This window comes from Mus caroli, unplaced genomic scaffold (assembly GCF_978045245.1).
Source record: "Mus caroli unplaced genomic scaffold, Mus_caroli_1 scaffold_10, whole genome shotgun sequence".
Lineage (NCBI taxonomy): Eukaryota > Metazoa > Chordata > Mammalia > Rodentia > Muridae > Mus > Mus caroli.
Window position 1 is genome coordinate 40,983,758 of NW_028227265.1, and position 144,179 is coordinate 41,127,936.

The following is a 144,179-nucleotide window of genomic DNA, read 5'->3' on the forward strand; positions in this document are numbered from 1 at the left end:
CTATGGTGGAAAGATCTTTCTTACCCAATCACAATTGCATGTTCAAAAACACAAAGAATATTTTACTGGATTTTTACTGGTTCCCAAGGTTAAGGGAGAAGGGTGGGACAACCAACCAAACAGGGAAAAAAAGAAGAAGACAACACAATGGGGATTTGTTTCTTTTTAAATAAACTAAATCATTGCTTTTGTTGTTTTGTTTTATTGGCTTTTTGTTGTTGTTCTAGAGATTAAATCCAGGGCCTTGCATTAGACTAAGCAAGAGCTCTACTACTGAGCTACATCCTAAGCATGTTTTAGAAAACACAATAAAAAAATAGCAATGCTGTTGCTGTGCCCACTTTTATTCCTGAGGCCCCAGTGAGGGAGGATGCCACGGCTCAGTGAGGCCATTGTCCTGCAGCAGGAGTCTTCCCTCTGTGTCTCTCTGTCTCTGTCTCTGTCTCTGTCTCTGTCTTGTCTTGTCTTTCTCCACACCACGCTCATGCTCCTGTCTACTAACCTCCTACTGCACACTGGGCCCTGAAGAACCCCACTTCAGGAGGTGCTCCGTCTTCAGGGACTGCAGACAGGACGCAACACTCAGGACCAGGTTCTGAGGCTCACACTGCTCGCTGCCTTCTGCTGGACTTGCTAAGGCTCCAGGAAGAGCGGCCTGGCTCAAAAAGGATGAACAGGTTTTGGGGTCAGCTTTGATAGAACACACCCGAATTCTGCTTTCAGAAATACCAAGAGAAGAGTGACGTTAGTGACATCGGGCATCAGTACTCTGGTGAAGGGGAGCTGATGCCTGATGTCACTAATATCACTCTCTTTCAGTGCTGTGGGCCTCTAAGGTCTTTGACCTTCTCTGCTTCTCACTCTGAGAACTAGACCCCAAATGGCTTCCCCATCTACCTTTCTAACTGTAGAGAGGGGTCTGCCCAAATGTGATTTCCAAAGCAGGCTCTCACAGTGAGTGGCCGAGCAGCCATAGACTTGGAAACAATGTAGCAGTCACACTGAGTTCTAGGCTGCCGAGCTAACATTGGCCCCGGGTCCCATGGCTAAGTGCAGAAATCAGGATGAGGGGGTTTTAAGACTGCACACACATCTTATCAACGCCAGATCTAATCTCGAGTGACAAAGGGCAAAGACTGTCCATGTCAATGACATGTGGACCAACTGGGGCCACTGGGTCTCAGTTAGCCCAGTTCTCTGTAAAGTCTATGGTTTTGTGATAATGGAGTATGGGTGGGTTACTCAGAGCCAATGGCAGCACAGGGAGGAGAGAGACTTGGCTTATACAGATGGAGGTGCAGAGCCCCCTCTGGTCCTCTGCTGAAGTTATAGTCATTTGTTCTGATTTCTGTGGAGTTTTGGGGCCCCTGTTGGAGCAGGGCCAGGGGGTTCTGTTCTTGCTCCCCTCCTACCTCAATACGCATGCTCCTTGAGGCACAGGCTTCTGGGGTTTTTGGACTGACCTGTGGGCCAGATACACCGCCACCTCCAGAGGTGGGAGCTTGTTAAGAACCACTATCCCTATACCCTAACCCTAAGCCACCTATGCCCCTAATCCAGGACGGGCCTAAGAGTCTATTAACAGGCTTCTCCAGTCCTAGAACTCAGGTATCTCTCTCAAAGGGCCTTCTGAAGTCATCTAGGGGATGGTGCAAGGCTCCAGAGTATGGCCTTGCCTATGTAGGATACCATCTCGGATCTTGCGTTTGTAATGCTCGGGCTTCATCCCGACCCCAAAATCAGCATCATAAAAGGTGGGACCAAAATCCTGGCCTGTGAAACCATCTCTGGGTGATTCTGAATGAAGCTTCCACACATCGACAGGCTGGCCTATGCCCAAGTCACATCAGGAGCGACATAGGCCTGAGTGACTCGTAGCTGCCAGGCTGATGGACTCTGTAGCAGCAGGATTGCTTCTTCTATTGCTTGGAAGGCTGCGGGGAGAGCAAACTGCCCAGCGGGTCAGCCGAACAAGCTAGACTCCGCCACTTCCTCCTTGGGAACAGATGCTGGGCATTGGAAGCCCTTCAAAGGAAAGTATTTGTCAGGAAAAACATTTTAGAGCACCAGCTCCTAAGAAGAACTGGCGTCAAGGGCAGCACCAGGAGACAGGTTGTAAGAGTGAGCCTGGGCTAAGGGCAAGCTTGTCTTGGAGAATCCGGGGTGTGCGGTCCCTTGGTGCCACTCGTGAGGCTGGCAGCCCTAACCTTCACAGGGAGCTGAGGGTCCTGGGTAGCATCCATAGCCAAGCATGCATGGCAGGTCAGTAGTAGTGGGGACTGCTCATTAGTATGGCTTTGGACAGGTAGCCCACTTCCCAATTCTCTGGTTGCTGATCTTCAGGCCCAGTAGCAATCTGAGAGGTGACTGCCTGCCTGGGAAAGGAGAAAGCCAAACAGGTCCTGGCTATTTCCTTTGCCAAAATGTCTAATTAGCATGGCTGGGTGTGTGATGCTCCCCAGACAGGGGAGGTGAGAGCACAGTGGATATCCATCCTCCACCAAGCAGCTAGTGCTGTGCACATGTGTGCCCAAAGCTGCAAGACCATGATGCCTTAAATCCACAGAACTACTAACACTTCTCCAGGCCCCAGGGAGGCTGCGTGCTCAGAGCCCAGGAACTGGGTCACATCTACACACAGGATCCAACCCTGTTTCTTTTAGCTTCCTCCCTCTCTTTTCTTTCTTCTTCATGCTCCTTCTAATTATTTGCTACCCCTGCTTTTACAGGGTCACTCACAATAGCTTCAAAAACGGGAAACAAACACTTGCTCTTGAAACCAGTTCTGTGCCGGCCGGCACCTTCCTTCTCTTGCTTTCTGTCTAGTGAGTAGACAGCGAGATGAGTTACATACAAGGACCCTCTATGCAGTATGCCCCAGCAAATGATGAGAAGATGAGCCAGAGGCCTGCCAGGAGATGACAGTGTCTCTGCGCAAGAGTGGGCTAAGCAGCTGCTAGGCAAGCAGAGTTCAGTGACTGGGGAGGGGGTCCCCAAGTACACTGGGATGCAGAGAAAGAACCCAAGAATGAACACGATGCTGATCCTTGGGTAAAAATAAAAGAGCAGGGTGGGGAGGGGCTTTCGAGTATCTGCAGGGTTTTCTCTCTTAAAAATAGATCAGAAAGAAACAGCACAATGTCAGCATCTGAAACCTTCTGGGTGGGTGAGTGCAAGGTTGCCGTTACACAATTGTTTCCCACTGTGTTGGGGGAAAAAAAAGCTTTTTAGAGTAAAACATTTAAATGGGAGATATTCTATAAAAACGCTTTTATTCTGGGAATGAAGACAGCTAACATCTGGGGAGGACTCACAAGGGGGAAACCAAGGCACAGCACCTCACTTGCAGTGCATGCTTTGAGGAAGGGGAGTCAGGCCTGGAGCACCCATGGCCAGACACCAGTCAGTGTTACAACCACTACACCATGCTCACGGTCCTGGAGGGAGGACAGGGGAGGGCATCTGGACATGGATGGATGCTGGGGTCGATTTCTGGAGACTGAGCAGGAGATGGGAGCCTGCTGACTTACCTTTGACTCTAAGCCTTTATGGGCTACCTTGATCTCTTACAGGTGAGCACGTGGTACTATTTTTATAAGTGACTTTTAAGAGAGCAAGAAGCTAACAAAATCCTGAAGCAGCAGGGGACCTCCTTCCCCAGGCTGAGGATCTGTGTTCTAAAACCAGTGGCTTCCACTCCCTAGGCAGCTGCCCATGGCAATTGTGGCCCTGGAGGCCATTGGTTTTTGTTTGTGTTTGCTGGTTCCCCTATCCCTTGTCCTCATTGCAGTGACCTTGCCTCCTGAGGCAGGTGGTCACATACCAGATGATCTGTGTAATCGGTCCAGAGGTGACTACCTTCCCCAAGCCCAGTCAATCACAATTCCCTCATCAGGCTCTTGTCTCCCAGAAATTCTTTCCTCCTGATCCTGGACCCAGAATGTCAGTTGCTCGGGCCTGCCGACACAGGGTGACTCAAGGACAAAAACTCCTTCATTCATACCGGATCCTGTCATCTCAAGCCAAGCTCCCACAATGCCTTGCCCATTTGGTGTGGTTGCAGTCACATGGTAGGGGGCAGTGTCTCCTCTGAGTTGGAATCTAGCCAAACAGAAACCCAGCTTCCCAGGAGGAAAACTTAGGGCTCATATCCTTCAGTGTTAGGGATCCTGAAGGCTAGGACCCAGCACTGCCATCTGCCATGTGTGTCAAGCAGGTTCTTGACCTCTCTGTGCCTCAGACACATTCCCAGGACTCCTACTTCCTCACAGTGATGCCCTGAGGATGGCACCAACCAGACCCAAGCACACCAGCAATCAGGAAAATTAACACCATGAAAACAACGAATGCTCACTACCTGCAAAGTACATGCTTACCAACGGTGCTAAACTCAGGAGACAGGCGGGCAGGCGGGCAGACTTCCTTCTGGGGTCAGACTCTTTCTGGACTCTCAAGAATAAAAGTCCCACCCCCTCTCAAGGCCTTCAGCTGAGGCTACTAGAGAACAATGTGAAACAGGCATGGGAGGGAATAGGGGCATTCATCCCCTGGAAAAATTCATTCATTCATTCATTCATTCATTCATTCACACAGCCTGCTCTGCTCTCTGAATGAATGCCATGGCTCCTAGGTGCCTCTCGATCTTCACCCTTCGTGTGTGGAGGTACAGTGGTAGCTCAGTGATGGTCTGGGTTCTGCTGCCTCCCAGTCTTTGCTCCCGTGTTGGCAGCCATCCCTGTCGAGCTCTCCTCAAATAATTAAACCTGGGAGTGTAATCTGAGTTTTGTTGGGGCCCCAACTATTTGACAGTAAACCTTTTTTGGTACCCTGGACCCTTGTCTGATAAAAACCTATTCTGTCAAGGATGCTGCTCAGTGTCTCAGTGGCCACCTCCATTCCACCCTAAATCTCTCTACCCAAGCAGGTCTCTCCAAAACCACAGACTTCAGACCCCAGGAAGTGAGACGGAGGTGGCTGTTTTCATCTGATGGACAGGCAGCCTTTGGGAACCACACGGGTACATCTGGGTTACAGGAGCTTCCATAGAGCAGGGCAGTGATTTCTGCACACCAGAAAGGATACCTGAGAGTGTATTTATAGAAAGATACAGAGACACGGACAGGCAGCATCTACCTAGCCACAAACCATTTGCTGACGGCGAACTCAGGTTTCACACCCTCCGTCACACAATGGTGCCATCTTGGGAAACCACGCTTTTTTTTTTTTTTTTAATGTGGCTGCTTCTCTCTGTAGTTGTTCCCAAACTGAGAAGGCTGGCTACAAGGACAATCCTTAAACACAGGTGCATCCTTCAAAAGCCAACGGGGGGCACAGGAAGAGAGGGCGCTTCCACACTGTGCATGGCAAAGGACAAAAGAAAGCACAGGGTTGGCTTGGGCCAAGGGCTAGTTCCCTTTAGATAGGGGAGGCGGTAACTCCCGGAAACACAGCTAAGGTGTCTAGGTTGAGGTGTCAGAACACAAGGGGAGAGAGGGCGCAATGGCAGTCCACTGACATCTCCTGTAGCGTGTTACAATCAATTAAGGGCAAAGTTGAACCAGATAACACTGAGAGGTAGCAGCTGTTGTCCTCTGGGGCTCTTGAGGGTCTCCGAAGCTGGATTAGGCAAGGGTGCTCTCCTGGAAGAACTGAAGTGGGGGAGTTGAGCCCGGGGCTCCTGTGGTTTGGGGAGATCTGTGTAGACCCTGCAGCTGGGGTGGCCCAAGGACCCTTCCAAACCCAGAGTCACTCCTTGGGTGAGTTACATGATCCCCACGACGTATAAATTAAAGTTTACTTCTGTGTTTCCATATGTCTTCTACATGAAGGCTGGCTAAATATTAGTGGAGTAACAATAATTATTAATAACAATAATTGCCATAATAACAATAATTAATAGAATAATAATGCCTTAGGGTGTGGGCTGGGTCCTTCCCGTGGTAGCCTGCTGGGGTCTAGGGCTGATAGAAGTGGTGGTAATGGTGGTGGTGTTCGTGGTGGTGATGGTGTTCATGTCTCTGGACGGCCTGCCCAGCCTGGCTCTCGTACACCACCACGGCAGGCAGCTCCCTCACCTGCTCCCGCCCCATGACGGTGGAGCCTCCTGCAGCCAGGGGGCCCTGCAGGCCCCGGCAGCTCGCCTGGCTCTCCTTGGCTCGATGCTTGTGTTTCTTGTGCCCCAGGGGTGCCAGGGTGGGGAGGAGGGCTGGGCTGGTGGCTAGATGGGCAGAGGGGGAGACAGTGTGGGTGGTGGGTACCAGTGGGGGCTTGCTTCTTGCACCTCTGGCCCCGTGGCCCATACCCATGTTCTTGCCCTGGGCCTTGGGGGACCTCACAAAGTGCTTGCTCCCATCCTGAGTGCCCCGGAGCCGTTGCTGGAGCTCTGATGCCTTGGCAAATGGGGTGTCAAGGAGGTGGAAGGAGCCTGGGTCCACACCTTGGGGCCTCCGGTGTGGGATGTGGGCGGCTTCTGGCTCGTGGGAGCGAGAGCGAGTGGGGTTGGAGATTCGAGGGGGCAGCTCTGACTTCTGGACCACCGAAGGGGAGCCTAGGAACCAATCCAACAGATACTTCATGAGCACCCACTGTGTGCACTGGGCTACCCTGGGTTACCAGGTACCATCGCCTCTCTGTCTGAGCTACCAGCCCTCTAATGCTCTCGCAGTCCTGTAGGGAGAGACATGTTCCCATCTGCTGAGAGGTGAGGAGAGAGAAGGAAGGGACTAAAGGAGGTGGGCGGAGCATTCTAAATAGATAAAGGGAAATGCAGGGTGAACTCAGAGAGAGCTCAACATTAAGAGGAAGCAGGACTGGCACAAGGTCAGGGGGCACAGAAGCTGGCAGAGCAGCACATTCCTGGACCAAGCAGCCTCTGGGGCTGGGGCTGGGGCTGGGGCTGGGGCTGGGGCTGGGGCTGGGGCTGGGGCTGGGGCTGGGGCTGGGGCTGGGGCTGGGGCTGATGTGGGCCCGGGGCTGGGCTGGCTTGAGCGGGGCTACTGCTTTTGCTGGATTCTCAGCCTTCTCTTGCTCTTGGATTTTGCCCAGCTTTATCTAAGTATTGCTTTGATTTTTGAAAATGTCTTCAGTCTTTGGTTAGGGGCTCTGAGACGAGCCTCTGACCTGTCCAGTAGAAAGCTACCTATCTCCCCAGTCCTTAGGGATCAGTGGCTACCACCAAGCACTGTGTGTCCAGACTATGCCCCACACGGCGGCCCCTTACCCGGTCCAAACTGAGACGTGTAGTTCTCTATCCCCGCCAGGTCTAAGTAGTGGTTTCTCCTCTCAATGTTCTCATCCACGCAATGGTGGTAGCAGTCTGGCTGCTCCAGGTGGCTGTCACCCTGGAACCTGTGACAAAAAGGACATTATGTAGGAAGGCACAGACCCTGAGGCCGGCTGGGAAGCCATGAGGCCAAACCGGCAGCGTCATCACTTCTTCACATTTCCTGCGACTTGGGAGAAGGGATCTGAGGCAGAAACCTGTCTGTGCCTTCATTTCCCAGTGCCTACCACAATCTGCCTCACCACTGCAAGGTCTGTTCAATGCCCCCAGCCCCACCCATCTCCAGCCAGCCTGGACCCTGCCACCCAGCCCACTGCCCACTTAGCATGGTCTGTCTTATCCACGCTCACATGAAGGACTAGCCGATCCCTGGCCATGCCTTCTTTGGCACAGATGTTGAAGATCCCCACGCTTGCCTGCTGCCCTGCTGCTGCTGTTAGGCACTTTTCTTTAAACATCCCTCCTTCCCTCTGTGTATGCAGAAGTGACAACAGGACAGATAACTGCAGATCTATAAGCTCTTACTCACAATTCTGAGAGCAACCTGCAAATGGAGGTTTCCCATAGCCCACTGAACAGCCAGGCCATCTTAAGGGACAGGAGGCTTGGAATTTTTGTCCCTCTGCTGTGATGGCCTATGCACATACTCCCCAGTAGAAATCCCAGTGTGTTAGACCCCCAAGGTGCTACCCTAACTATCTACAGTGGAAATACATCAGGCATACCCAATACATGCTGAATCCAAACCACATGGAGAAAATCTAAAGAATTTTTATATGGAATACAGTGATGAGCTATATCTAGGGTTTGGATTTTTTTTTCCTGTTTTGTTTGTAAATTTAGAGTCTGATTTGTAAATCTGTGCTTTCTGAAATAAATCCACGGCCCCTGCGGAGGACCCAGGATGGAACCTGCTACTCAAAGTCCTTCAGATGTACATATCCAGCTGGCGCTCAATGCATGTTCACGGGCACACAGCATGTCATACCTGAGTGGGGCTCGCTGCTTCTTCTCCCAGCCACGCAGCTCCTCAGCGGGTTTGGTGTCTGCTCGGGGCCTTGTGCTCTGCAGATCTGAGTCCCAGAAGTCCAAAAGAGACTCGTCAGTGCCTCCTCCAACTCGGCCAGGGCTTCCTGGCATTGTGTCCTCAAAAGCCACTCAAAGTAGTTCACAACAGCTCTGCAGCAGGGTTGCCCAGCAAGGAGCAAACTAGTTGCCTGTCCCACTCACCTCTCCAGATTCATAAGCTGCCCTCCTAAGCCTGGCCTGCATCCTCTCCAGTCTCAACTCTATGCCTTTGCTTACACTGGGCCTTCTTCCATCTGTGATTCGGTCCCCTCTCCCTCCCCAGAGGCCTAGTCCTTCAAGGGTTTGCTGAAGCCCTGCAGTGCACCAACACCAAGCAACTGTCTAGGTAGCTGGGTCTTTCCCCACCCTCCCAGGCTGACTTAGATCCTCCCCGTCTTTCCCATAGTGGGCACTGCTCTGCCCCTCTTACCGGTATGGTTGAAAAGGACGCTCCTCTTACTCTGACTCCCGTCAGGGGCCACGGTGAGCTTCACCCGCAGTGTCTTGCTTGATGTGGGGGAATGGTTCACAGAGGAGTCAACCACTTCATAGATGGTATGCAGCAAGCTGGTAATGTCCTGTTTGGGAGGAAGCAGACACCCTGAAGACTTTAGCCACGGTGTCCTGCCACCAGCAACCTGAGAGCTGGGGACCACTGCTGTGCTAAAGGCCCCAGCTCCTTCAAAGAGAGCTGGAGGCAAGATGGTGGGCATGGGGAAAAAGCCCCAGGAAGAAGGAATGAAGAGCTGGGGAAAGAGGAGGTAAACTCATGAATTCAGGGTGGCTTGTGAGCCCCTGGACCCTTAGCAGGCTCTGTGGAACCTCCCTAGATAGCCTTATCCAGGTAAGGGAAGAGTTTACAAACCAGTTCTCAACGCTCCTAGGTGAGAGGCTCCCAGGGAAGCTACATACCGTGCTCTTAGAGGGAGAAATAGAAATGTGATTATGTCCTTACACTCGACTGGACTATGCCCCTGCATTCCTCTGCAGGCATCCCCATGGACACCATAGCAGGATTCAGTGAGCGATGGAGAGAGGGAGGTTGCTGATGGTGACGGAGGAGGGGCATGTGGGAACAGGTGCTGCTGTTCTGTGGCTCCTGGAACTCACTTGCTCTCTCCCTGGGAGAAGGCAGCTGTCCACTGACTAGGAAGGGAGTTCTCACCAGAACCATGCAGGCTGATACCTCAGCCCTAAATTCCAGTCTCCAGGATGTGAGGAGGTCACTTTCTATTGTGGAAGTCCCTCCACCTTGGTAGTGTGACGTAAGCGGCACTGAAGACAAACTGGTCTGTGAGAAACCTGACCAAGTGTGTCATCTGGGCCTGTTACCTATTAAACTGGAATGGGGCCTCCAGCAGTGTTCTCTGAGGAGCCTCAGAGACTTCTGACTGGGGTCGGGGTTACAAGCACCCCTTACTAGGACTTCTGTGCTCTGGGTCTCTATCTGTAGTCAGCTGTCTGAGGGGCAGCCACTTCCTTAAAAAAAAAAAAACACTGTATCACTAGGCACACTCAACAGTTATCTTGGCCAGCAATTCTTCATAAATTCTGACATACTGGGCCCCTCTTCTACCTTCCCTCAGCTGAGGCAGAGGTGACTGCAGCTATGCCGTAGCCAGGCTGATGTGTGATGGGTAAAACGTATGTAGGGTCTATGGTGGGGTGGGGGATAGGTGTACCTGTGAAACATGGTGGACATTGCTCTAGGCTGACTCTACAGGATGAGGCCACTCGGGGGACCCAGAAAGCCAGAGTCTTCTGAGAAATATTCCAAACCATCAATGCTGACTACTAATTTAGGTTTTAGCAAAAGCCTCTGAAAGACTAGACCATGAGATGTGGAGACAGATTGTGGAGGGCAGCAGTTTGAGACCCAGCCGCCACTGTTCACCACCCCTGCTCACTCAGCTGTCTCAGTTCCTCCTGGTGAGACTACACAGGACTCCTTTTCTCCCTGTTCTTCCCTGGGCTCCCTGCAGAGCCATGCCATCCATTCTCAGACCTGTTCTTTCTTCAGGAGATGATGGTGACATCATCATGATGGAGGTGACAAACAAGGAGACTGAGGGCCACTGACAACATTCTTCAAGTGCTGTATAGCTCAGGAGCTGAAGAGGCAGCTTTGCTACCATCTGGCACAGAAATGGGGGCTGCTACAGTTTGTTTCTAAACCAATGCAAGAAAGGTGTGGTCTTGGGGTAGCTATTGGGAGCTTTTAGGGAATACACTTTTAAAGGCCCTTGTGGCGGGCCTTTAGGTCACTGGAGGCATGTTCCCAAAGGGGACTGTGGGACCTAGTCTGCTCTTCTTTCTGGCCTCCTTTCCAGGTTAGGGTTAGGGTTAGGGTTAGGGTTAGGGTTAGGGTTAGGGTTAGGGTTAGGGTTAGGGTTAGGGTTAGGGTTAGCTTTGTCATGCACAGCTGCCAGATTATGCTGACTTGCCATGGGCCCAAAACAACAGAACCAACTGATAACAAACTGGAGTAAGCCTGTTCTCTCTGTAAGTTGAATAGCTCAGTATTTGCTACAGTGACAGAAAGCTGACTGACATAGGTGACCACCACAACTGCTTCCTATGTGATTGAGAGCCCAGGTTCACAAGTTCAGACCTGGAGGATTAGCCCAGACATGGGTTCCAGACAGCAGATGCAGTTAAGGTAGAAACCTGTTTTCCTGAGCACACCAAAACATGTATACTCACACTACAGAGAAGAGAGGGAGAGATAGGTACTGCAGGTTTAAAAAAGGCATTTGTGGGTAGAGTTGAGGAGACCCACCAGACAGGGGCCTTAACTCAACCAGGATCTCAGCTCTTCAGAAAGAAAACACAATCCAAATGTTCACTTCAGGCCACACAGGCCCACCTCTCATGGACAGCCTTCCTTCCTTTGGCTCCTTCCTCTCATCACCAAGGACACAAGTGGCAAAAGAGATACGAGTGTCTGTCCATGTCTCTTCTTGCAAGGACTTTGCAGTAGGGGATGCACACAGGACGCCCCTAAGCATCTCTGAGCTGGGAAGAAAGGAAGAGGGCAGCCACCCAGGGCTGGCCATCTTCACTGTGGCTTGCATGACACAGATGGTCCTGTTTGTCCTGTGACATTCAGGCTGGCTGGCCGGGAAGCCAATGAGATTTGGCTCTGGACCGAGTATGGAAATTCTGAATGGGAGGGAATCCTGAGAGGGAGGGATCTGGGCTAGAGCTGACAGTGCCATAAAGAGTCTGCACAGAAGGAAGAGATGGGAGAGGGACCATCCATGGGTAAGGCTTGGGCCTGCTTGCACATACTGAGCCTCTGGATTCAGCCACACTTGAAGTAAGCCTCCCAGAACTGAAACTCAGAGATGCATGAGACAACAACGCATTGCTCTTGTTGTTGCCTAGGACGGGATGAACTATGGCTGTACCACAGGCTCCTCTTCCTACTGGTTTCTCATGTCCCCTAAGTTACAGCCTGTGACAGAGGCATGCTTTGTAAGCCAGATCTCCCTCCAAGTACGTAAAGATGACTTCCTATCTATGCTGTGGAAAACCTAATACTTGTCCCACCCTGGACGGGATAAGGAGATACAGAGGCCAAGCACCAATACCTCTGGAGTCACTGGCAGGCCCACATGCTGGGCTACAAGAGGACACAAAGCCCACCCACCTGGTCGTCTATCTCCACACAGGTGCCAAACACCATCTCTAATAGGCCTCGCCTCATAATGCAGGCCTCCTGGAGAGGCAGAGGGAAGGCCTAAGCCTGAGCCGGGCTAGGCTTTCCTGGCACCCGGATGGAATCTGGGTTTCTTGCAGGGCCTTAAGTACCTACTATATCTACTCTGCAAAGGGGCCACAACCGGTCTCCTTCGGTTAGTAACCAGGGATCAGCTGCACAGGCAATCCTCCCTAGGGCAGCACATTGCCTGGCTGAGGACAGCTTTGCATGGGCTGTCCCTCTGAGAAGCTGTTTCCCAAACCACTGCTCACTTCTGCCCCATCAATTGCCAGAGCGACACATGGAGAACTGACCCTGCTAAGTGCTCCGCCTGGTGCAGAGGCAGAGGCATAGAGAGGGTGAAGGGGCCTTGGGGAGGGGTTGTGGGAGGACTCTGAATGGGGAGAGGGTGCCTGGGACCAGCCGTAGTCACTGCTTGCCCCTGTTCTGTGTGGCCTTGGGGGCTCATGGAGGCAGTCAAGGATGGCTGCTAGAGCTTTGGGACTGCAGAGAGAAGGACGCAGGGGGAAATGGCTGGAACCTGGGGTCCTCTCTGGTAAGGCCTTGGACTTTGCCACTGTCTGCCACCTCTCCCTGGAGGGGTACCCCCAGTCCCAGTCTTTGTGAGGTGCCAGGACACTTCCAACAACCTTTCACCACAAGTCCTTTCCTAGCCTTGCCCCTATCAGGCAGGATGAGGGGACAGCAGACTCAGGCTAAGGCCAAGCCCTGTGCCTGAGGGCTGCCACTGGGCAGGAAGCACACTCACCTCACGGGTGACTTTGCCATTGTTGTCGAAGTCATATAGAGTGAAAGTCCACTCTTGCCGGCTGTCCTCCTCCACAGAGACATCACACTGCAGCTCCTGGACAAACAGACATGTGGCTTGTTTAACTGTCAGCCAGAGCATCACTGAGGACCCCCTGGTAAGGCCATGAGCACTGCTGGCTATCCCTGACCCTGGCGAAGGGAGACTAAGACATGATCAGCCAGGGAAAGAGGCCAGAGCCCGGGCAGGGCATACAGGACCCAGGGCACAGGTAATCTCTAGTGTTCAAAGACAAAGGAGACGCATGGACTCAGACAGGAGACTGGTCTTACAAGGCAAGCTTCAACTGGGGCTGAGAAGCTTTGGGAAGGCAACAGGGACCAATGACTTGGGACACCAGGCAAGACCTCAGGACGAGCAACCGAACTGGGCAACAGCAGGCGGGACATGAAGAGGTCAAACTCCAGAGTCTGCCCAGACTCCTCCTGGGATGTGTTTCTGATGCTTCATTTTCCTCTCATATAAGTGACAGAAAGTGGTCATCTCCATCCTCTATCCCATAAAGTCGTCAGAATAATTATGTCCTTTGCCATGTGGCCATTCATCAGCTCAGAGTTCCCAGGCCCCCTGAAGTTATGGGGACAGTCCCCATACTCCCACCTCAAGTGTCTGCTGAGGGCAGCGCTTCGCTACAGGGCCAGGCATCAAAGACCCAAGGTGACCTGGACAATGGAATGACACCCATGCCTCGGCTCACAGAGCATGGAGACAGGCCTCTGCACCACGTGGGATAATAGCTGCTGACTGGAGTGTGCATGGCAGACAAGGGGTTCCTGCTTGCAGTGGCCGCAGCCCGAAGCTGCTTCCCTCTCATTCTCAAGTGGACCATGCTGAGTTCAAAGCCAGCCTTCCCTCATCTGTGACATGCTAATCTGACACCTGCCAAGCACCCACCCCTCCTGAGGAGTATTTGATGTGAACACATACACACACACACACACACACACACACACACACACACACACACACACCTGCACATAAGCACCACACACTGCGTTGGCTAGCTATGTCATTTTGTCTGTCCTTGACGACACTGCTCGCAGCTCAAGGGCAGGAACCAGGAACCATACTTATTTTACTGTTGTTCTCCTGGCAAGCAACAGGGCTCCATTAGCACCGGGGGTTACCAAGCAAGGTAACCCACTATTTACTGTAGAATGGGAGCACCAAAAGGTCCCAGAACCCCCAGCAGATACCCACAGTCCAGGGAAGGCTGGAATGGGAAGGGCCTTGGCCTGAATTCACAGCTTTGTGCCAACAGTGGAGCTGTGCCCTGTGGCCTCCGAAAGGGAGGGACAGGGAAGGTGTGAAGCAGTGAGGGCAAGGGATGCCAGCATCCTCCGCTGATCTGGACCTCACTCTGAGCCCTCACTCTGTGCCTGGTGCCTGAGAGGAGCAGGAGGATGAGTGGATAGCCACCCCCCCCCCTTGTGTTGTTCACGTGGTTTGTAAATGGAGGCCCAGATAGAACTGGGGCCCTGCCCAGGGCTCCTGCCTTAGCTTCTTACATACCATAGAAGACCCCCCCACACACACCCCATATGTCCCAGGTCAGCCTCTGGGGAGGTGAAAGGGAAGCTTTGAGGACTCGGAAGATCCCATAAGAGGGAAACAGGCCCAAGGACCAGAGTTCAATCTCCCCGTGTGCACTCATGGGGTCCTAGTGATGTGTACTGGCCACCACTCATGTGGAGAAGCTGTGGCTGAAGTGTCATGGCTCAGGGGCAGCAGGAAGGGTCTCCCCCAGAAGCAATTATCCACATAAGAGGTGAGAACTCCTCCCATTTAGATGGGCCTCCGTTTCCCCCTTCCCGGACACTGCTGTCAAGTCACAGCCCTCAGAAGGAAACTCACTTCAAACTTGAGCTGCTTCTTGGAGGCCTGGCCGGATTCGCTCAGTCTCTCTATTCTCTTCTCATCTCCACTACCTAGGCTGTCCATCTTCTCAGGCGGCAGGGCCACTGCGGGGAGGCACAGGGAGAGAAGAACAAGTCGGGATCAGGTGGCTGTGCTGTGTCCTCAGGCCAAGAGTGCTGGCCCCTCCTGCCCTGCCTATTGGCCGTGCTCCACATCCTTCCATTCTCTGGCCTGGTGATGCCACAGGCTGTCCTGGAGAAAGCCTTTGAGGTGCAGTCACACCAGTTACTCAGGTTTCTCTGTAGCCTCTCAGACTCCTACTTGGCCCCAGCTTTCTAGGCTGGGTAAGTAGCCTATAGGCAGATTCAGTACTTTGCAGAGACTACCAACCACTTCAGCAGGGTAGGGCACACAGAGACGTATTTGGGATCCCAGGGACCACAGCCTTCTGTATTAGCTGCCTCCTAGTCCAACACTGGCGCCCTCAGAGATGCAGACGTGCTTAGTGGGTAGAGCGGAGGGAGAACTGAATGAAGAGTCTGAGGGCGGGTTTATGTGCACATGTTGAAGGACATTGGCCTCTTGAGGGATTGCAATCACCCTGACCCTTGCCCTTGGCCTCCGCTCACCTGGAGTTCTCCCCTCTGCCAAAGGACATGGTCTTCTGTGTGCCCGCCCTTCAGGAGCAGAGCAGGAGTATGAAGTGTAGGCCCATCATCCTAGACCCAGAGCCCAGGTGATGGCTTCCACCATGTAACAGAATGTCCCAGAGGAATCCTATGACCCTTCTTGTATGACACAAAGAAGCTCCAGTGTACTGTCCTAGAAGATGCTCCCACCTCTTCCCTCCTCAAACGCCCCGTACAGTGACTTTGTTGTTGTTCTATTTTGTAGGGAAACCAATGGCGGAGGGCCCCTGACCTAAGAGGCTGGCATGCCTGGAAGACAGTAAGGAGACCTGAGACGGCTTGACCAGACTGAACTGTCTTGGGAGGTTAGGATCCTGGTGACAGGAGGCACAGCCTGGACACTGGGGCTCTGTCCCCACCTCATTCGATCCATATATCCCAGTACTGCGATGAGCACCCAAGAGCAACGGCTGGGGGTGGGGAGTTCAGTGGGGGAGGGGCACACCGCCTTTCTTAGTTCATATTCTCCAGGTCAGAACTCTCTTCCTGGCAGCTATCTGCAGCAGTTCATATGGTACCCTGGAACCAGTGTTCACAGCCTGGGCAACAGGCTCGTATAGTACCGGGTCCCATAGCCCTCATCACTGGGCTATGAATTGTGTCTTCACTGGGACCTTTTGAAGCAGTTACTACTATTAGCTCCATTTTCTAGATGGAAAAACCAAGGCACAGGAACAGTCTAGGTTCCCAGAGACTTGAGCAGCTACAGACAGACCTGGGGCAGTAGTTAATTCCCCAGGGAGCTTCTCTCTTCTCTCTCTTCCTGTATCAGCACAGCTAGGACCCGCAGGGCCTCCAGCCCACGATGCCAGAGAGGACACAGCTCCCTAACGTCTTCAAGGGTGCTGACTGTGGAACGGTCTGTTATTGCAAAGTAAAGCCAAAGGAGCACATAACTAGAAGGGCCACCTCCTCAGAAAGCTCCTGGGGACCGGCATCCTTACTGTCAGGGAGGCCACCAGTCCCAAGTACTTTCTATTCCATCCCTAACTGTCCTGCTCTGATCCTATTGGTCAGACACCCTCCTCTGGCGGACCCCGAATCCAGGAAGGCCAGGCTAATAACTGGCCAGGGACTCAGAGACAGTCAAGCACCGACTACTAAATCTATTCAGTGCCCACTGGGCCATAGATGCTACCATGAGTCCAGACAGGGCACAAGGTATGGCTTTGCCATTCAGGCCTTGGGGAAAGGTGGTCCTCCTGCTACTCCTTGAACCAGGGAGCTCTGTTGAGGCCCTGACTTTACTTGTCACCAGCATGTCCCATAGACACAGCTGGACTGCACAGGAGCATCATGGGAGAGAGTGGCATTTGGTGCTCCTACTCTTCCAATCTAGGCATCTTTAAGAGTCTGTATAGTGGAGGAGAGGTGGTATCTCCCTCACAGGGATATTGGTTCTCAGTAGACAGCATCCTCAAAGTTCCAGGAGGGGTCTGTGAGGAGACTGCTGGTCAGATACTATGGTGGGTATTCAGCAAGTGCTCAATAAGTGCTGACTGTCCCCCAGCCCCTGCCTGTAGCCCAGGTGTGAACAATCTCCCTTGCTCCACTCTCCCCCTGTGTAGGAACTATAGAGACATCACAGCCTGCAGACTCCTCCCCCCCACCCTCCCAGAGAGAGAAGGGGAAGCAGAAAGCAAAACAAAGCCTAGTTCCATCTTCAAAGCCACTGCCTGGCTCTGCAGAAGTCCTGCTGATGTGAGCTGGCCAGGTTTATCGAAACCCGACTTCAAGTTCAAAGGGAAGTTATCAGACAAGCACCTCCAGGTTCAATGTTGCCTTTCATGTTCCACTTGATAAGCCCAAAGACAAGGAACCGCTGTTCCGTTCTCTCCTCTGGAGTGAGCGCTCTTGCTGCCATGCTAGAGAGCCTGTCTTCCTTCGGATCCTCCCCCACCCCTTCCTTTTTCCTCACCCGAGGTGGACATCACCCCCTCTTTCTTTCCTCATGTTTACTCTCTAGAGAACTGAGTGGCTTAGACTGTCCTCTCTTCCCCTGCTGGTCCATCATGATGTCCTAGCTCATCAAGCCTCCAGGATACCCCCCGTGGCCAAGTTAGTGAATATTCAGAGCACCCCAGCCTGGACAGGGCAGAAATAAACAGTAAGCCTGGAAGACATGCTGCCAGGGTAAGACTCCTTGACACCCTGTGCCTTATCAAAGAAGACCTTTCACCCCTACTGTCCCCTGATCAAGTGCAGGAAGAGGTGGCAGAGAACCCACAGAAAGCCATGAATTCGTAGGGTCAGAGCCAAGGGCTAGGATTCTGGCAGCTGGCACAGGATCTGCAGATGACTTCTCCAAAGCAAACCAAGGCAACCTATATTGTAGCCCAACAGCTGAGCAGAGCATCTCCACCTGGCTACGGCCCCTGGCATCAGGGCTTGGCAGCAAATGCTGCTCACTGCAGGCCACCCAAGTCATCTACCCAGGGATCAGAAGGATGCCATGCTGCCAAGGAAGGCTCTGGTGGCCAAGTCTTCACTCGGATGCTTGTCCCTGCTTCACCAGCTGCCAGTCTGAGACATCTTTCAAAGGCACCCTGAGCAGACTCCAGCTGCCAGGGAGAGCCACAGCACGGTGCATGGTCAGGGAGACGGGAGAACGGGAAGCACAGAAAAGGGAGCAGAGGAAGGAACGCAGTAAGATGTTCCAGTGCCTAAGAAGCATGTCTGGGCGATGAAGAACAGGATGCCAGGAGGCCTTGAGAGCTGCTGGGCCTGCAGCCCGGCTTTCCAAGTGAAGTTTAATGAGACATGTCACACGTACTAGTCCCTGGCTGCTTCTGCTGCACACAGGAGAGCTGTATCAAGTCACCACAGCTAGGAACCGTCTGGCCCTTCGTGTATTGCTTATGTGAAGGCAGCCCTCCTATCCTTCGCAGGTGAATGCTTGCTCGATAGGGCACAGCCTGGAAGTTACCTGTGACTGACTGTTCAGCTAACTGGAAACCCTGTGCGAGACCCAACCTGCTCAACCATTCAGAGTGGCCACAGAGGGAGAAAATGTCATTTCTACGTCCTTAAAATTGCTTCTTAGCCCAGAAGACGGTGAGGGGCTGTGCTGTAGGGCTCCTGCTCTCTGTCCATCTCACACGGAGGCCATGGCGAGCAAGCGGTGCTGGCTGGCTGACTTAGCAGAAGAGTCTCTGTAAGCATCAGCTCCAGCCTGGCTGCTCTCCACCCCCCAGCCACTGCCAGATTAAATGCATTACTTGACCATCTTCACCCGGCTCCCTTTGAAGTTCCTTTCTCAAGCTTCAAAATACCTTTTGGAGGGAGATCAGACAGCATTAAACAGAATTACTAATTAATTAAGCAAAGTTAAATTTTAAACACTGTTTGTTGTGTTAGCCAAAAGCCCGAACAGAACAGACTTCTTTCCTCCGCTGAGATCAAAGACAGCCTCTTTCCCTCTCCCCTCCCCCAGTTTAAAAAAAGGAGAGGAGGAGGAAGAGAATGAAGGAGGAGGAAGAGGAGGAGGAGGAGGAAGAGAAAGGGAAGAGACTTGGGAACCAGGGAAAAGGGGCAGCTGTGACTAGAACCTGGATTCCCAAAGCATCCCAGGGCCAATAGGAGGCACGCCTGGGATCACATGCTGTGAGAGGTCCCCATCACTTTCTGGGGACTGTTTACCCTGGCAAACAGCAGTGACCTAGAGAGCAGCCTGGCACAGCCCACCCAGCCTGAGCACTGACAGCTGGCGCCATCCAAACAGCAGGGGGAGAAGAGGACTTGGAAGCCAAGTGGGCCCTCCTTATACAGCAGCTCCATCCGAAGCTGCAAGGCGCATGCTCACCTAGGGCTCTTGCCCCATGGCTAGGGTCACTTGGGGGTCATCTGAAGTTGCTGGGAGAGAGGCTTTGAGAAGCACACTGTTCAGTTCCAGAAGTGTCACGCGTGTGGCACCAGAGTTACGTGCAGCGTATTATTTCTGACATTTCTCACGTGCATGAGAGGCAGGTGTGGAAGGAGGAGTACTGAGCTGTGTCTCGTAATTGGTACAAATGCATCCATGCTGTTAGGACCCGGTCTACCTCCATTCAATCTGGCAGCCTATCCTGCTCAGTCCCAGATGGGGCCCTCTGATGACCTACCTCACAGCAGGCTCCATATCTGCACAGACAGAACTCTAACTTTCTGGAGGCTAGTCCCCGCTAGCTGCGTGGGGCTGGTGCATCTATTCATCTCTACAGAGGAGGGTTCTCATAAGTATGAACCCAGCTGCGCCACGTCCTACACACAGGTATTGGTAAGCTAAGACAGACAGATGCTGTTAGTCCTGGCTTAAGCAACTTGGGGACCTAGTGTAGAAGGAAATGGTTGAAATTCAGAGCAAAAATTCAAACTCAGGGGACAGTAGCCAATGCTAGCTTATTTTAACACAACTCACAAGAGCCTAGTTAACAGCAAGCTTGTATAAAAGCAAGAAGCTGGAAACCAGGTTATGACCAAGGCAGTAAAGATCCAGGTAAAGTGCAGAAATGACCATCAAGAGTGTGACACGTGCCTTTTCTACCTGGAGAGCCAGCAAGTTTCCAAGCAGACACGATAGAAGACTGGGTACAAGCTGAGGTTTCTGTGCTGAAATCTGGATACACGCCCTAACATGCTCCTGATCCCCTGCAACTGTCCACACAAAGATATCTGTGACAAATATTCTGGTCTGAGGGTGGCTTGCCAGGCTGTTTCTGGGCCTACAAGCCTCCAGCGAGCAGCTGTCAGGGGGAATGCAGATGGATTTTAATATTAGCCTATGCCAAAAATAATTAGGAGGGTAAATCTGCGGCCACGAGGAGAAAGATCGTGTGTGCATTCCAGGCCAAATGGTTTCTTGCATGATTGGCACAGGCCTCAGGAGGAAAAAGGCTCCAGAGATGCACAGATGTGCCAGCATGGCACTGCCAGTCAAGTTGGCAGGTACACGTGTTGTCTCATTAAGTCCTTGCTAACACAGCGTACGAGCATCACCATTTGCATTTCACAACATTGGGAATGAAGCTTTAGACACTACATGGAAAGCTGGATGTGGTGGCACACTCATGTCATGCCAGGACAGGGAGGCCAAGCAGGACTGTGAATCTGAGCCCTCCACCCCAACCTCGCCAGGCTACGGAATCAAGACTCTGTCTTTAAAAAAAAAGGAAAAAGAAGAGAAGAGAAGAGAAGAGAAGAGAAGAGAAGAGAAGAGAAGAGAAGAGAAGAGAAGAGAAAAGAAAGGAAAAGAAAGAAAAGGGATGTATTTTTCACAGCCTCTATCTACCTACACCATTACACTATAGTCAGGTCTCACAAGCCTAGAGTTTTCCTGGTTATAAAAGTGAGAGCAGAATTTCTGCAAAGAATCCCATGACCCAGAAGCCATGCCTTGCTTGAGACAGCCCCACACATTCCGCATTCAAAGGGGAGAGAGCTTAGGGGTGGAGTTTTGTGTCTGCTCAAATTTAGATGAGAGGGAAGTTGGGCCAAGTGATCCTCCCTGACAGGAAAGAAGCCAGGGATGTCACTAATGTACCCTTTCATGGGTAGACATTCCTGATGCTCCCCAAAACCTCATCTCAGACTTTCAGGGACAGAGGACAGAAAGAGATGGAGAAGGAGAGGATGAGGGTGTGCGTGCACGTGCGCACACATCTGCTTGCACGGTGTGGCCAGCTACATTCCTAGATCCTGCCAGGCCTTTTTAGGCAATCCTATCAGAGAATTTTCAATTTCAAGAGCCTCAAGTTCAAACAAGTTTGGTTGAACATCTGAAAGAGCCCGGAATCCTGGCTTAAGGAGTGTGTGCTGTGAGCCTATGCTTTTCAGGGAACCAAGGCCACCTCCCAGCAGCAGTGATCTGGCCAGCAGAGCCCCCAAACATTCCCGGCTCGCCTCCAAATATGCACACTGCCCTCCCACACGCCACTCCTGGGCCCATGTCCCAGGATTCTGCTTTAGAGACACTTGTGACTGAGAGGGAACAGGCAAAGGGGAAACAGGCAAAGGAGGTAACTGTCTACCAATAGTGTCTGGTCCTCACGCTCTGGGGCCTGAAGTGAAGTGAGGGACAGCGTGAGTGAAGGCAGGGACCCTGGACAAAGAGAGAGCTGTAAGAGTCCGCTGTGGTTCATCCACTTTGCCCCTGTCCTTCCCCAGTGTGAAAGGCCATGAAGGAGATTAGCTTTCTAACCTGACCACTGGGGAAACAGCTAAACCTCCCTGGCACAGCAGAGCCACAACCTCCACTGTCTATGCGACACTTCCGTGGACAGCAGAAGGGAAGACACCAAGCCATGTTCACTCACTGGAAAGGGCTTAGAGGCGCTGGGGACTGAGGTGTGACTGCAGAGCTTGTGGGGAGCTCAAGCAGGAAGAGGAGCCAGGGCAGCCACCTGCTGCTCCCCAGAGGCCCCCTCAGACCTCAGGCACTGCCAGCTAGCCTTGCCCACGGGCCTGCCCTAGAGGAGTGAGTGGAACCGCCTGAAGCCGTTCCTTGAGAAGCCCTTCCCCTCCTACTCCAGTCTCCAGTCCCCAATAGCTAGGTGGCTCCATGTATATTCTTTGGTTGGTGGTCCAATCTCCGGGAACTCCAGGGGGAGGGGGGATCTGGCCTGTTGACACTGTTGCTGGCACCCTCAACCAAATGCCCTGGACCCAGAGTTTCTTCCTTTTACTCAGGCTTCTCTTTAGCCAGATACCAAGCTCTAGTGGGCTCTGTTTGCAAGGCCTGGAGGGAGCCTGGCCCAATGAGAGGGGTCATATACTTTGGTAGCCTTGACAGCCTTACTAGGTGGGACAATGGCCTGCTAGGTTCTACAAAACTAGGTTTCTGCAGCAGATACCAACTGGGCACTGGGGTCAGTAGAGACACTGCTTGGAGTCCCTGAGCCAGAAGTGAGCCAGAAGGCTGGGGTGCGCCCTGGGCATAGGGATACTCATCATAAGTCAGGGGAGCCCATGAAGGACCCCCTTGGATGCATCCTGGGCCTGCCCACCACACCAGTACTGACTCACATGCACTCAGAGCACAGACCTCAGAAGTGTACAAGGGGTTTGGCCCTCCTGTGCTTAGCTGCTTCTGGATCTCCAGAAGGAGGGTCCCTCTGCTTTCCACACCCTGCCACACAGGCCTGCGGTCAGCTTGGAACCTCTGATGTTTACTTTGTTCTTTCCCAAGTTCAAAAGGAGCTCACAGCCCTGCACGCCAAGCCAGCCCTAATCTCCTGCTCCGGTCCCAGCTGGCCAGTTAAGGCGGCTAAGACTCGGGATTAGGGGTAGCTTTACAGAACAACCCAGGAGCCAAAGCCCTCCTCTCCTGGGATGGCCAGAGACTCCTTTTCATCTTCACGCCTCACAAGGCCCCTTCCCCTCCCTTAAACAGCTAGCTCTCTAGCAGCCAAGAGGCAATGGGCTTGACCAACAGAAAGACAAAGATGACATTCAGGAACCAGTTTTCTCCCCTGGCCAGGAGCATAGAGGGATGCCGCAACCTAGGCCCAGCAGGTGTATGGCTAGGGCTCAGAAGCATCTGCCCTTGGCAGCTTGCCATGCACAGCCATAACCCTGCCCTAGTGTGGGTGGGCTTGGGCCATGGCACTGGGAATGGCAGGAGAGTCCCTGGTGGGTACTGGGTCCAGGGTCCTTCCAAGGGTCTGAAAGGGCAGACAGGGTCCTTGCTCTCCTGGGCTGCTCAATGTTGGCCAGGCTCTCCTTCCATGGTGAGTAACAGGCAGATGAAGCCCTCTCTATTGCTGGTCATAGTCATGGGAGTTCAGCTGAGCCACGTGGGCAGCTGCAAAGCATCTATGCATCAGGGCACAGGCTCTGCCGGAAACAAACCAGCAGGCGAGAGGTTGGGTTTGTGCCACTCTCCCCAGCTCTACAGCAAGGCGTTTCTGCTGGAGAAAGGAGGGTTCTTGCATAAGGGACAGGAGGAGAGAGGGCAGAGGCCAGTGGGGGATATTCACTCACTATCACTGACACCACCACAGGGGGTTAGCCCTGTGATGGCCCCTGAGCTATGTGGATGTAACTCTGAGTGCTGGGAAGGGTTCCTCATCCCCTGCTTATACCTTCTGAGCTCTGTGGGCCTCTCCCTGACCCCAGTGCCAGACATAGGCAGAGCCACTGAAACCCACATACCTTCTAGGGGGAAGTCGTCCTCGTCCTCCTCACCGAGAGCCTCTCTAGAAGTGTCACCCACGAGTTCCTGGGGAAGACAGAGCATCAGGTTACAAGACAGTGGGGGTGGGGGGTGCAGTAGGAGCCAACCTGGCTAGACTGCACAGGTGGTGGTGAGGACACAGGGCTGAGCAGATGAGACAGGACCTAGTCATATGATAATACAAGTGGCTTCTCAGTGCACAGCACCCTGGGAAGAACTGCCCAGGACCTACAGAGGCCAATTCCATGCCCCCACTGGGACGCCAGGTAAGGTCAGTGTCTCTTGTCCCTCCCGTCCAGCCAACTTCACAGCCACAGACTCAGCAAGGCTCCAAGAGAGACCTCAGTCTAGATTCTTCCTCCAAACAAGGTGGGGCCCTCTGCGCGCTCTTCTCTGATCAACCCCTATTACCCGCAAGGCCAAAGCGCCAATGCCCTGGGCCTGCGTGCTGTGGCCCCAGTGGTCTTCACTAGGACCTCCGTATCTTGTCCACACCCCATCATCCCAGACGTTAATCTGATCTTGGCACGTGCCTGGTCTGTCCCCTCGAGGAGCTGTTGATTTGGGATCCAACATGGCCGGGGGTCCTTCCCAGCAGCCTTGTCAAGCTGCCATTCAGATCCTGTCATACTGGCAAAGGGAATGTTGCTGTCCCACAGGCTCGGAAAGGTCTGAGACGCCAAGGGACGAGTGCTCCAACTACCCTGACTCGTCCCAGCAGAAGAGATACAGAAAGAATTAGACTGTAGCTTACTAAATGACTAGTTTTTGGTACTCAGCCAAAAGTTTCCAAACCTAAGATTATTTAGATAAAGTTAAATAAGACCTTTAATGTAAGACTTCCCGGGGCCTTCACTATAGTCAGCAACACGTGAATCTCCACTGCTGTATACTGCAGTATGGGGCTCACATCCCAAGGACCACATTGCCAACATTAGGAAAATACCCCTCTCTTGGAAAATAAAGAGCTCGGGGATGGGCACGCCATATTCTATTTCCTAATGTGGTTGGTGTGACAACGCTTCTAAATCCCAGCAAATGGTAAGAGCTAAAAAGCCCAAACACGGCAGCTGCTACCAGAGCCTCATTGTGACAACAAAAACCTTTGCATTGGCAAAGCTTCCACAGAATACAAACCACCCAAACTCTGCACTTCAGATGCTTAAAGAACATCCAGGCTTGTCCTGACAAGGCACAGAAAGGGATGCTGCATAGAGCGGGTTGCTCAATGGTTAGAGCAGCAGGGTGGCTTCCAGCCTCCACTTTCGTTTTAGAGACAAACAGCTCTCTGTTTGCAGGTAGCTCTCTAGACCATTCTAGGCACTACACTCCTTCTTCAAGGTAGTTGAAGCATGGCTGTGCCTGCCCCGGTGCCCCATTTACTAAAACCCTGGTGACTTTCTTCACACCCCTTCTTGCCAATTATCATAATCACTGAACATTTCCCAGGCTTGTAATCTGGCTGTTTGTGTTAACAGGACCAGCGTTGACAGGGAATCTGCAGACACTGACAGGAAAGGGACATACACAGGTGGCATCATCAGATGGTGGGGACGCCCCAGCAGCCAATTAAAGTCCAACTTTCATGCCACAGAGACTGCTGCCATCTCTTCAGTCCCAAACTGCTGGCAGGCAGTGCTTGCGACAGGAGCAGGCAGCAGGCTTTAAGGGGACAAAGGCCCTTCACGCTGGGTCCTCTAGGAAAGAGTGGTCTCAGCGCTGACCTCAGTAGCCCTCATAGCACCACAGCAAGGATGCTAACAATGACGAGCCTTTGAGGTCCTGGGACTTTCTACTGGTGTTACTGCCACATCACCCCAACAGAGCAGCCAAGGAAGCCATGCACTGATGCTGTACACCTGCCAGCACGGCCGCGAGTGACAGGCACAGCAAACCCGCAGAGGACTGAGCTCACACAAAGTATATGCTCCCTAGCACACGGCGATGCTTCCTGGGCCGCTCAGGGTCTCAGTATAGAGTGTTCGTGGTCTCTAGACCCAGGGAAATGTGACATAGTGAACCAACCCAGGGTTAGGAGAGCCCTGGCTTCTGGGCTTATCTGTACAATGGTCCCCAGTATAAACCACACTATGGTAGGACAGCTAACAGTGGACACTCCCTGCCCAGTAGGCAGCGGGGACGTTGTATTAAATAACCTCCTCTGGCCATCCCAACAGTCCTGCTCTGTCCTCCTCTCAAGAAGTAATTGATTTGCAAATATCACAGTGCATGTGTGAGCACCGTTATCCCGTGGCAATGGGACAGCAAACAAGGATGCTGACAGCAGCCGAAGTGATAGCAGCTGCCACACGTGCGGCACTTGTGCTACACGTGCAGCGGGTGCAAGGCCCGGATCTCACCCACGGCACTGCAAAAAACAGAAGGATCAGATGGCAAAGAAAAGGCACCGAACAGAGCCCTCTCTACTGTAAGTCTGAGACCAGCCTGGGCTACACCTTATCTCAAAACAGACAGACAGACAGACAGACAGACAGACAGACGCATGAATCAGGACCTGGCCATCAGCTTTGGTGGGTTAGAGGCCAAGTGCTCCAATCTACCCAGTGGGACTCAGAACAGCACAGCTCCTTGCTCTCTGGGGTATGGGCTTGGTCCAGGCTGCAGCCTGGCTGAAAGCCCAGTCCACACAGCCACTGACCTGAAGCAGGAACATGGTTCCTGCAGAAACGTGGATGCTGCTGGAACTGTGCCCTCTGACTCATCGCTCTAACAAGCCCCATGGGGGCTGCAGCAGAGGGTACAGAAGTAGAATCAGGGGGTCACGGGCAGCGCAAACACAGCTCACTGCACCAGCTAAGCCACAGAGGTTCAGCTCTACCTCCCAAGGTGCCTTGGTTCCCCCTCCACAGGCAGGGTCCACAGCACACTGTCTCAGGGTGACTCTGGGGGTGGGGGACAAGGAAGTGCTCCGCCTCTGTGCTGGAAGATCAACCAGCAGGTACTGTTCATTGTGTCCTCGGTGCTCACTACCAAGCAGCTATGGGCAAATGCCTGAAATGCTGGAATTGACCAATCCTAGCTGCCCTCCCAATGACAACCACTGTGTGGTATGCTGCTATTATACCCACTTTATGGATGAGAAAACTAAGTCAGAGCAGTCCTGTGACTGGCCAGTGCTACAATTCTTATATACTAGAGAGTCCAACCTTTACCACTGCACCTCCTTAAGAGGCTTGTGTACGGCACCTAGACAGAGAACTATCTAATTAGAAGGATTCAGGACCTAGGCCCCTCTCTTCTGACCTCCAGAACTATGGGCCTCAGACTTATTCCAAATTCTAAGACCAGAGGCCTAGCTTGGTAGTCTGTCAGGACATATGGCCTACATGTGCCTCTAAAGTTCCAGCACTGCCCCTCTGCTGCCCCTGGGAGCCCAGCCTCTACCCCTCACTGGGCCCCAGGAAGAGCAACTTCTCCTCCGGTCACTGGTGTGCAGCCGGCCCAGCCCTGAGCTAAGCAGCAGGCACACTGCCTTATAAGGCCTCAGGGACGGAAAACCACATCAAAGCGGGGCCTTGGGGGACGCTGGCGCGGGCTAGGGATTTTCCTCTTTGTCACTGGGACCTCATACTCCTGAACTCAGTCTCCCCCACGCAAGGCCCCAGCAGGTCTCTGTCAATCTTTCTGCTCCCTAAGAGGTAACAGATGTGGGTGCCACACACTTTCCAAGCAAACTCTTGGTGCCCACAGAACACGGTACCGTATAGACTTCGAGAGTGCACAGGACTGAGACATTCCAGGAAGAGGGGGTGCAGCCCAGGCCACCCCAGAACCCTTAGATCCAAGCAGCCTGTCCCACTTAGCTCCTGAAATGAATGCACAGCAACCTCTCTCTTCCATGAACTCTGCAGACTTGGCCCAGCCCCACTAATGGCAAGCTCCACCTCCTGCTGTCAGAGCTGGGACAAAGCCAGACCATGCTCCAGTGCCCAGGTGGGCCCAGCAAGGGCTCTAGCCCCTCTCCACGGCTGAGTGGCAATAAAAGTGTCACTACACTTGTCTGCCCCTATTTTCCTCCTCTGAGAAATGGAGATTTTTATGTCAAAGAGGAACCAGGAAGAAAGTGGGGTCAAAATGTCTAGGCATTTTGTGGCATCTGTTACAAGATGATGTAATATCTTGTCAAGAGCCTAAATGTCACTTCTCCCATTCTTCTGCCACAGCCTCCCCTTGCAGGTGCTCTCAGATATTCTCATGGTCTATCCTGATAACCAACTGGCTCCTGCCCAGCAACCCCACCCCCTCTGAGAGCCCATCCAAGTTCCGTAGCATCTGGGGCTAAGATATCCCCCAAAGGTCATCAAAAGATATGGTATGACTCTTCATAGTGAGACTCCTCTGCCTGTCACACAGTGTACATCCCCTGGAAGGACCAAAGGAGCACATGCAGGGGACCCGATGCCACTACAGTGACTGAGTAAGGGACCACGAGGCACCCAACAGGCCAGAGAGCATACAGAACAGATGCCCTGGTCACTCACTGGACGGGGAAGGAGTGGCCTCAGTCAAAACCCCAGCCTTATCAGAATCCTTCCAATTCTCAAGGATGAGATAATGGTCCTCTGGGCTCCATGGGGGCTGATTCCAAAGACACCCAAATCCTAGGACTCTGGAAGCCCTGAGGTAAAATAGCACGGTATCTGTACGGAGCCTAGACCCCTCCCTTGGAGTCTTCCACCCATCTCTAGATGACTCGTAGTTCCGACAAGTGCAGTTGTGGAAGCAGCTGTCACACTGCTCTTTAGAGAATAACAGCCAAGAAAAGAGCCTGTCCTTGCTCAATACAAAGGTTGTTTTTCCATGTGTATCTTCAGTGGGATGAATGGGTGGGTGTGGGACCCACGGAAACAGAGGGCCAGCTGAACATGCACATGTCACCCAGGGAATGAAATCCTGATTTAGCAAGACCTCGGATGATCCCCCACTTCCCAGAAGAAGGGTCTGGAGCTCAGACAGATGGAAAGAAGGGTTGAACTGGTCGGAGAAGCTGGCAGAGAAGGCTGGGATCTTCTGGGCCTAGATGAGTCCATGGTCTCCTAGTTCCAGGAAATCTGGGGGATCCAGCCCCCAACAGCCCCAGTGGCTGGTTGCTTTTCTGTGGCACATCCAACAGAGATGGGATAACCAAGGCAGCTCACCATCTGGCCCTCGTCTCTAACTTCTCAGTCCCCCAGGCTTCTCTACCCTCAGAGTCCACTCATGAGCACCACAGGCCATAGGTGCTAGGAACTGCCCACTCAGGCTAACAATGAGGGACATTCAGGCCAGGAGACAAAACCAGTCACCATCCAAGGGCTAAGGAGATGGAGACGGACAAGGCTCCCCAAAGCACTGGCTTCTGTGACAGGAAGTCAGAGAACCCCCTCCCCCAGGGAAGAGGAACCCAAGTTCATTCTACCCCAAAAGAGTATCAGAACCAAGATCTCAGGCAGCTGCTTCCAGAGCCAGGCAACATCTCTCTGCAAGTGGACAGGAGCACAAGGCACAGCCCTCAGCTCCTCCAGCAGTCTACCAGCTGCGGGTCACAGGCAATGGATCCTGCGCCTCCTGGGAGCTGACGAAGACACCTGCCTCCCTGGCTGCATCTTGACTCACTTCTGGCCCCTAAAGTCCACCATTTCTGCCCAGATGGAGGTCAGAGAGAGAGGCCAGTGAAGGGAAGGTTATGAACCACCATCTCTTGAGCGCAGGCTCTGGGAGGACCCAGCTGGTTTTGTTCTGGAATTGTACCTGACATTCATTATGTGTGTGTCCCACCTTTGACCATTTCAACCCAGTGTTAACAAGAAACACTTCTGTGTTTGTTCCAAGTAAGTTTGCCATTCCGTGTTAAGCTGCATACATAGCTCCCTGGGAATGCGGACAATCTGTGGGCTATGGGTTGGCACATCTGTTAGGTGCTAGACAAATGTGGTAAGTGTGTTTTGGGTGGACTCTGGCTCTGGGAACACTGTCCCTGCCCATCCTCACACACTGCCACCTAGGATGGTGACAAATCCCAACTCATTAACCTGTTTACGGCAACAACTCAGGCTAAACTTGTCCCTGGCTGTAAAAATCCTGACACAGACCAGGACCAAGTTAGAGCCTACTATAACTGGAATGTGAGACCTCTGCCACGCTCAGGAGCTATGAAAGGCTTATGCCACCCTTGCCCATAGTCCCTCTGGTTTCCCCAGCTGGTTCAACTGTGCTGCTCAGAGGAGAGAGGCAGCTCTCAGGCACTGACAGGGCTGGCTTTCTGCCTAGGCTCACAAGAAACAGCCTCTGTGGCTCCAAAGACACGGAGTGGTGATTAAAATTCCTCCCCTCGCTCCTATTTTTATCTGCCTACAATGTAGTCGGAGTGCTCCGTGCGGCGCCCCCAGCTGGCCCCCCACAGCTAAGCATGCAGCCTAAACACCTAGTCTCCTGCTAGGGAGATGGACATCAGACATCAGGGAGGACCCCACGGGACACAAATGACCCTCAGGGATGGTGGCCTTGCCAACTTCTGGCATCAGCCAGCCACAGATTAACAAAGTACACTGCCCAGGCTATCAGTCGGCAAGCTGTGGACATTTGCATGCCACCATCACCACAACTTCCTTTAAGACAGTTCCAACCTACACTACTTGATACTCCTCCCCCCCCTCCCCTTACTACAGTAGTGAGGGATAGAACCCAGAGTTTCTACATACTAGGCATTCTAACCACTGAGATTCCCAGTCTTCTTCTTAAATGTTCACTTTTTATTTTGAGATAGAGTTTCAACTGCCAGGCTAGCCTTAAACTGACATTCCTCCTGTCTTGGCTGTTGAGTAACTGGGATTACAGATGTGCAGCTGGCTAATACTCAAACTTCTCTAAGTATGTTAAATATTCTCATTCTCTCCTCTCTTTCTCCCCACTCCCAACCCTCCAACCTTGCAAGAAGATCAGCAACTGCAGGGCTATGAGTCCTCGTTACATTCAAGGCTTTTGAGGCATATCGTACATTAAATGACAGATATAGTCATTACAATGCCAGATGTCCACTACTTACCACCCCAAGTCCTACCCCACAGAAGAATGATGCCCAGGCTTTGAGAATGGAAAGATGTGACAAGCCCCATGGTGCCCCTATGGCAAGGCTGGCTCTAACAGGAGGAGAGGGAGAAGAGACACACAGAGCCAGACACGGAGGGATGCCCAGGCTCTTTTCATAGACAACAGCTACTACATTTATAATGCAATGTCTATGGATGGAGAAAAGAAGGCTGAGGCGGGGAACAAGCCCAAACTTGAAGGTGGTAAACTTTGTATGCTTTCTTATGGTGAATGTCAGAGTTTGAGGCAGATGTCCTGGGGCAGGAGAGGCTATACAGAATAGTCAGGGCGTAGACCTAGCCCAAGCTCAGCACCCACGAGCTTACTGGGGAATGGGGGTACAAGGTCATAAAGACTAAGGACCAAGGATGATACAACGAACATTGACTGAGTGTGACAGCTGCCTGGTGCCATGCTGAGCCTGGTACCTCCACTGAACCCTCCTCAGCATGGGGTCTGAGGCCTGCTGCTGTCCCAGCATGACACTCTGGAGTCACCACTGTGTGCTATGAGACTCCATGCAAGCAATGCCACCTGCCTGCTCACTGGTGTCCCCAGCTGCTGTTACAGGGAAATGACTTACACACAAAACAGTGAGCTCACATCTGGAACAGTGGCTGTGACCTTCTGCTCCCTGGCTTCCAAGGGGCCTTCGCTGTCACCCACTGTACTCTCCTCTCTGAGGTCTTCAGGGATCAGACAGCTGTGCTGTCCCAAAAGGTATATATGGTCATGCTGCTATCTTTCCTAACTCCCAGGTTTTCCTGCCCGGTAGCTGCCTGTCACATTGCTCACCTGCCCAGCCACTGGCCTACTGCTACATGGCTGAGAGTGGATGACGGAAGCGGTCAAGAGCACCTGAACACCTCTGACCACTCAGCAGCTGTAGTGGCTGCTCTAGTGTCCTCCAGTCTGCTGCCAGGATACAGCCCATGTGCCTTGCGGGGTAAGTTGGCTGTAAACCAGGCCACTTGTGGCAGGGGGTACTGTCATCTGTTAACCTGATCACAGTGCCTCTGCTGCCCCCAAGCTACCTTGTGGAGGGGAAGGAGGTGTGCTCTGACCTAAGACAGTAAGCAGTGAGGCCAGGAGCTGGGAGAGGGGAGATCAGAAGCCAGGGTTCCCCATTCAGCCTCAGAAGTGAGGCCCTAGAAGTGAAATGCACACATTAAGCAAGAATTTTTCTTTCTGCCCTCAACAAATGCAAGAACATTTGGAGATGACAGGCAAACAAATGTGTTGGTCAGACTCTGGGATATTCTTATCTGTACAGACACATAGATACAAAGAGACAGACAGGCAGGCAGATAGACACACACATGAAGGGAGTGGGGGGGGACTGTCCAGCTTGAAAGGGCTCTGGGATTGTGCCTGCAGAGATCAGTTCCTGCTGGTCTTGCTCCCAGCATCCCAGGCCTCCCTTTCCAGCCATCCATTTTACAATCCATCTTGGCCTTCAATCCAGCATTGAAAAAGCACGTCAGCCAAGGTCTGGTAGTGCCTACCTTTTATCTCAGCACTCAGGAGGCAGAAGCAGGCAGATCTCAGAGTTTGATGCTGTCCTGGTCTACAGAGTGAGTTCCAGGACAGCCAGGCCTATGTAGGAGAGACCATGTCTCCAAAAAGAAAACAAATACAAAACCAGAAAAAGGAAAAGGAAAAAAAGAAAAAAAGGCAGGCAGGCAGGCAGGCAGGCAGGCAGGCAGGCAGGCAGGTTTCTTGTCACTCTCCCCCAGACCAATGTGCCCAGCCCACCTGGGTTGTGCTTCTCAGAGCGCTCTGCCCTTCATGAGCGCACCAGTCTCATGGCTCCCTGCACTAGTAGTGGGGGCAATCATCTTATTGTCCTAGACACCCATTTGGGCAGAATCAACAGTTTTAGCCCTGGGCTCCAGAGGACTGGTCTGAGTCTCAGAGCCCACTCAACCTTACACACAGGTGCACCAGGGTCACGTGGAGGCGAACATGGAGGAAGGACTGGCTGCTGGGGAGGCTGGGGAGCACAGAAGAGCACCAGTCTGGAGCCCTTCCTGCTAAGGGCTGAGTGGGCAGCTTAGAAGTGCCCGTGTGGATCCAGCAGACCGAGTACTCTGTGCCTCCTCCAGCAGTCTCCACGCCCTGTATTGTGAGAGTTGGTACGCCCTCTCCCCACTCTCTGAACATGCACTGCCTTTACACTAAAATATTGAATTTTTAAAGTTTTATTTTTAAAACAAAGATGTAGCTTCTGTCAGATTCACATCGAGCTTCATGCATCCCAAACCAAGCCACGGCTTCTACAAGGCCATCTTCCCCAAGCCTTCCCTTCCTTCTTGGGTGTATCTGTCTGTCTGTCTGTCTGTCAGTTCTCCACTGCTGCTCAGGCCAGACCACCGGAGCAAGCCAATGTTTCTGAGGCTTTCCTTCTGTCCATCAGCAGACAGTGCTGGTTCCACCCTCATGCCATGAGCTGACACTGCACTCTCACCTCCTTCTTGTCCCCAGTGTGTCCCAGCGCTGACTCGGCACCAGGACAACATGATCATTTTCTGCACTGTGTTCCCCACTACTCTATGATGTTACCCCCCCTCACTGCTTCCCATTCACTGTCTCCTGCAGTCATGTTAGACACCCCGCCCCTTGCTATTTCTGGTATTTGGCACATTGCTTACGCTGGCCACCGCACCTACAGCATCCTCTGCCTGGGTTGTTTTTTCTCTAGAAAGCCCCTCTCTCCTTCAGGGTTCTACTATTAAATCTATTTAAAACTGCACCCTCTGCCATGACAAACACTCACTCCCTTCCTCATCCTTATCTGGGGCTCACTGCCATGTGTAATTCTATACCAGGCCTGACAGGAGGCATGCAGCAGGCATGTGCTGAGCAACCAAGGCAGCTCTCTATTTACAGACTAAGAAAACATTCCCTGCATTTTCTCCCAAGAAGAAAGCACTGGCCCAAGAGCCCAAAGTACATGATTGTCTCTGCTAAAATTATCCACCGTGTTCCCATACATCAAGGTTACAGAGATGGCACCAAAAATGCTCTCTGAGGCTGTGACAGCTGGCATGTGGGTTGCCTGATGTTCATCACCATCAGGCAGAGAGAAGGCAAGGTTGTGTACCAGAACCAGTACCGATGTGGTAGGTAGGCTTTACAGTAGTCAGCTGGAAGGGTGCCAAGCTCAAGGCGACAGGGTCTTTAGCCACCACACCGTGTAGAACTTTTCTGTGTCCTTAGGCACCTGGGAGTCCTGAACACTCCACCTGCTTCTTGCTCTTGGCTGCACACACTTGGGAAGCCAGGGACTAACTGCTGGTCCGTTAGATGCTGAGAACTTGGAATCCGTGGAAATGGCACCAATGGAGCATGTCAGGGAAGAGGAGGGCACAGTCGCCACCACACACCAGGTTTTACTGTTACATTCCAGGTTTACATTCCAGAAAACCCAAAATCCAGAAGAATAGCCTGGGTTCAAGAAGTCACTGCTTGCCCTTGCACACACATCAGGACCCCATGTCATTGGTGGCTTAAGGAGGACTGTGAAGGACTGGCAGATGCTGTGTGGCCAGCAGAGAAGGAAGGAGACTGCTCAGGTCCAGGGGTAGAAGGCATCCATAGCTGAGGTTTTCTCTATCATCCCTTACTCCAAGTAACCCAGAGAGATCAATGGGCAATTATCGCCCCCTCCCTGATTACATGTTAGGGGTTAAGGATCTGCAAGGGGAAGCGAGAAAGAGGTGCAGCTGGGAAGGACTACATCCTTGTGTGTAGGCCAGGCCTGAGAACCACAGTGATCTAGGGACACTACAGCAGAGGCCCAGACAGCCTCTCATCAAGGGCTGGCATCAGCCCAGGCAGGACCAGAGACCCACTGAGGATGCCCCTGCCGTGGAAATGGCACATCGACTACATAGGTTTTGTGAACCTCCCTCTTCCAGTCTATTTGTAGACTTTTTTTTTTTTTCTATTTGTAGACGTTTGTAAGAACCTGAGTATAGGTGGGGAAAAGAGGCCACAAAGAGAGACAGAACATGTCAGGGTTACAGAGCCCAGTAGCAGCAGAGCCACCATCAGTACCCCAAAGACCCAAAGTAGGAGTAAGAGATCAGCTCAGGAGTTCCCCCAATCCATTTACAGCCAGGAGCAGGTTCTGCATGCAGCCAGTTCAGCCCCGGCAGTCAGAAAGACCACACAAAGTATCCAGGGGTCTCCCCACGGAGGGTCTGACACACTCTACTGACGCCTGTGTTAGCACCGTGACAGCCTTTGATAGGGTGACTAGCTCACCACTCTGGAGCCTCAGCACACAAGGCTCCTTGAGGCCTCCCAGCTGCCACTCCTGTGAGGCTTCCTCAAAACCCACCCTGGCACCTGATCTGAAGGCTTAGAACTGTGTGGCCCTGAGAAGAGCAGAGGGGACTAAGGCCCATGTTGAGTCTGGACAAACTCTAGAGAGAAGTCATAATCTATAGAGGTCCTCACAGGACCAAGCTAGAACCCAGAGCCCCACCCAGAAATGGAACCTTTGCATCTTAGTTCCTTCATTTGACTGCCTTGGGACATCCTCAAGGTACCAGAGACAATCCTTGCCTTTGATTCTGCTTCTGGGGTACCATGACCTAAGAAAGGTTCCCACTTAAGTATCTGCAGTTGGGGAGCTCCGACCTCACGTGGTGTCTTCCCAGACAGCAGACAGGCTGCTCGGTCTTGTGTAAACCAGAAAGAGCACAGGTTCGGGCCCAGAAGTCATAGTAATGACAGTATAACCAGCGAAGGGTAGGATCTCACACCAGAACTCAGTCTCTGCTGGCAGAGAGAAGGAACATTTCCACCCTTCATCTCCTCAGAGCGTTCATCTACAGCTCTAGGGTGAACTTCAGACCATTCTCTGGGGGACCCAAGTATCTTTGTCCCTCCTTTTGACTCTATGTGCTCGCTATAGAATCTGTGAGTGAGAATCCCCTGTCCAGCCCCTCCCAGCGTCCATACATAGCTCCCTCCAGAGTTACTGGTGATCTTTGGATGTCCATCCTAGGCTGTCCGACTCCACCCAGAGCATTGGGCATCTCAGACACAACACAGAACTGCTTAGTGTGAGGCCTGCCTGTGCAAGATTTGGAACAGACTTAAAATAAAACGTCTTTGTCTTCTACCTGGAATTCCTATGTATCAGGGAAATCCTGGCTCTCCCCACTCTCATCCACCTGTAGGTCAGGGCTGACTTCTCCCCCTAACCATGACCCAACCAATGGGAACTGTGCAGTATCCCAAGCCAGGCCAAGGAGCCCCAGTGCATTCTCAGGACATCTGAGATAATGAGGCTTGGAATTTGCAACTGCTGGAAACATTTACTTCCTTACGGGAAGATCCTAGCTGAATAAGAAGGGAACCCAGGAAAGTAGGGGTCAGTGAAGCAAGAAAAAACAGGTTACACCACCATCAAAGCCCCCAGATCAAACCATGGCTGGAGCTGGGCCCCCTTAGACACTTCAGTGATGTGAACTGCTAAACCTCCTCCTTCCTATTCACGCCCATTTGAGCTTGTTTTCCATCATGGCTGCCAAGTCCTAGCTAATGTACCTTCCCCTCATCACCAACACATTCTGCCAGGTCCAGAATGTATGTCCCCAGAACTCCCAAGTTCACCCTTCACCATGAGTGACAGGAAAGCTCAGGTGACAGAAAGGCTCAGCTCACCCACCCTCACTCTGGGGCTTGAAGCCTCAGCCTTGGCCTTCCCTGCTATAAATAAATAAACACACACACACACACACACACACACACACACACACACACACACACACACCACTTCCCATTACTGTCACAAATATCAAGTACAAAGGGAAGAAACTTATTTAGGCTCATAGCTTGTAAGCTCATCCAGCCTGCTGGCCACCAACCACATTCAGCCAAGGGGAGCCACACATGCATGTCATACAAAGTCATAAACTTTCTTAAAACATTAATCTTCTTGTGATTTCTTTGGCTGGGGGAAGAGTACCTGATTGAGAAGTTCTTGAGCATGAACTTTGTGAATGACAGACATCATGTAGGTAGGACACATCTGCTAGAGAGCCCCACTGTGGTGAGGCTCAGACTCCTGCTAGTGAACCCCGGCTAGGCTGCCCTGGGGACCAGGCACTCAACGTGTGGGCCTTTACACTCACCCCAGGTATGACAGTGTCCTTATGATTATGTAGCACCCTAAGCAGAACACCTTCAAGAGAGATAAGTATTATGCCCAAGGCAAGGAACACAAGAGCGACTGGCACTGGCTAGGGTAACTCACCTGGGGGCACAATGTCCACCACTTTCTGCTGCCCCTTCTCTGAGCGGTCACCCCCACCTTGTGGGCCCATCTTCCTTACCTTCCTGCCCTCTGCACATGTGCTCCCTTCTTCCTCGTGTCACTTCCTGATTGCTTCCTGCAGACTTCCAGAGAAGCCATCCTGAGATATGACATTCCCGCTCAGCCCTCTGCCCTGGTATGTCCAGTCTCCCGCTTCACTCCCTCCCTATGCCAGAAGCCCTTCAGACTCAAGCCTAGTATGCACATGCACATGCGCACATACACACAGCTGGCAGTGGAAACAAAGGCCCTCCTTCTTTCATGCAGACTGAATTTTCTGTGTTGAAGAAACCATCATCAGTAGGGTGCTAGACAGAGGCAGAGACTGGGGATGGGGCATCACGAGTCAGGGAGGGCAGCAGAGGCAAAGCACTGGGCCTCCAACAGTCTTCACTGACAGTGAGGCCAGGGACTGGCACCAGCTGGCCTCTGCCGGCATCTAGCTCTGGCTCCTATTCAAAACGCAGGCCAGTGATGCTGGCGATGTGGCCAGCCTCCAGCAACACGGTACTCTGCAGCAGCCAAGCTGTTGCCCAAGAATGCAAACAAGACAGAAGACCACTCATGGAGGCCAGCACCCCATATGGAAACAAACACCCCAAGCCTAGATTCCACTCCCAGGCAAGTGGTTATCTCTAGGGCCTGGTTCTTCAAGTGGCCATTTGGGGCTAGCCTCTACCTGTTTCTAGCTTGGCAGGGTTATAGCGTGAGGCCAGCTACTTGCTCACAGCCAGGTCAGGCTGATGATCTCTGCACTGGTAGGACCCCTCCACTGCTTTCCAGGCTGAAGGGTAGAGTGGACATGGCTGAGAATCCTGCTTCCAAAATGCTTGCGGTTATTTTCCCAGACTGGCCCTAAGCTCATGGGTCTTCTCTCTCAGCCTCCTGAGTGGCTGGATGGCGGGCCTTCACATAACATCCAGTTTTAGATTTCTTTTGAGCAGTGAAGTCATACAGCAGCATATGAGGAGGGGCTCAAGTGTGGGCATTAATGGGATCTGTGTTTAACTCTGCCCTGGATATAAGTGGTGGGTACTACCGCCTGAGGAAATCAAGATCAAGATCTGCTCAAAACAAACAAAAAAGAAACCCTCCAGCAAGTGGCTGAGAAGCAGCAGCAGGCCAGGTCCTGAGCCAGGACTCCACACTCTCCCAAGGCTGTGATCTAGCATGGGAACTGAGGGCCAGTGCAGCTGAAGCAGCTCTGTGGCCCCAGAAACAACTCAGAAGCTAGGGCCAGCACTGGAATAGGGCAACCTGGTGATATGTCAAGCTGGTAGCAGAGCCCCAGCTGTAGGATCCCAGTGCCAACCTGGGCTGGAGTGGTCGGCCTCTCCGTTCTCAGGAATTTCCCTTCTGCAAATTGTTTTCCTTCTCAAGCAAGCATGCTGCAGGACCTCGTGGGACACCAGAACCCCTACAATCCAGATGTCAGAAGCTGGTTCGCCCACTGGCCACTCAGATAGACCATCCCTGAGAAGGTGTACCACCCTTCAGGACCCTGGGGTCCCAGCGGCTCTGGTTTGTCATTTGATTCATCCCAGGTGCTGCAGAAGGAAATAAATGGTGTTCTAGTTTGAGTCTGTTGCTGTGGTGAAACGCTATGGCTAAAAGCAAATAGGGAAAGAGAGGTTTATTTGGCTCCCACTTCCAGGCTACAATACATCACTGATGGACGTCAGGGCAGAAACCGTGGAGGAATGCTGATGCTGGCTTGCTCTCTGGCTTATGCTTAACTAGCATTGTTGTAGGTAGCCCTGGACCACTTGACCCAGGAATGGTGTTGCCTACAGTGGGCTGGGCCTTCCCACATTATTAAACAACCAAGACAATCCACTATAGTCCACGTAGGAGGATTCCTCCATTGAGACGCTCCCTCTCAGATGAGTAGTTGAGAGTCAAGATTACCCAGGAAATCAGTAAGCTCTCTCTCCCTATAGAGACTCTCGGATCCATCAAGACATGCAAACTGCAGAACAACTTGCCTATAGTGACTACTTCCAACTATTCCAAGAAAATGAATAACAATTACCTTAATATCAATAATTAGTCTTTTAAACAATATACCCTAAGCTGCATTATAATAAGTATGGTAAACTCTGGGTAAGATCCTCTATAAAATAATGTGGATAGCAATCTGGACAGACATCTAGTGTCAACTTGGGGCCTCCACGTGCATATGCAAACATGTGCATGCATGCACACATGCCTACCCACATGCATGTGATGGTGCATGCACTCATGCATGAGCATCCCCAACACACACACACACACACACACACACACACACACACACACACACACTACAACAGCCATACCATGGGAGGTGACCTCATCTGGAAAATGAAATTTCACATCGAAAAAAGATAGACTGTTTTTCTCTTCAGAGTCTGAGTTGAGGCCTAGCAGTCTCCACAGAGTTAAGGAATCTGTCGGGCTGCCACCTGATCCTCATGCAAGTCATGAATTACTCCTGCAACTCATGCACGTTCTAGTTGGAGAAGCCCTGGTCTAGCGACGAGCTGGCATTCTCAACTTAGTACACGGTACTACTTTATATGTCTTAGCCCATTTGACAGTCATGAAAAGTCTACAGTTGGAACTACTGAAGTGGGCAATTCTGATGCTAAGATCCTGTTCCCCAATTGGTTCTTGATTTGTTAGTAAAGAAAGCCAGGGGCCAATTGCTGGGCGGGAAGCACAGGCAGGACTGCTGGGTGCCAGGAGGAAAAGTCATATGCAAGGAAGGAGAGAGGAGTTTCTGCCATGCTTTGGAGGGAGAAGAATGCAGCAGCCATGTGAGGTCGTGGGGCTGGGAGCTGGGGCCTGTGGCCATTGCTATAGGTGGGTGGCCAGGGATGTTTGACAGGGACTAGGTGGGACTAACCACTGAAGTTTAGGGCAAGTGGAGAGATGGAGATAATAAATTGGTAAGGACATGCTTTTCCAGGCAGGAGATATCAGTGCCCAGCAATTGTGCCAAGAAGGCAAGTTGTAAAAATGTGTGTGTGTGTGTGCGTGTGTGTGTGTGTGTGTGTGTGTGTGTGTGTGGTCCAAGGATTCCATGGAGGCCAGATGGGGCTGGTAGCACTGCCCACCCCCTGGAGCAAAAGGGAAGCTGGGGAGGGGCTGGGTAACACGGCCAATCCCAGAGCAAAGGCAGTAGCATAAAGCTACACGCAGCAACTATAGCTATCTCCATTTCATTCGTTTGTTCATCCATTCATTCATTATTGTCTGAAACAGTGTTTCATGTCGCCCAGGCTGGCCTGAAACTGCTGATCCTCCTTTGCCTCTCCAATCCCGGGATTACAAGTCTATGTCATCATGCCCAGCTGCCATCCCTATCCCATTGAGGAAGAAGCAAAGAGTCAGAGAGGCCAAGTAACTCCCTCCAGGACACAGAGCTGGCAGGAAGGTGAAGATAGGGACGAGGAGCAGCTGACAATCTGATGACCCAAGAGGAGAAATAACTAGCAGCCTGTTTCCCCATGGGGAGGAGTGACTCCTCTGAAGAGGAAGAAGACCAATTCATTGTCTCTTGAAGCAAAACAAGATTAGTGGGAGGGAGGACCCAAATTATCTCTACCTAAGAACCAGGACAGTCCCACAAGGAAAGGACTGATCATAAAGAACTGCTCTCTGTCACAGGAGGCATCCAAGCAAAGGTGAGAAGCCTTCTATTTTGGATACGTGGGAAGCAACTCCTGGCTCATCAAGGAGTCTATCTTATCAGGTTGGGCTTTCCTCTCCAAACCAAAGACAGGAAAATGCTTTCTGTATCATTGAGATGAAGCCAGAGGCGACACAAAGGAGATTAAAAGATATTACAAGAGTCAACAGCCCTTGAGAGCATCCAAGGCCTTAGAAGCCTTAGCAGATAGTCTTTAACACTTCAGCCCAAACACCATCCAGATCCCTGACACGGGGCACAGGTGGCCCTCAGCAGATCTGCAGGCCTGTGGTTTAGAAGCCTACTGTTGTTAAACTTAGTGGCTAAGGCTGAGGCAGACCCAATTTACTAGCATCTTCAGTAATACAGCGCCATTCTGGTACTCCAACAGGAGGCCTGTCTTCTAAGAGGTTAAAAGCAGGAAGATACTACACAGGTATGCGAGGTGTGTGTGGAGGTAGCAGGGCTGGGGCAGGGCCAGCCACAGATGAGCTGAGCCCCACAGAGTAGTGTGTTGGCCTCAGCCTCTGTCCCGCTGAAGATGACTCTCATCCATGTAGGGATGTGCTGGTCTGAAGAAGTCCACCCCATCAAGATGGAAAGGGCCAGAGGGCAGCTTTGAACAAGTGTCAGCTCCAATGAAGATGTAGATGATTAAGCTTGTGTCTGCTGCACAAGCAAGCCTGTCTTGATGGCAGCTGTCATTTTCCTGTCACTGCCAGCTCTAACTGGAGAGGAAGCAGTACTGCCAGGCCAGTGTGGTAGCACATGCCTGCAACCTTAGCATGTAGGGGTTTCAGGCCAGCCTGGACGACACGGTGACCCCATCTCAAAAATAAACACACAAAACCCCAGAGCACTTCCAGAGTCACAGACCCCAGCATCCTGGCCAGGCAGAGCTGTGGAGCCAAACATCCAGGCCTGGAGTCCAGCATCAAGACTGGACTAAGCCACAAAGCCCAGTGTCCGGGTCCAGCTGAGCACAGAGCCCAGGGTGTGCGCTTGAGGGCAAGGGGCAGGCCTGGCTGTGTAAACGTTTGGCTGCTGGATTCTGGAGGCAGGGAGGCCTCCAGAGAGCCAGCTCCGCAGTGTTAGAAGTCAGGCCAGCTTTCCATTCCCAACATTCCAGCCCCAAGTCCCTGGGCAGGCCTGCTGGCCAGAGCTCTCAGCTCCTTCCAGGCCTGGATATACTTCCAAGACAGCCTCTTCTCAGGCACAGGCCAGAATTCTTTGGCCAGCTATCCATGCTGACAGACCCCAGCTGCTGGGTACCACTCCTTTCTCCTCCCACCCTCATAGAGCTCCTTAGAAGACACCCTGGAAAGGCCAGCTCAACCCTGTCCCCTGCCCAATATTCAGTATCAACACTTGGACTTCAGTGACTCTTATTGGTCCTTAATGTCACAGGTCAAAATCTGAATGACGAATGGTTTTACCATCTACCCACTGGGACTCTCTCCAAGGCCTGAGAAGGAATTCCATGAAGAGAGATTATGTGTGTCCTGAGGCATTTGAGGCTCAGTACTGGCTATGCACATTGCCAATGAGCCCTCAAGATAGTCAGATGTGACAGAATGTGTTTGAAAGGGAAGATATTGATAGCCCTTGCTGTCCAGTCACAGAGGACTCAGTAGAGTCCTAAGATAGTTCAGGTTCTTGGCTTTCCATGAAGGCCAAAGAAAAGACACCAAATGGTCCCAATAGAGACCAAATATCCATGTGCCTGTGACCTACAATGGCTTCTTTGATGGCTGGTCTTTGAATAATTGTCCCCATCTGCCACGTGATCATCTGGCCAGACACTGCTGCATGCCTTCTTTTACCCTTGCCTTCCTTTAAAACCCTTGCAACACCCCAGATTCTATGACTACACCAGTTTGGTTGTTTTGTTTTAAATTGTATGTGTATGAGTATTTTGCCTTGCATGTATCTGCGCCCTACATACACGCCTGGTATTCGTGGAGGCCAGAAGTGGGCATCGTATCCCTTGGAACTGCAAGTCACAGATGGTTGTGAGCTTCTATGTGGGTGATGAGGATCAAACTCGGGTCCTTTGGAAGAGCAACATGTGCTCTTAACCACAGAGCCATCTCTCAGCCTCGACTCTACAAGCTTCAAAGAGAAGAAAGCTGAGGTTCCAGATAAATAATGGCCAAAGCCACATTCAGAAAGTTGTTAAAACAATACTCTGCCCAACTCCAGAGCTGCGAGCAGTAAAGGACCTCTCCCCAAGCTGGGGCTGACCCCCAGGGCAGAAGCCTCATCTGCTCACATCTTGACTTCACTTTCTTTGCAACAGCTTCACATCTGCATCTTTGCTTAGCCACACGACCTGCCAGCAGGACAGGGATAAGAGTAGTACAAACCTGACAAGGGATAGGGGACTTCACTTTGTCCAAGGCCTGTCACTGTGATGAGAAGCATCTGTGAAACACACATGAAGAAGTGACTGGTCTAAGTCAATCTTCTTCTAGCCCAATCCAGATCAGCCCAGTTGAGTTTGGACCAGTCTAAACGAGCCCACCTCAGCCCCATTAGAGGTGCCCCACCCAGACCAGCCAACCCTGATCAGCCCAAAGCCAGCTTCCCAACCCAGACCAGCCCACAATAGTGCAACCTAGAACGATACTGAGCCAGCCAGTTTGCCCATGTGAAGGAGAGCAAATGTTGTTTTAAAGCACTAAATATTGGGATAATTTATTACATAGCAACAATTAAGAACTAAACAAATTATAATGACCATCTTCTTCTGACATAGGAGAAAAATCTCTTTCACTTGATCTTAGCCAAAGGCCAAGAAGTAATGGGAAAACTTCCTTGGAAACCTCAGGGCAAACAGTCACTATAGATAGAACACCCCTTGCTTTAAATGAGTGGATGCATTTGTTTGTTTTATTCTTTAAAAATTTTAACAATATAAGTGTGTGTATGTGTGTCCCCACTATGTGTGTAGAGGAACCCAAAGAAGCCAGAAGAGGGTGTTAGATCCTCTGGAGCTGGAGTCACAAGTGGTTTGAAGCTGCTCAGTGTAGATGCTAAGAACCCAATTCTGGCACTACAGAAGAAAGCCAACAGCAGCCTTAACCGTTGGGCCATCTCTCCAGCTCTAAGAGGCATTGTTATCTTTTATTTCTTTGTTTTGGAATGTTTACATCCATGTAGGTAGATATTCTAGAAAGGAGGCCCATGTGTAAACATGACAAAGTTCATTTGTCTCATCCATGCTCCATACATAGTCTAAAGGGAGCCTAATTCAGTGTTCTTAGGGTGCTGTGGTTCAAGTACAACCTGCCCATATGATGAGAAATTTCCCCACTGTGGCACAATGCTGATGCTCAAAAGGTTTCAGGGATAAGGAGGAAGCTCAGGCTGTAAATTTTTTGCCCCACAAGTATGAAAACCTAAATTCAACCCCCCCCAAAAAAAGCCCACATAAAACATCCAGGAATGGTGGTTCACACCTGTAGCCCCAGTTTTGGAGAAGGAGAGACAAAAGGAGGCCCTGAAGCTTACTGCTGGCCTGCTTGGACAGCTCCAGCCAATGAAAGACCCTGCCTAAGAAAGAAAGAAAGAAAGAAAGAAAGAAAGAAAGAAAGAAAGAAAGAAAGAAAGAAAATTGGCTTGACAGTACCTGAGGACTGGTGCTTGAAGTTAATCAATCAATCTCAATTATCTCTCTCTCTCTCCCCCCCCTCCCTCCCTCCCTCCCTCCCTCTCCTTCTTTCTGTCTCTTCCCTCTTCCATATGTTTCCCCTACCCAGACCTCTAAAACACACGTGCACACACACACAGTTTTAGACTTTGAAGCATTTTGGATCTCAGGTCTCCAGACTTCTGATGCTGCAGCCATTCCCTACTTGGAGAATAAACTCCTTAGACCACAGAGGGCTTTGTGTGTGTCCTGGCTATACATGTATCACAAGAAGAGATGATCTTCAACCCTAGCACACGGCTGTTGGCCTGCCACACACGTGCACAGCCTGGAAGTAGAAGCGTGGGTTACTCAGTTACTCAGGAACTTGCCATGTTCCACAGGACAAGTGACAGGACATACTTCTTCCACACCCTACTGACATGAAGCCAAAGGTTTTGGATCTGTTGTACAAGAACCACTTCGAATCTAGAGGCTTACCCTGGCCCTGTAGCCATCTCTGCATGCTTCGAACTACGGGGCTTTGCTGAGCAATGCTGCGGGTTCCAGCTGAGTCACTGGGAGCTTGACCTGACTGGCACCCTGAAGTGGTCCACTCTGTTTCTGGCACACTACTGGGGCAGCTAAAAGGCCGAGATAATTGGGCTTCTCTCTGCTCCATTCAGCCTTGGAGTCCCCACACACAGCTCTTCTAGCAAGATGACTCAGCTTCTCCATTGGCCACTATGGACAACAGGACCACAGAGGAGAAGACTCCCAAGCCTCCCTGGGCATCCCTTTCCACGGCCTCCTCCTATTGGTTAAAATAGTTCCAGGTCTGCCCAAGTTCAAAATGAGAAAAATCATTCTTCCAAGGACAGCAAGTTCAACGACCATAACTTCTGACCTCCTGCATGTGGTTTGCCCCAGGTCCTTACAGCGGGGGTCCTCAGGCACAGCCCCAGTGCCTTTTGTCCCCTCATCCCCACCAGGCAGAAAGCTTGCATCGAGACCCACAGCAAATTCAATTTAGTGAGTAATTGGTACATTTCCATCTGACCCAAGATGAAGGCAGTGGCCTCAGCCCCCCAGGACAGCTGCCAGAATCCTCCAGAATGAATTCCTGCAAGGCCTATTGAGTAACAATGACCCCCTCTCAACACACACAGGTGTCTACAGACAATGCAGCACTGTGTTCTCTGCCAAGACCTCCCTTTGGAAATGAGTACAGCAAGATCTAGACTCCTTGGGGACCTAGAGTAAGGCTCTCTCACCCAAGATAAAAGTGACTCTCCTCTTGGCCAGGCTCTGGACCTGGCTGAGGATGCCCACACTGAGCAGCCTGGGAGAGTTTACATCAGTTAACTACAACAGCAATCAAGGGATAATTAGCAATCGGCTCCAAGTGTGAGAGATCTGAGGCTCACTTGGTTCTAATGGACTAATTAGCTGAGATATCCTTGGGCAGGCAGCGCACTCTGGCCTTCCAGAAACGTATCAGGGAGATCTGCACATCAAGGCTCGCATTTCTATAGCTGCTATAGGCACCTTTCTATAGCAGGGCAGGTAATGCTCTCTGGCGTGATCACCAGGCAACCTTGCCACCTCTGCTCCCGCTGCCACCCTGAGCCTCTGGTCCTTCAGCATCTGATTGCTGGGCACTTAGGGGTCCTCCTGCCTCCTGATCTACTTGGCCCTCTCCAAATTAATGCCAGTCAGGATAAGGGATTCACACCTATACACAACCATTCTGTCTTCCTAGGTCCCAATTTGCTCCTGTAGGCTCACAGTCAGTCACTAAGAGCCATTACATTGTCATGAAGAAGAAAATGACTCAGCAGGCTGGACAGATGGCTTAGTGGTTAAGAGCACTGGTTACTTTCAGAGGACCTGAGACTCCTAGCCACACAGTGGCTCACAACCATCTGTAACTCCAGTTCCAGGGGAGTCGACTCTTTCTTCTGATTTCCATGGGCACGTGGTACACATACATCCAATCAGGCATTCATACAAATAAAATAAACAAGTCTTTTTTAAAAATAGGAAAGACTGGTCAGCTCCGTGTAGCCCGATAGCACAGAGCCACAAACTCAGAGAGCAGGCACTTGCTGCTTGTCGAGCTCTCTCAATCCAACTGCTCTGAGTTGATGGTAGAAATCCTCCCATGAGGCGAGAAGAACTAGAAACCTCTGCTGGAAGGTGACAGAAGGCTACCCTTCTTTAATGCCACATTCCTGACTGCCTCCCACAGACACCATGCTCGCTCCTGACACACATGGGAAGGGGCAAGCCAGGACAGCGGCACGCAGATGGTCAGTCCATCACAGGGACCCATCATGGTGCCACAGCAACTCATGAGGTACTTGTCAGAAACATGATTTGTTCTCAAACTCAAAGTGACACAGACAAAATCCTGACAGACCATCAATGGCACTACACACACACACACAGAGACACATGCACTGTCCTTGGTCAGGTGGTTAGACAGTAGCACCATGCACAGGGAACACCTTTCAGGGACCTCTTAGAGGTCACTGTAATACATGGCCAGGGCTTACAATACTCTACTCCATCACACCCCACTCTGAGACAGGGCCTCACCTTGTTGCACAGGTTGATCTCCTGTATCATCCTTCTGTCTCAGTCTTCCTACTGCTGGGATTACAGGGATGTGTAGCCTTAAATCTTAAATCCAAGGTCATGGATATAAACTAATTTTCCAGGGAGTCCCAATGGTATCTGCATTTCCAGAGAGAAACAGGTTTCCTTCAAGATGAGGCATTACCATAGGGACCCAAACTAACAGTGATGCCATAGCAAACCGTTAGCCAGTTCTGACACACACAGTGCTAATGGTATGCGTATGGAGGGTGCCCAGAGTGTGGAGAGTGAGTCCCACAGCAAAGTATCACCAGGCCTCAGTAGCAATGCCACACAGTGTGGTAGACGAGGCAGAGCCTCCTACAATGTAGTTAGACACAGGCTGCTGAGAAAGTGACAGAGGAGGTCAGACATCTGCAAAGGGTACCAAGCTGGGTCTTGAGAAGAAGTAACTGCAGCCCCATGATCCCTGCTTCCTCTCATAAGCTGCAGGCTCAGATGGACCACCACCTAGCCCATCTTTCCTCTAAGTGGGGCTGGCATTAATTTCCACTCGGGGACTCTGGGCAGAAATGGGACCTGCACCTGGTGGTCATGAATCCAAGCAGATGAAGAGATCTGGCAACTGAAAGTGAGCAGAATGAGCCACAAGATGGAAGTCACCTGGGCCACCAAATCACTTAGAGGCCAAAAGCCACCTTTTGATCCACACACTTGCTTGTTGGGTCTGGTGCATGATAAAATTCTAATGTACTGGGCCACTGCAGTGCCAAGGTTTATTTGTGCTAGTGCTGGGTTCATCTAAAACCAGAGCAAAAGGGAAGAAAAATACCAGGGGTGGAGAGACAACTCCTCAGTGGCAGAGAAGAGCTCAAGGCAAGAAACAGCAAAGGAAAAACCTACTAGAGGGGATCGGCTCCCACCTCCTCCCTGCAGCCCTCCCAGAACAAGGTCAGCTCCCAAACTCCAGGGTCCAGTTCTGCCTGCCTTGATCAAAAGGGACTTCCAGGTGCGGGGAGATGGCTCCGTTGATAAAGCCTCTGCTGCACAGGCATAAAGCCTGAAATTCAACCCCGAGAAGCCATGTAAAAAGTTAGCACTGCAGGCACAGGCGTGTAACCCTGGTACTCCGGAAGCATGGACAGGTGGATTCCTGGAGCTTACTGGCCTAAGAAGCAAGCCCCAATTCCTGGGAGAGGGAGAGTTATCTTTAAAAGAAAACAAACAAACAAACAAAACAAGGTGGACTGTACCCGAGGAAGGATACCTGAGGCTGATCTCTGTCCTCAACAAGCACACACACCCCCAGCACGAGCAACTTACAGAGAAATGGGGAGGAGGTATCTGCTGAGACAGACACTGAACCCACAGCCAGGCGGCTGCCAGAGGAAGGGCCAGGATAGAGGACGAGATTATTACTCTGTAACAATATTGTATCAAGATTGTAGCGAATAGTGTATCAAAGCAAACAAGAACTAGCAATATTATATCATCAAAGCCTTAACATTTCCTGAGCTTCCTGCAGGAACTAATGCACCATCCAGATCTTTATGGTTGGCTAATGTGGGTGTCTCTTGACTCCACACCCTAAATCTAGCCCTGAAATGTTAGAACAGGCAGATCCAATCCCCTCCCGTTCTATTACCGCACAATCGAAGCAATTTGGCAAAGAATCTACACGTGTTAAAGCCAGGGATTCTCATGTCTGGAGTCTCTCATCCCCTGGGGGAGAAGTGACCAAATGCCTTCATGTCACTGAACTTGGCCACAGAGAGCGGCTCCTCCAGGCTCTAATATGGGCCCACTTGTGCAATACACACAACTGCCAGTTACCAAGAACCCATAACGTGTTCAAGGCAAGGGTAGGAGGGCCCTGAGAGGGGTCAAATAAGTATATAATCCCAATTTTGAATAAGAGGCAGCTAGAGACCAAGAGGCTAAGCTACCAATTGTAGGAATTCCAAATTTTGAGAAAATTCTGAAGCCTGGGGAGGGGGATGGGCATGGCAGGCTCTGCTGCCAAGTGGGGTGCCAGGTGAACCCCAGAGTAGGCTTCTCTACCTTGGCCCTTCTGAAATTAGGCACCAAAGCATTCTGTTATGGATGGCTATCCTTGGCATTGTAGGATACTAGAGAATCCCCTTCCTCTCCACCAGCTATACCAGGGTACTCCACCCAGGCCGGGCAGAGAGCACTAGCCAATGGCTCAGGCTCCCCTTGTCAACCCTGCTACAATGAGCACAAAGACAGATGCCCAGGCCAAAACCTAAACCTGCTGCTTTCTCTCCATTTGTTAAATTTGGGTAACTAATTCAATTCACATTTTTTTCATGCTGGGGATGGAATACAGCTTCTCGCACACTAGACCCACACCTTCCCCACAGAACAGGTTACAGGTTATGCTCCAAACGCAATTAAATTGTTTTATGCAGTCAGAGCCATAAAACACACAGGTGTGACACGAGCTGCCACCTCCACCAGCTCTGCCACCTCCACCAGCTCTCTGCTGGTTCCACAAGGAAAAGCAGTGTCTACTTCCTGACATCAAGTTCCCGAAAGGCCACACTGTGACCCATGGTCGAGGAAGAAGACAGGCAGGTGAGGGTGCCACCCACTTCTGGGGATACCACTCCTCTCTCCCCTGCCAACCCTTGTCCTACACCATTTCCCAGGAGCCCAGGCCCGGAAGTCCAAAGTCAACTTTGAGTGGGTGGCACCTCCCCCCTCCCTACCTTCTCCCTCACTATGACCACCTCGTGCTGATGCTCTGCCGCAGGCCTGGGCCAGTGGCACTCTGTGGAGCAAATGACACCAGCCCATAAGTACATGAGCATTTAGTGTGGACAGGCCTCCTTCAGGAAGGCTCTCTCATCATCCCTCCTGCCCTCAAAGCTGCAGAGGCAGAATCTGGGTTACTAGTGGAGAGGCAGAAGAGCCTAATAAATCTCAGACTACACTTCTTGGCTTAGAAACACACACACACACACACACACACACAACCATCCCACTTACTGAGTGTTGAAACAGCTTTGCAGGCCTCTGAAGCATGGCCCTCAGAAGTCCTTACAGGACCCAGCTGCATCAAATCAAGTTGTGAGGAGCGCCAGGCTACCCTCTGCGAGCGCACCCTGAGCCGATCTGATGTTTAAAGGAAAAAAAGGGGGGGAAAGTTTCCGAGGCATCCATAAATCCCGAGGAGAGGAAGTTTCAAACTTGGGTGTTCGCCGTCCGTGGCTCCCGCATGGAAACAGCTTGGTTTCGTGTCTTTAGTTTTACTGTTCAAACTTCAGGCCTTTTAACTTTTTATTTTTACAGGGCTCGGAAGAAAAGAGAGAGACGGAGCCATTTGCTCAGTGGATGCCAAAGAAAACCCTAGCGGCTCCCTCCAAGGGCCTCTGCCTGAGAAGCAGCGAGGCGGGACATGGGGGGCTCCTGGCACAACTCTTACAGCTCCTCCTGTCCACAAAAGGCCAGGCCTGTGAGGCCAGCTACTAAACAGCTCCAACAAGATCAACTGAGGCCAGTTCTGGGGAGCAGAGACCAGGCAAAGCGATCACTGAGCTGTGGTCACCACCAGCACCACCAGCAGCAGGAGGAACAAAATGGAGCCTCTCTCAAAACAAGACAAGGACTGCCTGGCCCCAAGGAATCCTAAATTTAGTCTCCGGGGAAAGACGGCCCAGCCAGAGAGGCCCAGAGAAGGCAACCGAGCTAAACCAGCTCCCAGGGCCCTTCAGCCCCAGCTTCAACTTGTGGGTGACTCATACCCCTTTCCTATCTTCCCCCTTCCTTCATTCTCCAGGTACTGTCTACCCAGGCTGGGCAAGTCTACCCATTTGCTAGCTGAGAAAACTGAGACCCCTAAGTAGAGTAGTGAGACAGGATGGGCATAGGCAGCCCAGGGTTCACACCCGATCAGGGTCTACACTGACTGATCCAGGAAAAGGGCACTCTGTCACCCAGTGCCTCAGTTCTGTGGTCTGTGAAATGGAAGCGAGAATGCCCACTTTGGAATGGTATAAAAAGGTACACCGTGTTAGGATGTATGTGTACGCACATGCCTTTTGTTTCTGTTTGTGTGGTGTATGTGAATGCTTATTGAGGGGATGGTACATGCATGTGTGCTGAAGCTCAGTGTCTGCCTCCATTGCTTCCCATTTGAATTTTAAGACAGGCCTCACCAATTCAGCAAGACTCTTCAAGCATTCCTGGGAGCCTCCTTCTTCTGCCTTTCTGTAGCTTGTGCTACAGGCCTAGCCTTTTGTTGCTGTTTTATACGGGTGCTAGGGAATCCAAATTCAGGTCTTCCTGCTTGCTTAGCAAGCACATTCCTGACCGAGCCATCTTCCCAGCCATGTGCACTCTTTTTATGCATGTGTTTGTGCAACTGTGTGTCTGTGGGTTTTAAGGCTGTCCCCAGGTCCTCTCCAGATACATACCATATGCGGCCATTGTTTCAGGCCATTCAGCCTGCCCCCCACTTGGTGACAACAGTGCCCTGCTGCTCCTCTGGGTGGTCTTCCTTCTTGCAAACCTCCACTGAGCAGCAGAGAATAGGAAGGGCCCAGAACCCCTACCCTGACATCCCCAGCCTCCATGCCTTGACTTGGAAGCATCCCCACAGGCTCAGGTTACACACATGCCTCAGCTGCTGGCACTTTGGAGGAGGCTGTGGAACCTCAAGGAGGAGGAGCCTGAACAGGGTTAGTAGGGCACTGGGCCAGGCCTTTGAAGACTATACCTGCTCTGGTTCCTAGCGACCTCCTCCTCCCTCCTCCTGGTCTGCACTGATGTGAACAGCCTCCTCGCTCTGCACACTCTACCTACCCTGAACTCAGCCCCACCCTCAGGGCTGGCCCTCACCCTCCTGCATCCATGTGGAGCTGCTAGGGAGGGCTCAGGGGCAGAGACCAACAGAGTTCAAGTGTGATCCTATAAGGCACAAGCTAATGTCAATGGATCAAAATCAAGCTCTCTGTGTCAACAAGGCGAGTTACAGGGTAGAGATGCTTGCTGCCGAAACCGTACAACCTGAGTTCAATCCCACCCCTCACAATGGGAGAAGAGACCAATGCCGAAGGTTGTCCTTTGACCTCTACACGCATACCACGGCAGACACACACTCACGAGCACACACGTATCAGTACAACGTGAGGTTCTATTTCAATAAGTCTGTCTTCTTTAAAAGTAACATAGACTTGCCCACACAGCTACTTTAGCACAAGGAGGCTCTTCAGCCACTTTCTACCTTGAGTTACCTGATGACCAGAGGGAGACCTGAAGGTCGGAGATCTAAAGGGCAGGAGCAGGTGAAACACAGAAGGAAATAGCATGTGGTCACAAGGACAGCTTTATTGAGCACCTGGGGTTTACATGACCATTGGAGTAACACCTTATGTACACCACTGCCCAAGGAGAGGAGGTCCACTGACAGCCCCATTTCACAGGTGGGAAAACTGAGACCTCAAGACAGTAAAACTGCCTAAGCTTGCATTAACAGGCAGCAAGCTTTGGATTTAAATATATACAAGTATAGAGTCCTCTTTCTGCTTCTGTGTGGGGAGGTCTGCACCGTGGTTATAATACAGCCATGCCAGTGAAGAGCCATGGGCTATGGGCTTACTGGTGCCCTCCAAATTTCTGTCTCCACGGGTCAACCAGCTGACCCTGACACACACTTCCTACTCATCTAGAGCACAAAGGACAGGTATGGCAAGCCACTTCCCATTGAGCTGAAAGCCCAGGGCATTCCACAGAAACCCCAAAATCTACCACCCCCAAAGTTTAGTCAGGAGCACAGAGGGGGAACTGCACTTACAAAGACACACAGCAAAGCAAGTTCATTTCCTAAGTACAAATCCATTCCTGTTACATGTCCAGGATTCTCGTGGGCCTAGTGGCGATAAACTGAAGGCAGCAGAGTGGACAGTTCCACAGTGGACATTTCTTTAGCTGTCACAGGAAGAAGTCGTGCGTGCATGCAGCCAGTGGTGACGACCACAGAGAAGTGGAGAGGAAGGTCTGATAAGGACGCACTGTCTCTCAGGCTCTGGGGAAAGCTGCTCCGGCTAAACCCCCAAAGGGTGGGCAGGGAAGAGTCAGGGAAGCAAGTGAGAATCTCAAGCAGACAGGAGCATGTGCAGAGGCTCAGAGGCGGGGCCAGGAGGTCTGGGGCAGAGCGAGTAAGGAACAGGCTCTAGGGAGGGGCAGGAGAGAAGTTCGTCACAGACGTCAGAGATGCAAGTGACAGGGGAAAGTGACATGGTGCATGCATGCCTGCCTGCCTCTGTCTGTTTCTCTCTCTCTTCTCTTGTTTGTTTGTTCTTGTGTTCCTGAGTCCTGGAACTCACTCCATAGACCAGGTTGGCTTGAACTCAGAGATCCTCCTGCCTCTGGCTCCTAAATGCCGGGATGGGATTAAAGGCATGTGTTCCACACCCAGTGGTGGTGCCTTTCTGTACTGTGTATGTGGCCTGCCTGGAATGCAGGTGGGGACAGAAGAGCCCCCTATGGGCCATATGACAGTGGCTGACTCTAGGCTGGGAACAGTGTGGCCATCTGTTGCTCAATCAGGAGCAATGCCAGGTCTGAGCCCAGTCAGGCCTCTCAGACACAGAGGGCTAGGTTGGACAGGCTGGGTTCCTATGTGTGAAGGGAGGAAGCCTGCAGACACTGGAACTAACTCCCTTCCCGAAACCTACAAGCCTGATACACACACATGCCCTGCTTCCACCAGGCTCTGGACAGCAGACTGTGTTCCTCCTGGATGTGCTGTGATCTGGCTAGCTCCAGATCACGTGTCCGCAGGAGGCACAGGGTTGGTCTCTCGTAAGTGACAGCAGCGTATAGCCCGTTTATACTGTGAGGCCGCCTCTGCATCTCCAGGACAGGGTCCAAGTCACCACCAATTCTCAAAGCCTTGATAAGGACCTTGAATCCAACTTCTGGACAGAACAGTCAACAGTCAGTGGTCCCCTTCTGCACCCTTACACAGCCCTCCCATTGAAGGCAGCCCTGGGGAGAATCGCCAGCATATCCTGGCCCAGAGAGCTGGATGGAACACAGCCAGGAGGTTCTGTCTGAGCCAAGTGTGGAAATCTCTAGAAATACCCCAGCGATGTGCAGAACCTTCCCACAAATGCTCTCAGCAACCCATTCCCCATATGAGAACACAGACGCTAACAGATGTGGTCACTCGGGAAGCAGAGTCCTCCCTTCAGACCTTTATGTATACACTGTGAGTAACTGCCTAGAGCTGCCATCTTTCCGAGGGACTCAGAGCTGCCTACTCCAGAGCTCTGTCCTCACGTCAGGGTCTGGATAAGCACAGATGTAGAGAGATGAGAGGGTATATGCCCAAAGTCACACAACTAATGAGTGGTGGGGGTGACACCAGTGTCAGGCCTGACTGTGGAAGCCCTGCTTCTCGTTGTCCACCCTCCCCCGTACAAGCCCCGGTTCACATCCTCACCCTCCCTCGGAAAATGTTAATGCCACAGGTGACAGAGCATTTGTTCACTAATGGCACGTCCTTTACAGTTTAAGAGAATAAGATCTTTAAAGTCTAAAGAATCAACCTTCACTGCCTTGGGGACAACAGCTAGCCTCTTTGAGAACAGTACTGAGTAGACAGTAGTGCTGTCCAAGAAAACACGAGGGATGTAAGTTCAAATTCCTACAAGCTACATTTTTTTTAAGTGAATTTAATTCTGACGTTACTAAAGCCAGCATATCCAAATATTTACATTTCAAAAGTATCACCACATATAAAAGATTATTTTAAAACAAACGTTACTGCAGGGGAATGGCTGGGGGTAGGGAGATGGCTCAGTACTTGAGGGCACAGACATCTCTTGCAGAGGACCAGAGCTCAGTTCCCACTGAGGTGGTCCTCAGGAGCACCTGCCTTCCTGTGAATATGCACACAAGTGGTAAAAATAATGAAATGGGCAAAGGGACACCTCGTTAGTGGTGTTGTTCTTATGTCAGTCAGGGGGAGAGCAGATGACAGTCCTCTGTTTATCCTAGCTTGATGCCTGGCTTGGTGGCCAAAGCGGGCTTATGCCTAGGACTCCTAAAAACCAAATCAAATCCAATTCAGGCAGCACAGCATGGGAAGAGGAAGACACACAGAGACCTGTGGACCACTATGCCACCCTTCAACACGACATCCAGTGCACAGCATATGCGGGACATATCACCTGTGTGCCACCACACCACATAGCACAGATGGAGGATGTCACCCAGGGGCCCACCAGCCGTGTGGCCAGCCTGCAGCGGGACCCATCATAGTGTGGGAGCATATGGTAGTCAGGTGGGAGAGACAGAGAAGTGGAACAGCTTGAACATGATGAAGGAGATGGATCTGGAGACTCAAGGGTGGAGAGGAGCAGCCAGCTGTGAGAGACGAGCCCTGCCACCTGAGGCCATGGTAAGGTCCAGCCCAAGCTGCTGCTGAGGGCCATGATGGAATCCAAGGCTAGACAACAGCAGGGGTTGGTGTTGATGTCCATACTCATATTACCACTAGAGAACATGGTTGGGGCAACCTCCAGAGACTGTGGGTGTCCAGAAGATGTGCATAACTGGCCCCGCCCCTCACTGGATGCTGCACTCTGGAGATCTTGCCCCATCTCTCCCTGGCAGCAGCACTCAGCAGAGTGGGCCCTGTCCCTCACACAGGCAGCACAGTGGAGGTGACCCTGGTGGCAGGGTCATGGGTGAGCTGGCCCCTAGGATAAGAATATGAACTGACTCTGATACTGGCATAGGGTGGCTCAGGCACAAAGAGGATGCCCCCAACCTTCCTACCCCTTGACACCCCCAGCAGTCGGGAAAGCTGCCCACAGTCATGAGCTCAGGAGAGCTAGAGCTAGCCCTACCCCTCACCAACTGCAGCACTCCTGGGTCCTGTACCTTGTCTGGGTAGCACAGAAGAGCTGGCCCTGATGGAGTGGGCACGGGTGAGCTGAGGCTGAGAGCACAGGAGGACTAACCCTGGCATGAGGTGGCATGGATGTGTGGGTGATGCCTTCCACCTCAACCTGCCTCGACACCTGCAGTAGCTGGGAGAGCTGGTCTCGGGTCATGAGAACAGAAGATCTGACTTTGCACCTCACCAGCTGTAGTACCCAGAAGAGCAGGCCCTGAACCATGCCTGGGCCACACAGTGGAGCTGGCCCTGATGGCAAAGGCATGGGTACTAATGGCAAAAGCATGGGTAAACCAGCCCTGAGAGTGGGAGAGTGGGAGAGTTGGCCCAGCCCCTCACAGGCTGCAGCACTTGGAGAGTGGGGCCAGCATCCTGACTGGGCACCACAATGGAGCTTGCTCTGGAGGAGGGGGTGCAGGTGAGCAGGACCAAGGACATGAGAGCAGGAGGGCTGAGCCTGACTTCTGACAGTGATGGCAGCACTGGGTGGCCGACCCAGAGCAGTGCTGGAGAGCTCACCCTGGTGGTACAGATAAGAGACAGCCAGCAGGCTGACCAGCTCAGCTACCACCCAGGCCCAGACCAAGGGCTCTGAGTTGACGCTGGGATGTGTGAAATGGATCAGTTCTACGGATCAAAACCTACAGGATCTTCATGACACAATGCAACAGGATATCCAGGAGGAGTCCCAGTGACGATCCAATATTGATGGAGGTCATAGAAGCCAGAGATCTCGAGCCAGACCAACGACTCATTACAATGAACATCTGCAAGTGAAGATGCGTGGAGAGAGGGATACACTGTGGGTACACTGTGACACACCACAGCTTCCAGGATAAGATGTTTTCTATGCTTTGTTGTTGTTGGTTGGTTGTGGGTGTGTTTAATGTGGGGAGTTACAAGGGCATATATGGAAGGATGGGGAGATGAGCAAGATTGGGGCACATGATATGAAACTCACAAAAAATCAATAAAAGTTTGCAAAAATAGTAAACATACATCTTTTTAAAATTGTTAACTAGGAACTCTCATGTTTCCTTCCCACACAAAACCTTTGGGATACCCTGTGCCACTGCACCCTGTGTCAGCCATATTTCTTTGCCCATCAACCCTGCAGAAGACAGAGGAGGTCTTCATAGTTGGCAGGGCCCATAGACTCCAGCCACTCTGCTAAAGCAAGGCTGTGTATCTTCCCTAAAACTCTCTATAGTCAAGCTCTAAGGGACCTTTGACACCTAAGAACCCTGGATAGAGAGTCTCTATCAAGTCCTAACTGGCAGGTTCCACTCTGGTCCTTAGCACCCGTTGTGTGCAAGACAACATGAGGACCAGTTCTTGGGTAGATACAAGGAACGCAGGACATCTCTGCAGGGAAGAGCAGAACTGCAGTGCAGCCTGAGACCAACCAGGGAAGACCCTGGGGAAGTGGCTTCTCTGAGAGCACACTCACGCTGTCTTCACACTCACTGTCTTTATCGCTAGCCCTAAACACAGGGAGACAATCGCTTCAGGCATTTCCTTGTCTCAGGCATTACAAATCTTCAGTGATGGTTAAAAGAATAGGAGGGTGTGGTGTGCCTAAATTACATGCTAATCTTGTCATTTTGTATAAGGGACTTGAGGAGACGCCCCAGGGACCAATGTCACAGGAAGGCTATATTTACTAAAAGCTACTGGCCACCAGGCCCTGAGGTTCCCTGCTTGCCTGTTTTAATTCTCATTACCAGGAGAGTTCTTATTGACTCTTTCATTTTACCGCTGGGGAACCGAGGACCTGCATATCATCCACACCCTTCTGACTCGGACAACCCCAGAAAACATCAGCAAAGCAGTGTGAAAGCTTCCCTAAGGGAGGAGGGTCAGCTGAGGGAGAGCTTCCAGAAGAGAGAGGGACATGGTATCTCAGTGTCCTGGTCCGGAAGAAGGAAGCAGGTCCCCAGGATAAGGCAGGGCACACATGGGACCAGGCCTGCCTGGTACAAATGGAGCCAGGTAGAAGTGGGAATTCTGGTGCTGACCCGGATGTCTTACCACTAGCCTGCTCACAGGCACTGTGTGAGAAGGGTCCAGATTCAACCATCTAGTCCTGAACAGTACCCACTACCCACTCCTGAGCCATGATGCCAGCTGAATTCAACTTCCCAAAATATTTACCAGAAGGCTCTGGGCACAGACTCCGTTCTGTAAACTTGGATGCAATTCCAGAGCTGAAGAGACAGATCTCCCGGAAAACCAGATAAACGTTCCCTCACATTCTAAATAACGAGAGGGAGGTGGGGAGGATAAGGAAATAAATCAACCCTCCCCACTGCCCAACTTAAAAGGGATTATGGTCCAGAGCAAGGAGGGAGCAAAGATGCCGTGTCCTTATCGGGCACAAGGCCGCTCCAGACACAAACAAAACTTTTGGCAGGCATCCTTCTTCCTCATCGGAAGGGGAGCAAGCAGTCCTTATACGCAGGCTCAAAGCCACTCTGAGCACATGCAGGCTCATCTTCCCCTACATTTCTGAAAAAAGAAGGGTCTCTTCTGGGAACCAGGACACCAGCTGGAGCTGGAACAGCAGAATGAGTCCCGTGAATCTCCAAGTCCCAAGGGTAGCTAACCCAGAGTTCAAATCTCTCACTACATAGGCCCTGATAATGGGAAGAGGAGGGGTGAGCTGACTCAGTAGTGTGGGGAGAGGAAGTCGTGTTCCCTGCCTCTGAACCATTACCCTCAGCATCAAGGGTGGGATAAAAGAGATAGCAACCATAGGATAACAACCCTCCGTCCTGAGGACATACCGTGAGGCAGGTACTGCTGCTGTCTCCAGATGACAGATAAGCCTGAGTCTCATGACTGTAAAGACAGCACCAGATCGGACAAGACCTCCAGATCTCATCTGGGCCCTCCCTGCTGGTGTACCCTCCTCCAGTTTCTGGCTCCATCTTCCAGCTCGGCCTGTCTCCATCCCTGCCTGACACCCTTAAGTTGCATAGCCCTAAATTCCCCCCCAAAGGAGAAGAGAACATGGTTGCATGTTCACCCTCCCCCTCCCCACCCCATGCCATCTCCTGGCACCCACTCCCACTCTAGAAATGCAGTCCGGCCTCCCCAGTGGCCCATCCAAGAAGCCAGCTTTCCAACATAACATTTTCCTCCCACAGAACGTGAGAATAAAGGGCTCTTTGCTTGTCTCCTGAAATAACTGGCTCTCGCCATAAAGCAACCTCTGCCCAGTAAAAATATTTCTGTAAAACTTGGTAACTCTATCTGCAGCTCCTTTTCTGAAAGTCAAAACCCTTGGAGAATGAAATACAGCCAAGGCAGACGTTCTGACAAGCCCATGAAGTCATGTCTACCCCAGGCAGTCCTCCCGGGCACAGTGATTAATTTGCTGTTAACCACAGGGACTTTGTGTCTTAATACACTCAAAGCAAAACACCAGTTCACATTTCTGCTGAAACAATACCCACCACCCCAGCTCAGGGGGCAGCCAAGTGGGCAGCAGCACCATGGCTGGGCTCGGGGGCCTGGGAGGATTCTAGAGAGCAGAGAACCCCTGAGATAGCTACAATACACAGGTGAGTCACCTTCTGTGGCTTGGCCTTGCTCACAGAGGCAGTGAGCATTATCAAATAAGTTAGGGTTATTAGGCTGAGATTGGGGATCCCTAGGGAAGAGTTAGAGGAAGGATTAAAGGAATGGAAGGAGATGACAACTCCATAGGAAGACTAACAGTGTCAACTAACCTGAACCCCTAGGAACTCCCAGACACTCAGCCACCAACCAAAGAGCATACACAGGCTGGTTGGAGGCCCCAGAACCCCTGTACATATACCAGAGGACTGCCTTATCTAGCCTCAATGGGAGAGGATGCGCCTAATCCTGTAGAGACTTCTTGCCCCAGGGAAGGGAGATGCTAGGGGAGGGGCACCCTCTCAGAGGCAAAGGGGAGAGGGGATGGGGGAGAAGAACTCTGGGAGGAGGGACTAGGAGGTAGAGCAACACTTGGAATGTAAATAAAAAAATAATTAATATTTTTTTTTAAAGTTAGGGGTGCTTAGGTGAGTGTATAAACACTTAAACCTAACTCACTCCAGGACACTAGGGAAGGCACAGGGCTTGCCACAGACCTCAATCTTCCCACTTGTCAATGTGGAAGGCTCACTCTGGAGAAACAGGATCCCAGTTGACAGGTCCCTCTGAGCCTCTGTACCCAGCCCACAGTAGTTGAGACTTGCAAATGCTGTTTTAGGTCCAAAGAGATAGAGATAGGCATACATATTCGGCTACCAGCATAGGCATTACCTCATTGAATCCTAAAACAAGGTGGGGACTCCCCCTCCCCACTACACAGGAAAAACAATGTAAACCCCAGTTCAAAGCTGCACCCCAAGCTCTGTGTCCCCTAGAATTGGCAGATCCACACATAGGAAGGCAAGATTAAATGAGACGCGCGTGCGTGTGAAGAGAGGATAAAGAGAAGGATCAAAATATTATATTACTATTATTAGTAGTATTACTATTATTATTATTACTATTGTATTATTTTTATTTGTTTGTTCATTTGTTTAAAGAGGGTCTCACTGTAGTTTTAGCTGGCCTGAACTTGCTATGTAGACCAGATTGGCCTCCACTAGCTCGGCCTCCCAAGTGCTGGGATTAAAGGCATATGCTACCATGCTTAGCTCAAACATTTCAAATGTATATATGAAAATGTCACAATTAAAATCATCTGTTGTTTGGGTGTGTTATTTGCAGTGCTGGGAATCAAATCCAGGACTAGCCTTCTATATTCCATGCAAATCAAGGGAGAGTTTCTGACCTGGGAACTTTGGCTACACTAGCCCAACAGAAAGGACGAAGGGCACACATCCAAGGTAGAGATTACATGGGCTTCAGAGGGCTGCCATCAGCACTCTGAGTGGGAGGGATTTCCTGGTAGCCCCATGCAGAGGTTGGGAGCTGGGAAGGAAGGAGGCTCCTGTGGGCCACATGGGGAAAATGGCAAACCACCCAGGCTCTCTGAAACCCAATGGCCAGCCATATTTCTCCCCAAAGCTTAGCTACTTTACCTGGTAGCCCTGTCCCCAACTTCTAGCCATCCTTTGTTTGGTGAGTCTTTGGCCCACGCACACTTTAGGCTCTACCTACTCATCAGCACGTGCAGCCTTCCCATCAATCCCTATGGACTTCTCTTATTGACATACCCAAGGGACATAGCATGAGACAGAGGGCCAGGGTGACTCAACTCTGCAGGAAAGTATATGGCCCGGGTCAAAATGATGGGATTGTATCCTGGAATTTTCTGGAGCTTTCAGATGGAGGCAGAAGCTTGAACTGCTAAGACTGGCTCACACTGGCTAGAGAGAGACGGCCTATGAATGAAGCACCGTGAAGTGGGCAGAGACAAACACTGCCATCCTGCTCTGGGGACAGGCACTCTGAGCTCCTGACCAGCCACGTTCACCCAACGACATACCCGAGCAACAGAGGATTTTAATTGTGACATTTTCATACATGCACTTAAAATGTTTGAGCCAGGCATGGGAGCACGTGCCTTCAGTCTCGGCATTCGGGAGGCCAAGCTAGGTGGATTGCCACAGACATGATTTAGGAGAAAGGTGAGGCACTGCTCACAGAGCAAGGGAGAAGCAACCCAAAGCCTTCTGCAAAGACCCAGAACAGAAACTGGGGCTGAAAGGCACAGAGCCTGAATCCCAGCCCCCTGCACACCTGTGACCGTTTCTCCACGCCACCGGGATCTTCCAAACCTCAGATATTCTTTGAGTATATCTGAGTATCTACAGCCTGCCAAGCAGTGCCCAGCCCACAAGAGATTGTTCCATGGAATCTGAGTGTAAGTTCAGTTTCCCCATGCAAATAGTCCTGGCCCATTAATGTATTACTTGAACAAGGCTTTGGGAGCCAGAAAGCCTCTGGTTAATACCAGTTTGGGGGGGGGGGGGCTGCTGCTCCAGTCCAGGGGTTTGCCTTCCAGTACCCTACAGCAAACTCTGTGGTAGGTACCCACTCCAGTCCATACTTGGAAAAAGTCTTACCCCACAGCTGCACAAGGAGTAGCATGTAGGAGATCCAGACTTAAGTATTTGTAATGTAGGGCTCAAGTTCTCCCTCCTACTCTTCCAGAAGGAAGATCACTGGAAACCATGACTCCGGCTGTCAGTGGCCAGTGGGGCTGGCTTCTCCTGCCTCTACACAGCCATGCCTCTAATGCCTCTTATGGTCCTCGGGGGAGGGTGGACCTGGGCTTCCTTTCAAAGGTGTAGAGAGAGCAGGGCGTGGTGGCGCACGCCTTTAATCCCAGCACTCGGGAGGCAGAGGCAGGCGGATTTCTGAGTTCGAGGCCAGCCTGGTCTACAAAGTGAGTTCCAGGACAGCCAGGGCTACACAGAGAAACCCTGTCTCGAAAAACCAAAAAAAAAAAAAGGTGTAGAGAGCATTCTCATCCCCGCTGCAAATCTGCCTTACACACACACACACACACACACACACACACACAGGGGCAGGGGATAGGGATGAGTCAGGTGCAAGGTGATGATTTAGCCGTGTGCACGGCCCCAGTCTTCCTCCTCAGACCAGAGTTAGGGGATGTAGGAAGCAGCCATTTTTCTGGAGGAACTTTACATTCACACGTCAATCCTCTCAAACCAAGCTTATCTTATTAGAGCTCAGTCGCTGGACCATGCTCCCACACAGCACACACATACAGTAGCCCAGGACACTAATCACAAGAAAACCCATCAGACTGAGCTACGCTGCCCACTTCTCCTTTTAACAGTTCAGAGTATCCCCGTATCAAAATTGTCCGTGGAAGTCTAAGCCCCCGTGGAAGCTTAGCCACAGCCACAGGAGTGGGAAGAGGGAGTCTGACACCAGTCAGAGTCACACAGGGCCACCTACTGGGTCCCCTACACCCAGCATCTGCCGCTCTCATTTGGTCTTTCCCAGGCCAGCTCTGAATTCACATGATCCTCCTGCCTCAGCTTACCAAGTACACAAATGTGTACCACACCTGCTGGACTCTGCACTTGAATGAGCACCCAGGAGGCTCAGAAGCAGTGAGTCACCCCAACCCCCGCCCCTTCTGGCACCTCCCCTCCCCTCGACTTCCTTAGTAAACGTATAGTTTTTCTGAAAAGTATGAACGCTACATACTCATTCACCTAAAAAAAGCCAAAGAAGGGAGTGTGTAGTGTGAAAAGTCTCTGCTCCTTCCAGATCTTTCTCTATATATCTAACAACACTCAGAAACAGGCCTGGGCAGACGTGTGCACAGCTGTCCCCCAATATCCCTGGAGACTGGCTTTAGGACTCCCCTGCTGTGGACACCAAAACCTGTCAACACTCAGGCCCTTCTTCACAAGGGCCCACTCATCCTGCTGTCACCTGGGGCAGTCAGTGAAATGGCCACGTCGCCAGGGACTGACCTGGTGAGGGACAGGTGCCTTGTAACCAGATTTTCTTACTCTATGAACATAGCTGAACATGCATGAGGCACACCTCAGTTCTGTTGGGACTCTCTGACCTCTCGTCGCCAAGTCAGCACCTGTAAAACCCAACTGTGACAACCCCAACAATCCTATCCTACCTGCATCTCATGGGATACTGCCCCCTCCCCTCATTAAAAAAAAAAAAAAAAAAAAAAAAAACAGCAACAAGGCTGCCTATCAGTGGCTTTCTCTCTACACACACTCTATGGTAGGCTATAATCCCTGATAGAGATCACATGTCCAGTATTTAGATACCTGTGGTCCCTTCCCTTGACTCTGGGCTAAAGCTGTGGCCTGTTGTACCAAAAAGAATATGGGACCATTAGCTCTAGCCCTGAGCTACTGCCTGGGCACTCAGAGAAGTCAAGTAATAGCCACTGGGTACCCGAAGCTCCTCAAGCCATCATCACCAATGCTCAGCCACATCCCCTCTGAGATGTGGCTCCTGCCCTTCAGGTTCAGATGGTAACCTCAGTACAAAGCCACTGCCTTCCTCTTCCTCCCCAGTGAGGAGGGGGCAGGCTCTCTGTTTGAAAGCATCCTCCCAATCCCTAGGAGCTCCTGCTTTGGGAAGAAAAATGAAGTCAAAGGCCCTGAAGCCAAGAAAACAGAGAGAGGCACAGAGAGGTCAGGAAACTTGGCCAAGACTTACAGCTTGCAAGAGCCGAGCTGGGGCTTGAACCCAGGTAGTCACATTTTGAATCTACAGCAGCGACCAAACACCGGTGTTTTTCTAACACTTTGATCACGATCTAGCTACCATAAAAGCTACATTATAACGGGCTTCTGTATATATAAACATGAGTGTTTAAACCAATACAAAACAGTAGTCTTACTGTAAATGATAGCTTGTCTTATTTTTGTAATTTTTCTATTTCATTTTTCTGGCCGCCAGTTGATTTCGGGAATGGAGCCGTAACATATAATTTTGAACCCACTGGCATGTCTCTAAGACAACTCAACAATTTGCCAGCATGACTTGAATCTTGCTCTAACAAGGTCCTACCTTCATGTCAGGTGAGCCTCAGCGCGGTAGCCAGCTGGACCGGTTTGGGCAGCATTAGTCTGCCCACTAGGCTGGTGGTTCTCATCCTTCCCTGTGCTGCCACCCGAAATTTACTACAGTTCCTCGGGGTGTGCTGACCCCCAACTGTAAACTCAGTCTTGTTGCTACTTCATGACTGTAATGTTGCTACTGTTATGAGTCGTAGTGTAAATATCTGATATGCGACCTCTGAAGGGGTGATAGCCCAGGCTAAGAACCACTGTGCTAGAGGAAGAGGGACTGCCACTCTTCAGATATGAAGTGCTGTCCCCCAAACACTCATGGACTGAAGCTTTGATCCCTGGGTAATAGCACCGAAATCTAAACGAAGTATAGCTAAGAGAAGCAGGTTCTGAAGGGGACGGTCCTTAGGGATGTCTGATCTCTGACTCCTGCCTCTGCTTGCTGTCCTACTATGTTCCTCCACCCTCCCCCAGCTGAGGGCCTATACCTTCTGACACTGTAAGCAAAATACATCCTCCCTTGTTATTTTCCTCCGGTGTTCTGCCATTAAAGTAACAAGGAAACTGATTAGTGTAAGGGAAAAATAACAGCGCCTACATCACCAGGATGCTGACAGAAGCAAGTGCTGAGGACAATGACGGCTCGGCCTCCTCAGGTGCTCTGTGGGCAGCAGCTACACTACAGCCACCTCCTCTTGGTGGGCACCCGTGCTTACCACGGGTTTCTGTGTTCCCAGGCTGCAGCTACAGAGCATGTGCCCAGGGCTACCCCAGACACAGACTCCCACTGGCAGGGGCAGGAACAGAGGGCTCCAGCACCCACAGAGACAGCAACTGTGCTCCCAGATAACCCAACTTTCCTGGAGTCGTCTTTCTACTCTTGCAATCTGTCTAAGCCACTGGGAGAAAGGGTGCTACGAGAAAAATTCAAGGTCATAAAGCAGCCCTGTAACATGACGCCCTATAGAAGCCAGGTGTGGCACAGCACAGGTGCGGATCCCTAACCAACACCCACAGCAAAGGCCTCTGAGTGAGGCTTCCTACCCAAGCTTCTGAGGCTAGGCAAAGGAGAAGCCCCCTGGATGGCTGTGGGTCTCTCCCACAGCCCTAGGGCAGACTAACTCTGCTGTGCCTAACCCATTCCATAGTCAAAACTGGGTGCTCAGAGAGCCACAGCAAGGGCAGCAGCTGGAGTTGGGAAGGTTTGCAGTAGATAGCTGATCTCCCACCCCAGCAGGCATGGTCCGCTCCTCTGCTGGTTCGCAGACTGCTGACCTGACATCTGGGAGGCTAGAATCAGACTCCAGGAGGAGGCTAAGGACTTTGTGCTATTCATATGGCCTCTATGCCTTTGCACATCGCCTACCCTGTGCCTGGAAGGCACATCTCCTACTTGTTCCCTGGGGCTCAACAGCCTCAGCATCACTTTCTAACCTCACCCCTCACTCTCCTTCATGCCCCTGTTCTCAAGCATCCTCAGATGCCCACTCTCGGGATGCAACTGTTTGATCATGAGTGGACACACCAGAAAGCTTTGGGACGCCGAGTATCTGCTCCATTTTCCAACTTGCTGGCATACACTTATTTCATCCCCCGGAGAACTCCATGTGGCTGGAACCGTTTCCACATGTCACAGATGTGAGGACGGAGGGCCTGAGCCATTGCTGGCCCCAGGCCACCCATCAGGAAGCCCACGTGGGATGCAGGTCTAAGATGTCAGACTCTACAAACCCATCCATCACACCTGTAACCAACAGCCCACACAGCTGGTTCTCAGCACTGATTCACACCTCTACCTCTGTCACTGCCTGCCCTCCTGTTGTCCTGCCTGCCACAGAAACAAGCTGTGGGTTCCCAGCTCAGGGGCTACCTGCTCTGTTCTGTTTGCAGCCAAAGCCAGCCTTTCCGGTCAGGTAGCAGTTTTAGCTTAGAAACAGCTGTGTCGTCCACATGGTAAAAGTGCCCTCAAGAGGCAGATACAAAGATCTCGCAAGGAGATGCAGGCCATTCCGTCCCATGCATCATCCAGCCTGCATGCACGTGTCTTATCACGAACTCCCTGCACCCACAGAGCCGAGGTGGAAGCAATTACAAGTACAGAGCGCAAGCCAAAGCCAGCTACCTGCCCATCCAAAGGAAGTGATCCCTAAAACTTCCCTTAGTTGACTTGGATTTTGTTTGTTTGTTTGGTTGGTTTGGTTTTTTTGGGAAATGAGCTCATATATAGCCCAAGCTGACCGAAAGTTGTAATCCTCCTGTCTCAGCCTCCTGAGTGATGGGATCATAGAGTCATGCCATCATGCCCGCAATGTTTTAAATCCAGACATCTGGATTTTCTAAACCAACGTCTAGACCATGTTCCCCAGAGGCTATGAGTTGGCTGGGCCTAAGTGGCACTGCCCTCTTGAGGCAGGGTGTGTGTTCAGTCGCGGATGCTTTTCACCCAGCCTGCTGCACCTAAGCAATGTGACTTCTCTAGCTGCACGGGTTACTGAGGTCAGTATTAGCATCCCACAAAGCCTCCACTCTAACCGTACCCCAAGTCCCACCCTTGTCTATGGGTTGCAACTTAAAGAGCCCCATGTGGGGTTCCTCCAAACTGTGCTAGGGAGTGAAGAATACTACCACCACCGTTCCCAGCTGTGAAAACTGAGGCAGCCATAGCTTACGCTACTACCACAGCATGAATACCCGGTCCCTACCTTCTCTATGGTACCCTAGGACCTGTTTGCATGCTGGCTTCTGAATTCAGGTAAAAGAATGACCTGGAAGGTAGAGAGAAAGTGAAATAGTTCTTCCAACTCTTTGCTACCCCCATACTATGGCTCTGACCTCAGTGAATCACCTGGACCTTAGTGGAGGCTGGTGCCAGACCACAGTTGTTTCAACACCCATCAGGTTTCTCCCAACCTCGCTTGCAACTTTCAGACCTCAGGAATCTTCTCCTTTAAATTATCAACAACGTATCTGTGCACCGGCTTAGTACCTGAAGTCTCAGTGAGAAAGCTTGCAGGCAGAATTAGAACCCAGACTGTGGGCCTCCACAGCCCTGCTCACCTTGATCCTACTCTATTTCTCCTGACGTTTTGCCTGCCTGCAGCCTCCCCAAGGGCCCCTGGGTGTTCCCCCAGAGAGCCAAGAGCTGTGCTTATCCCAGTGCAGACCTGTGATCCCCACCTAGCCCGTGAAACATTCTATGCCATCTTCATCTTCCAAAGTATTTTTACAGAGAGCCCTTCCTCACAGTCTTCCTCCTCCACAGAACAGATCATAGGCTTCTTTCATCACACCGACCTCACACAAGGCTACTTCAAGTTTTCTCTCTAGACAAAGACCTGACTGAGTCCATAACACAGTGGGAAGGTGGCCGGGGGCTGGGTATGGTGCCTTGTGCTTTAAATCCTGGCACTCAGCAGAGAGATCTCTCTGAGTCTAAGGCCAATCTAGTAAACATGGAAGATGACCAGGTCAGCCATGACTTCCACCAATATCTCCAATAAACTATGCTCTGTGGCTTTCTCCCTGACGCTTATCAAACCTGCAACCACTTTGACATTCCCCCTCTGCTTCTATCCCTGACTTGCCTTTGGTGTTTGCCTCAGGATTCCTCTGAGGACAGATAGCCCTGACCCCAGTAGTTCCTGTTCTAGACCCAAAGCCCCCAGCATGTCCCCTAACCTCCCTTTAACATCTTCACTGTTCAACGTGTACCTTCCAAGTGTGGGCCAATCTAACTTAGAAACACCTGCAAAGACCCAGGTATGGCAGCTGCATTGAAAATACAGCTGCATTCTTAAAAGTCCACAGCACAGCAACTGCGTAGCAAGCACAGCATTTGTGTAGCAAGCACAGCTGCATATTAAAAAAGAAAATGCAGTTGTATGCTTTGGTAGCTATAGGGCACCAATATAGAGCACTCCCTCATCTTCACTCCTGAAAACTGAAATGTACAGCTCAAATCCCTTATATAACTAGGGACCACGCATGTATATAACCCGTGCACACTCTCCTGTATACTTATATCAAATCCACATTGCTTATAATACCTAATGTGGCGGTATGAGAATGGCCCTCATAGGCTCATACAAGTCCCCAGTTGGTGGAGCTGTTTGGAAAGGACTAGAAGGTGTGGCCTTGTTGAAGGAGGTGTGTCACTGGGGGTGTGTCACTGGGGGTGGGCTTTGAGATTTCAAGAGACTGTTATTTTTAAGTTAGCACTTTCTACCTCCTACTTTTGGAGCAAGGTGTGAGCCCTCAGCTGTCCCTGATGCCACACCCTTGCTCCTCCATCGTGGGCTCCAATCCTCCGAAACCATAAGCCCAAATTATTACCGTTGCCTTGGTCACGGCATCTTATCACATCATAATAAACTGCTATCTAGTCATCAGGGTATCTCGTTTAGAAAACAATGACAAAGGAGGGCGGAAAGCCCTCCTGATCAACTTAGATGCATTTTCTTCAAATATTTTCAGTTTTCAGTTGATGCAGGGCGCAGTATGGACAGCTGATACCATAATGCATCGCAATGAATGGACTTACTTCTGGAGCATAAAGAAGGTGAACACCAGGGAACTTAGTGATAGGGATTACAATAGGTATGGTGGCACTTGCTGTAATTGCAGCAACCAAGAAGCTGAGACAGGAGGCTAGTGATTTCCAGACCAGTCTGGCCTACACAGCAAGATCCTGTCACAGAATAGAGTACCCAGCCCATCAATATGCCCACAACATTTGATAAAACTGAACGATTATTCCTGACTTAATAAATCTTGGAGAGCTGGGAGCAAGTTATTTTAGCTAAAGAAACAGCACGCACGACATCTCACTGTTATTAGGAAACCCTCTCGTTAAGTTCCAAGGCAAGGACAGAGGCGTGAGGAGAGGGAACTGCCAGCACCTAAGGTGAACAACCACCCAGGCCAGCTCTGAGCCTCGAGGCACCCTGGACCTCACTGAAGCATCGGGCCAACTTGTATTTTATTATTTGCATTTTAAAACCTTTCTTTTCTACCAGGCTCTAAGCCTCACAAAAATGGCTTGTGGTCAGTGAACATGTAGAGGTGTATACCCCACATCTTCTGCAGACACACGAAGAGCGAAACAGACGACGTCCTACACATACTAAATTAGAGTGACATCGTCCCACTTCTCAGATGGAGAGGCCAAAGTTCAGGGGAGGGAAAGGCCCTTTAGCTGATGTCACGGGATGCAGCAAAGCCCACCTTACCCTAGGGCTCTCTAATAACCATCAGCCACACACAGGGACACATGCCACAGCCAATGTGGCTCAGCAAGCCAGAACAGTGACGCCCAAACTAATTCCTCAGGGCTGCTAAACAAACATGGCCCTGGACAGGCCCCTCGGACAGAGCCACACTGGCTGGCCGGGGTTCCTGCATGCGCTGCTGAAGCTGAGGGTGACTTCAACCGAAGGACCTACGGCTTTCCTCCTGAGCCTTGTGGCTGGTGCCCACATGGATAAACATCCCTCTCAGCTTGCCCAGGCATCTATCAAAGAATTACTTATGCCTCTGGAAGTGCGTGTTTAGAAAAGGCTCCCCACCCACCTGGGCTTGGCAGGGTGCGGCCTGACCGGACTCTCGGGCTACCCTTCATAGAGGACTACCCTTCATGGAGTGGGCATGCCTCTCCTCTGATCCAGCCTGAGAGCTTGCCCCTGTCCATGCAGAGAGGCCGAGGCAGCTTCCCAGGATAAACGGAGCAGGGTGACATCAAAGCCCAGCTTCCAGATCCAACAAGTGAGGCCTTCAGTTCTCTCTGGCCTTTCGTCCAGGGTGTTCTCAGCTCCTTCCTTGCTTCTCTCCATCAGGAGGGCAGATATTTGGGTTTTGAGGGACTAGGTTCTTTCCTTTCTCAGGGAAAGAGGGCTAGGGAAGAAGCCAGGGGAAGAAAGCAAGGGTGGGGGTGGACCCTGACTGTGAGCAACAAGCTGCAAGAGGAAACATGGGAGCCAGTAAGAGAAGGAAGCCCAGAGGCTGCTGCAGGAAGTACCTGGATCCAACAAGCAGCCAAAAAGATTTCAAAGTTTGTATAGCTAAGCAGAGTAAATTCACAGCTCTGGCACCCAACTCATCAACATGATGGCTGCCCTTCCCCCCCCCCTCCCCCCCCGCTGCCGTGGGCTCCATCTCTGACTCTGAGAAGCCTGAGCAAGGATGCTCTTCTCTCAGCTCCACCACACAGTGAGCACTCTGGGGTTGCCTGTCAGCAGCCTCTTTCCCCCAAGCCCTGAGGGGCTCTTCCCTGCCCTTCAGCAGCCAATGTCATCCCTCAGCTCTCTACGGGCACAGCTGAGCTTCCGACCCTCAAGCTGACTTCCACCTACAACCTGGCTCCAGAAGCCACCAACCCAACTGACAGCTGGGTAACAGCCCATCCTCGAACTGCAGGTTAAGTTAATTCCAAGGCATAAGCAGGCGGCCTCACACACCTGTCCCTGGACAGGGAGCCCAAGCACGCCAAGAGCTGCTCACCCACAGGGACAAGATGGAGTCCCAGGGACACTTCTACTCCCCGTGAGCTACCAAGCCACAGTCTCAGTGTAAGGCTTGGTTCTACAATTCCACTAAGGATGATGGACTCGGGAAAGATAAACCTAGCATCAGGAATACAGGTCTAAAAACTTGGCTAGAAGGAAGGAGGCAGCAAGGATGATGATCAAATTTTCTTTCTCCATTCATTCACAGCGAGTACCTGTTATGCACTTCAGAAAAGAAATTGCATTTGGTGGCTGACTCTTGCCAATGACAGTTCAACTCTGACCACTTTGTCCAAGGAGACAGGTGGTTACTGATGTGGGTGGGGGAGGTGGGGAAGTGAGCTTCCTGGTCCAAACAAGGATACTCTCACCATCCCATCGCCTCCCCCCCCCACTAGACAAGGAAGTAACAGCCCCCAACTCTAGCCTCAGCCACAGGTACGAGATGCTGCGGGGATTGTGAATGGAGAGAGACACCTCCCCACCCACCCATGGCTCGTAGGGTACAGACAGCACACACGGGCTGGCTCAAGAAGACCCAGTGTCCTTCTTAAAGAAGTTTCAGAGGGAGAAAAGGTACTAGTTAAAGTGCCTCTTCTAAGCAGTCCCATCACACAGATGTACCACCGCAGCAGGTGATGATACCCACTTGGAAAGATACAGAGCAGGAGCAGCCTGCAGTGATGTCTGGCACCTGGCACAGCTCAGACTTCCCAGGCCACTCCTTGCTGGCTCCCATGTTCAGGTAGCTCTCAGGCCTGTGAGACTGTTCCCAAGGAGACCCTTCCTAGACCACTCAAAGATGCCTGTGAGTGAAGCCACAATGCCTCTGCCCTGAAACCCAGCCATCCTCAAAGCAAATCATCTTTCGATTCTTAAACACCGAGTATTTAATTTATGCTCTACCTCAAATGTCAAGTCCACCTCCCAACACATAGCTTTGAAACCACGTAAGGAGGCCTAACACTTTCCATATGGTGAAGACATGGGGCCTTTTAATTGTGCCAACTGGTATCATTCAAGGGTAATTCCCCTGGAATCCAGGATCCCAGCAGCAGCTGGGCCAGCTCCCAATCTCATCACACAGCCCCACCTGGCCCCATGGTGCATGCCTGCACCCTCCTAATCTCCTCCAAATATCAAAATGTGCTAGGTGCCCCCTAATCAAATTACCCAAGTGCCTGGCAGCCGCCTTTGATCTACAGGGGGCTTGCCTGCCCCAAGCCCCAGCCTATTTCTGCAAGCAGTCTTGCTATAAAAGAACAAAAGGATCATGGTTCAAGGAGTCAAGGTTGTTTGGAGCCTGGTTACACGCATCCCTGTGTACATGCGTGCCCATGCTCACAGCGTGGACATTAGGCAAGGTGTCCTCCCTCATGCCCGAGCCTATTGCTCCACCTATCTAGGGAGCTCCACCATGATGCCTCTGCTCAGCTAGCACTACCCCTGGGCCTTCTCTTGCTGCCTGATGCTTTGTTTCTGCCAGCCCTCGGAGACCACTGGCTAGCCTCTACTACCGCTCAGTACATTCGTCTTAGCCATGGCCTTGGCTCAGTCGACTGTCCTTCCTTCACGTGTTTTTCTGTCCCCAGTCATTCATGCCTCTTCTCCTTTGAGCTTATACTCCCTTGTACCTCATCAAGTATCCTTGGAAAAGCAGAAGCCCAGACCTTAGCATGGGTTCCCCGCAGAGGTGCCTGCAGTAGAAGGGTGCAGAGAGCATGAGCACACACATCAGGATCCCTACGTAAAGATCAACTCTCAACCCAGGCCCTATTCTTATCAAGATTTATCTGCAGCAGCTCTGCTATGGATGATAATATTACTGTGCCCGTCTTACAGATGTGCTAACAAAGACATGGAACGTTAATGTGACTTGCACAAGGTGACAATGTCCTGTGCTGAGCCTAACCTCATTCACTTCTGTATGGGGGAGGGGGATAGGCTGAGTTTCGTACCTGTGTGGCTGCCCTCACACTTTATGGCTATGTCTGCAACTCGGCTCCTGTCACAGACACAGGAAAGGCAGAGTCCCTCTTGCTTTTTCCTACCCCGCAACCAGCTCATGCGGACATGGTAGCAACTGTCTGTGAGCCCCTGACTGGAAACAAGACAAGGCTTGGCTTCACACAACTTAAGTTTACACCAGCTGAGTGCAACTCCAGAGGGCTATGGGGAGATTAAGGTCAGAGAAGCAATGTGCTGGGCACATCCAGGCTCTCAGGCAACAGCAGTTCTCATGGCAACAATAATGTTGTCAGTTTGATAAGCCAGTAATGTGTCCTCAGCCTCTTTGGTGACAGGACAGGTAGAGAAATAGACACAGAGTCCTTCCCTAAGATAGGCCTGGAACAGGCCTACAGGAAACTGTCAGCCCTGGAAGCCAGCAGACTTCGAGAGCCCACACCCATCTACATCCTGATGATATCATAGAAGGACCCTGCCAGCCACCCCTCCCATGCCAGTGGGATCCATGGAAATGGCAGGACTTCAACGCGCTCCTCACTGGCCTGTAGCCACTCTGAGTGCCCCTGCCGTGTGAGCAGTGCTCCTGACGTTCCCAACTCTGACTGCTTGAACTCAGTATTTTCCCCTGTATTGACTTTGAACTCACCTACCTCTTTCAACTTTGATTCATCCTAAGTGATATAACATCCAGGAAATCATGCGTTTGATGTCCTAGTTATTTTTCACTGATTAAAAAAGATAAGTATCTATAAAGATTAAAGATAGCCCCCTCTAAAGACCACCTGAATGGCTTCACAGGCTGCCACCACGCAGACCCACACTTAGGCTCAGCCTGGTCCTTCTCTAGGGTGCATGCATGACCCCACTACTGTGGCCACCACAGGCAGGCAGGGACCCAGGCATCCCGGTCTGCTATTAAGATCGACTCTCAAGGAAACAGAGACCTCCCTCCCCCCACTCAACATCTTTGATGGCTGGGCCCACCCTCTAACTATCCGACACATGTCACACTGATGGCTCTATGCCTCACATCTTCAAAAGGACTTTGAACAAATATTAATGACCCCTCCTTTTCTGAGAGGGGGGTGAGGCAGGAAGGCAGGCGAGCAAGCACATCCATCCCATGCTGTCCTCAGCTGGGGGAAGAAACCAGGCAACAGAATTCCGTGACTTCAGCAAAGCCACAGGCTTAAGCAGGGGCCCCCTCCCCCTGCTTCATTTCCCCCAATGGCAACTTTTACTGGCTTGCATTCCTCTTGCTGGGAACACTACTATTTAATTAAAAACGACAGACTTTTGTTTTCCTCTCCTTCTTCCACCCTCCCTCCCTCCCATCCTCCCAGCCTGGATGCCAAGGAGACCCACCAAAAACATGCGGGTAACATTTGTTATGGCTTTGAAGATAAAAGTCAATGGAAGCAAGCCCTCGCTGTATTTCAAGTTTCCCCTCTAGCATGAAGCAAAAGCTGCCTGGCACTTTAGGGGGAAGAGGTGGGGGGTGAGAAGTGAGAGAGAAGGGGGAGAGAGAGAAGAGAGAGAGAGACAGAGCCTAAATAAATGTCATTCTGCAGGAATACTTTATGAAAATAAACAGGCTGAAAAAAAAAAAAACAAAACAAAACTTGATTGATGGAAATCCTCTGTCGGCCTGTGTTGAGTTGCAAATGCATTTGTTCACGTGTCTAAATTGGATTGTTTTCATTGGTCCTTAAATAAATAAGTACATCACAAACTGAGAATGGTGGGGGAGGAAAAGTTTGCTGTCCTGCTGAAAGGCTCCAATGCAGTCCCCCCACCCCCACCTCAGACCAGTTTTGACCTTTCTACTAGGATAGCAGCTCCAGTCCCAGTCAGCAGCAAACTGGAAGGCCAGGAAGAGGAAGCCCGAGCCATGGAGTGGAAGGAGAGAAGTATCCAGAGAGAGAAGACATTTAACACACACACACACACACAGACAAACACACATGCCCCCTCCCTGCAATCATGCTGCCAGGTGCCAACACACACACACAGACTCTCACACTCACACACACTCACACAGACTCTCACACACATTTACACACTCACACATACATTCTCACACACACACACACACTCACACATGCACACCCACGCCACCTGTCTACAATAGTGCTGCCAGGTGCAATACACACATACTAACACACATGCATACACACATACACCCCTGTACACACACACACACACACACACACACACACATCTGAAGATTCTACCACCCTCACCCAAAGAACAAGACCAAAGAACTAGCCAGACCTGAGGCTCAGTCTTTTCCCCCTCTAAGTTTAAAAAAAAAAAAAATTAAATGTCACATCAAAAAGTTGGTTCATCCTTTGATCCTCAGCTTGCAAGAGTTCCACGCAGACCATCTGAAAGCCTCGTGCGGAGTTCTGGAGCTCACAGGACATCTGTGAACACCAGTCCCAGGCCAGGCGCAGGGGCTGGAGTCACTCACTCCCCCAACCCACTTGCTCCCACAGAACACCTCTGGCCTCAAGAACCCCCTGGGTGAAGAAAGAGGGTGCACCCAGACCACACTACAGAGACGCCCCCTCCCTCTCAGGGCCACACTAAGAGGGCAGCCAGGTCTCAGTGCCTCCAAACTCTACACTCAGATGGCAGATGGCACTGATGAATGCCACAGACACAGTTGGAGGTAGCCACAGATCCTGGGCCAGCAGAGCCCTGCCCTCTACCCAGACACTCCTGTCTGCCTTTAGTCTTAACCCCTCCCTGTGGAAAAGCTGGCCACAAAAGCAAAGTAGAGGAGCCCCCAGCCCCCAACACACACACAGAAACACAGCATAGTTTCCCCACCCCACTGGACCTGTATCACCACCTCCCTGGCACTTCCTCCCCAAGCAACCCTCTGTGCCCAGCTGGGCAGGAGACTGGTGCCCACTTGATCGACAAGGGTCCTCCAAAGCATTGGGGCACAAGTAGGGCTAGTGGGGCACACAGTGGCTGAGAAGGGATTTTTGGACTTAGAACAATGTGCAAGCGGGATGCTAAAAGTTGGAGTAGGGGGAGATCCTCAGACTCTCCCCAAGGCTAAAAGGGGTGAAAGTGTGGAACGGAGTAGGGGGCCATACCCGAGTGCCTCGACCAACAGTGCCTGCCAATCTCAGCTGACGGGGTCCTGAGACGCTGCCTGGACAGCGCTGCCTCCCGATCCACTCCTCGATGCCTTTCCTTGCCCAAGCAGCGCTTACAGCAAAGCTGTCACCTGAGGCGGGAAGAACAAGAAGACATTGAGTCTGGGCCCCCGGCTGGCAAAAAGTTACCTGAGAGTGAAGGGAAGGAGACAAGGCGGCACAGCCCAGAGAGTAAAGATTTGGCAAAGAGGGTCAAGCACCGGACGGAGCAGAATCCAAAAGAGGGAAATAGCCAAGAAAGGGTGCTCGGCGAGATCCTAAGTGCTAGGAGGATTCAGAGGGTGAAAGGAAGGAGGCAATACCCTGACTGAAGGAGTTCGGGGATCAGAGAGGAAGGAGCGCGGCGGGCAGGGACTGCGAAGGAGAGAGATGAGGGTCAGCAGAGAGGGTGCAGTGAGACCAGAGACCAAGTTCTCCGGAGAAGGGGCTGGCGGTTAGAGGAAGGCGCAAGATCTTGGGGAGCTGAAGGGAAGATGCCGCCGCCAAAGTGGAGGGGGTTAGGGTCAGCAGTGGGAGCACCGGGCTGTGGGGAACGGGTAGGAGGGACAGAGGGGCCCCAAAGAGCGCTCCCGGGGCGGGGCTGGGGCAACCCTGGTAATGAGATCCAGCGGCAGGGCGGTCCGCGCCGCCTCCCTCGCGCCCCCCGGGCTGGTGGCCCGCACGCCTACCTTCCGGGCTCTCCCTGCGCTTGCACACAGCGGCTGCGGGCACATCGCGCGCGGCGGCGGGAGCCGGAAAGAAAGGAGAGGGAGAGTTAGCACCGGCGGGAGGACGCGGGGCCGCGGCCGGCGCGCAGGCGAGGACACTGACCCGGCTTCGAGTGAAGTTTCCCCATGCTGGGGCGCGGCGGCGGAGCGTCCTAAGCCATGCGTCCGGCTGCCGACCCCGCGCCAGCCTCGCTCGCCTCCTCCTCACAGTCCGCGCGCCGAGCGCAGCCTTAGGCGGCGCCGGGACGCGCTCCTGCCGCCGTCGCCGCGGCCGGACTGACGCCCGGGCGCGCCGAGCCCCCTGCCCGCCGCCGCGGCCCCGCGCCTCCCCGAGCGCCCATTGGCCGGCAGCGGCCCATCAAAGGCGAGGCGGACGCGGCGGGGCGGGTAGAGGCGGGGCCTGCGGGCAGGGGTTGGCCGATGGGCGGGACCACAGAGGGCGTGGTCTGTGGGCGGGGAGGGGTGGAGCCTCGATGGGGAGGGGCTTTGGGTGTGCTGGGCCCCAAGCCCCCTGTGCGAACCTCGGGGCCTGAGTGGGGACCGGGCGGAGGCTTTGGCCGCTGGGTGGTGGAGCAGCGCTGCCCTCGCTGGTGACACTGAGACGTCCCTCTTCTCTGCATTTTCTCGAAGCTGCCAGAGTGGGACTGGATGACTCGAGTTCACAGGTGGGGAAACTGAGGTTAAAACTGGCGACCTCAGATGCCCTAGCATACGTGTCTACTGCTCTCCCATGGTGCTGTCCCTTCCCAGACTTACAGTGCCCAATCTTCTGCAGAAAGTAGTCCCTGTTTTCAGCTGCCTGCCCTTTTCTTTGACTACTCTGGGTTTTGGGTTTGTTTGATTTTGTTTTGGGGTGTTTTTTTTTTCCATTTGGGAGTCCGGTAGAAATCAACTGGACACCTTGCTGGCTAGAGGGAGTTCAGCCCACTCCTGTTAACGAAAAGTGTACAGGAACCCCGAGCTGTCCCCTTGTCGCTCGCAACTCTTCTTCGCCCATGGGCTCCTGAGTGCTCAACTGGGGTCGGGGCGAGCTGCCAAGCTATGAGGCCAGGAGCAGTGAACCACCGGATCTTTGATCTTTCTTAGTTTCCGTTTCCTCCCTTCCCCCCCTGCAGTTCTGCAAGACCCCAAGGGCCTGTTTATTTTGTCTGGGGAGATCTCTGCAAATGGGAGGGCGACTTAAAGGCTTCCACCATACCTTTGTGGTCCTTAGAAGGAAGTCTCTGCTGGCCCCACGCTAAGCTTATCCTGGTATCCGACAGCCTGGGCATGGGATAGAACCAGTTCTGCTCTTAGAGCTAGACTCACTGCTTCAGCCTCAGTTTTATGATCTGTACAATGGAGACTTAGTTCTCTCTTTTTTTTAACCTGCTCCCCTGTGCTGCGCTACTCAATATAAACAGGTGGCCTACAGTGGTTGGTCATTTTTAGACTTACAAGGAAGCACTTTGTGAGAAGGGATCTGGGAGTCAATCCCAAAGCACTGCTTTGACAAGCCGGTGCTAGGCAAGCAAACACTGTGATTGAGCTATGTCCTGAGCCCTAGGCACTACAGTTTTTAAAAAGTTAAACAGGTGTGTCATCCAGATGGCTCAGCTGCTAAAGTTGCTTGCCACCAAGCCTGAGGATCTGAGTTCCATCCCCAGAGACCACATGGTGAAAGGAATAGCCCATCTGCTGCAAAATTATCCCCTGCACACACACCTCCCAAAAAAAAAAAAAAAAAAAAAAAAAAAAGTAAGTTTCACATTAAAAGTAAAGGGCAAAGTTGGTTTGACTCAAGATAGCCAAAATCACATCAATACTTAGTAAGATGTCACATTCTTTGTTTTCCACTGTCTTTAAGGTCTGGTGTGCATTTTACACTTGAAACACATCTCAAACAGAAGAGCCACACTGCGAGAGACCTTGGCATGTGGCTGGTGGCTGCTGTGCTGTGAAGTACGACACTGAGCACCTCCTTGTCTCAAAGGACAAGGGAACCCGGAGCTGTGTGATCCTCCGAAATTCTTCATCCCTCTTCTTGCTTATATACTCTGTTTGGAGGAAATGAAAGCTAATCTAAGTACACCCCTAAATCTCATGCAGCATGCCTTTATCCAAGCATGGCTGGGACCTCACAAAACAGCCAAATAATACTGTTGAGGCTTTGGTTTCTTTGTTTGCTTTGAGTCAAGGACCTTCTACCAGGTTAGCCTGGAACTCACCACGTAGGCCAGGCTGATCTTGGAATCGTAGCGATGTTAGTGCTTTAACCTCCCTGCAGACTGGGACTGTAGGTGCTAGCCACCATACTTGGACTGTTGTCAGTTGTGTATGCCACATCTTTAGTGCCTGATGGATTTCTGTGCCCTCAATGAAGGCTTTTGTACTTGTAGAAAGGACAGATCCTGCTAAGTAGCCTCAGAGAAGTGGGGTTACCTGCCCAAGGAGTTACCCATCATGCAGCTGATTCGTGATCTAGTTGAGAACCAAGTTCCTTTGCTGACATGCATTTCACTACCCCAGGTTTCCAGCACATTCCAAGCGTAACATCTGGAAAGAAAGAATAAGTGCCAGCTGTGTGGTAGGTTCTAGCACTTCACTGAACAAGTGGAACAGTACCACATGCACAAACCCGCCCCACCCCCACCCCCACCCCCACCCCCACCCCCCGCCATGTCCTGGGTGGAAGAGAGACGAAAAACAGTGCCCATGATGAAACCCAGGAGGACAGAAGGCAGCTTACATCCAGGAAAGGGTTAGTATTGTCCACGATACCAGGCAAGCTGCTAAACACCAACTGTACCCAGGACACCCCCAGAATCACGTGGCCCAGATGTCTAGGGTGCAGTGGTAAAGCATGCGAACTGTGTGGGAATGGAAGAGAAGACCCTGAGACTAGACGAGAGTGGCCGAGGTCACAGGTCCCGAGCCGACAGGGAACATCCCGCAGAGTGTCTGCTACAGAAGTGGAGTTCCTGTGGGGTCCCTGCTTGTCTTTCTCACCCACACCCACACCAGTGCCAGGGGCTTCGAAATCAAAGCAAAACCCTTTCTCACAGAGCTTAGAACGTTGGTTACTTCCTTAAACCTGTCATGGCTTTCTTCTTTCGTGAGAAAACAGTATCCCCTCTGCCCCTTGGGAATGTCTCTTTGCAGTTCAAAAAGAGATAAAAGCAAAGACTAAAACTCGTCGTAACCAGCTTGAGTCTTAGGGGAAGTAAATCCCAAACGGCTGGCCAGACACAGAGGCCCCACCAGGCGCCTGGGACTTTGCCGCTGTCGGACCCTCACAGCTTCTACAAACACACACCTCTGACCCTGGCATGAGAAGCCAGAGAGTGGACCGGGTGGGGACCGGATCACCTGTCCGGGATTCAGAGGACGAACTCCCTAGCAGCCACCAGGGCACCATCCAGCTAGAGTGGCTCTTTGCCCTCTGCGGGCTCCCCACCCCATCGCTTGCTGTCTTTTTCTGTTTTAATAATTTATCTGGCCCATTTTCTTGGGCTGTATACTTACAGTGACACATCGCTTTCTTTGAAGCTTTCCCATCCTTTGGGGGAGGAGAGCAGGAGAGGAAGGCCATGAAGAGATAAGACAGAGAGGTTAGACCCACCGCCTGCATGGGCTGCAGATTTCCCAAGACTGATTTGGGGAAATCTGTCAGATGAAAGGCTAGGAGTTTTTTTTTTTTTCAAAAGCCCCATCATCCTGGTTGGCTGCCCATATCCCAGGTTAAGCTATCTGATCTGGCTCCCGTCAAACACCACTTCCTAGGTTAGAAACCCTCCTTGGCCTTCCGCACACAAGACACGCTCTCTAAACATCAAGGCACCTACCCCTCGGCATCCAGTTGGTACTCCTTCATTTTTAATACAGAGCTGCCTTCCCTTCTGAGTCTCCTTGAGGGCAGGACTCTCATGGCTTTACGAATCCTGGTGTAGTTAGTCCCTAACACAACTCCATCCTTAGTACGGAGCCTAAGGCCTGAGGTGAACTGTCATCCATAAGAAGTAGAAATATAATCTGGAGACAGGCATACTGACTCAGGTTTGAAATTCCAGCGCTTGGGAAGCTAAGGTAGGGGTATTGTGAGTTGGGGACCAGCCTGGGCTACATAATGGGGACCAGCCTGGGCTACATAATGAGACTATGATCAAGGGAATGATACCAGTTCCGTCTGGTTCCTTGCAGGCCCCTGCATTTGCTGCATCTTCATGTCCCTGGGAAGCTATGATTGCTGGGGCCTGGAGACCTCTTGGGGCTGGGGGTGGGGCAGATGGATGAGGTGGGTAACCCAGGAGGAAGAATGGCAGCCTCAAGATCAACAGAGCGTGAAACAAGAGCGCTCCTTGGAGGTGGAAAGGCGGGGAATCAAAGGAAAACAGGGGGCAGCTGCTGCTTGCTTGGACCTGGGCTATAGCCTCTCTCCACTGCTCTATACCCTGGGTGAATCCTCACTACATCCCTGAGTCAGTGACAGGGCTCACCTAGAGGGCACTAACCACAGCTATCATCCAGGGAGGCAGTTGGCTGAAGAAAAGCTTGAGAGAGGCTGCCAGGAGCTACATGGTCCCAGCATTGGCTCCTGGAAATGCAATGGGAGAAAATGGGGTGCCCAGAACAGGCACGTGGGTTCCCTCTGTATTTGGACCTTAAAGAGGCCAGAAGACAGAGACCCATCTCCTCCAAATGCTGACTGAGTTAGACATCTGTGGCAGGAACTCTCCCTGGTCTGGAATGTTGTCTCACGCTCAGAGCACAGGCACCCCCTGCCCATCTGAGAAACTAGCTCTCCAGGCATTCTTTCCTGAGAGAAGGAGGAAGAGAGAGGTGGGGGAGGGAGAGGGAGAGGGAGAGGGAGAGGGAGAGGGAGAGGGAGAGGGAGAGGGAGAGAGAGAGAGAGAGAGAGAGAGAGAGTGCCTTTGGGGTTTCTTCATTTCCTATTAAATGCAAACAACACAGGCTTGACCCCATACCCAGTACCCCTGAAGGACAGGAAAGATGCACAGTTCTTATTTTGTGTATTTATGTAAACGTGGTGCATGTGTATGACAAGGGATATACGTGTGTATGTGTACACAAAAAAGAAGTGGGAGGGGGTGGTGATCAATGTAGGTGTCTTTTCCCAATCACTCTCCAATTTGAGACAGGATACCTAGGGAAACTGGTACTTGCCAATGCTGAGAGACTACCTTGTGATCAGCAAGCTCCAGGCATCTGCCTGTCTCCCTTCAAGGTTGGGATTGCAGGAGTGCATACCTTTGCACCTTAAAAACAAACAAACAAACAAACAAAAGTTGCTGTGGACAAAGTGAGTCCCCATACTTCCACAGGAAGCCCTTTTTGAGAAATGAGAAATTAGATTACCAGTTGAGCTATCTCCCCAGCTCTCTCCAGGAGTTCTTTATCTGCAGGATTTGTCAGGGCCCTCAACAAACTGCCAAGTTTCCCAATTGCCTAAGAGAAAGGGAAAGAAAGAGAGTTTCTTGAACTTGCTGACCAAGGAAACTTTTGAGAAATATCAGTGTAAGCGAGCATTTCTGAATCATGCTGGATGAAGTTAGTTCTAGATCTCCTTCCAGGTTCCACATTCGAGGCTAAACTGAGAGGGGAGTGCAGCAGAGGGTTGCTGGGGACAGAGCTGGCATAGAGAGGGCTCCTAGGGTCGAGAATCCATTCATGTTACCATATCCTTGGGACATCCTTGACCCCTTACAGCCTCTGAAACCCTCTGTCTGAAACTCTGTGTTGGCACACAGGCATCTTAAGGGCTCAGCTTGGGGCGTGTATTGGTTTTTTAATTTTCATCCGGTGTGATAAAATACCATTACCACAAAAGGAAGTTTGGAGCTTACAGTTTTAGAGGGACAGAAGTTTATAACTTCTGTCAACTTCTGTCATGGTGGGGGGCATGGCACCAGGCAGGCGTGGTCCTGGAATAGCAACTAAAAGTTCACATCTTAATTCCCAAGCAGGAGGCCGAGAAAGCATACTGTAAATGGTGGGAAGCCTTTGAAGCCAGAAACTCACTCCCAGTGACACACCTCCTTCAACAAAGCCACACCTCCTAATCCTTCTCAAACAGTGCCACCAACTTGGGACCAAGTATTTTAAACGTATGAGCCCATGAGGGAAGGGAATATTCTCATCCAAATATCACAGGGGGTGAAGAGAAAGTTCTCACTGCAAAGATCACCAGCAATGCCCTGAGCCACCAGCCCTCCCTCCTGGCTCACTTTCTTCCTCCTTCCATCCCACAAACAGGGGATTGGATGGCCCCATCCCCACGTTGGCAGCATCTAACACTTCATTCCTTCACACAGCTGATTGGATGCCTCACCCATGAATCTGACCAATGAGTCAGAATTTGAAGGGGCAGCTGTCTGGGTACCATGTAGGCTGATGGGGGGTGAAAAACGTATGGAGAGGAAGCAGAGGGGGACAGAGGTGATATTGGGGTTTGGATGTGAATGGATCTCTAGGCTGGCGCTTCTGTTGATTAGTTACATAGATGCACCTTAGCTAGACAGATGTTGAAAGCCCCTGGGAAGGTGGCGGGGGTTCACTGCCGGTGTGCCTCTGAAGGAATCAGTTCTTTCTGCTTCCTGGATGCACACAGTAAGCAGCTTCTCCTATCATGTCTTCTGTTCTTTTTTTTTTGTGTGTGTGGTTTTTCGAGACAGGGTTTCTCTGTGTAGCTCTGGCTGTCCTGGAACTCACTTTGTAGACCAAGTTGGCCTTGAACTCAGAAATCCGCCTGCCTCTGCCTCCCGAGTGCTGGGATTAAAGGCATGCGCCACCACGCCCGGCTCCTATCATGTCTTCTGACTCCTTACCATAGGCCCAGAAACCTAGAGCCAAGCAACCGTGGAATAAATTCTCAGAAACAATGAGCTAAAATAAATCTTTCCTTTTTCTTTTTTTCTTTTTTTTTTTTTTTTTGGTTGGTTGGTTTATCTAGACAGGGCTTCTCTGTATAGCCCTGGAACTCTCTCTCTCTCTCGACCAAGCTGACCTCAAAGTCAGAGATCCACCTCCCTCTGCCTCCTGAGTGCTGGGATTAAAGGTGTGTGCCACCACCTCCCAGTCATCTTTTCTCACTTTAAATCGCTTATGTTCAATATTTTGTCACAGTGACAAAAGGCCAGCTAATGTTAAGTGGAGACATATAGACACAGGCATATAGGCAGATGACTGTCATGGTCCCTGATCTTGCCTGTGTTCGGATCTTAGAACCCTAAAAGCCAGGCTTCCTTGTTGGGCTGATATCAACCACTGAAGCCTCATGTATAGAACATGTATACCAGTCCCCAAGGCCTTGTTAAGATGCAATACCAGTGTGGCCTGAAGATTGTCTTTCTGGCAGGTCCCAGATGAGTGTGAGGCTTTAGAGTGGTGAACCATCTATGGGGGCCATGGATGGTCGGTCGCTCTCAGCAAGTGGCAGCAGGGCAGGCAGCCAGGGCTGCAACTGAAGGTGGGAAGGGACCAAGAGACACATGTGCTTCTTTTCCCTTAATTCTGTTGTGCAATGAAGATGACTAGATGCCTCGCTTACACCAGACTTCCATGTGCACAACATGGGTAAAAATGTCTCCCATTGTGAAGCTCACTAGCTGATGAGGACGGCATCAGGATCAGGTAAGTCGGTGAATTAGACAGTAAAAATAACATCAAGTAAGGAGCAGGAGGGAGGTACAACAGGACACGCCACAGACGGGACAAAGTGGGCGAAAAAAAATTCAAAAGCTTGGGCCAGCAAGATGACTCAGTGAGCAAAACACCAGTCACGCAAGCCTGATGATCTCGTAGAGTAATAATAAATTAATAAAGTTTTAAAACTTCAAAATGCTCAAGGGAAATACCACTCTCTACCCTCTCAGCATCTCCTGGCTTAAGCTAAGCCCTTTCTATAGATATCACTCTGTTTCTTTTCAGTGCGTGTCCAAGAGGAGGACAACACATTGAGAAAGCAGATCTCAGCACGTGCAAAGGGCCTGAGGTCGCAACAAACCATGAATGCTTGGAAGTAACAAGATGGCACAGGCACTGCAGCAGAGACCATGAAGCTGAAGATAACATGGGATGAGCATGGGTCTTTTATGGGTCACAGTGAGAGCTTTAGCTTCACTCAAGCAAGATAGTAGCCACCTGAGAGGGGCTAGATTGGGGGCGGGGGTGACAATAAGAGGTTAGCCCCAAGATGGAGGTCACTTAGACTAGAGTGACAGCAGTGGAGACAGAGGGGTTGTATGCTAAAAATTCTGGGAAGTTAGAGGTCACAAGATTAGCTGACATAAAGGACCTGGAGAGAGAGAAAGAGAGGGCAAAGCCTGAAGTAAGATTTGGAGGTTGGAGACAGCAACTGCCAGTGGACGATGGGACACACACAGTGTGGCTGGCTGGTAGAAGTCTCAGACTGAGGAGAGGGTTGTCTGAAGCAAACTATTCTGAGAGTGCTAGTAGGTATCTGAGTGCAGGGATCTGCAGATAGACAGTTGGAACCACAGAGTTCAGATGCAAGCCGCCTCACCTGCTGTCGGCAGGTGACATAAAGCAAGACCCAAGCGTGGAGAGATTCCTAAGGAGTGAGCGGGGACAGAGAGAAGTCAGAGATAGACTGTCAGAGAGACAGTCAGGGATAGAGCCTAGGGCTGCCAGTCGCTGCTCATCCTCTAGTCAGTTCCTCCCGTCTTCTAGCCTCACAGCGCCACAGCAGCTACTGGAGCCTCACTCAGTCCTTGTGGAGTCCGTTCCTGGTGACCCTTCCCATACCTGCCCTTCACCCCTCCTCTTCAGTGCCGTTGGCAGGCAAGTTCTAAGAAGAGCTGAGCTCTCAAAGCAGCACTTTGTTCTGTCCTCTCTGGAGACAGATAAGAACCTGTGTGTGACCTCTGTGTCTGGCACGGGGCAGATGGGGAGGATGGCAGCTCGTTGTAATGCCCAGCATCCTGCCATCACTGGGGTCCTGATCCAACTCCACTCCCTCCAAGCCTGCCTCACTCTATAGTCATGCCATGGAATATATGGCAGAAAGGCAGACCACCTAGCCAGAGTTGACACCATGCATGCCTGCCCTCAGCATCTCCACGCCCTGCTTCAGGCGTCCCCAGCATCCCCACTTTGCTTCATCTGGCTGTACCATCCTAAGACTCCAAGTAGCCAGTGCTGATATCACAGCACCTCGGCGAGGGCCGGAGAGCAGATGGAGGCTGATGCTCTCCAGACCACTGTCTGTTCTCTCGCCTGGGAAACCCGAAGGGACCAGAAGCAAGGACTGTCCATCTGCATCCCAGCAGCAAGCCGCCGGCCTCCACCTGGCGCCTTTTTAACACCATCTTCCGAAGGCTTCTCCGAGTGACAAGTATCTTTGTGCAGAGCCCCTCCACCCCTCCCTGTCTCCTTGGATCCTAACTCTCGCTGGCTTCCTTCTGCACAAAGGGTCCATTGAGAAGCAGGCAGTGGGGTGCTGCCTTTGATCTGGGCTTCTAATAACGTGTGTGTTTTCGTCCCAAAGCAAGGCAGCAGCCTGGCTGGCTCAGGGAGGCAGGGAAGAGAAAGTCTGGAGATGGTACCCCAGTGTGCACATGGAGGGCACTCTGCAGATTGATGAGGGATGCCCGTTGCAGAGGCAACGACGGATGCAACCATAAACCACCCAGACAGTGCTGCAGCTATCCACAGGGCTATCCTGAGTTCCAGATTCAGCCCAGGGGAGGGGCCATGTAAACTCGGGAGCAACTAAGTGCCATGCCCAGCATAAGGGAGTGGCACTGCCACACTTTCCGAGGGCAATCTGCAAATTAGGGGAAGGGGCAACTACATTTAAGAATATGAGTGGCCAGGTGTCGTGGTACATGTAAGCCAGCACTCAAGAGGCTAAACTGGGGGAGTCATAAGTTCAAGACCAACCTGTGCTATAGAGTAAAACCCTGTCTTGAAAGAAAAGGAAAGTGGCCAAGCACGGTGGCGCACGCCTTTAAACCCAGCACTCAGGAGACAGAGGCAGGTAGATCTCTGAGATCAAGGTCAGCCTGGTCTACAAAGTGAGTTTCAGGACAGCCAGTGCTACAAAGAGAAACCCTGTTCAAAAAGATGAGAGAGAGAGAGAGAGAGAGAGAGAGAGAGAGAGAGAGAGAGAGAGAGAGAGAGAGAGAGAGAGAATGGAGCAGCAAATGCAGTGAGAGACGATGATCCCGTGGTCCCCTGGATGGTTCATGATCATCAGCTCCTCCCTGACCTCATCCCAGAGAAAAAGCATGAGGATTAGGGAGGGAATCAAGGCAGAGCGCCATGGAGGAAACAACTGCCTGCTACCCATCTCCCAGAAGTCCTTGCTGTCCTCAGGGTGACTCTGCTGGGCCCTTGGCAGATGGCACCCAGTCCTATAGGCAGAGCTGGACACAGAGGGTAATGTATTTGATATGGAGGTGAAAGTATGGGAGCTGATTTCCCCATGCATAGAGGTTCGTGCAAAGGTCTGTACATGGCTTGTGACTGAGGAAATCTCAGGAGAGATGGGAGTGACAGTCACCATCTCTGCTTTGTGATCGAGGAAATAGGTGAGGGGTGAATGATGGGATTTCTGAGCAAAGTAGCCAAGAGCAGACTTCAACCCCACGGTTAGTTGGCGATATGGTTGGCTGCCACTGTCCAGTGTCCTAGGCAGCAAGGCCAGGTGCCCAGTGTCTGATTAGCATATGAAGTGCTCCCTGCAAGGCTTGGATGTTGAAGGCTAAGTACCCAGCTGTTGGAGGGAAATAAGGCACCAAAGGTGTATTCTTGTCTTCGTACCATGCACCCTTCCTGGCCATCAGGACGGGCGTTCCTCTTTTCTTCCACTCTCTGCACCACGGTGTCCTGTTTCACAGCAGGCTCAGACCCAACAGCCAAGTCATCATAGGTTCAAGCCTTTTGAACCATGAGCCAAATACACCTCCTGCCTCAATCCCCATGTCTCAAGTAGGACGTAAGAGCTAACTAACACATGGTCAGGTTTGTGGCATATAGCTCCTGGGTATATGCAGTATGTGATCTAGACTACAGCTGCTAACAGGTGGCAGGACAGACAGATGACAAGTTAAGGGTTCCTCAAGGTATGTACCACGCCTAGGCTTAGCCCAGGAAGGAGAGGTATCCCACCCCCATCCCTCTTCCTAGCTCAGCTCCTGCTTCCAAGGGGAAACATCACCCTCCTTAGCCCAGATCTTCTGCCTGTCTTGGGTGTTAGAAGCAGAGAAGGTGAGGAGCAATGGTTCTTGAAGTTCTCGGTCTTCTCATCTGTCAATGGAAATCTTCCGCCAGCATCACAGACTTACTGCTAGGATATGAACCAAGCATCCCTGGAACTACTGGAGAGTGATTCTAGGCTGCAGAGAGGCCAATGCCTGTCCCCACCTCCTGGCTGAGCACAGACAATATATGTCACTCACTGAGGCATCTTCAGTGCCCTGCTCAGCAGGCCACAGTAGGAGCTAGTAACCATGACTGTTGGGTTCATCGATATAATTCCATAACTTATAATGCACCCAAGCTCATCTCCTACATACACCCCCCTCCCCGGCTCTATCTTTCTTCAGGGATCAAGCCAGTTCCTTCCAGAGCTCTGGTAGCATTTGTAACACAGAAGCAAAATGGCAGACTCCCGTTCCACGTGACATGAGACAAGCTCACACTGCCTGTTGCCATCCATCCAGGACCTACATGGTAGAAGAAAAAAACCCAAAATTTCCAAAAGTTGTCCTCTGACCTCCACACCCAATGACAAATAATAAAAATTTAATATAAAAATTGTTAAGATTAATATTAGAGGCTAGAAAGATGGTTCTGCAGTTAAGAGCTCTGGCTGCTCTTCCTGAAGATCCAAATTCAATTCCCACCATTCACATAGCAGCTCACAGACATCTGTAATTCTACTTCCAGGAGTTCCTACTTCCTCTTCTGTCCCTACAGTCAGTACACATACAGGCAGACAAAACATTCATACACATAAATACAATTTTTAAAAAATTAGCCGGGCGGTGGTGGCGCACGCCTTTAATCCCAGCACTTGGGAGGCAGAGGCAGGCGGATTTCTGAGTTCGAGGCCAGCCTGGTCTACAAAGTGAGTTCCAGGACAGCCAGGGCTACACAGAGAAACCCTGTCTCGAAAAACCAAAAAAAAAAAAAAAAAAAAAAAAATTAAAGATGAGCCAGGCAGTGGTGGTAGTGTTTATGCTTTTAATTTCAGCAGTCGAGAGGCAGAGGCAGGCAGATCTCTGAGTTTGAGATCAGCCTGATCTATAGGTGAGTTCCAAGACACTCAGAGCTACACAGAGAAACCTTGTCTTAAAAAACCAAGAAAGAGGAGGAAGAGAAGGAAGGAGGAGGAAAAGGAAGAAGAGGAGGAAGAGGGAAAGAAAGAGAAGGAGGAAGAGGAAGAAGAAGAAAAAAGGAGGAGGAGGAAGAGAAGGAAGAGGAGCAGGAAGAAGAGGAGGAGGAGGAATGGGAGGGACAAGGATGTTACCCTGCACTGACACCCCACCCAATTTACAATTCACAATGGATGCCACATTCTTCACCCTAAGGTGACTTATTAAGTGGCTGTCCTTAGGCTCCCATGCACCTTCTACAAGGTACCCAAAGGTTCACCAAACAATGCTGAGACAAATCCAGCCTCAAGGAAATCAGATGCAGGGGGATTACCACCATGCACACACATGAAAGATGGACGAATATCAGGAGCTGGTGTCTGCCAGCACTCGGCACAGAGCTAGGGAAACAGCAGACCTGTGGTAAAGGTGACTCTTATTTGTCTTCTATTAACATATTTAGCATCAAAAAAATAATTTTTTCTTTATGATTTTTTGTTTGTAAGGTGAAGTGATTTGAGTGAGCTGAGACAAGCCGAAGGGTAAAGGAACTTCGTGGGATCACATGACCCAGGTGTTGGGAGAGGCAGGTAATGAACAACTTCAGGCCAATAATCTGGGGAAGAGTCAAGAGTGTGAAAAGAGAGCTTTGGGGTTTGTTTTTTGAGATGGGGGTGGGGGGTGCTCACGTAGCCCAGGCTAGCCCTGCATTACAAATTCAGCTGCCTCTGTCCCCTGAGAGATGGGATCACAGGTGTGCACCACCACACAGGACATAAGAGAACTATCCTTCCCCGGCCTCTGTGAGAAAAATCCCGGGAAAGAACTCTGACTGGACTAGCTTGAACTGTATGCTCATTCCTGGACCAATCACAATAGGAGTTTGATGACTCTACCTTGAGCCAGGTGCCCAGCCCTATGACCAGAGTGATGGGCAGCCACATCTCAGTCAAGTGGGAGATGGGAAGGAGGAAGTAGCCTAAGAGAAGGGAAAGCAAGAGGAGTGTGGCGGGATATCCTTACAACTCAACCCATTTTACAGGTAGGGAAAGTGAGTCTCAAAGCTGTGGAGTAGCTTGCCCACGGCCATGTGACGACACAATGGTGACCTTGGAACTCAGTCTAGATGTGTAGGCTTCCACCATTCCCTAGTGCTGCCCTTCTGAGGAGGGAGGGGTGCCCTGAACAGGATGCACTTTCCCTCCATGCCACGGCCTGCCTCTGCCAGCCCTGCCCTGCACACCAGCCTTTAGTGACCGTGTAGGTAACCATAACAACAGAACTGAGATCCGAAGGGAAGCCAGCTTTGTAAGGCAGCGATTGATTACTTCGACCCCAAAAGGTAGGACCAGATTATGACACTGAGTCTGCCCTCCGCAGCCAGGTCCCAGTGGGCCTCAGCAAAGTGACTTTAGAAGTTTTTCCCTATGAACAGAACCATGTGAACTCATCCTGGCCTTAGGTCTCTCAGAATCAAAGGGAACCTTGAAGGGGTGCCCCATCAAGGCCTGCCCCACTGGATAGAAACCACTGTCTCAGGCTTTGATAGTGTTGGGGGTCTGGAGGTCATGGGAGCTCACCTTACCCACCCCACAACTGTTCACATCCCATCTCATTCTGACTCCTGTAGCCTGCTTCTCTGGGAATAGCCTGGAGCTTCCCTTTTCTGCCTCTTTGTCGTTGACATTTCCGGTCCTTCGTCCTCATCGTGAGTGTTGCATGAGGGACACAGCTCCTCCAGTGAGCTGATGACCCCATCTGTCCTTCCCACCCCGCTCCCCAACCCATAACAGTAGAGTCACCTGTGATCACAACCGGAGGCCTGAGAAAGAGAGGGGGCTGGGGGTGATGAGACCTCAGCGGGTGGCGAGCACAGAGAGAAACAGAATCATGGGAGGCAGCTTCAGTAAGACAGCCCTTTAATTAGGAGGAGCAAAACCTTTTTAAATTTTTGGAGGTGAGCAGGGGCTATCAGGTAGGTGTACACTGCTCGTTGGGGCCAGGGTGCTGGGGACGCCTCATTTGCATAAGGAGGAATTGCAAGTGCTGCTGGACATGACCTTATAAGGAGAGGAGAAGTGTAACCTGGCTGCAACTACGTGACCTCCTCTAGTGTGGGCAAAGGTGAGTGGGCACAGGACTATGTGAGCCAAGACATGCAGGTCCAGGGCAGGGGAGGGAGTGTCCTCACTCCTTCCACTCTAGAGATGGCACTTCAGGAGTTGGGCACGGCTTGACCCCATTCCTGCTCTAAACCGGTTCCTCCTGGTTCCACAGTTCTCTGGCCCCATACCTGGAGTGACTGTGAGCACCTTTCCCTCTAAAGGTACACAGAACACCAAACTGAGGGGCCAACATTAAATGCTGGAGCTCCAGAAGCAGCTGTCCTGGAAACCATCAAGAGTGAGACTCGTGTGCAACCCCACTGCTTCCTTGCACAGCTTCATAAAGCAGCTAGCCTTCTCCCTTGGCATAACAAAATATGTACCCTAGAAAATCAGCTTCCAAGAGGGAGAGATGTATCCGTGTTCATAGTTCCAAGGGCTCCTGGCAGTGGTCACTTGGCTCTGTTGCCTTTGGGCCTACAATGAGGCAGAGATTCCTGGTAGAAAACCGGGGTGAAGGAAACTGCTTACTTCATAGTGGCCAGGAAGCAAAGACAAAGGAGGGCCCTGTTTCCCAGCATTCCCTTCTGGGGAAGTTCCAGAGATAGGACCCTAGGTGGAAGAAGTAGCCCGCTGGAGCCTTGGTCTCCTTGGGAGTCTCATATCAGATATTCTACACATCAGATATTTACATTAAAAATCATAACAGTAGCAAAATTATACTTTTGAAGTAGCAACAAAATAATTTTATAGTTGGGGGGTCCCCATAACATGAGGAGCTGTATTAAAGGGTTGGAACATAGGAAGGCTGAGAAGCAGGGCTCTAGAGAGACATTTAAGATCCAAGCACAATAACAACTATGTCCACTCTGACTAAATCTCCTGAGAGACTGCAGCCATTCCCTCTGTCCTGCACTGCCCAGCTGTGACTGATTAAAACAGCTAAAGTAAATTACCCAGGAATCCCTTGGGTCACTGCTGGCCCTGTAGGCACAGAGCCCAGGAAGTCAGTAAGACCCGGGGGACAGTGGATGCCCTAGGAGTAGTTTGAAGATTCTAGTGCATCTCAAAAATGGATGGATGGATGGATGGATGGATGGATGGATGGATGGATGGACAGACAGATAGACAGATAGAATGAATGGATAGACTGACAGACTGAGAAACTGATAGACGGATGGATGGATGGATGGATGGATGGATGGATGGATGGATGGATGGACAGAGAGATGATGGATCGATAGATGGATCAACAGACATACAGACAGATAGATGGACAGACAGCCAAAAAACAGAAAAATTAGTGCTTTTATTGTTGATTAGGCAAAGTTGGGATTGAGGGACTGAGGCTGTAGCTGAGTTGGATGAGTGCCTACCTAAGCAAGCATAACTCAGGGGAAGTTGCTGAGGGAGAGCTGGTAAAAATGAGGCTGGGCAAAAACCTGGGTCCAGCCTGCTGTCAGGTGAACCCCCGTTGTTCTCCTTCTGTGAATGCTCACTTACTGGGTACCCTCTCTGAGAACCCAGCTGCCAGGCTGCAAGTCCAAGCTAAATGGGAAGGTCATGTATGGGTGTCATCCACTAGCTCCCACTGCCAGCCAGCAGCATCTGCTCACCATGGGCATGTGGCACCTTCAATTTCCAGCACCAGCAAATCTCCAGGTGACTACATCTGAGGGTAAAGAGCTGTCCCACTGAATGACCCTGTGTCCAAAGTCAGCAGGGGAAATCAGTTGGTGTCTTAAGACACCAAATTTGTGGATGTTTGTCACACAGCCTGAGATGGAGAACACCAGGTTCAAGTTCCCAGTCTCCACAGCCACGTGCTTCCCGGCCATCTTGCAAGCCCAGTACTGGCCATGCCATTCTTCCGCTGGATGCCTCCCATCACTTAGTGGCCCCACACAGTCTTTTTGTGTGTGGGAATGCAGGTCAAAACCACCAGGGCAGTTGCAGAATGCAGGCAGCTGCTCAGAGCCTTGGAACCTAGCATCACTCTACAGCAAACACCACACTCCCCTCTCTCTGTGTCATGACTTCCCATAAGCAGAGGGACTGTTTTACACCAATGTGTTTGACTCAGTCACTCGATTCATTAGTTTAAGTGAATACGAGCAGAAATGACAGGGTTCCAGTTCCAAGCCATGGACTTGAGAGGCAACGCATACTTCTGTGCCTTCCTTTTCCATTCTTGCTATTTACATGGAAGGCTTTGCTCAGGCAGCCTGGGTCCAAATATGAAAAATATACATGTGATGGTTTGTATATGCTCTGCCCAGGGAATGGCACTATTAGAAGGGGTGGCCTGTTGGAATAGGTATGTCACTGTGGGCTTTAAGACCCTCATCCTAGTTGTTCTGAAGTCAGTCTTCCACTAGTAGCCTTCAGATAATGATGTAGAACTCTCAGCTCCTCCTGCACCACACCTGCCTGGATGCTACCATGCTCCCACCTTGATGATAATGGACTAAACCTCTGAACCTGTAAGCCAGCCCCTTCTAAGAGTTGGCTTGGTCATGGTGTCTGTTCACAGCAGTAAAACCCTAACTAAGACAGTACAGAACAGCTCCAAACCCAGACCCTATCCTAGACCCATGTGCCACCAATTCTAGTCAGGTTCATTAGTTACCCCAGCCAGCATGAAGATCCGGAGAGAGAGAGAGAGAGAGAGAGAGAGAGAGAGAGAGAGAGAGAGAGAGAGAGAGAGAGAGAGAGAGAGAGAAGTGCTGACTGATACAATACTGATTCTGGAGTCCATCCCTGATTAAGAACCGTTAGAGCAAAAATAAGCACACGGAACATTGAGCATCCCTTCTTAGGTCCAGCTCCTGTATGCTTCTAGCCTCATCTTCCAGCTCCCCCACCCCTTCTGAATCAGCTATGGTTCGGATGCCAAATCCAACCATCACTAACCCTACCAAAAAAGGATTCAAAAGTAGCTATAAAATCAGACTGAAAAAAAACCCAAAACCCAAGACAAAACCCAAAGTATGTTAGGCGGCTGGGACCAGAGCCACAGCTATGTGGCCTAATGGATAGGTCTAATGTATAGGGACTCATCCCTGGGGACCTATAGACCTGGGGACTGGGTCCTGAAGCTTCTGTTTACAAGGCTCAGCAGCTCCTCCCATGAGGCTGCTCCCTTCCTGTCTTAGTGGGAGCTCCTACTGTTATGATGAGACACCATGGCTAAAAGCAAGCTGAGGCGGAAAAGGTTTATGTGGCTTACACTTCCTCAGGTAGTCCATCCCTGAAGGAAGCCAGGACAGGAACTCCAGCAGGGCAGGAACCTGGAGGCAGGAGCTGATGCAGAGGCCATGGTGGAGTGCTGCTTACTAGCTTGCTCATCATGGCTTGCTTAGACTGCCTTCTTATGGAACCCAGGGCCACCAGCCCAGGGATGGCACCACTCACAGTGAGCTCGGCCCTGCCCCATAAATCACTAATTAAGACAATGCCTTATTAAGGCCTGCCTACAACTAACTCAGTCTCATGGATTTGACGGAGGTATCTTCTTAATTAAGGTTGCCTCTTCTCAGATGACTTTGGCTTGTGACAAGTTGACATAAAACTATCCAGCACACTTCCCAAGTGGAGAAGCCTGAATTTGTGAGCTCTGGCAACAGGGGCAAGGCTGCCTGGCCTAAGGCTGAGAGCAGTCTGTCTGGTGCATGTTTCCAGAGCATCTTTTTCCCTAACCTTGATGTCCTTTGTCTCCCATTCTCAGCAGGCTGCCTCAGCATTCCAGGGCCCAGAACCAAAGGCTAGCATGGCAGAGCTACCAATACCCCAGGTCCCTTGTTTCCTGACCATGCAACCCCAACAGTGACTTCTACCCTCTGAGGGACTCTGCGTGGCCTCTCCATGCCACACTTTGTCACTTACTGCATGTCTCCTCTTCTCTGAAACTTAACCTAAGAGAGAGAAAGGGAAGAAAAGTTAGATCCTTAAACCCCCTATGCTTGCTGCTATGCTCACTCAGCTCCTGGACCCTTCACGTACTTGCTGCTTTAATTAGCTCACCCACCCTATAAGAAGTCTCGATCCCCGCTTTAAAGATGAGAAAACTGAGTCTCTGGGAAGCTAAGTAGCTTGCTTGGCGCAATGTAGTTCATGGGTTTTGAGATGAGGCTGTGTGCACTATCTTCCACGATAAACACATCACCAATAAGGCCTATACACATTTTTCTGTGTTAACATGGGATAAAACTACAATTTAGGGCCAGCAAGATGGCTCAGAGCTTGTTGTGAAGCTTGACAATGTGAGTTCAAGCCTCAGAGCCCTTTTAAAGGTAGAAGGACAGAACCAACTCCATAAAGATGTCCTCTGACCTCTACTCTTGAGCCATGACTCTCAAACCAACACATAGGCATAAATACAACAACAAGCAAACCAATAAATAAAATCCATCTACTGGGACTGGAGCTCCCTGGTAGACTTGGTTAGCATTTACAACACCTTGGGCTCAGTCCCTAGTGCTAAAGATAAAAATGGCAACCCAAAAACTAATCTACTAAACAGACCTGAATAATCAATCATTGCATCAGGATCCCAGGGACAGCGATTGACTTCACTTAGCGCAACCCATCCCCCTGGTGATCCCCACCCACCCCAAGCTGATTTTTTTTTCTAATCCCATAGGATAAGTGTACAGTTTTTCTCATACCCAACCCTGGTGCAGAGTCTTGGAGACTGAAAGTAGCTTCTCTGAGATCATCAGAGTGTGAGGTGGCACCTCTTGGCTCTGGCCCTGGCATCCTCTGGCATGAAGCTCCAGGTCTGCCTCCTCAGCCCTTCCCTCCACTCTTGGATTCATTCCAACAACAGCCCAAAGGGCTCAGATTTTCCTCAGCCTACACTGTGGCTATCTACAAGACACCACCGGTGACAGAGAAACTGGTGCCAAGAGAGGCCAAAAGATTCATGAGTGACATATGAATAGAGAGAGAGGGCTCGGTAACCTGCTGGAAGCCATGGTCCTCTGCTGCTTCTCATGATGCAAGCATGGCCTTTGCTGTTTAAAATGTGCTGGCACCCATCAAGGTGAGCACCCCAGCTCGAGTGGGGTGTTACCTCATTCAGGTAGGAACTGGCCTGATACATCATCAAAGAGACAACTGGGGGAGGGGAGGGGATGCCAGCTCTAGCTATATCCTGACTCCGATTTTACTGAGCCCCTTGGTTGAGACAGGGGATTCTCCAAGGTCTTCTAGACCCCATGGGTTTGGAGTTTTCAAAAATCTGAGGACCCCTGCGTGGCCTAGATCACTGCAAACTGTCTGGATGGGAAGAGCCCAAGTGGCCACCAGCCTGGGGACACTGTTGTGACTTGAGAGTCCACTAATGCCATGGTCCTGTCCTTCCAGTTCTTTCTTAAGGTCCTGTACCTCTCCTCCTTGTGTCTGCCAACGTCTGTCTTCCCTTGCTCTTTCCTAGCAATGGTTGGTCCTGTGGTGAGATCATACTTTTGGTCTCCCTAGCAGTGATGAGTGAATAAGAATGTCCCTTATAGGTTTCCGTATTTGATCCTGGTCCCTAATTGGTGGGACTGTTTGGGGAGGTTCAGGAGGTGCAGCTTTGCTCTAGGAAGTGTGTCACTGGAGGCAGACATTCAGAGCTAAAATCCTCCTGCCACTTACATTTGGTTATCTCAACATCCCTTTCCTGATGCCCCGCCCACTGCCTGTTACCCTACTGTCTCCATCATTCCTGTGGAACGGTCTGTAAGCCCAAATAAACTCTTCCTTCTACAACTTGTCTTGGTCATGGTGTTTTAGTACAGCAACAGGAAAAAAAAAACCCATCACACTGTGCAAATGGGACCCGAAAAGTGTGAGTCTAAGTCTGGGTTTTACTGCTGCTGTGAAGAGACACCATGACCAAGACAACTCTTGTAAGCCCACGCCCACAGTGACACACTTCCTCCAACAAGGCCACACCTCCTAATAGTGCCACTCCCTGGGCCAAGCATATTCAAATCACCACAATGTGGGTTATGCTAGCTCTCCATTCCTTCCAAGGTACTGTACAGAGTAAAGCCCAGCTCCAGTTCTGGGCTAGGCACAGAACAGCGTGGGAGTGCTTAGGTCCTTGGCCCACAGTATGGACTGCTATCACCCTCTTGGCTCCTCACTTGGAGCTTCATACAAGAAAAAGAGCCTCTTCTTTGGTCTAAGTCACATGCAGGGTTCTTTCCTCAAAGCAGCTCACCGGCCCCTAACAGATGGTACCTCAGCATCTCATGCCCTGTTCTCAGATGACTTACCTACCAAGCCAAGGGGCCAACCTGCACCGAGTAGACAATGGGGAATGAAGAGGGGGACCTAGAAAGACAGCACTTGGTGGATTCCTGTCTCCATTTCAGTCATTAGCACTGTTATCTTAAAAGCTATCATGTTATCATTAGACGCAACAGGCCCACCAGTTTTTCTTAAAGTGACAGACACTACATTCATTTTTGAGAAAACATCTGCTTGGGTCTGAAAACCATGATTTCTCAGCCTTTCCCTCATGGCCTCAGGTAAACAGTGCTGGGGTCGGGGGAGCTCTGCACTCCTGCTTGGTTACGCTAAATGTTAAGACAGACTGTCCTCAAACGCAGAGGAAAGAACAAATTCACAAAATTTTCCAGCTTTGGGAACACTGCAAGCGAGTCTCTTTCCTAAACTAGCTTTTGTATGACAGAAACCACATATCCGCCTGACATGCCCTGCACACAACACCAGCAGGTGTGCCTGCCTTTGTTCAAGCACCATCCATGCAAATGTCAACTGCCTAGGACAGATGACACCTCACTGCTGTAGGAAAATACTTTGACCTTAGCAACCCCTGAGAGGGCTTTGGGGTCCCCCAGCCACGTTTCAGTAAGCCATGTTGCAGTCTCTGCACACTGTCCTTTGTCACCAGCATACACATGCCCACCCACAGAATCTCACTCATTTGATTCTTAAAGTGATATTTGAATATCAAAAAGAGGAAGGACGTCATCTCAGAAGAAAGGACAGCCTTTAACATAAGCTCATTTAGTGTCACAAACAACTCCACATTATCCTCCGGCTTCTGGTTTGCCAAGGCCAGGGGCAGATGTTGGCATGGAAGGCCAGTATTTGGAAACAGCCTTCAGCCTCCCTGGCATGCCTCCCCTCGTACATAGGAGGGTCTCAGCAGGACACACTGCTGGAAAGGGTTCTGCTGGTACCTCTAGCCTGGGTACCAATCCACAGGAGAGCTTGGGCTCCCCTCCCCAGTCTCCCAGGACTGGGAGCAGACTCACCTGCTCCTGTGTGAGGTTTGCAAAGAATAGGCTGAAATTGGAGTGGGTGGGGCCACTCCAGGAGCCTGGATTGGCTTCATTCATTAGCTATCACACAGTTGTGCCTCGGCCCAGTGCAGGCTCGATGGCCTAAGTCACACTGGAGGGACCACACAGCCAAATGTCCCCTCACACACCATCCCCCTCATGGTGCTTGCCTTCCCCAGCCCACATCCACTGTCTTTAGGGTCAGTCATAAAGACCAAACTCTGAGGAGTAAAATGAAAAAGAGTATGTATGGTGTGTGTGTGTGTGGTATGTGTGTGTGTGTGTGTGATGTGTTTGTGTACATGTGGTATGTGGTATGTGTGTAGTGTCTGTGTGTGTATATGGTGTGTGTGGTGTGTGTGTGGTGGTGTGTGTGGTGTGGTGTGTGTGTGTAGTGTCTGTGTGTGTATATGGTGTGTGTGTATGTGATATGTGTGTGGTATGTGTGTGGTATGTGTGTGATATATGTGTAGGTATGTGGTATGTGGTGTGTGTGTGTGTGTGTGTGGTGTGGTATGTGTGTAGCATGTGTGTGTGGTGTGTGTATGCATGTGATATGTGTGGTGTGTATGATATGTATGTGTATGGTGTGTATGTGTGTGGTGTGTGGGTGTGTGTAGTGTATATGTGTGTATATGGTGTGTGTGGTGTGATGTGGTGTGTGGTATGTGTGTAGCATGTGTGTGTGGTGTGTATGGTATGTATGTGCATGAATATGGTATATGTGTGGTGTGTATGTGTGTGTGTGGTATGTGTGTGTATATGGTATGTGTGGTATGTGTGTTGTGTGTGTGTATATGATATGTGTGTGGTATGTGTGTGTATGTGGTATGTGTGTGTGGTGTGTGTGTAGCATGTGTGTGTGATGTGTGTATGCATGTGATATGTGTGGTATGTATGATATGTATGTGTATGAATATGGTATGTGTGTGGTGTATATGTGTGTGTGTGGTATGTCTCTGTGTGGTGTGTGTATGTATGTGGTATGTGTGTGATGTATGTGTGTGTATGTGGTATGTGTATGATGTGTGTGTGGGGGGTGTGTATGTGTGTGATGTGTTTGTGTGTATGTGTGGGGTATGTTGTGTATGTGTGTATGTGGTATGTGTGGTGTGTGTATATGATATGTGTGTGATGTATGTGTGTGTATGTGGTATGTGGTGTGTGTGTGTGTGGTGTGTGGTATGAGTGTAGCATGTGTGTGTGTGTTGTGTGTATGCATGTGATATGTGTGGTGTGTATGATATGTATGTGTATGGTGTGTATGTGTGTGGTGTGTGGGTGTGTGAAGTGTTTGTGTGTGTATATGGTGTGTGTGGTATGTGTGTTGTGTGTGTATATGATATGTGTGTGGTATGTGTGTGTATGTGGTATGTGTATGGTGTGTGTGTGTGTGTGTGTGGTGTGTTTGTGTGTATGTGTGTGATGTGTTTGTGTGTATGTGGTGTGTGTGTGTAGTGTATATGTGTGTATATGGTGTGTGTGGTGTGTGGTATGTGTGTAGCATGTGTGTGTGGTGTATATGATATGTATGTGCATGAATATGGTATATGTGTGGTGTGTATGTGTGTGTGTGGTATGTCTCTGTGTGGTGTGTGTATGTATGTGGTATGTGTGTGGTGTGTGGGTGTGTGTGGTGTATGTGTGTGTATATGGTGTGTGTGTGTGGTATGTGTGTGTGGTGTGTGTGTGTATGATATATATGTGGTATGTGTGTGTGATGTATATATGTGTATGTGGTGTGTGTGTACATGTGTGTGGTGTATATGTGTGTGTGTGTGGTGTGTGTGTGGTATGTCTGTATGTAGTGTGTGTGTATGTATGTGGTATGTATGTGGTGTGTGGGTGTGTTGTGGTATATGTGTGTGTATATGGTGTGTTTGTGTATGTGTGTGTATATGTGTGTGTGTGGTGTGTGTGTGGTATGTGTGTGTGTGATGTGTGTGTATGTGCTATGTATGTGGTGTGTGTGTGTATGTGTATGTATGTGGTGTGTGTGTGTATGTGTATGTATGTGGTGTGTGTGTGTATGTGTGTGGTATGTGTGTGTGTATGGTGTGTATGTGGTATGTGTATGTATGTGGTATGTGTGTGGTGTGTGGATGTGTTGTGGTGTATGTGTGTGTATATGGTGTGTGTGTGTATGTGTGTGTGTGTGGTGTGTGTGGTATGTGTGTGGTGTGTGTGTGGTATGTGTGTGTGTGTGTGATGTGTGTGGTGTGTGTATATGATATGTTTGTGATGTGTGTGTATGTGTATGTATGTGGTGTGTGATGTGTGTGGTGTGTGTATGTGATATGTTTGTGATGTGTGTGTATGTGTATGTATGTGGTGTGTGTGTGTGTATGTGCTTGTGCGTGTATGTGTATTTACCTCCAGGATGTCCTCCTACATTCACATGTCTTTTCTCAGAAAAAAAAAAAAAGCCTTGATTGTCCAGTCTCTGTGATTAGTATTTGTTCAAGGGCTGAGAGAGTCCCAGTGTCATCGCCGCCTCCCACAAACCTCACCTTCCCAGATGCTCAGAGGGTACAGCAAGGATGTGCTGGCCAGTTTTATGTCAAGTTGACACAAACTAGAGTCACCTGAAAGGAAGGGACCTCAGTTTAAGAGAGAGAGAGAGAGAGAGGCCTCCAGAAGGCCCAGAAAGGAAGCAGGTCTCTCCTCTTCTCTCCTTTTCTCTCCTCTTCTCTCCTCTCCTTCTCTCTCCTTTTCTCTCCTCTTCTCTCCTCGTCTCGCCTCTCCTCTCCTCTCCTCTCCTCTCCTCTCCTCTCCTTTTCTTTTCTTTTCTTTTCTTTTCTTTTCTTTTCTTTTCTTTTCTTTTCTTTTCTTTTCTTTTTGTTTCTTCCGAGACAGATTTTCACTGTGTAGCCCTGGCTGTCCTGGAACTCACTCTGTAGACCAGGCTGGTCTCAAACTAAAAGAGATTGCCTGCCTCTGCCTCCCCAGTGCTGGGATTAAAGGCATGTGCCACCACTGCCCGGCAGGCATTTCCTTAATTAGTTATCAATGGGGGAGGGCATAGCCCATTGTGCCATCCCTGGGCTGGTGGTCCTGGGGTCTATAAGAAAGCAGGCTGAACAAGCCATGATAAACAAGCTAGCAAGCAGCATCCTTGCATGGCCTCTGCATCAGCTCCTGCCTCCAGGATCCTGCCCTGCTTGAGTTCCTGTCCTGGCTTCCTTTGGGGATTGGGCTATGATATGGAAGAGTAAGCCAAATTAACCCTTTCCTCCCTGAACTTAGTGTTTCATCGCAGCAATAGAAACCCTAATTAAGACAATGTTTCTTGAGTATCCTTCTCTCTTAAACATAGAAATTACTTCTCAGATGGCTGTGGTGGCTCTTCCTTGTAATCGTAGCACTTAGGAGGAGGCGACAAGAGGATCAGGAGCTCAAGGCCAGTCTGGGCTAACTGGGTAAGACTTTGTCTCAAAACCACAGAAGTTATTTCTCATGGTATGGAACAAACAGAAACAGGGTGAATGCCTCAGATAGTTCTGGTCAGCACAAATTGGAAGCAACAGATGGGGAAGTGTAGGAAACAGGTAGAAACTCATCCTTAGAAAAACCCAGATTAAAGGATCCTGCCCAAAGAAAGAGCAGCCCTGTTCCCTATGTAACCTATGTAACCAGTACATCCAGGACACACGTGGGAAGGTTCCCTCGGAAGCAGGGTCCTTTGAAGGAACACAGAGAAAGCAGAAGAGTACATGTCGTCCCTGGCACGCATACACACACACACACACACACAGAGAGAGAGAGAGAGAGAGAGAGAGAGAGAGAGCAGCCGTCCCCAGGGAGAGGTGTGCCAGACAATTGTGGTATCAGAAGGAAGGACCCACTGTCCCAACAAGTTCCTAAGAGATCTCTGTCCATTTAGATGAATCTGATGTGGCCTGGGACAGAATAAACAGTTTTTGCAGGCTTTCTCAAGTAAACGGAGTCTCCGGGTTATAAATGGTAACAGCCTACCAGCCCAGAGAGTGGAAGCGAACTGTGTGACAGATGCATGGTCCACATCGTAGACTTTGGGGTCCAGCTACTCAAGCTCAGATATGCACAGTCCTGATTCCCAAGCGTGCCTGAGTCTCACTGACTTCACAACGAGCAGGTGGATGCTACCTGTAATGACACCCACAGGATTCGCAAAGAGTGGACCTCAAGACACACAAAGCCTTGAGGTGTCTGCTGGATCCTCCCTTGGTACTAAACACCTTGGTAGGGCTGTATCCTGAGCTGGTGGCACAGAGGGAAGGCCCCAGGTAGCTTCACTTTCCTAGGGCAAACAGAGTGTTTGGGTGATGTCTAACCCTCCTAGGGCCTCAGTTTTCTCATTTGGAAACCAAAAATGGCTGTCTTATAGTCTTGAAGTCATGAAGAAGAATAAAAGTATGGGGGGAAAATCATCCCCTGGCTGCCTATAATTCTTCCTGTGATCTTATACAACACATAATCTGAGCAGCCAGAAGATTATAAAACATTTAAAATACTGGAAGATACCCCCTCATGCCTCTTTTAACAGTTCTGGCAGGAAGCAGGCAGGTCTTCCATTCTGCAATCCTGGACTCCACTAGGTTGCAGAAAGGCTAGGAATCCAGAGACAGAGACATCTTCCAGAGGAAGGTCTTTGGGGACAACCCTGCACCACACCAGATGAAGAAGAGCCACTCCAAGCACAGGTGGCTACATCTGCAAAAGCACAGGGCCATGCTGCAGCAAATGGCACTGCTGTGTTTTTGGTGGCCCCTCCATGTGCACCCAGGGCACCTCACCCCAGACTGGAGGAACTGAGATACTGGCCCTGCCCCTTCTCCCACAATTGGTTAATCCACTTCAAATAGGGCCACTCAGAGGGAATCCAGAATGACACTGTTTTTCTATTACCCTTCATTACGACCACTTAGATCTTTTATTTTACTGCAAACATTCTTTAGCCCAGTCACGGGCCAATCTCCTAATTGGAGCGGCTGCCTCCACCCACACTCGGATCAAAGCCGCCCTGTTTGTTTGTGGAGAATGGAGGATGAACGTCTTGCTGGCCTTTGAACATGAAGGCCCCTTTGTCTCTCAGCTGAAGTCATCCCTGGCACCAGGCAGGGGTGGAGGGTGCGGGGACAGGAATTCTCTGGCCCGGTCTGAGGCTTGGAGCAGACTGAGAGTGGGGACAGCTTTCAAAGGGAAACCCTTAACATCTCTGATGCATCGGGGGACAGGTCTTATCCTGGTGGCCCAGGGTACATCTCATTTGACTCCATAACAAATTTTTATGTAAACACTCATTCAGATATTAAAACTTTTTTTGAAAGGATGAGAAAATGTGTCATATCCCTAACTGCTCCTTAAAGAAATACAACATATCTGCAGTACTAGACCTGCCCAGATAGAATGAGGGACCAGTTTTCTGAGGCCTTTTCCTGGTCCTTGGGGTATTTAATTAACTTTAACATGGAAGAAGGCTCCTTTGCTTGTTTTTTGACTGTTAACTGTAAACTATTGAATATCTGGAAGGTCTTTCTTTTGTAGTGTCCCCTCCAGACCCCACAGTCTCTTACCCTAATTTTACTCCTCTCCACTGGCGATGCTGAGTGTGCCCCTTTGCACAGAGGAAAACCTGAAGCCCTGCGACATTCAGATAATTGACTTTAGATCACACAGAGGATAATGATGGACTCAGAGCAAGAAGTGCAAGGCAAAGGCCATTAGACTTGTTTGTCTTTTGTAGTTTGGTAAAACAGTCAATGGCACTAGTTTGGGAAAGAAAGGCACAATGCTGCTTCCGTAACCCCAGGAACCTTGGCGTTCACACTGAAGATGCTAAGTGTGAGGGGCTGGATGGATATTGCCCATTGACTTATATTATACAAGAGACACTCAAGGCTGTAGAGGCTGAAGGACCGACACGAGGTTCCACGGTGAAGAAACTCTATTTGGCTCCACCCCCTCCCTAGCATCTCTGCACTGGATCCGTAATGAGCTCGGAGAATCTCCAATAGAGGACTTCTTAGAGGCTGTGGTGCACCAGCCTTTCAGCCTTCTGTGCCATCCCTTCCCCTGCCAATTGGACCAGTGGTAGACACACAGGCCAAGTTTGGCCAGTTCTTCTTCCTCTGGAGTTTGGTATCAAACTATGTGAAGCCACAGCAGGGTGAACAGACCTGCCCCCAGGCAAATGGGATAATAAAACATTGTGGATAAATGTGATGCAGAGAGAAATCCAGGTTCTGGGGCCATCAAGGACAGAGGTCTCCAATCTCCTAGTCAGACTCCCTATGAGGCAAACTTTCAAGGTGGCCAGCTGCTTCCTCACCTCTTTACTTGAGACAAGCTCTTATCTCCTACCAGCAGTTCCCTGCAGATGGATTGGCTCAGCAAGTTCAAGCCAGCTCAAGACATGTCACACAACAGTTGTGGATCAATCAACCATTCTATCTATCTTTGAACTGAACAACCCTAAAGTAGGGGAGGAAGATTCATCATGAGTTTTAAAAGTCCCAGACCCTAAGAAGAGACCATATTTTTCAGCCCCATGTCCCACCTCTGCTTTGCATTCTCTGTGTGTCTGCAGCACACATCTGTCTCCTTGTGTCCAATAAACCCCTTTCTTCAGCTGCTGATTCTGTCTGCAGTGCTTGGGACTTCTCTGCTTCCCCATCGTGTCCCAGATTTTTGCTGCCTGTTAATTCCTTAACTGGCAGAGAAAATGACCCTGATCAAGACTCCCAGATTGCATAATGAAGACCAGTGTCACCTCCAATCCTTACCCTTGACCCCCTCTGTGGTGGTTTGAAGAGGAATGGCCACCACAAGGCTCATATATTTGAATGACTGGTCATTAGGGAGTGGAACTACTTGGCAGGGATTAGGAGGTGTGGCCTTGTTGGAGAAAGGCGGCCTTGCTGCAGGAAATGTGTCACTGGGCTTTGAGGTCTCAGGTGCTCAAGCCAGGTCCAGTATCTCTCTCTTCCAGCTGCCTGTGGATCCAGATGTAGAGCTCTCCGCTCCTCTCCAGCACTATGGCTGCCTGTGTGCTGCCAAGCCTGTTGCCATGTCAACAGTGGAAGCTGTAAGCCAGCCCCACTCAAATGCTTTCCTTTATAGGAGATGCTATGGTCATGGTGTCTCTTCACAGCAATTGAACACTCACTAAGACTCCCCTGTACTGCCAAAGTGTGGTGGTTTGAAAGGCTTTGAGCTCCTGGCATTGCACTAGGCACCATGTGAAGACACCAGACTGATTTGGGTTCAAAACCTAAGTTTGTCCTTGCAATGAACTCCTAGATAAATCAGTTAACCTCAGTTTGTCAATGTAAAGCTTTAATGGGGCCTGGGAAGATTGTTCAGTGGTTAGGAGCATGTGTTGCTCAGGTCCCTAAATCACAGGGAGGCTTACAACCATCCATAACTCTAGTTCCAGGGGATCTGACTCCCTCTTCTGACCACCTCAGGTACCAGACACCCAGGTGATATACATGCACATATACATACAGGCAAAACACCCATACACACACAAAGACAAAATAAAATAAGAGTAAAAAATAATTTTTTAAGAAATTACAAAACTACTTTAAATGGTGGACGGAGCAGACATCCCTGTCTGCTCACCAGCTGATTTCCACACACCAGTGTCCACCTCTGAGTCTACCAGTCACTTCTGAAGCTGAGCAGACTGTTCTTATTGTTGGTCAGACTTCTGCAGCTGTGAACATGAAGCTGCTCACAACTGAAACCCTCTAGAGCGGGCAGGGCATCGGCACCTCAGCCAAAGGTCTTTAGTTAGTCACGTATTCTGGATTTCTCCAAAGGCCTATGAGGTGGGCTTTATATTCTTGCTTGGGACACAGGAGAAACTGAGGTCAAATGGCTTGCCTGAGTGTGCATTAGGAAGGGATTTTTATTCAACTCATGGTGGTTTCGTCAACAAGATGAGAGGAGTTTCAGACAGTTCCTCACCCTCCAGGGACACAGTGTCATCAACGGTCCCCACATACTGTGACTTCCCTGGGACCGAGGAACACAGGTGACAAGTCACAGTACTTAGGTGAAAGACACTAGGATGAGGCTGGCCTGCATCTGTCCGTGCTATCCAGTCATGCTTCCCCAAGCCTAGCCTCTGTTCTTACTTAGATCTGATATTTCCATGCTGTGTTCTCATTCTTTCTGGTTGAAATTAAATATTTCTTCTGTGCCATTGTATACTGGAGAGATGTATTTTTCTTTATTTTCTTTATTTTATAGGCATTCACTCAGAAGAGAGTTGCAGTAAATGAATTTTGCACTCTGAGATGGCCACCAGTCTATGGGAATAAGAGGTCGCAGGTTATGGTTTAAGGGTAACACATTTGGGGGAATGAAGAGATCACCCAATAACTGAGTGTATACTGCTCTTGTAGAGGGCTGGAGTTTGGTTCTCAGAACCCGTGCTGTATGGCTTGCAATGGCCTCCAGCTCCAGGAATCCACCACCCTCTTCTGGATTCCACAGACACCCGCACTCACTCACACACACACACAAACCCACACAGAGACACATACACACATGCATAATTAAAGTTTTAAAAAAATTATAGGATGATATATTTGGGTGTCAAATTGCCTGTGACAGTCAATCCTGACTGTCAATGGGACAGGCTGTAGGATAATCTAGGAGACAAATCTCACCCTATGTCTCAGGGAGAGTTTCTAGACTGGGTTAATTAAGAGCTACACCAAGCTGGAGTCCCAAACTGAACAAAAGAGAAAAAGTAAGCACAGGCATTCTCCACCCCCACTGTGTGTGCGTGTGTGTGCGTGCACGTGAGCTTGCTGCCTGTTGTAATATGGTATTACCAGCTGCCTCAAGTTCCTATTCCCATGTTTCCCTGCCTTGACAGAAGGCACTGTGGGTCAAAATAAACCTTTCTTCTTAAGTTGCTTTGTTAGGCATGTTTGACACAGTAACAACAACAAAATTAACCACTCTAGCCTCAGCACTTACATCAGACAAAAGCAGACCTTGAGTTAAAAGTATCAAAGAAACAGAGTTCATCACATGAAGTTCATTGTATAACCTCATCAAAGGACATAGAGATTGTAACTATGTGTGCAAACTGTAGAGGAGCTCCTAAATATATCCAGCAAATCTAGCAAAACTCAAGGGGAAAATAACGCCAAGAGTAAGGGAGCCCAATACCCCTAATACCCTTTCAACAATTTCCTTTAGATGGAAAACCACCACTGAGTCACAGACTCCAATAACCCCGCAAGCAATGGTTTCCACGTGATCGCTTCAGGGGACAGATTCTTTTCAAGCATGCAGATCATATGTTAACCCATGGAATAAATCTTCAGATAGTTAACAAGATCAAAATTATATCGTGTGTGTGTGTTCAGAGAAATGAAAATATAAACACGATTTATCCTATAGAATGCAGAGAAAATTCAAAGGGAAACATTTGTAGTGACAAATGCCTCCATTAAGAGAATGGAAAGACCTCAAACAACCTAATTTTGCGTTGCAAGAAACTATTAAAAGAAGAAAAAAACACACCTGAAGAAATTTTAAGAATTTGGCCCAGTTAGTCACTCTGTGTAGTCCCGGAATCTAGCTGCTGAAGTCTTGCGAAGTAAACTCCCCGTGACCGATGTCAGTTAAGCTGGTGATACCCAGAGAAGTGGTCAGTTGCTAAGGAAGTGGATTTCCCAGTAGGGGTTTCTGCACCTCACCTGTATAGTCGTTCTCGCATGTCCCCCACACAGTCCCCACTGTATTTACCTGTTCTACTTGTCACCTTTCAATAAAGCATATCAAATGTTGATTAAAAAAAAGAAAAGAAAATACAGGCAAGCTTATTCGAGACAGGAAACAGTAACAAACCTGAACAGATTTGACCGAACTAGCACAGAGAACAATAGAAACTATCAGTGAACGCTTAAATAGAAGTAGCATGGGCTCTAACCATCCCAGCTCTGCATCTATAAAGGAATAAAGTCTTACAGAGATCTCTATACCGCTGTGCTCCTTGGTGCAACTTTCACCATCGCCAAGATGCAGAACCAACCGTCATGCATACCAACAAATTCAGAAATAATACTGGGGGTGGGGACAGATTATACCAGCACATGGAAAGGCACTCAGTGTGACTACCCATGGAAGAAAAACACTCCGTGTGACTAACCATCACAGAAAGGCAAATGGGAATGGCAAGCTAGCACTAAGTGGCCTCAAAGATAGATTATTCAGCCAAGAAAATCAGCCGATACCAAGTGCCAACAAGCAGGTGGGGAGCCAGAACTCTCGCTGATAGTGAGGGTGAAAAATGGTCCCCTATGTTTTTTTTTAATGTTTTCTTTCTCATAATTTATTTTTAAAAAGTTTCACTAAGAATACAAAATAATGCCCATGTGTCAGTACAATGACCTCTTCTCTGGTCCCTCTCCCTGATCTCAGGGCATCCTGTCCTCTTCCCAGATAGTGCTTCTTGCACTTTCTTGTCACCTCCGTCTATGACAATAAATACCATGTATTTACATATTTGTGCTTTTAGACCTATCCTCTGTCTCCTCGTGTTCTTGCGTCCTCGTGGGAGAGCACAGGCAAGGTCTGGCGCTCCTTCCCAGCTTGTCACAGCTCGTCACAGCTCGTCACAGCTCAAGTCTCTTCCTTCTCACCGCCACTTTCTGCTTTCCTATGTGCCATGTTATATCAGAGAGGAAAACAAGATATTTGTCTTTCTGAATGTGGTTTATCTCCCTCTGACTCCAAGCACCCAGGCACTGCTCTTGAGGGACGTGGTCTAAGTGACCCCTGGCAGGACAAACCTCAGGCCTGGAGCACTCACGCTAGGCTAATACAGCAGCTCCTAAAGGAAGCAGGTCCTGCGAGCTTGGCACCGAATTCCTCCTGTGAAATGGGAGTGAAACACCATCAACATCACAGAGGCTTGTTCTTTTGGTTGGTTGGGTTTTTTTGTTTTGTTTTGTTTTGTTTTGGGTTTTGGGTTTTTTGTTTTTTTGTGTTTTGGGGGGATTTTAAAAATTTTTTTGTTTGTTTGCTTTTGAGGCTTACGTAAATGTCACGCGCCAGGCTTGGTAACAGAACCTAGTCTCAGGAGCCAGTTACATACATCCTAAGGAGGTCTTTGCTGCATTCGACTGAGTTTGCCCCCAATATCAATCAGTTCTTTGGGCCATTTCCTCTGTGCTATTTACCTATCTCCCACCTCATGCCAAAAATAAATAAATAAAACACAGTTTTAAAAACAAAACAAAACTGCATGCTGAAGTTTAATCTCCAAGGTTTTATCTTAATGGATTAAGAGGTAGAAACGTCATCCCCATGATGTTTAGAGATGGGTTTTACAGAGTGACCACCAGGGGAGAGCCCTGTGATTGAACCTGGGTAACTTCATAAGGAGCAGAAGAGACACCACCCAGAGAAAGGCAAACACATGCTCCTGCCACGGTGCCACTCAGACAAAGGGAACCCTCATCAGGAACAGCCTTCCAGTCTCAGAAACTGTGTGCTAAGGAAACTTCATTCCTTATAAAACAGCCGGGCTCTGGCATCTCAGTATAACAGCAAAACAGCGACAAATGCACCCGAGGTTTTGTTGTTGTTGTTGTTGTTGTTGTTGTTGTTGTTGTTTCAGCTAGAGAAGCTGTGGTCCCACTGCTCTCAAAGACTCCCACTAAGTGACAAGCTCAGACTCAAACCTTGTCTCTCATCTCCACAGGCATCCACATTAAGGCCCCAGCTCTGCCAGTGACTCACTGAAGGAGTTCAGGAAAGTGCTTGGTCCTCTCTGGCCCTCAGTTTCCCCATCTTGATGATCACTGGCCAGCCTCCCAGGCCTTAAAGCCTCATACCATAGAACTTTGAGGCTGCCCTTCTGCTCTGTAGGGAACCCTCAGCTAGCTCTGGCACTGTCCCCAGGCCACTAGCCCCAGGGAGGGACCCCAGGTCTGAGCATTGGGCTTTCTGGAAGAATAACCCCATTCTGTCTGTTCACTGTGGCCCAGAGCTACAGAGGTCCCTTCCTCCTCCCTGCCCCTCCAGACAATACCCCAGGCCAGGAGGGCCCCTTGCTTCCTGCCCAGCCCTCCCCCACCCTGATACACACTCCCTCCCTCAGCTCTCAGCACCAGGCATCTGCTGCCCTTCTGGAATCTGTGACAGCCAGGGCAAGGCAGGCAGGCCTCCAGCCCCAGAGGCCCAGAGCCCCTGAATGCCCTGTGAACCCCAGGGGCTGCCCAGGTTGCTTAGGAAACCATTTCAGGTCATTGGAGACAGCGAGGAGTCTCATCTCTGTTTAGAGGCCCACAGCATAAAGAAAGAAGGCACAGGAGTGCAGGGGCTCTGCAGCCTCCTCAGGCCTGGTGTGCACCTCCTGGTTGAGAGGCTGGCTCTCCACTCTGCTGTCCTTAACTCCACAAATATTCACGCAGGGAACTGCTACTGGTCTAGTAGCAGTGTTGAGGGAGGTTGATGAGGGTATGGAAGGCTGCTGGGAGGAGAGGGGGAACCCTGATAATGCAGATTTAGTCTCTAATGGGGGGACGCTTTCTCAAAGTAGGGCATCTGACACCTGTGCTGTGAAAAGCCTAGCCTCTGTATCTCAGAGTAACCCGAATATCAAAGGGAAAGGCCTCAAGTAAGACTTCCAGAAAGGAGGCTGTCTTACAGTTTCCATTACTGTGATAAAACATCACCACCAACAGCAACCTGAGAAGGCAAGGGTTTGCTGTGATTATAAAAAGATAAAGAATATAAGAATATGTCCTATGGGGGTGTGGTGAGGTGTGGGGGAACGGGAAGCCTCAGTGGGGCCCATGCCAAGGCATCCTTTCCCCCTGAGAGACCAGCCACACGATGGTGATGGTGTAGTATAGAATAGAGTTTATTCAGGGCACGGGGAGTGGAGTTAAGAGAGTAGTAGAGGCAGAGAGAAAGAGAGAGTGGAGAAGTAGAGGCCAGCCATGACCACTTGGAGGGAGGTGGGTGGGAAGGGAATGGGGAGAGAGGGGGAACAAGGGAGCAAGAGGCAAGAGTAAGAGAGTAAGAGAGAGAGAGAGAGAGGAGGGGCAAGCAGCCCCTTTTATAATGGGCCAGGGTAACTCTGGGGTGGAGTCCAGACAGAATACCAACATGGTTTATTTCAGCTTATACCTCTCGGGTCACACTCATCACTGAGGGAAGTCCGGGCAGGACCCTGGAGGTAAGAACTGAAGCAGAAGCCTTAGAGGAATGCTACTTGCTGGCTTGCTTCCTCCCCATGACTTTCTCAGCCTGCTTTCCAGATACAATCAAGGATGGCTTACCCAGCGGTGACACTGCCCAGAGTGAGCTGGGTCATCCCACATCAATCATTCATTAAGAATAAGTTGATGAGCTTGCCTATCAGCTAGTCCTAGGCAGGCATCTTCTCAGTTGGGAGGCCCTCTTCCCAAAGGACTCGAGCTTGTGTCAAGCTGATGGGACACTAGACACACAGAGGAGGCACCTTGTTCTCTCCTAGGCTTTCCCTCTTTGTCTGATGAGCAATCGCTCCTCTGACAATTAAAAAGCAGTGGTCCCCAGGCTGGTCCCATGTCTGCTATGAAGATGATTTATTGGAGGAAGTTGTAAGAAGTTATTCTCTCCATAAAAAAATAATAATAATAACCAAGTGTGGTGGCACACACCTTTAATTACAGTACTCAGAAGGCAGTGGGAGGAGGAGCTCTGTGAGTTCGAGGTCAACCTAGTTCACGTGGCAAGTTCCAAGACAAACAGGGATCCTTGGTGAGACCCTATCTGCTAAACACCAGAAACTGGAAAACAGGAAAAGAAAGAGCGGAGAAGGCGCAAATCCATCCTTAGGCACAGGTCTGGTGTGGGAGAGTGCTTTCTCTTGTCTGAGGTGAGGTAAAACGGAAAGAAACTTGAAACTTGGGGACTGGGGCTTTCCCAAGAACCTCTCCCACCATTGAGGGCAGCACAGGTGAGGGCCTGCCTGACCATTGCTCACCAGGACCGCTACCCAAGGAGCCTGGTATCCCCATGGCAACATGGCCAGGGCCGGTCCATGCTGTAAGTCACCTGAAGGCAGAGGCTTCCACATGGAATGACCCAGCCTCCCATATTTGGTTTGTCAACATGACACTGGCAGTTTAAAAAGAGGGGTTTTACACCAAGCTAAACCATTTTGAAAGGAAGCTGGTAATATCAGTTATTAGGATTTCACAGAAGCATGGGCATCTGAGGAACCAGAATAGGAAAGTCTTGCCTCATGAAATAAAAACGTGAGGCAAACCTTAGCTCTCTGCACTCAAACACATTCTTCTGCAGAAGCTCAAGCCAGGCTTGGAGGTGCCCAGTCTCTCTTCTCTCAGGGCTTCAGCTTCCTTTGTATGTGGGTGCATGTGTCATATATGTGTATACATGTCTGTGCATGTATTTTTTAGTCACCCTTTACCTTCATTTTGAGACAGGATCTCCCTCGGGGTTAGGAGTTTGCTTGGCCAGGCTGGCTGGCCAGCAGGCTCCACAAGTGCAGCTGACTCTGCTTCCCCAGTGCTGGGATTATTGACTGAGTCCTCTTCCCATCAACCCCCTTCCTCATTTGTCTAGCTACCTCTTGCTTGATATTTCTGAGTCTCTTTCACCTTCTATCATCCCCCCCCCCCCCAGCTTTATCTTCATAGTCACTCTGCACATCTATACCTAGGACAGCATCAACACCTAGGCAGAGAACAGGGTGGCAACCCAGAAGATTCGGGGGAGAGGATGGGAAAAGGGCAGGTGGGTCTAAGCAGAGGGAAGAGGTTGGAAACTGCTCCAGGTTAGGGAAGAGTCTTGTGATACCCTAGAACAAGAACAAGGTAGGCAGTGGTTGCCAAGACCACATCCCTAAGGCCGTGTGTTTTCTGGATAGTTCTTCTGGGTATGAAAGTAGGATCCTGTAAGTCAGCGGGGATGGTTCTCAGCGGGGATGGTTTTTCAGCAAACTGAAAAATCAAACGATAATTGTCTGGGTGATCTCATTATTGTCAACAAAATCCAAGCCTTGAAGTTCGAATCCAGTGAAGCGCTTTCCAGCTGGGAGACCCAGAAAGAAGGATGGGAGAGAAATCGAAGCCCTGCCACATCCCTCTGTCTGTTGTGATTCTGCTTCTTCCCCTAGGACCTCAGGGACCCAAGGGCTTGTCTGCTCCCCCTAAAACTGATCTGTCCTAGTGGGTGTGTGGCAGGAGCCAAGAGGGCTCTAGCATCTCTTCCTCTCAGCAGACTTTGAGAGTCACCTAGTCTGAATCCCCCACCTCATCTTAGAAATCCAACCCTGCAAGTTAAAAGGAATCTAGAAGTCGGGACCAAGAGCGGTTGGATCACCTGACTCAACCATCTCTCACTTGCAGATGGGGAAAGTGAGACCTAAAAGAAAGCTGCCTTCTCACGTCAACAAATCCATGGCTGGATAAGAACAGTTATAATCCTATTGACAGCAGTGTTGGATTTCAGTCACCATCTCTTCCTCCATGATGTCAGCTGAATCCTCGGGTGTGGGGGCAGACGCTTTCAGCCCCACCTGGAACTTTGAGGTGCCTGAGGGTCCTCTACATACTTAGGGACCTTTCAGTGCACAGGAAGCTGCCCGTGCTGTATAAACAGCTCCTGAAGTGGACAGTTTAAACAGTGAGCTCTTCTGTTCCACCCCATCCCTATCCCCCAGCAAATGGATAACAGGAAACAGCCAAAGCGTCTTAAGTTTCTTTAATCTTCCAGCAAACTGAAAAATCAAACGATAATTGTCTGGGTGATCTCATTATTGTCAACAAAATCCAAGCCTTGAAGTCCGAATCCAGTGAAGCGCTGACACATTAAGCACAAAGGGAAACTGTGCTTGCATGTTGTTCAATAAATAAATAAGGCTGGTGGGAGCTTGGCGCAGGCTGGGCATGCAGCACCAGGACAGACAGGTGTCCACAGAGATCCCAGAATCCTGGCATCTCGGAAAGGCTAGATCCAGGAAGCCAATGTCCCAGCTATCCTCTTTTCAAAGAATTCAGCCAGGCAAGACACAAAAGTTCTCAAGGGTAGCCGAGGGGCACTTAATGGCGGGCTAGTCACAAGACAGAGAACACAGGGGATCAGTGCTGCTTAGAAAGATACCCCAAGGCCTGAGATACAGGAGGCAGAGCCAAGCAGGTACCTGGGCTAAAAGCAGGTGGTCTTTGGAGGGCAGAGGCTTGGAGGTATGGGGGACTCAGCAGCCAGCTATGGTCTGAAGTTGAAAGGCCCTTGTCTTCTACTGCCTGGCCTTCCATTGGTGTCCCCAGTTGATCAAACCCAAGCAGAAGATGGAGGTCATGGAAGTCAGGGATGTTAGAAGGGTGCAGATGTCAGGCTCAGCTAGTCTGATCAGGGAGCAGGTTCTGGAGGAGCAAGGAGATTGAGCCTAGTCAAGCACCCCTCAGCACCCAGCCTGGGCCACCCCAGTGCATGCACATCCAGAGTTAGGCCTGGGCCACCCCAGTGCGCTCGCACCCAGAGTTAGAGGCTTGTCCCTGCCTCCACTTGCAGCTGCTCACTGGGGTTTGAAATTCAAACCTCAGTTTCTGTAGAAGTAAGGGCAGGACTTGGGTAGCAGGTCACTCCCACACTAAGGAGGACCTATGTAGACATCAGGAGAGGGTCAGAGAGGAGCTGTGTGTACATTGTCTTGAGGAGTCTTGGTCCTGATATATATATTTAGTAAATGCTGTAACAACACACTCACCACCACCTTTGTGGAAGTGAGACACTTTGGGAAACTGAAGTGCTATGGGGCCACTCCCCCTCTTCCTGCCTTGCTGTTTTAGGCCTTTAGGATGGGGACAGTACATCCACCAACGGAAGCCGCATTCTACACTCAGAGCCCATGAGCTGCCGTTGACTTTGAGCACACAGATCTCCCTGTTCTGCTCCAGAGGCAGCAGTAGAATGACTAAGAGGTGTGTTGGGGGGCTTGCTCTCTTCTACACAGGTCACTCTCTAGACGTGGAACCCTGAACAAGTCTCCCTGTTCTAGATCTCAATGTCCCCTACCCTACAAGGACCTAATCATGATTGTCCTTAAGATGCCCATGTGGAGTGCCGATCCTCTGACCTTCCTTTCTTCTCAACTCTTAGATCCAGGAGAGGAACCTGGGGGTAAACGTACTTAGCAGCTGGGACTAGAACCCTGTGATGGTTTGTATATGCTCGGCCCAGGGAGTGGCACTGTTTGAAGGGGTGGTCCTGTTGGAGTAGGTGTGTCGCTGTGGATGTGAGCTTTAAGATCCTCACCTTAGCTGCCTGGATGCCGGTATCTGCTAGCAGCCTTCAGATGAAGATGTAGAACTCTCAGCTCCTCCTGCACGACGCCTGCCTGGATGCTGCCATGCTCCCACCATGATGATCATGGACTGAACCTCTGAATCTGTAAGCCAAACCCAATTAAATGTTGTCCTTCTAAGAGTTGGCTTGGTCATGGTGTCTGTTCACAGCAGTAAAGTCCTAACTAAGACAAACCCTGAGGATCATCCTCAGCCCAGCAGGGGGTGGGAATCAAAAACAAAAACAAACAAACAAACAAACAAAACACAAAACAAGACAGCTGTTTCCATTTTTTCACTCTTGAGAAGTTGCTACAAGCACCACCATGCGTTTTGCAGAGGTCTGCTGTTCATTGTCCCGTGTGGTATTTTGCCAGTAACTCCTTCTGTTTTCCTTTTCAGCTGTAACATGAGCAGAAAGATGGAGGGGCGATGCAGTATCCCTGGCCCAGGGAGATGGAACAGCTCAACCCTTCTCCCCATCGTTCCCCACAACTTGAGTGGGTTAGCTCAACTCTGAATCAGCGTCCTCACTGCTAAGGCTGGGTGTTGGTACTAGCTCCATAATAGACTCATCATGGACTCAGCCAATGCATGGTGCACAGGAAGCGCTCCACAGACAGGAGGCTATCACTGCCCATCTGTCTATCCCTAGAGGTCGGAGAAAGGTCAGTCCCACATTCTCCTCAGAGTCTGGGCACAGAGTTCTACAAAGACAGCAGGTCCACATGTGCCTACAGGTGACTAACAGCCCCGTCCCTGAATTCCTTACAACATCCTGGGTTTAAACAGGAGAAATATTCACCAAAGAGCCATGGACACGTGACCATAAAGCCTCTACAGGGCGCAAAGGATGCCTGCTTCTGGGGAATTAAAAAACACGCTGATCATTCTATTTGTAGATGTCCCACCACCCTGAATAGCTCCCCAGCTTTTTGAGGGCAATAAATAGAAGCAGAGTGACAGTTTTGAACATTGTGACAGGTATCACAAGGCCTCCCCTGATACCTGGATCCTCTTTTTCTTCCAGAACATAGAGACTCATTCTTTGTCTTAAGTATAGTCATGGGTTTAGCCTGGGCCAGTTCATTATGAGTAGAAGCATTCTAAAGTGCTCCGGCAAATTCGTTGATTGATTGTGCTGGAACCATAAAGCCAGAATCCAATCTGCTGGAACATTAGCTCTCATGCAGAAAACCTGCCTGAGGAGGAATTTAGGCATGCAGTAAATTTAGAGTACAATTGAAGTCCTCTTGTGTTAAACATGGAGGGATGTTTGTTACTGTGCCTTACCTGGACTAGCTGGTACAAATGCAGTTGTAAGCAAGAACTCTTTCTATGGTTGTTTGAATCTGTTCATTCTTATCTTCCCCATTAAACCTGTTTTATGACCATACATTAGTCATCTATGGCAATGGGTTTATTATGACCTTGTCATGTACATTTGAATCACATTCATCCCTGTTACCCTATCTTGGCTCCCCCTCTCCCTTTCGTTAATCTTTTTTCAACTAGCCTCCACCCTTCTATTTTCATGTCTTTCTTTCCCCTTTTGCTTTCCTTCCTTCCTTTTCTTTTCTTTTTTTTTTTTTTTTTTTTTTTTTTTTTTTTTTTTTTTTGGTTTTTACGAGACAGGGTTTCTCTGTATAGCCCTGGCTGTCCTGGAGCTCACTTTGTAGACCAGGCTGGCCTCGAACTCAGAAATCCGCCTGCCTCTGCCTCCCGAGTGCTGGGATTAAAGGCGTGCGCCACCATGCCCGGCTTCCTTCCTTTTCTACTTTTTTTGTTTGTTTGTTTTATTGTGGGTTCAGTGAATCTCATTAGGATTGCTTACATGAGCATGGTGAAGATTTGTTGATAGGAGCACAGCATTTTATTTGTGGCTAAACCACTGAAGAAACTCTCTCTCCCTTTGTGTGCGTGGTGTGTGTGTGGTGTGTGTGTGTGTGTGTGGTCTCCCCATTAAGTGCCTAGAAAGCTTCCGAGTGGGATGGCGTTCCATGAGCTCCACCTCTATGATACATTGTTACAGGGACCAGTTGCATGCTGCCCATCACAGCTGCTAGGGATTCAAGAGTGTAGCAGCCGAGTCATGGCCAGCATTCCACTCCACTTCCCCACTGCCGCCGCTCACTCTTTCAAGACTTTTCAAAACATGTTTGTTTGTGTTTGTATTTGTATGCATGTGCAAGTGTGTACATGCCATGACATGCATGTGGAGGTCAGCAGACAACTTCTACGGGTCAGGGAGGGTCCCTAGGATCAGACTCAGGGCTACTGGCTAATTATATATCAACTTGACACAAAGTAGAGTCATCTGAAACAAAGGAACTCAAACTGAGAAAATGCCTCCATGAGACTGGGCTAGCTATAGGACATTTTCTTAATTAGTTGATGGGGGAGGGCCCAGCCCATTGTGGGTGATGCTGATGCTCTTAGATTCTATTAAAAATAAAAATAAAAATAAAAAAGGCCTGCTGAGCAAGCCATGGGGAGCAAACCAGTAAGCAGCGCCCCTCCGTGGCCTCTGCATCAGCTCCTGTCTCCAAGACCCTGCCCTGTTTGAGTTCCTGCCTTCTCTTCCTTCAGTAATGGACTATGGTGTGGAAGTGTAAGCCAAGTTAACCCTTTACCCCCAACTCAGTTTTTGTTCATGTGTTGCATCACAGCAATAATAACTCTAAGACTCCAGGCTTGATAGTCCGTTCCTTCCCCCCACTGAGCTGTCTAGCCAGCGCTCACTCCTTATTTTGTAATATTTCCCTTAGCCTTGGAGGCAATGATAAAATGTCACATTAACAGCTGGGCTTTCACCAGCCATTTGTTCTCAGTACTTTGACTAATTAGTTATAAACATCTATTGTGCAAGAACTTCCGTGCGTATTATCTCATTTAAAGTTCACCACAACCTAAGAGGTGGGTGTGACGGTTTTCTCCATGTTATAGAAGAGATACTTAGGCCATTAGTCTAAGTCAACGGGAGCTCTGTCTTTCCAGGTAGGCAGGTTCTAGCACCCCAGGAGAAAGAGAAGAGTAACAGGCATGTAACAAGCCAGCTCAATGCAAACATACCCTTAGGCAGCATGGGACTCTTCTTTCACCCTGGGAAAAAATTGTTCCCAACTAAAAGTAACTCCACAGAATGCCCCAGCTAAAGTCCACCCCCAGGTTGGCAGAATTCTTAGATGGCTTGGGATTCCTGCCGGCCAGGGCTCTGTTGGCGTGGAAGTGTTTACACTATCCTTAGACTCCTTCTCCCATGCTGCTCAGAGCACCAGCCCATATTTGGGATGGAAAAGGAAAAATGCCTCCCAGTGGGGATTCAAAAGCATCAGGAAAATCCCACAGGGGCTGCCGTCTCTTCACAAGGGCCAGGCTCTGAGCGATTCCCTCTCCTGGGCCCTCATACCTGAACCCTGTGCCCAGGAGGGCAGTCAAACCAGAGGGATGAGCCCCTTCCACACTGATCCAACCCGAAGGCTGTTCTGGACGCAGTTAGAAAGGCAGGACAGTCACACAAAGGGAACGCCAGAACTGAGCAGGAAGGAAGGGAGGTGCTAACATGCATCTCTCATCTGTTGAAAGCGACCTCCCTTCCTGCATTCAGAGAATGCACAGTGAGATCTCACTGCCTGCCTGTGTGACGATCAGAGAACCCGAAAAGTGTGTGCGTGCAAAGAAACTTCCCGAAAGCCCACACAGCACGTGCGCTTCTCACAAAGCTCTAGGCCAAGTCAAACAAAGCGGTATGTGGTTCAGAGGGACATCTACATGTGATAAGATATGTATACCTACACGTGGGGATGATAAACAGACAGGATGGTGTGGAGGAAGGGCTTGGCCTGGAGGTGAGTTTACTTTGGACGACATCTCTGCAACCGAGTAACCGTCTCACAGGTGTTTGCCATCTTAATTAGTGGAGCAGCAGTATGTCATATGCCAAAGCTTAGGCTTCATTCCATCCTGTCTCCCTAAGATCTATATTTTAAAGGGGAGCTAATAACAGCTGACACTTGCCCATCAGATCCTGAGCGCTGGGCCCCGTGATGCGTTGTCATGTAGATAGCAGGCATTTACCTCAAAGGAGCCTTATGAAGTGGGTCTTACTCTCCGTCCATCTTACAGAGGAGTTAGCACCACAAAGCTGGTATAGTGTTAGTCTGGTCTCTCCCATTGTGACAAGTCGCCTGAGATGGCCAACTTAAAGGAAAGCAAGCTTTCATTTGGTTCCCAGCTTGAGAGCTTTCAGACCATGGTCCCTTGGACCAGTGGTGACCCAGGACATCGCAGTGGAATCCTATAGAGGAAAAAGTTGCTAACCTCATGGTACCAGGAAGCAAAGAGAGAGAAAAAGGAGGGGCCAGGGTCCCAGAATCCCCTTCAAAGACACAACCCCAATGATCTGACTTCTTTCTGCTAGGCTCCACCTCTACAACATTCCATCACTGGTCAGCATTGTCATAGGTGATAAGTCTTTGGCAAGCGAGCCTTCAGGGTTACCTAAGGTCTAAACCATAGCATGAGGCTTTCAGAGGCCTGTTTCTTAGTGTTATAGAGTAAGAGTGCTAAGTACCTCAGAGGCAAAGCTGACATGAGGAGGCTAGTCCTGTGGGCCAGTGACAAAAATGTCACCCTATACATGCAAGGGTTTCAGGTGACCACACGTGGCTGAGCATGAGCCTCCTCCTGAGGGTCTTCTCCCAGTCTGACATTGACACTTCCACTTAGGTCGAGGGAACAAAGTACATCTTTTGCCAAGACTCAAATAATTGTTAGCCACCAGAATGGCCTTATAGAGCATTCAAAATTCACTTTCTGAGAATGCAAGGATGAACAGAAATGGCTGGTGGGGAAAACCATAGAGAGTGTTTGCCTCCATTACTGTGAAATTTTTCAGAAAGGTCGAGAAGAAGGAGAAGGAGGAGGAAGAGGAGGAAGAGGAAGAAGAGGAAGAGGAGGAATAGAAAGAGGAAGAGGAGGAGGAGGAAGAAGAGGAGGAGGAAGAGGATGAGGGTGAGGAGGAGGAGATGAGGCCTCACTAGACAGATATCTTGGCTCAATCAATCCTGCATCTATACCAAGTGTCTTGGTCTGTTTTCTGTTGCTATAACAAAATACCTAGTGCTGGGTAATGTATAGAGTAAAAGGGTTTATTTGGTTCATTTTGGGGGAGGCATCTACTCAGCTGTGGTGGAGCCACCTGGCTCCAGAACAGCATACAAGATGGTATTATGGTAAGAGTGCATGCAGAGAGAGGATTCACATGCCCACCACAGAACTAGACAGAGAGCCAAGAAAGCCAAGCTTGCTTAATAACAACCTATTCTTGCTGAAGATCAGCATTAATCAAGAGCAATGACCAATCAATACTATGGCACTGGCACACAGGGACCAAGTTTCCAGCACAAGAATATTAGGGAACAAAACATATAAACCATAGTATCTAATGGATGTCCATCAAACAGTGGCCTCCAGCGACACTGAAAGGGTCAGTACTAAGAGGCTAATTCCCTGTTGAAGGAAGAGGTGACAATCTGTCCTTGAAGCTCAGATAGCTAATGTCTGTCCCATCTTAAATGTGGACAATTGAGAGGCAGTCACCTAACCAAGTGTGGTGGTGCACACCTGTAAAGCCAGCCCTTGGGCAGCTGAGAGAGAACTTTGGCAACTTTAAGGCCAGTCTGTGATACATAGTGGAACACTGTCTCAGATTAAAAAATAAAAGTCATCTGATGACTTTTATGACTACCATAAGCTAGCTAGGCATTCATAATATCATGGTACAAAAATCTCCTGCCAGAATGGAGCTGGCTTAAGAATGCTTTAATCTGGAGATCCTGGAGGGACTGCTTGTGAGCTTACACATGTACACAGAAGGTCTTCCCATTTCCCATCCAGTGTCTTCCTCGATCTCTTTTTTTCAGTGTTTGAAATTTTTCACTATAGAGATTTTTGCTTAGCTTTATTCCAAGGGGTAGTGTCTGTGTGTCTGTGTGTTTGTGTGTTTGTGTATGTCTGTGTCTATGTCTGTGTCTGTGTGCTTGTGTCTATCTGTCTGTATATATGTGTGTGTGTGTCTGTATGTGTTTGTATCTGTTTGTGTATCTCTGTGTCTGTGTGTGTGTCTGTGTCTATGTGTGTATGTCTGTATGTGCGTGTGTTTGTCTGTGTGCTTGTGTCTGTCTGTGTCTGTGTATCTATATGTTTGTGTCTGTATGTGTGCATTGTGTCAGTGTGTGTGCATCTATGTGTATGTCACTGTGTGTCTATATGAATATGTCTGTGTGTATGTCTATGTGTATGTGTCTGTGTGTATCATTTATAGACCTCTATAAGGAAATATTAATGTTTCACAAATAGAAAAAAAACTTAAAATAGGGAAGCACAAGAGACCACGGATAGCCAAGGCAATCCTGAGAAACACACGCACACACATACACACATTTCACACACACACACACACACACACACACACACACACACACACACACTGTACTACAGAACCACAATAATGAAAATAGCACACAGTGGCTCAAAAACAGATGCAAAGGTCAGTCAGTGGGAGAGAATCGGGGACCCAGACACAAAGCATCCAATTGCAGCTACCTGATTTTTGACAAAGATGCCAAAAATATACATTGGAGAAAAGACAGCATCATCAATAAGTACTGCTGGGAAAACCGGACATCTACATTTAGAAAAATTAAACCAGATCGTCTCTTCCTGAGTGTAAAAGTCAACTCCAAACAGATCAAAGGCTTTAGCATAAGATCCTAAACTCCAAAGCTGCTAGAGGAAAACGTAGGAGTAGACCTCAAGATTCAGGTATCCATGTGGCTGGAGAGATGGCTCAGTGGCTAAGGACACGCTGCTCCGCCAGAGGACCAGAATTCAGATCCCAGCACCCTCATCAAGGAAGTCACAAACTCCTGGAACCCCAGCTTCAAGGGATCCAATGCCTCCTTCTGTCCTTTGTGTGCACATGCATGCACTCCCTCATTAATAAAATAAAAATAAATAAGTATTTAAAAATACATGTAAGGACTTTTAAAATAAAACTCTGGAAATAAGGCCAATAATAAACAAACAGGATTTCTTAAAGTTGAAAACAGTTTATTCAGCAAAGGAAGCCCAATCAAGTGAAGAAGGAATCTATAGAATGAGAGAAAGCCTTATCCAGCTAAGGGTGGAACAGAGAATTAGTGTCTAGAATATACAAAGAACTAGGGCTATTAAACACAGAGAAAACAAACAAACAAAGCCAAACCAAACAATCAAAAAACCCACAGGCTATGGAACTGAACCCAAGAGTTCTCCAAAGAAAGAAATAAAGTCAGGTAATGAGATTTTTTTTAAAAAACGTTTTAAAACTGTTCAACATCATTAATTGTCAGAGAAATGCAAATTAAAACTGACTTGAGGTTCCATCTTGTTACAGGGAGGGTGGCTATCCTCAGGGAACCAATGAGGACACACGCTGTTGAGGATGTAGGGACGGGCACTCTTACACTTACCTGCCATTATGCCCCCACTGTGCCGCCCCTGAGTGGCTACTCAAGGATTCAACATCCTTCTATTGTCACCTGCTCCTCCAGGTTCACTATTGATCTACTCACAGTAGCTACAAGCAGCAGTCAGTCTAGATGTCCACCAGTGAAAGATGGATGGATACCTCCCTATGGTGATTGGTCAGAGAGACCCCAGCCCCCGCCACACACACCCACACCTCTGCCAAATAACACAAGTCCTTGACATTGCTCTTGGTTGCTCGCCACAACCAGATGTGAAGCTCTTTGGCTGGAAACACAACACACTGTAGTTGCAGGATATAGAGAAATTGAGCTGTAACTGATCTGACAGCATCCTGCTACTTGTTAGCTCATAGAACCAGTCAATGCTACGCAGATATCTGGAAAAGATGATCAGTGGTGTCATCCAGAAGTGAACCTTGCACTGTACAATTCTGACCTGTCAGCTGAGACCCGCCCACGTGGTGCAATAGTGGCTTAAAAGTTATGGGGGTAACCAACCACTTTCTAAAGCTTTGAGGTCTGCTCTATGGGAGTTAATTCATGGCTAGTAATGTAAATTTGGTCAAAAGCCGGTGGCTCAGCAGGTCATAAACCCTAAAGAGGAAGCTAATACTTCAATCATGCTTAATGGATGTGTTGTCAGACCGTTTTCTAAATAGTTGTGCTCGGACCATAGATGAATGCTGTTCTCAGCCTTGACCACAGAAGCTTCTTCTGGGGCAGACAGCAGTTAATGCAGAGACTCGCAACTGGACAAATTCATGAGAATAAGTGGCTGTTGAGGCTGAGCCATAAACAAGACTTTTATCTCAACGTCCCCAGTCCCAAGGCTCAGGGGACATCTTGACAGTGGAGGTGGCTGTGAAATGAGAGTCTTCTAGACATGACTTGGCCATTGTGCTCGTGTAGTGCTAAGTACTTGCAGCTGCAGTTACCTGCACAAGATCAAGCCAAGAGAATCGGTAATCACGACTGCAGGCAGCACTAATTGGACTGTGAGACAGGGTAGCAAAGTGGATATAATCAAGACACATTGTATACAAGTACCAAATTGTCAAGGAACAAACAAAAGCCATCCTTAACGTGGACAAAAGAACTGGAGTCAATATGCACATGTTCAGTAGTCACAGGGAAAGATGTGACTCTGTCATCATGAGAAGTCTGAGAATCGCATCTGTCCCGTGAAAGTGGCTACTGTCAGGTGAACAGAGAAAATGGCCATTGTTCAGCAGGGCAGGAGCTATAGGCTGTGATGCCACAGAGAATCATCAAAGATGAGACAGACCCGTGAGATGATGCAGCCATCCCACCTTGCACATACACATCTGAAGCAATGAGAGCAGAGACTGAATCTGATATGACACATCCATGCTCATAGCATCGTTACCCACACAGGACAAGGGATAGACGTGGCTGTGGCCCATCTACCATGAATGAGAAAGTGTCATCCTCTGCCATGTAGGGAGGTGAAGGTTAGTCTGGGCTAGAGACCTTGTCTTGATCCCAACACGAGTTACAACTGGATGAACTTTAAGGACGTTACGCTGAGCGAAAAAAGCCAGACACAAAAGGACAGATGTCTTAGGATTCCACCTACATGAAGTAAGTACCCAGAGTGACCATTCTCAGTGATCGAAAGTCAAAAGACTCTATTATAAACATTTACACCTTTGTAATCAGTGTCCCCACTACAGGCAGCGGGCATCTCACCAAGATGGCCAGGTACACAGTGTGATAAAGCTGGACCCTGCTTATGTGGTTCCCCTTCTTATCCTCTCCTGGCTGGGACCTACTGCCATTCAGATACAACAGAGGCATCCTCTCATGTCCTTTGGTAGTAGCCTCTCCTGAGCCTTCCCCAGGAGCCCCTCTCCCTCTCTCTGTGACTCTCAATGCCTACAGGCTTCCATGAACCTATTTAGTTGAATCTGCTTCCTTGTCACCTCTTCAGTGTCACCTCCAAGAGGAAGGCCACTCTCACTCTCTAGGACCTGTGAATACAGTTGACTCTTACCACCATAGGCCTCCCTGACTGTAGTTTCTGTGGTCATGTTGGAGTGACCCCTTAAAGAGCTCACCAGTGGGGCTAATTCCCCATTTGCATCATAGCAATGGTTACCGGAAGCTGGAGTGCTTGTTGACTAGTAAAGAGTTAGTTGAGATTAAAGAAAGATTCTGGAACTGGATAGCTGTGATCACACAACAGAGTAGACTCAGTTATATCACAGTTACTGGCTTTCAAGTGGCCAAACGGAAGCCAGAATTGTGGTTCAGGTGGTATCGTAGATGCCTACAGTGCTCAAGACCTGGATTGGAGCTCTAGCACCATAGAAATCAGGCATGCATACCTATGAGCCCAGCATGCATGAAGTTCAAGGTCTCCCTTGGATATCTAGGGAGTTGGAGGCTAGCTTGGGCTACCGATCCTGTCTTTAAAAGAAAAGATTAAATGAAAAACTGTGAAATTATCATTATGTTTATGTTTGCTTTTGCTACGTATCTCTGACTATTCTTCAATTCCTGATTCTCCTGCCTCAGTCTCCTGAGTGCTAGGCTTACAGGATGCATCACCACACCTGCCTGAAAAGCATAATTTACCGAATTAAAAAAAAAAAAAAGTCAAGTGTTTAAGAACGAAAGCTTGCAGTCCCTGGGGCCATTGTGTGGATGGGACTCACTGAAGGAGAAAAGATGATGACGTCAGAGGCCAGAAGGGAGTAAGATGGCTTTATACTCAGGCTCCCAGCCTTGAGCTTTCATCTCAGGCCCTGGAACATACATCATCCATGCTGCTCACATGCCCAGCTCTTCCCAGTTTTGGGATCCATTTCAGGCCCATCAGCCACAGCACTGAAGTCTCAGGGCTGGGAGAAAGCAACAGAGACACAGCTCCAATATCATCAGAAAAAAGCTTAATATAAAAGTCCTCAAGAATACCCATTCTGTCTGTCACCCTGAAGGGAACCAACAGCAGTCCCCCGAGGAACTCCTGGACTCCTTGAATCTCTCCAAAGGCTTCCTCTGGGTTTCATCTGTTCAGCCATCCCCAACCTCCCATGTCACCTGCTTTCCAATGGCCCCCTCTGACATCTATTTGTGGATAACAAAGTCTTGGCACATTCACCACCATGTGCCTTCCACTGCGTTTGCAAACACTGCTGGTCCACGGAGTGCCTGCTCTCTGCTGAGCATGATAAAGACCTCAGAACCGCTGTCCATTCAGTCAGCCAGAGCAGTGCACTCACTCAACGCTGGCACTCCCAGGCAGAGGCCCTGGCTAGTTTTTATTCCCACTGATCTAAGACACTCTTCTCCTCCAGGCAGCAGAGTGGAAGTGGCCCTGGCGGCGAGGGTATGGGTGAGCCAGCACCAAGGGTGTGAGTGTGGGAGAGTGAACCCGCCTTGACTCACTCATCTGTGATGGGGTAGCACAATGCAGTGGTGATAAGACCTGACACCTCTGGCAGTCAGGAAAGCTACACATAGGCCCACGTAGCTAGCTCTGCCCTGCCCCCCACTAGCTGCAGAACTCAGAAGAATGGGTTCTGAGCTTTGCTTGGACAACAGAACAGAGTTGACCCTGGTGATGGGGACACAGGTGAGCTGGCCTGAGGGTTTGAGTAAGGGAGAACTGGCCCAGCCATTTATCTGCCATGAGGTGGCTTGGGTTGGGGTAGAGATACCCTTAGCCTCCTTGCCCCTCCTGCCTCCCCCCCTTAGCACCTGAGGCAGTTGGAAGAGCAGACTCTGAGGTCATGTGAGAGGACCCAGCCCTCACTGGCTGGAGTGGTTCAGGAGAGCCAGTACTACTGATCAAATCCCTCAGGATGTCCACAATACAGGGCAACAACAGGATAACCAGGAGCAATACCTATGAAGATCCAAAATTGAGGAGTGTCACAGAAGCCAGAGAACTTGAACCAAACCAGTGATTCACTGCACTGAGCATTTTGCATGTGAAGATGTTTGAACAGAGGATTATACTGTGGGACACACTGTGACATACTGCAACAGCTTCCACCGTGACACACACTGTGACATACTGCAACAGCTTCCACCGTGGGACACACTGTGACATACTACAACAGCTTCCACCGTGAGACACACTGTGACATACTACAACAGCTTCCACCGTGAGACACACTGTGACATACTGCAACAGCTTCCACCGTGGGACACACTGTGACATACTACAACAGCTTCCACCGTGGGACACACTGTGACATACTGCAACAGCTTCCACCGTGAGACACACTGTGACATACTGCAACAGCTTCCACCGTGGGACACACTGTGACATACTACAACAGCTTCTACCGTGAGACACACTGTGACATAGACACACTGTGACATACTGCAACAGCTTCCACCGTGGGACACACTGTGACATAGTGCAACAGCTTCCACCGTGGGACACACTGTAACATAGTGCAACAGCTTCCACCGTGGGACACACTGTGACATACTACAACAGCTTCCACCGTGGGACACACTGTGACATACTGCAACAGCTTCCACCGTGGGACACACTGTGACATACTGCAACAGCTTCCACCGTGGGACACACTGTGACATACTACAACAGCTTCCACCGTGAGATGCTTTCTATGCTTTGTCATTGTCGTTGTAGTCGTCGTTGTTGTTGTTAGTGGTGGTGGTTGCCATGTGTGTGTATGTTTTGGGGGTAGGTTGCAAAGGCAAAAGGGCAGATAATGAGGGGACAGGGAGATCAGCAGGATAGGGTACATTACATGAAACTCACAACAAATCAATACAAAGTTTAAAAAATATATTTAAAAAAAGACTTCCCTTCTTCTCTTGGCCTCATTTTTTTCCACCTGTAATATGAAATGATTCATATGCTCCTGCTGCTCTGATCCGCTGGACCCTGAACAGAACTGGGGGGGTACAGAAGTGGACAAGTCTATATTGCAGACCGCTAGTCTCGATGGAAATTCTCTGGGTGTTAAATTCATTTTTCAGATGTAAATATGTCTTCCATATCTTATTTGTGTCAGCCTGGGCCAAGGCATTGTGGGCTCCAAGGATACTGGAATGTGGCCGAAGATTTAGGGTTCCCCATCCCCCAGAATATTAGGCTAGCTGAGTCATTTGTGTCTCACTGAGAGCCATTTCTCACTTTCTGGAAGAGGTCCCAGAGCCAAGATAACCCTAACCCTTCTCTTAGAGTGAGACCCTATATCTGGCACTTCCAGTAAGAAAGCCCAGGGCTGGCCCCTGTTTCCAGGGCTGAAAGGGTGGCTACATTCCTCCAACAGGACAATGACAGCCTTCCTCAAGTGCTTCCCTGCCATTCACCCTCCAAACTGAAGGAGATGCGGCAGAGGGAGGGGACACTGTCAAGCACTATAAAAGAGAGAACTTTAAATCTTGGCTTCTACAGGGACCAGCCTTAATTAGGATGGCGCCGAGTGTGCTGCCGTAATTAACTGTGTGTCTGTGTTTCCACGCCACGCCTAGCTGCAGAGTCTTCTGATGCAGCCTTCTAGAGGAGGCTCCAGTGGAACTTGGCCCCTGAAGCCCCGGTGGGAGGAGGGTGGCCACTTCTCTCCAGTCTTCAGAAGCCAGAGCCACGGACCTGCCAGAGGACGCCATAAGAGGAAAGCATGGGAGAAACACTTCAGGACATCGGCTAGGGAAAAAAAAAGTTCTGGAGAAGCTCTCAGACAACAAATCAAAACGTGACAAAGAGGCAGGGATGCCTCCAGTGAATGTGCTTCTGCACAGCAAAGGAAAAATCTATGGTAGGGAGGGGCCGTGGGAGGGTAGCAGCCACCACACGGCAGGCAGTGTTGCCAGCTGAGCTTGTGACGAGGAAGTCTGCTCCAGAATTCATAAGGAATTAAAATTAATAGCACAAAGACAAAAGGGAAAAGACTGAATAGGACTGAATAGACACTTCCCAAAAAAAGAAGACACACGAATGGCCAGGAAGGGTATGGCATGGGCAGGGCTGTCAATCACCCGGGAAGCTCAAGGCAGAAACACTGGACCTGGTATCAAACCCCAAACAGAATGCCTGCTGCCAAGAGGCAGAGGGAAAATGCCTTCTGAGGTGCAGAAAAGAATAAACCACCAGTCAGAATGTAAACAAGTACAGCCATTACTGAAAATAGAAAAGACGCCCCTCCCCCCCAACAGTTTGAAATAGAACTACCATATGGCCCAGCAATCTTGCTATAGGACATAGACCCACCAGAGTTGAAGTCACTATGTTGGAAAGACATTGGCACTCCTTCATTTGCTGAAATGCCTCTGTGACAGCCAGATGTGGGACCAACCCACATATTTATGGGGGGATTAAGCAGTCTTTTAAAATGTGGTACATATACATATTAGAATCTCTCACATCCATAAAAGGAATGAAATTCTGAGCAATGTGGATGGAACAAGAGGACAGTGTGTTAAGTGAAATAAGCCAGGGGCAGAAAGACAACTGCTCATACTCTCTTCTTTGTGTGAAGACAAAAACGTGACCGGATGAAGCAGGGCAGAACTGTAGTGAGCAGTGACTGAGGGTAGGAGGTGAAGGGGATGGGTGGTCAGTGAGCACACAGAAGAAAACTACAGTTGACAGTGGCATGGAGGAGACTGACAACTGGCAATCATTCACAGGATATTTCAAAACAAGCAGTGAAAAAAATTCAAAACATATCCCCAGGACCAACAGATAACATGACTGGGGTAACACTCGGATACACTGCCCGACACTGCACATTGTCTGTACATATAAAAGTGCCTCACCCACCCAGTAAATATATGTGAGGACAATGTCAGCTCAAAATAAAAGTATAGATTACAAATAAATCGATTTAAAAAAAAAAGTGACCATTGTGTACTGAGAGCACCTGGCCTCCGACATCAAGGAAACCTGGAGATGTGGCACCAACCCGGGAGACAAAGTAGCCCTGGGCTCAGTGCACACCTATGACAGTACTACAGTCTATTTTCTATTATTCTATTCACTGTTTAACCTTCACTGAGGAGCAAGTGAAGGTACAGTAAGGAAGGGCTAGCATAATCAGTGATTGGTCTAGCCAGGGTCACGTGACTGACAAACCACTAGAGTCTGTTACAGGACTTTGAATCTGCTCTTTGGCCTCAGAAGACTTTCAAACTTTGTGCATGGTGTGGGATTTTCTGCTTGGTTTGTGTGTGTGTGTGTGTGTGTGTGTGTGTGATACCCGATAGCCCAGGTAGGACTTGAGTTTGCAGCAATTCTCCTACCTCGACTTCCAGAGTACTAGGATCTGAGGGTGCACTGCTCTACTGATGTGAATGTAGTTTCAACCCTCACTCTTCTCACTTTCCCTTCTAATTATTCCAAAAGAGTCACCTTGACTTTACAGATCTCTGAGTGGGCATTTCAACCTACCCCCTAACACACACACACACACACACACACACACACACACACACACACACAGTGTTGTTCTATATAAGTGAGCATTCTTGAATTTCAAAAACTATTTTAAATTGGATCAAATATTGAAGAAGCAAACAGATGAAACAGTTACAATGAAACACTAGAAAGATACATAGTTAAGGCAGCGATGTACAAGGAAGAAGAGGATGCCCTTACTACTAAAAGTCTTCAGATATTTGTGGCAGGGATGCTGTGTTAACAGAAGAACATGGGGTCTCAGGAATTAGCCTTCGCTCTGGGTGAAGACAGCATTCCCTGGAGCTCACCTTTTAACATGCAGTTGGTTCAGTGGCAGTAGGGGTCCTGATGTGTCTAGCCCTTTTGCCAGCCACTGAGGTTGGTGGCTATCCATAGATTAGCTCATTTGAGCCTTTCAGAAGCTTGTTGAAACAGGGGCTCTTATGGTCTCCACTGGGCAGAAGTAGGGCCAGCAGAGCAAAGGACAGGCACATTTTGCATCTTGACTTGCATCCCTAGCTGCCCTCAGTATAACCATGCTAGTTCACCACCAACAGAGTAGAAGATCATGTTCTGGTCCATGCCTGCTGACATTGGAGCCTCTCAGTTATTTCAACAGCCAGTCATGGCAAACTAACGTATGAAAATTTATAGCTCCTTTTCCCATCCTCTATGTCTCTGTCTCATGTAACCCAGGCTGGCCTCAATCTCTCTGAATAGCGGACAGTGACCATGAGCTTCCGATCCTTCTACCTTCCCCTCCATCTGAGTGCCGGGAGTTCAGGTGGGGAGCACCATGCTGGGTTTACAAAGTGTTGAAGATCAAACCCAGGGCTTTATGAATGCTAGACAAGCACTCTCCCAACGGAGCCACATCTCCTGAAGCAGTCTCTGGTGTCTTACTAGGCAAGAGTTCAGTAAAACTGGACATCTCTAGGCACTATTCCTCTCAAAAAAATGTTTAGTGACTACCTTAGTCTGTCCAGGTGGAAATAAGATAATTCTGGAGGTCGACGGGCTTATAAACAACAGAAATTGATTTCTGACCACTCTGGAGACTGATGAGGCTAAGACCAGCCACTAACAAGTTTGTTGTCTGAGCGGCTCGTACCCTGGGTCACAGCTTGTGGGTGACCTTCTCCCCTGTCCTGGATCGTTAAAGAAGCTATTGAGAGAAGCGTTGTCTTGATTTGTTTCTATTGGTATGGTAACGACCATGTACAAAAGCAAGGGGGGATATTTGATTTACTTATCCCAGGTCACAGTGCATTGAAGAAAGCAAGACAGGAGCTCAAGGCAGGCACGGAAACAGAAGGAATGGAGGGATGCTCCTTACTGGCTTGCTCTTCCAGCTCACACTCAACTTCTTTTCTTTTTTGTTTTAAACTTCTTTTATTATTCTGTATGTAAGTGTTTTGCCTACATGGATGTCTTGTACCACGTGTGTGCTCTTAACCACTAAACCATCTCTCCAACCTCTCAGCTTTCTTTCTTATACCTCCCAGGACTTCCTGGATCCTCCTCCACCCATTATTAATCGAGAAAATGCCCCCCCAGACTTCCCTATAAACCAATCAGATGGAGATGTTTTCTCAATTGAGGTTCCTCTTCCCAGATAACTCTAGTGTGTGCCAAGTTGACAGAAAACTAAGCAGCACAGAGCCTATGAAAGGGTGGAGCGCTCAAGCCCACTCCTGTTAACACCACTGCTCGCATACCCAGCATTTGATACCATCTCTGACAGGCTGCAGACTCCTATCAACACATTGGTGATGGGTTTTACCATATGAATTTTGTTTGAGTTGGTGCTGAGGACAGAATCTAGGGCCTCACACATGCTAAATGCTCTCCACCACTATCCCTCAGGCAACACTTGGGAACATCAGCCTTGATCAATCTTAATGGCCCAGGGGGATACCACATACTACATGTCAAGCCCCAGATGGGCACATGCACTTCACGGCCTGCATCTCCCAGTCTTTAGGTTCCCCACTTCTTCTTGGTCCCTACTCAGGCATTGGTCATCTCTCACCTTTTCCTGGGCTCCTTCCCAAGGGCTCTGGCTGAAGTGTCACTTTGTACAGTGCATTGTGTCAGCTACTTTTCTGAGGAACATTTTGTCAGCTACAGTGATTGAGGTAGCTTACAAAAGAAAACATTTAATTTGGGGCTCATGGTTCCAGGGAGTTAGAGTGCACGGCCATCATGGCAGGGAACATGGCAGTAGGAAGTCAGGCATGGGGATGGAGACGTCGCTGAGAGCTTAAATGATCCACTAGCATGAGGCAGAGACACAGAGAGCAAACTGGGAATTGTATGGGCTTTTGAAATCACAAAGTCCATCCCTAGTAACACATCTTCTCCAACAAGGCCACACCTCAATCCTTCCCAAACAGTTCCACCAACTGTGGACCAAGTATTCAAATAGATGAGCCCAGGGGGCCATTCTTGCCCAAAAAACCACACACATCTGGCCTTCTTCCATCCTCTGTCTTGGGACCAACTTGTGCCTGTGTGGGAGACCAAGTGGCTTTGTCTCCAGGTACAATGACTATCTCCAGGTAGATATACTTCTCCTGGCCATGCCAGTCAGTCTTGACTAGCCAATTGAATATAGCAATGTCATTTTTCTGGGAAGAAAAGAGCCTGTGATGCAATTCTGGACAGTGAGAGAAGTCTGAAAGGGCCACTTTTGGGGGATTTTGTTAACCAGGAAGAAGGACTAGAACTGTGAGAAGGCAAACACAGTCCCTTTGAGATTTCGAGCCTGTGGAAGAAGACGCACATTATATGCTTACCAGGTTGTCCACCTACTGGGAGACTAGCCATATCCCAGTGTGACTCCATGCTCGGGCCACCACAGTCCTACCAGCTACTTGATTGAAAGTTGTGAGCTGCCAAGATGTTACTGTGACTCCAGGTCTGTATAGGGTTTTAATGCCAGAGTGCCAGAAGATTCTACAAGCTCCTGGGTTTCCCAGCAAGGAAGTTGGCAAGGACAGTAGCTCCCATGCTTCTGATGTGGCAGTTGGGGACAAATAGAACAAATGATTCAGCCAGTGTGACACAGGTGGCTCAAAGCCACTTCCCAGGTATCAGATACCATGCCAGAAGCAGAGATCTAGAATAGCCATAAAAAAGTCAGAGCCACACAACACAAAAATTTTAGTCTTGTATAAAGCAGCAGACACCACAAGCAAACGTTCCAGATGAGCAGTAAATCTGGGAGGAAATCTTTGTTATTCAGAGAGCAAAGGGTTAAGACCTGTAATCTATAAAAGGCTCTTTCAAATCGGAAAGAAAAGGACAAACACCCAATGGGAATTATGGCAAAGAACATGAAGGGGTGATACATTAAAGCAGAAAGTTAAATGCCCCTGGCAAAAGGGAAGGTGCCCTAGCAACGGCCAGGGCCATCAGAGGAAGGCATTTAGGGACAAGATCATGGTGACTGGTGGGCACCAAAGAAGTTCTGTTCAGCTTGTGAACTGCCACTGAAATTAAGCTCCTTCAGGCTGAGAAGCAATCTGGCAACTTTAGTTAAAGAGTTTAATTTTTGCATTTAAATTTTTTCTTTTAAATTTGCAAAGTGGGTATTATGGCACATGGTTGCAAGTCTAGTACTCGGTAGGCTGAATGGAGAATAGCAAGTTCAAGGTCAGCCTGGTCAATATAACAAAACTGTGAATACATACACACATCCATATAATATATGTAATTTAATTTATTATATAATGTAATCTGTTATATAATATAATAATATAATAACACATATTATATATTATATAATGCATAGTTTTATTGCATTTTAAATATTTTCTTGGGCCCACCAGTTCTAGCCCTGGAAATCTGTATGACAGAAATTAAACTACTGTACTCTGAAGACAAGTGAGTTAAGAGGTTGATTGTCTCAGTTTCCATCAAGACAAAACCAAGAAGCTTGCAAGGAAGTGTGGCAGACCCAGGCTTCCTGGTTGTTTGACAAAGACCACAAGACTGGGCTGATGCACTACGAAAGAAGTGACAAGTGTCCAGGACACACAGGACCTTTTCCCTCTCTTCCTCTTCACTTGGAGATGAAAGACACTGGATCAAGCCCAGGACCCCACTGTACAGGAGCAGGCACACACCTCATCAAGCCTTCCTCACAGCACAGCATCCTCTTTGCTCCTTCAATGAATGAGTAGAGTGAGTACCAGTCATCAGGAGATGACTGACCAAGCAGGCACAAAGCAGGCAGCACAGAGGATTGGCCAGGAGGTGCAGAAGGAAGAAGGGGTGTGTAGACAAGCACCCAGAGTATTCCACTTGGGCAGAATCCATGCTGAGCAAAAGATGCTACTAATGTGCATGTGTGCTGTCCCCCACATACATATGATGCATGTGCACCAAGCATGTTATGCACATGCACCATGCAGGAGTCTGCATGGAACACAGATCTAACTTGCTAGGAGGAAACAGAGCTGCGTCTGTCAGTGTACTGGACTAACAGGAGATTTCCACACTAAGAGTGCAAATCCCCCTCCTCTGCCCCCTGCAGCTGGAGTAGACAGCCCTGAAGAACCAGGAGCGGATGAGAAATTCCAGTCCTTTCCTCGTGACAGGGACTCTAGCCTTTGTGTCCCCAGGAACTCCAGCATTGACCAAGGTCCAGAAACAAAGTAGATAAGGTTCTCGTGATCATGACTGGAGTCACTTCTCAGGATAAAGGCATTCTGCAAAGGATCTATGGGATAGGAAGGACTCCTGGAAGCCTCCAAAGTCCAAGGTTATACTCTGAGAACTCAGAGAAGCCATAGTTAAGGTTCTGTTTGGCTTAAATGTAATATCTAGACTGCACCTTGCCTGGGCAGCACAGTAGAGCTAACCCAGGTGGTGGGGGAACAGGTAACCCAGCCTGAGGGGGTGAGTGTGGGAGAGCTGGCCCTACCACTTGTTTGCCATGTGATACCATGGGTAACGGTGAGATTCAACCCCCCTTGCCTCTTGCCACCACCAACAGGCAGGAGAGCTGTCCTGAGATCAGAACAAGAGAGCTGTCTCTGCCCCTCACATACTGCAGCATTCAGGAGAGCAGGCCCTGCAACCTCGCCTGGGTAGCAGGGTAGAGATGGCCCTGGATGTGGGGATTGCTGGTGAGCCAGCCCTGAGGACATTAGCAGAGGAGATCCAGCCCTGCCTCTTGTCAGGTGTGCAGTGACAGCATCACTTAGAGGGAGACTCCTCCCTTACCTCTTGTCCTTGCCACCAGTGGTGGGTAGGAGAGCTGGCTTCAACTGGCTCATGAATGAGCAGGAGAGCTGGTCCTGCCCTTCACCTGGGCAGCACAGTAGAACTGACCCTGATGGGGTGAGTGTGCTGCCAGAGGGTATAAGAGCAGAAGAGTCAGTGAGCTGACAAACTCAGACACCTCTCAGGCCCAGACCCAGGGCTTTGAATTGGCCCACCCCAACATATATCCCATCAATGAACTGATGGAGTGCATGAAGGAGCCTACCAATCCCAAACTACAGGCTCTCCATGACACAGGGCAACAGCAGGATCTCCAAGAGGAGTCTCAGCGAGGTTCCAGTATTGATAGAGTAGCAGAAGCCAGAGGCCTTGTACCAGATCTACAAATCTTACAATGAACATTTGCAAGGAAAGAAATGGGGACAGAAGGGTATACTGTGCAACTCACTGTGCACACTACAGCTTCCACAAGGACATTTTTTTTCTCAGTTGGAGAGGGGAGGTTGCAAGGGTGGAGGGCAGGTACAATGGTAGGAGGAGATAAGGAAGAAGGATTGGGGGCACAATGTAATTCACAAAGAACCAATAAAAAGTTAAAAAGAAAAAAATGAGAGTTTTTTTTTAAGTAATGGGTAGGAACTTAGTTGGCTGCTAACATTTTCAAGTGGCAGATTTTGTGCACATATTCATGTGCGTGTACATGCACACACACACACACACACACACATCTGATCACTAGCCATATTAAAAAAAATGTCCAGCTATATGTACACACTGTGCCCACATGCAATAATGGCGGGAGCTAGACAGGACCCCTCTCAGGCAAATCCGTTTGCTGCAGACTCCTCCCACTATCCACTACGCTCCAGGCCACCTCAAACCATTTATTTTACTGGACCAGCTTGAAGTTACCTGTGTGTGTTACCCTCTACCCCCTAGTCCTCTTTCCTACCCTCTCCGATCCAACTGTGAAAATAACTTCATGGCCAAAAGCCCAAGACAAGCCTGGAGTCCCACTTTACCGTTTAGTGTCTCAGAAGTTTTAGCACCGGACAACTTAGCTGAGCTAGAAACACATCCTGCTCCCAGAACTTTCCTGTGGCTCTGAGTTCATTCAAGGTGTCAAATAAACATTTTGTGTGGGATGAAGGCGGCAGAGGTTAAACAGCATTGGCAACTGTTACTCTGAGAGGGAGCTCGGGCTCCTAGACAGTGCTGCCCCAAGCTGCTGGCTGCCCTCATTGTCGGGCAGAGTACACAGCTTCTCGGAGTCTCTTCACTAGATCAAGGCCCTGGGCCAAGGTTAGGAGGCTCACCAGCTGCACCAGCTGTACCCCACATCCAGGATGCATGCAAGCTGGGCAGGCTCTGCCAGCACAGGTCTGTGCTTTGGCCACAGGCAGATTTCTTCCTCATTGCCTGACTTCTAGTGACCCCGTATAGCCCAGTGCACAGGCGACAGCCTGCAGATCACATGCCCATGAAGAAAACCAGGATTGATTGTCCATGCCTGTAATCCCATCACTCAAGAGGCTGAGGCAGAAGGATCATGAGTTGAAGCCAGGCTGGGCTACAATAGAGAGTTCTGGGCCAATATTGACTAAGTAGTGAAACTTTTATCTCAAAAACAAACAAACAAAAACCAACCAACAAACAAAAAACCAGCCACCGTGAATGGGTATTTAATTGGGACTGGCTTACAGATTCAGAGGTTCTGTCTATTATCATCAAGGTGGGAGCATGGCAGCATCCGGGCAGACATGGCAGAGGAGGAGCTGAGAGTGCTACATCTTTATCTGACTGCAGCCAGGAGAAACTGACTCTTCCACACTAGGTAAAGCTTCAAAGCCCACCCCCACACTGACATACTTCCTCCAACAAGGCCACACCCCCTAACAGTATCACTCCCTATAAGCCAAGCTTATTCAAGCCACCACATTCCACTGCCTGGCCCCTATAGGTTTGTTCAAACACATGAATCTGTGGGAGCCATACCTAGCCATAGCATAATAAAAAAATATATTTAGTCCAACTTCTAAGGTCCCCATAGTCTATAGTAGTCTCAACAATGTTAAAATGTCCAAAGTTTCTACAAAATCAAAATCAAAAAGCAGATCACATACCTCCAACATCACAGGATATACATTACCATTCCAGACATCATAGTGAGGAAACACTGGACTAAAGCAAGACCAAAAATCAACTGGTCAACCTCCAAACTCCATGTCTCCATGTCCGATGTGAAAGCACTCTTCAGATCTCCAATTCCTTTCATCCTTGTTGACTGCTGTTGGCAGATCTGGTGTTCAGCAGCAACAAGCTTCATTCTCTTGGGTTGGTTCCACACCCTGTTAGTAGCTTTCCTCAACAGATATTCCACAGCCCTGACATCTTAGACATCTTGAGGTCTCTAAGGCAACTTTAACTTTACAGCTCCTTGTTTCAATGTCTTCAATCCACACATGATTATCTGGGTTCCTCCAAAGGACTTGGGTCACTTCTCTAGCTCTGCCCTCTGTAGCACTCTAGGTTCTGGTTGATTCACTCCATTGCCACTGCTGTTCTTGGAAATCATCCCATCGTACTGGCATCTCCAATTTGGTTTTGTCTTCTGCTACAGCTAGGCTTCACCCATAGCCTCTCACAGGCTCCCTGAATGGTGCCAAGCCTCAACTTCTTTGTATAACCCCTTCAGTCCTGGGCCATCAACTGCAAGTGAGGCTGCACCTTCATCAGTGGTCTTCCCTGGCCTCACACAGGGCCGAACCTCAGCTACTTTCTATGACCCCTTCATGCCTTCAAAGCCAGTACCACCTGAGTGACTCTTACACATTTCCAAATCTGGCTACCAGCATGAGGTACAAGCCTTGGCCACCTCTGGAATACACTTCACAGAGGATTTTGCCACAGGGATACTGGTCTCTTCTCAGTCACTGCTAATTTCTTAGCTAACCCGCATCAATTGTCCAGTAGTCCCTTTTATTTTTCACTCTAAAATCAGAACCACATGGCCAAAACTGCCAAGTTCTGCTGCTTGCTAGGGCTAGAACATAGCCCTGTTGTTCTATTACATTCATAACAAGCTTTCTTCTTCTCCTACTCCTTCACTTCCTAAACTTGGCTGTCCTGGAACTTTCTCTATAGACCAGGCTGACCTTGAACTCAGAAATTTACATGCCTCCATTTCCTGAGCTCTGGGATTAAAAGCATGTACTACCAGGCTTGGACCTAATGGAAATGTCTCTGTTACCAGGTTGGCCTTGAACTCAGAGATCTCCTTGTCTCTGTCTCCTGGGATTAAAGATGTGTACCACCAGGCCTGGGCCTAAGCTTCTCATGGCCACTATGCCTCAAGATCCAGATCAAAAGCCAGTGTCCTCCATTTCTGGATTGTGTTCACTTCAGATTAAAAGTCCAAATGAAAACAATAACTAGGTAATAATAACACCTACCATGACATAACTATTCCTTGTTCAACTGTAAATACAAACAATAAGCTTAGCTGGGTAGGATCTTGCCCTGAGATCACCACTTCCTTAGCCTGTTTATCTCCTTGAATACAGGATTCAGCTCCAGTTCACTTCCTAGTGCTCCTTTATTACTTGAACCATACATTTTGTATTTTTCCGTTCTAAGCTTGCTACGCTTGATCAAAACATTCTTTGTGAGAGTAAACCAGAGGGCAAAGTCTATGCTGGGCTTTTCTGTGACTTTCTTTGCCAATGTGATAAATCTGATTCTCTTCACCTTAGATTTAGCCTCAGGCAAACTCTCCAGACAAAGGCAAAAGCAGACACATTCTTCACCAAAACTATCACAAGAACAGTCTCTAGGCCACATACCAAAAATCTTCACTGAAACCTCTTGGGCCAGGTCTACACAGTTCAAATCACCCCCAGCACCAATGTCTTCCATATTCCTACTAGGATTGCCCACTAAGCCCCTCTTAATGCATTTCAGAACTCTCCAAATCCAAAGTCCTCAAATCCACATTCCTCCAAACAAAAACATGGTCAGGCCTATCATAGCAACACCCCAGTCCCTGGTACCAATGTCTATCTTAGTTTAGGTTTCCATTGCTGTGAAAAGACACCATGACCAATGCAACTCTTATAAAGGACAATATTTAACTGGGGCTGGTTTACAGATTCAGAGGTTCTGTCCATTTTCGTCAAGGTGGGAGCATGGCAGCATCCAGGCAGACATGGTGCTGGAGGAGCTAAGAATTCTCTATTTTGATCCTACCGAAGCCAGGAGAAACTGACTCTTCCACACTGGGCAGAGCTTCAAAGCCCACTCCAATGGTGACACACTTCCACCAATAAGGCCACACCTAACAGTGGCACACTTATGGGCCAAGCATATTTAAACCACCAAACTCTCCAAGCTCAGCGCAAAATATAGGTCTCCCTTTCTCAATGGGGCTTCCTCTTCTCCACTGGCTTTAACTGGAGAGTGTCTCTAAGTACAGGCGCCTGACCTTGTCTGAAGGATGACCCTGCAGAGAGCTTCCTGCAAGCAGCTGCATGACTCAGCACATACGTTCACCCAGCCCTTCCCACCCTATGATAATTATATGCTGTGTTATAACCAATGACCTCCAAAACTCTTATATACCCTACCCCTGGAACAATAAAGTAGAGATGTCTCACTGAAGCTGTCTCTGGAAGTCACTGCTGTCCAAACCCTGCCCACCACTTCTTTTCCCTCTGCCTTTGTGAGTCAGTGGCCAATGATCCCTGAGGAGGAGGGATACCCACAGAATCTCATCACTAGGGGGCGGGCTTTGGAGTCTCAAATACTCAATCCTCGACTAGTGTGACATTTATTTCCTGCTGCCTGCTGATCTAGATGTAGAACTCTCAGCTCCATCTCCAGCACCATGTCTGCCTGAATGCTTCCTAAAGGACAATAATGGACTAAACCTTTGAAACTGTAAGCCAGTCTCATTTAAATGTTCTCCTTTATAAGAGTTGTTATGGTCATGGTGTCTCTTCACAGCAATGAAACCCTAAATAAGACAGATGTTGCTTGGGGCTATCTCTGGAATTGGCCCTTTCTATTTTCCTATTGCTTCCTGTCTACAAGAAAGTGAGCTGCCACACAATCCCCTTCACCACGATGAACTGAAACCTCTGAAACCATGAGCACAGTGAGTCCTCTCTCCCTTGGATCCATCATATATTTTGTCTCAGCAGCAGAAGCCTTTTCTGATACAGAGAGACTCTAACCTCACAGCCACCAACCCTCCAGGTTGAGAATCCCTGGCCCAGTGGATCACACAACATCTGAGATACAGTGTGGCTCCTACCACCTTAGGGGCTAAGCTCTGATAAAAAGTTATCCCAAGGATGAATGATATGTAGAGGAAGGGCAGCTCACGCTGAGCTGGGTAGTGTCACATTTGGGGAGAGCCTGGGCAGCTATGACTGCTACGGTGTGATTGTGAAAGTGACTAGCTCCCAATGATCAGACTCTAGGCTAGGCCCCACTGCAAGGAGAGGCAGCCGTTGGTTAATATCCATGTACAGCAGACAGGGCCTTTGAGTATCTTCTTCCCCAGTGAATCTTCCTTTGAGCTGTACGTGCTAAGGGGTGTCTCAAAGCCCTGCCCTGGGTCTTGGAGCAATTCATGCCTGGTGTAGAGCGGGATCTCTGCTTCTAGGCACAATGGATGGAACAAGCCTGTGGCCTTCTCTCTAGTGCCACCATCGCAACGCCATCTATCTCAGGGGATAGAGAGCAGGAGACAAAGATAAGGATGCCATGAGGTAGCACACCCAGAAGCCACTCTATGTACATTCTTGGGTATCAAGATGTAAAACCGCTCATGGTTTAAGATAGGACCACAAATCACATCACTCTGAGAAATCCAAAACTCACACTTTGGTTAGCTTGATGTCCCCTGCACATACTTGAAAATGAAATTCTCAAAAACCTAATCAGATGCAAAATGGTATGCCCGCGGTGAGAAACTCAAGCACAGAATTCCCATGTGACCCAGCATCCTTCGTGGTGTATATTCAAAGAACTAAATCAATCTCATCTGTACATATCCAACAACAGAATTGCCTGACCTTAAGGCATCCTCACATATATGCCACAACATGGCTGATCCTTGATATTACACTGGGCGATAATGGTTGATCACAAGACATAGCTATTCACATGTCTGCACATTTCCTAGAGAGGAAATCAGAACACTGGCTTCCTGGTCGAGGGAAGCAAGACCTGGCAGTTACTTTAATGGACATAAATTTTCAGATATGGAGAACGAAAGGTTCTAAAGACAGATGTGGTGATGGTTGCCCAGCAATGTGAATGTATTTAATCTACTGAAAAGTAGACCTAAAAATGACTTAAATGGTAAACTGTATGCAATGTACGTTTTACCACAATTTAAAGAATTGGAATTGAAAGCATAAGATAATATATTCTTTCATAAATAAAAAACCAGTAACAAAACAAAACAAATGATCATATAAAAACCTTACAAGCTACCTTGGAGTAACCTCAACTAAAAAAATTAAATTAAATTAAATTAAATTAATAGGAATGGTCCCCATAGATTCATGTGTTTGGATGCTTGGCCATGGGGGGTGGCACTATTAGGAAATGTGGCCTCGTTAGAGGAAGTGTGCCACTGTGGAGGCTGGGCTTTGAGGTCTTAGATGCTCAAGCTACACCCAGTGTGAAACACATCCAGTATCCTGGCTGCCTTGTGTTCAAGGCATAGGACTCTTAACTCCTCCTCCAGTACAAAGTTTTCCTGCACAATGCCATGCTTCTCACCATGGTGACAATGGACTGAACCTCTGAAACTGTAAGCCAGCTCCAATTAAACGTTTTCTTTTGGTGTCTCTTTGGAGCAATGAAACCCGAACTAAGATGGGGGAGGCAGAGGTAGCGGATTTCTCAGTTTGAGGTCATCCTGGTCTACAAAGCAAGTTTCAGACAATCAGAGCTATACAAGGAATCCTGTCTCAAAAACCCAAGATAGACAGACAGATAGATAGATAGATAGATAGATAGATAGATAGATAGATAGATAGATAGATAGATAGATAGAGTTGATTAGAATAAATGAAGGTATACCATGTCCATGGAGAAAACATAACTAATGTTATAAAACAGGCAAGTCTTCCTATATAAATCTATAATGCTGCAGAATTCCAAACAAGAATTAGAATTAGAGCTTTTCAAAAGAAAAAAAAAAAGCCAAACAGATTTAGAACATTTTACACACACACACCACCCTGTAGAGGATATAACAGAGGGAAAACAAACGTAAGTTGAGTTTATTGTACATGGACAAGATATGCACAGGATCACCCCTCAGCTCATGTACTACTTACAAGGGGCATATGCAAAGACTCCTAAGGCAGGTGGAGACCAAGAACACTGTTCCCATGGCTCTCTGATCCCCTGGAGGCACTTCTCTCTCTAACAGCAGTCACTCTCAAGCCTCCATCTTGACTGACACACTGCTTGGGTTTGAACTTTCTCTTAATGGAATCTTACAGCACGCATGTTTTCCTGCCTAGTTTCTATCCCTCAACCCATCCACGCTATTGCCTGAACGCCTGGTAGCTCACCCCACCACGTACCCTGCAGTGTGTTTCCCCAATACATGAAGGGACCTCCTCTTGCATTACTTCTTCCTTAGCTATAAGCACAGGGTAGCTTCAACTTGGAGATGTTATCCAACACCATTCTGGCATTTTCCCTTGGGTCCATGTTTAGGCATGAATTTTGTTTCGTGTATATTATATATTCCTAAGTGTGAATCTTCTGGGTTCTCAAAAATTGTTCAACAGGAACAGAGGATGCTTGTGTAGGGCGCATAAAGGCAGCAGTCTTGCCCTACTAAGGGTCAAAATAAATCTGAAAGCTACAATAGTTATAAGGTACCCATATTCACACGTTCCTAATTCCACAGCGGCTCGTGTGCAGAACGCTCACACAGACGCACAGCCGTCCACTCCACCAGTCAGCAGAGATAACTCTCAGACCGGACTTCCCTGGCCAGATAACTGAGTGTCGCGGTCCTTTCAAGTACCATCACAGCCCAGGCCTGCAAGTACGGAGGAGACTGAGGGAGAAGGGGAAGAGAAGAGAGACGGCCCCTCCCCCACCGGCCCACTGGCTTTAAAGCGAGAACAAAGTGACCGGGATCAGAGTGTGCAGGCAGCGGCAGCGTCGCGGCTGATTCATCCCTGCCGGATGTGTGAGGGGTCAGGCTGCGGGGAGCGGCGGCGGGGGCGC

At 49.8% G+C, this 144,179-nt stretch overlaps 1 protein-coding gene and 1 long non-coding RNA gene across 2 annotated transcripts; one reads left to right on the plus strand and one right to left on the minus strand.

Annotated features, from left to right (window-relative positions):
- Positions 1-3,255: 3,255 nt before the first annotated feature.
- Positions 3,256-76,973, minus strand: Nkd1 (NKD inhibitor of Wnt signaling pathway 1). Its single transcript, XM_021170100.3, has 10 exons — positions 76,793-76,973; positions 76,651-76,683; positions 75,920-76,053; positions 23,556-23,622; positions 14,737-14,843; positions 12,823-12,918; positions 8,781-8,928; positions 8,271-8,355; positions 7,220-7,347; positions 3,256-6,547 (listed from the first exon to the last, which is right to left on the minus strand). Exons 1-10 carry the CDS (start codon positions 76,815-76,817, stop codon positions 5,955-5,957), a joined length of 1,416 nt encoding a protein of 471 aa, XP_021025759.1. The 5' UTR covers positions 76,818-76,973; the 3' UTR covers positions 3,256-5,954.
- Positions 76,974-77,232: 259 nt separating this feature from the next.
- LOC147002361 (uncharacterized) lies at positions 77,233-78,832 on the plus strand. Its single transcript, XR_015048717.1, has 2 exons — positions 77,233-77,354; positions 78,536-78,832. It is a non-coding gene; the product is annotated as an uncharacterized LOC147002361 (long non-coding RNA).
- Positions 78,833-144,179: the final 65,347 nt, after the last annotated feature.

Bases quoted from the DNA above. Each gene is read 5' to 3' on its own strand.
- Nkd1 (XM_021170100.3), bottom strand. From the start codon at position 76,817: ATGGGGAAACTTCACTCGAAGCCGG. The intron at 8,929-12,822 runs GTGAGTGTGCTT...CCTCCCAAACAG, and splicing joins ATGGCAAAGTCACCCGTGAG to GACATTACCAGCTTGCTGCA. The intron at 6,548-7,219 runs GTAAGGGGCCGC...ATTGGTTCCTAG, and splicing joins CACGTCTCAGTTTGGACCGG to GCTCCCCTTCGGTGGTCCAG.